This window comes from Uranotaenia lowii, chromosome 3, assembly GCF_029784155.1.
Source record: "Uranotaenia lowii strain MFRU-FL chromosome 3, ASM2978415v1, whole genome shotgun sequence".
Classification (NCBI taxonomy): Eukaryota; Metazoa; Arthropoda; class Insecta; order Diptera; family Culicidae; genus Uranotaenia; species Uranotaenia lowii.
In genome coordinates this window covers 35,288,337-35,432,515 of record NC_073693.1, presented here as the reverse complement: position 1 = coordinate 35,432,515, position 144,179 = coordinate 35,288,337, and the positions used below count along the sequence as shown (strand labels likewise).

The window sequence follows — 144,179 nt, the reverse complement described above, 5'->3', positions numbered from 1 at the left end:
GAGCTGCAGCTTCTGCTGAGAATATCGAGAACTGTTGAGGGACCCGTTTTGACGAATGCCAATCGATTCCAACCACTGCATATCCTGCACTATCCTCGCATTTCGATCCGTCAGTATAGAGAGTTTCATGTTGATGATATTTCGTTTCTACAATGGTGTTGAACAATTGCCTTGCTTGGAAAGCTGGTTGTCCGACTTTGAAAGATTTTTTCATACTCCAATCGACTTGTGGAGTTGTGGAGTTCCAAGGTCTCGGACCAACACGAACTGCGGGGAGGATTTGGGGAAGATTTTTTGCAGTCAAGTTGTTGAAAATGTTATTGGCACATTCTAGAATTTTTGAATTTCGTTGGTTTCTTTTTTCGGAAATTTTAATAGCCCTTGAAATTAAATATATTGTACTAGCTCTTAAAAAATCTGGTTTACCGTTTTCAACAACCAAAGAGATAACAGGAGATGTTTTAAATGCCCCTGAAGCGATGCGCCATATTGCGTTATAACACGGTTCTAAGCGTTGAAAGTTACCCATACTGTAGAGTTCCAAGCCGTAGAACAATTTTGATAGTACAACAGCAGTGCCTATTTGCGATAATGTCTTTCTGCACCCATACCTTGATAATGAAGCGAGAAAATTAAGCCGGTTTTTAACTTCCCTTCTTGTTTCTTCAACATGTCGTCGGAATGTTCCTTTGCTATCTATGTATACTCCTAACACTCGTGCGGATTTAACTCTGTCAATGATTTCTGTGTTTATGGATAACTCAGGTAAATTTCTCCATCCTTTATGTTTTCGCAATTTGCAGTAATGAAGCGTTTTAGTTTTCCGAGCATTGATTTCAAACCCAGATTTTCTAGCCCAACTCGAAACTTCGTCTAAGCTTTTTTGTAGCTTGCGCCTGATGATTGCAGTCTTTTTACCCATACAAACAAGTACAATATCATCTGCGTAGATTAGGAATGATGTATCTTTTAGGTTCAGATTTTTTATAGGATCAACGGCCAATAGAAAAAGTGTAACAGCTATCACCGATCCTTGAGGAACTCCGTTTTCCTGATATCTCATATCAGACATACTACCACCAACACACACTCGAAATTTGCGATCAGATAAAAAGCTATTAATGAACTCATTCATATTTCTCCCAAGTTGCAGTTTGATGACTTCATTTAGGATTGTTGATCGTTTCACCCTATCATACGCTTTCGTTAAATCAAGAATTGCAATTTCGCCATGGTCATGTCCCTCTTCAATCTTCGATAGTATCTCCCTCAAATCGCTAAAATAAGTTGAAGTTCCTCGTCCAGAACGGAACCCATGCTGTCGACTGGAAAGGAGGTTATTAGATTCTAGGTGGGTAGTTAATCGATGATTAATCATTCGTTCGTACAGCTTGCCTATACAACTCGTTAAAGCAATTGGGCGAAATGAATTTAAGTTTCTTTGTCCTTCTGATGGTTTAGGGATCGGGATAATCGTTGAAATACGCCACTGTTCTGGAAAATCTCCCTTCTTCCAAAGATCGTTGAATGAGTCGAGTAAACATTGTTTACAATGCAGAGGCAAATGATTAAGCATAGAGTAACTTATCATGTCAGGTCCTACCGATGTGCCGTGACATTTATCTAGAGCTCGAAATAGCTCACTCAGTGAGAATTCTTGATCAAGTGAGGGTGGATTGTTGGCTTGGTTACCTGTTTGGTTTTGGTACACTTCTGCAGGGTTATTGATTGTAGTGTAGTTAGTTGACGACGAGGCGTTCGCGAAATGGTCAGCGAATTTATTTGCAATCTGTGTTGGGTCATCAATAAAATCATCCTCAACAGTAAGCGCAATTGGCTTATTGGACCTTTTACCACATAGCGAGTTGAATCTCTTCCACATCAGTGATATTGGAGTTTGAGGATTGAAGCTGCTGGCAAAATCTTGCCATGCTTGTTGTTTAGCAAGATCAATTTCTTTTCTGGCCTGTTGTCGTTTCTGTCGGAAAAGGGACATCGCTTCTATTTTTCGAGGGTCATTGTCGGGTAGCTTTTTGGCTTTCCTAAGAGCTTTTCGTCGTTCGTTTATTGCCATTTTAACATGGTCGTTCCACCAATGAACACTTTTGGTTCCACATTTCTGACTGGTTGTAGGTATGGCAGTTTTGGCAGCTTGGAGTATTTTTTCAGTGATTTCGTCAACGTTGAGGGTCATTCTAGCAGGTATACTTCTGTTCAGAATCTTCTCGAAGGTTTCCCAATTAGCATTTTGATGCAGCCATCGTTTGAACGTGAGATGTTTCGGAATAGGGGAATCAAGACCAACTTTTATTGGCATATGATCGCTTCCCACAGGATCATTTTCTACAGCCCATTGGAAGCGGTGAACAAGTGCGATTGACACAAAAGTGACATCAATAGCAGAGGAGCTCCCGCGATGTTCGTCAATACGAGTAGGTGATCCGTCATTTAAGGCTATTAATGCATTATTTGCCGCCCATTCGGCAAGAATGTCACCTTTTTTATTAGATTGCTGATTATCCCATGAAAAGTGTCTAGAATTAAAATCACCGGCCAGAATAACGTTTGAAGCTAGATTGTGTAACAATGGTCGAATTTCTTCTTGTAGCTCATGGTACTTCATTTGCTCAACATAAATAGATACAACATCAGCATTAATGGGCGATTTTAACCGTACACCAACTGCGTGGATACGGCTCTGAGGAATGGTCAGTGGGCTGTGTGAAATAGATTTTAAAACAGCGATGGCAGACGTTCCTTTACCATTGGGGTGAGGGCGGTGAAGGAAATACCAGTCGTAGTAGCTTTTCAGAAATCTTGATACCTTATCTGTCATCATCTCTTGTAGGCAGATTACCGAAGGGGGATTATCGGAAATAATTTTCTCTAGCTCGTTGTAGTTGGGCCAATACCCCCGTATGTTCCACTGTAACAAGAAGAAACGAGAGGATTTGTTCGTATTGTAAAAATAATGTACGTCACCTGGCGAACCCAGTGGTCTACTGGGTCCGGAGTTTGATGACATCGCGTTGTTTAAGTTTAGAGATGGTTCCATAGAATATCCGGGTCGGGCGCTGAGGTCATCATGGTTTGTCGGTGTTGAAATCTGGTTGTTCTCCATTTCAGTTTCCGTCGTCGGATGAGACATCGCAGTACATGTTGGAGGTATCCTCGCCGTAGGTCTCTGGTGGTTCAGGATGAGTCGATTGGAGTTTCTTGGATTTCGCTTCCGTCGCTTTTGAAGAATTGCCAATAACACGTTTTCTGCTGACACTCCTTGTTCCGTAAGGGGAGGTCATGGTTGTTTGGCTACTTTGCGGTAATTGACTGGGCAACTGAGTGTGTTGAAAGTGAGGTCGTTGGTTGTTGGATGTTAGTAGTTTTTGTCTAGGTGTATCTTTCCTGGACAGTCGTTCCTTCTGTGTAGGGGAAGGTTGTGGGTGATCTTTGATATGAGTGGTTTTTCTCAAGGCTTCTATTTCATTCCGCAGTTTCATAAGCTCTGTGCGAAGCTCAACGATAGTCTTGTCCTTATCACTCTCAGATTGTTTCAGTCGCTCTTGGACTACACTAGCGAAGGTATCTCGTTTCCACGTTTGGTTTATTTCCATCCTTGCTTCATGATACGTAACTCCCTTATTTACTTTCAGGCGGATCACCGCTTCTTCCTTTTGAAAGAAGGGACAGTCGCGGCTGATCGGTGAGTGACCCTCCTGTTTGCAATGCTTGCAAAAAATAACGGCTTCACATGTTTCATTTTCGTTTTCTTGGTGCTCTCTAAAACAAGTAGAACAGATGCCTTTGCTGGTGCAGTTCTTACTCGTATGCCCGTAAGTTGCGCAGCTGCGGCAAACGAGTGGCGAAGGGTAATACGGTCGCACGCTGATGCGTAAAAGGCCGAATCTCACGTACTGGGGTAAAGTAGTAGCGCAAAAAGAGATAACAAGAAGTGGGGTGTTTTGAAGTTTTCCGTTCTTATCTTTCTTTTTAATTCTACGGACAGCGCTTACTCCCTGCGATTTCAGTTCCTCTTCAATATCTTTTTCGTTCATTGACATGGTATCGGGGTCGTATATAATACCTTGCACAATGTTCAACGTGGGATGTGGAACAACTTCGATGCATGTTTGATCACTTAATTGTGTCATTTGAAGAAGGGACTCTGCTATTATAGGTGAGTAGGTACGTAGCACATATCTAGCGCCACTCGCTTCCTTGACTGCTTCGACGTATTTGACATTCTCTTGCCCAATAGCCTTTCCAACGGAGTGCCCAATCAGAAAAGGGTTCTGAGGGAGCGGAGGGCGTGTTGTGTTGTCGTTGTCGGTTTTTGGCTTCATCCTGAGTTGAAAAATACGCATAATACCATCGTAGTTCTTATTTCTCATGAAGACAGGAAGAGTACTTTGACCTATGTCCGGAGGCTCTTTAGCTCGTATCTCGTTTGATCCCGCCATTGCGGGTAGGAATTGTGCTCTTCAGAACAATTGAGTTGTGGTCACTCACGGCGTGGATAAAGAACAATAGCGACAATATGTCGTCCAACAAAATATAAACTCGAAACTAGAACCGTTGATTATCGGGCAATTCAGCAGTATTTAAATAATGTTTATGTTAATTGTCGAAACGCGATCGTTGATTTATCGGTTTCCACAAAACTGTTAACCTTCTTCTAGAAAAACCACCAGATATTAATCGATCACTCGAGACAAAGAAATCGCCGTGTGAATCGAGTCACTACCCGATTAGAACTGAAAATAAGATATTTTAAATCTTAAATCTGAATTTGAAATTACAAAAACAAAAATATAATATATAAATGACAAAACTGACCTAAATAACAAACTGATCGAAATGACGAAAATGAAACAAAATGCTATGAATGACAGAAATGACAAAAATCACGGAATTTATAATAATGACAAAAATGCAAAAAAGGCAAAAATTATTAATAATTACAAAAATCATCGATTACAAAATGGACAGAAAGACAAAAAATATAAAAATCACAGAAATGATAAAAATGAGAAAAGTGACAAAAATGAGGAAAAAAAAATAACAGAAATGACAAAATTTTGCAATGAAGAAAAATGAATATGACAAAAATGACTCAATTGAAAAATATTACAAAAATGTGGAAAAATATGACAATATGACAAAGTGGCAAATAAAAAAAGAAAATGACAAAAGCAATGATAAAAATCACATAAGTTAAACAAATAACAATAATAAAACGACAAGAAAAAAAAATCTGAATTCAATCTTCTTCTGAATTAGAATATCAAACCTGATTTTTGGAAAAAAAAAATATACTGGAATCCGAAACTGAGGTTTGATTTCCTAATTCTTCAATCTGTTTCTCATCTGAACACGAAATTTCTCATTAATGCTCTTTAATCTCTCTGATACTTAATGAGTTAGATGCTGATAATTTGACCAACATTGCTTATTTTCAGCTCCGCAACGGCCAATCCTACTGTACGGACAATGAGTGCATTGATTGTAAGTCTGAAGTTCTTTTTAAACTCGTAAAATTGAAAAATTCTAATGCCTCTTTTTTATGCCATCAGTGCCCCAAGGGCCCAACCAAGGTGCGGGAGAAAACTTCTTCCTGATGATGATTTTTATGATTTTTGCTGTGATATTGTACGTCATGCGGCCGTCTTCGCTCCGCCGGCGGAACGATCTGAACAAAGCGCTGCCCCCATCGAATGATGTAGGTTTTCGCCCGAAAATGAGCCTCTATCAATCTGTTCTAATTGCAATGCATTTCTTTGTTGTAGGGACCCAACGATGGTGGTGCTCCACCGGCTGTTAACTGATAGATAACCGATATCCCGATAGCTCCCGGACACCATTCATTGGAACGATCCTTCTCTACCTATAGCAAAATATACCTACATACCTTCGAAATGATTCCATACGCAAGTTATGGCAAAAGTAATCAGGCGATGCATCGCAGTTGCATTTTAACAATCGCAGCGAAAAACTAACAACAACAAAAAAAAAAACGAAAATCAAAATTTTCTCTAATTCTGTGACCCTTTCATTTCATTCCTATCTATCTACTTTGTATTAGTTTTGTTTGTTACTGAAAACTGTTAATTTGTAAAAAGTTTTGAGTGAATAATAATTTGGTGCACTTTTTTTCCCCCAAAACACAATTTGACGATTGAACTTGAATTCGAAAAATTAAGAAAAAAATTGGAATAACAACAGGTCGATCATCTTTTGTGCATATTTTATGGAACGATCTAAGTATCGTTTAGGTAAAGACATCACACTATAGTGATATATATTTTTAACCCCAATCAAGCCAGAGCCATGGATCCCGAAGCACTTGGTTATACATAAATAGTGAAAACAGAAAAAAAACGGTGAAAGCATAAAGCACAATATTTTTTTTTTTATTACAATTTTATTGCAATCAAACGTAAATATATTCTTTTCTAGAGCAGTTCAGGTACCGACTTAGAGCGAACATTTATTATTATTATTATTATTATTACTTATTATAATTATTATCGATAACTTTATTATGTTTATTCCACAACTTTTCAATGCCAATATTTTGTTTTCCAGTTTATGGTTTACGACGATTGAAAATTTTTAGATGACTGTACAAATTAGAGATCTTGATGGTGAATCTGGGGGAAGTTGTGAATGTCAGATGTGATATTTCAACAGATAAAACTTGTAAAAGTATTTCTAAAATTAACGTCCAATGACTTCAACATCGGATTAGCTACAATTTTCTCCAGAGTCACCTAGACAGGTCTCACACATACAGCGCTACTACTAGTGCACCTACCTTTGAGTCTCTCAATCTGGTTTTTAGTATACTGTATTTGTTACAATGCTTCAGTTGTAATGTAATCTGGAAAATAAAGGATATTATAATAAAGAACGTGAAGTCATTTCACCGAAACTTTAAATTAAGATCAACAATATCACAGGTCCTCCATCGAATTCGTCTGCAAAGGATGTTTACCGTATATGGAAAAAGATTTTTTAATGATTTTTCAACTGTGGAGAACTAAGTAAATTTATACAAAAAACAAAACTTCTTAACTGATCACACATTCCATATCTTTATAAGATCATAATTTTCTCCATTTGAAAATGACGAAAAAAATGGAAATCTCAGTCAACGATTCGTTCTGGAAGTGACAATTTTTTCCCTTTTTCTCTAGGGATTCTCAATCCTGATCACGACGATCACTTCTTTCCAAAATTTGTATAAAGAAGTACACATCTAAATTAATGTTCAAGTAATTTCAGTTGCTGTAGCTGTTTGTAGGATTTAAGTTAACAACAGGAAAATATAGCTTTGGGAACAATATTGGAGTGAACAAAATCAATGAAATTTACAATGGCTCCAGAGAAATGTCTCAGGAGCCACTGCTGCCTAAAAACCATGTATGCCTGCCAGGGAAGCTCTAAACACAATAAGGATCGCAAGAAAAGAAAAAAATCGAAGCCGACAAACACCACTATTCGAAATTGTTCATCTCAGAAATCACTGAACCGAATTCTACTACAGTTTGAAGTTTGTGCGCTGCGCTACGATATTTCATTCTTTTTTGAACGCAACTGTTGTAAATTTTATTCTACTTATTATACCGTATTTGTTTATGCCGAGTGTTGCACTAGTGTTGCACTGGTGCACCACTAGGTGCTGTCAAACTGTTTGTTTATTCGGACGGTGTTGCACTGGTTTTGACCTGTCGGAGTTCTGCTTACGGACGGTGGCCCACCGATAATTTTGCCAGTGTTGAGAGAGAGCGTGTGAGTGAATGAGATAGCAATACACTGGCGACGATTTGTGTTTGTTTTTATCGGGTACGGTGGAACACTCCACGAGTGGAGAAAACAAATACAGTATTAGTTAAGCACAACACCTGCGATAACTAATAGATACTGAAGTAGTCTACTTCAGTATCTATTAGTTTTCGCAGGTGTTGTGCTTAATTTTGTAGAATAAAGTGTACAACAGTTGCGTTCAAAAAAGGATGAATTCGCGCAGCGCTGCGCACAAACTTCAAACTTTGACAGAATGCCATTTCTCTCACAGTTGATATATTTTCATGAAACTTTCACACAAGCAAGATAAACTTATAAACTCTTCATTCGATGAGTTTCAAAAATTTTGAAGAGAAATTCAGCTGTAGGGAAAGTAGGGAAAATTGAGATTGCCTCACAAAATATGCTGTAACTTTGTCAAATTTTACGTTTACATCTCTAAATTTTGCGAGATTATGTAAAAAAGTACATTCTAATATGTGGCGGATTGAATACGAGGTTGGTAATAAATTCTTCAAAATGGTTTAAACTCAGGACGTATGAGTACTCTCTAATTTTCGCGTGCAATTTGGTTTTGCAACTTTTTGCATTGCATTGGATTGGCGTGCCAAACAAAGGTCACAATATAACTGTTCGGTTCGTTGGTTTTTGCGAGCTTATGCATTTTCTCAGCAAATGCTACGGCGAGTGATCATGTGATGTGAAGTTTGTTGTGAGGAAAGTGCAATAGCGTTACTTTTATGACTGAACTGATTTTCAGTTTCATAATTTTTCTACCACAGAGGCGGCTAACAAAACTAAACCCGTTTCGTACGAACCGGAGATTCTGTTGAGCGCATATCACCCGCGAGGACCTAGACAATTTGCTCCAGGGATTCAAAAGTAAGTTTTTTTATTATTTTATTTTGCTCTATATTGAGGTGATTGACATATGGAGAATTCCTTTAAAACACATTCTAATAATTGCCATTATGGAGACGAAGCATACATAGCGTTAGGAGAGCTGGAAGCAAAAAAGTTACTGAGAGCAAAGTTCAGGACGCAAGTTTGGAGATAAAGTTTAACAGCATGCAAAACGACGTTTGAGCCAATCATGCAATGCCAAAAGTCGCAAGGCTCACACGACTTAATCAAAGCAAACTCTAGAATTTTTCCTTTTTATTTTTAAGATTTTAATATTTTAATTTAAAAATTTTAAAATTATTCAGATATTTTTAACTTTTTTTTATCATTTGTTATCATGATTTTTATTTTAAATATTTGTTATTTTCTTACTTGATATTTGTACTTTTATGTCATTTAAGTGATTGTTTTGAGTTTTGTGAACTTTTTTAGTCATTTTTCAATTGAAATTTTGGTTAATTATTTCACCATTTTTATCTTTTTCGTATTTTTGTTGTTTTAATCGCTTTTTATGTTTCTTATGATTTACAGGGTGGTAACGTGAAAGTGATTTCTAAAGGGCGAACACGGAACTATTGCGACACCGAAAATGTCATGCCAATTTTCTTATAATGTTTAGAATCAAACCAAAATTTTAAGGTAGTTTTATGCATTACACCAGACGAGTCACGAGTCATTTTACTCGAGTCAGCCATTTTGGTATTACAGTAGTTGAGTCGAGTCAAACTTCAATCGAGTAGCTCGTCTGAGTCGACTGCGAAAAATTTCAACATGATAGCCGCCATTCGAGCACTAAAATTAATTCGATATGTTTTACTCAACTACAAACAGTAAGGCCGATGACATAGTGAGTGCGATGCGATGCGAACCGGCGAATGCGATTCAATGCGACGAACCACATTTGATGAAAATGTATGTGAATCGCTTAAATCTGACATACTTAACGCGGCGAAGCAGATGTCAATTTGTTCCGCCGCTCGAGTTCGCATTGACCGCGTTGGCCAATTCGCATCGCATCGCTCCCACTATGCCATCGGCTTGATACGAAATTTCGCTCGACTCGACATAGTGACTGAAGTCGAATCTTTTTTTTATATACGGAATTTTCATCCTCTGGGATGATTCATTCCTAAATCTGGAGTCGAATCGAGTTACTCGACTCGTTTTATGCAATAGGGCCTGTGGGATATCACTAACATTACATCTGGTAGCCCCTCGGCAGTCGACATCGCATAATGATCGACGTCCTTCTACCCTTGTCTCTCGTCTCCCTTCGCCTCCACTTACGTTTTCAACAGTCGACAGTCGACATCCGAGTCGTCCACACACACGATCCGCGCAGTGCAGTACCTAAGTGAAGTGAATATCCGTCCGACTTGCTGGCAGAGAGCAACAATAGCAATAAGGAACTGAAAACAGGCTTGCTGGCAGGAGCAACAATAATAATAAATGCGTTCCCTTTTCGTCTTCGGTCGTTTGAATGCGATCCGCGATGCCAGGTAAATGTTTGACGTTTTGTAGTTAGGACAAATCTATGGCCGTTTTCAAAAGCTTTCCAAATGCTCCCCAACTAATCTAAACTTTTCTATGGAGGACATGGTGTCGCTAGTGTTTGCTTAATAACCCAGACAACCAGAAGTCGTATTTCATTTTACAGATTATATCGTATAGAATGTTATTTAAACTCATTTTCGTATATTTGCACCTACAATGTGCGGCTCATGCATATTCTTTATCGTATTTAAATACATTGCATGATTTTATTACGACAATACAATCCATATCAAGAATATGTGTGCTAATGTACCTATATGGCCTCCAAAATTATAAGTATATACTGGTTTTGCTGCATTATATACGATATGCTTACACGTATATTTTCACGTATATTTGTGTTGCAAATTTGAAATACCCACAAAATGGTTGTCTGGAAACTCCCATTGGTGAATGCTTGACTATGATTTTTTTTAGCTTCAAACGACTGGGAGATGAGTGACTGGCAAACGAAGTGACTGGCGTATGAGGAACAGTCAATTGAGTTTGAGCAAGAGGCTTCACAGTCACAGTTTTTTGACTAATGACGATGACTTTTGCCAAGCCTGTCACTTTCACGTTACCATCCATAACAGGATGGTAACGTGATTTTTGATTTTTGTTTTGAGTTATTTGTAATTTTCGCCATTTTTAATAGTAATTTTTAATTTCATTTTGATAACTTTTTCCTTTTTGTACCATTTTGATTATTTTTTTGCAACTTTTGCATTCTTTTATAAACTTTATAATTATTGTCTTTATGTGATTTTTTCATGAACATTTTGAAACTTTTTAGTTTTTGTCATTATGGTAATAAACACAATTTAAGTTTATTACTTATAATTAAAATTTTTATATTTTTTCATGTCAATTTTTAAATTTTGATTTTATTATTGTAGTTTTTTGTCTCTTTTTAGCTTTTTTTTTTAACTTCGTGTTTTTTGTTTGAAAATTTTGTTTTTATCTCATTTTGTCCCATCTTCTATTTCTAAAATTTCTGTCATTTTGATTATTTCTAACGATTTTTTTTTAAATTTTGTTAAGTTTGTCAAGTTTTGTCTTATTGTGTTTATTTCTGCCTGTTAATTTAGAAGTTTTTGTTATTTTTTATTGTTGTTATTTTTGTCATGAGTTGATTAATTGATTAACACGTTCGACGCCACGCTCATTTTGGTAGTTTTACTAGCCGGGCCCAAAGAAATTTTCAGAGAGAGAAAGCAAAGATGGAGAACTCCCATATTTGAAACGTGTGGCGAAGCTGAGCGGTGAACTAAGAGGTGAAGTAAGAGAGCGTCACACGCTTTTTGATGTGACGGGGCCCCCCAGGAAATACACCCGTCACCCGAATATGGGTGCCGTGGCGACGAACGTGTTAACTGGTTAATCAACTGGCTGTCATAAGTTGTGTAAAATTAGGAAGTATTGTTAGTTTAGTAACTTAAGTCACTTTTATCATTTAATAGATGTAATTTCTGATTCTTTTTTCATTTTTGTGGTTTTTGTTATTTAACTCTAGTTAATTTTAGTATTTTTTTTATTTTTGGAATTTTTTTGACTATTTTGTGCAAATTTTATCATATCCGTTATTTTTTATCATTCTCGTTATTTCTATCATTTTGGTCGTTTTTTATTATTTTTGTTCATTTTGTTGTTTATATTTGTAAATTTAGCTATTTTTGTATTTTTTTGTAATTTTTATAGTGTTCGTAATTTTGTTATTCTTGACGTTTCTTTTCGGTCGTTATTTTTAATTGGATCTTTTTTGTCACTTTTAAAATTTATGTCATTTTCAGTGTTTTTCAAATTTTTTATATTTTTTTTAAATTTTTATGATATTTATTTCTTTGATTTTCAACATATTTGAGTTGAAATGATATTCGTTAATTTGTCACATTTTGATTGCCTGATTGATTATTTTGTCATTTTTGTTTTAGTTCAATTTTTGTAGTTTTTTTAATATTTACATATGACTTTTGACAGTTTTGAATTTTTTATGGTTTGTTTTTTGCCATTTTATCTTAGATATTTTTACATTCTTGTTGTAGTTTGTTATTTCTTGTATTAGTAATTTTATTTATTGTTTGAAATTTTCCCTTATTTTTCGTTTTTTAAGCAATTTGTTGGTGTTGCCATTTTTGCGATAGATTTTTTTTTAATGAGGCCAACAAGAAATTTAAAATCCTTCTTTTCACCCCCGTGGCAGGAGGAAAATTGAAAAAATTGAAAATAATGCGGAAAACAAATAAATTGGAAAACATATTATATCATTGAATACAAAAGGAGAAATAACTTCTATCTTCCACAATTTGTTCTCTGGTTTTTCGGAATCTTTCGGATATTTGATTTTTTTTTCCGAAATTTACATAAAATATTTTAAACTTTTTTTATTCACCCTTTCGGTTTTTTTGGAAATTTCGAAGGGGGGATGGAGGGGGAGGGAGTTGACAAAAGCAGAAATTGATATTTGTTCCATTCTTATTTGTCATATCTATCAGTATTGCTTTTTTTGTCATATATGTATGCAATTTGACATTCTCGCCATTTATGCCGATTTTTTTTTTATTTAGCTGATTTTAGGCATTTTTGTTTTATTGGTTTTTGTATCACTTGCTTTTTTTGTCTTTGTGGTAATTTTTATCATTTTCTTATTTTTATCAAATTAGTCATTTCTGTTATTTTTTACCTTTCTCTATGGTTTTCATAATTTTAAGCATTTTCGGTTTATTTATTACATTTTTCATATTTTTGCCATTTTTTGTAATTTTTTTTTTTTGCTGTTTTAGTGTTTTTTTTTTAAATTATTTTGACAAAGCTGTATCAGTTGTGTATTGACTAACATATCGCAAATATTTTAGCTTTCGACGGTTCTTCATAATATTGTCTTAGAGCATGGCGAATGATTCGACAGCTGGATTTATCGCTGGTAGCTCGAGAGTATCCCAAATCACATTGTTCGAACACAGACGTTGTTTTTATTCTCCTATTTCTAAACATTTAGAAGATAATTTTCCATTAAAAATAAATTCAATGGATTCCATTGCCCATAAATACAATTAAAGGGTGATACGGTCAAAATTTGGCCAATATCAACTTGACGTATTTCTTTCAATTTTGATTTAAAATACCTGAACACCCCTCATTTCGAAGGTGTGTGTGTGTGTGTGTGTTTGTGTGTGCGTGTGTGTAGAATGTTGCTCCTTTTCTTATTTTGGAATTCACTCTTCAGTTGTCAAAATGCCGTCCAAGGAAGAAGAGCAGCGAGTCAAAATTTGGCACGCGCATCGCGAAAATCCGAGCTACTAGCAAAATCGCTAAAAGTTGCCAAATCAACCGTTACAAATGTAATTCAAGTGTTTGGGGGACGTTTATCGACAGCAAGATGGTCTGGATCGGGGGGAAATCGAAAACCGGAAGCCGCTGAGACGACAAAGAGAGTTGTCGGTAGTTTCAAACGAAACCCTAACCTCTCTCTCCGAGATGCCGCTAATAAGCTGGGTGTATCGTCTACAACCGTGCACCGAGCCAAAAAAACGAGCCGTACTATCGACTTACAAGAAGGTAGTGACTCCAAATCGCGATGATAAACAAAATACGACGGCCAAAGCGCGATCCCGGAAGCTGTACACGACGATGCTGACGAAGTTTGACTGCGTTGTAATGGACGACGAAACCTACGTCAAAGCCGACTACAAGCAGCTTCCGGGACAGGAGTTTTATACGGCAAAATGAAGGGGAAAGGTAGCAGATATTTTCAAGCATATGAAACTGTCAAAGTTCGCGAAGAAATATCTGGTTTCGCAAGCCATCTGTACCTGTGGCTTGAAAAGCAGCATTTTCATAGCTTCCGGGACTGTCAACCAAGAAATTTACGTGAAAGAGTGTTTGAATAAACGTCTGCTGCCTTTCCTGAAGGAACACGGTTGTTCCGTACTGTTTTGGCCGGATTTGGCATCTTGCCATTACGGTAAAAAGGCCATGTAGTGGTACGCCACCAACAACGTGCAGGTGGTTCCCAAGGACAAGAACCCTCCCAACACGCCAGAGCTCCGCCCAATTGAGAAATACTGGGCTATTGTCAAGCGGAACCTAAAGAAGACCAAAAAAACTGCTAGAGACGAGCAGCAGTTCAACGCAAACTGGCTTTCTGCGGCAGGAAGGTGGACAAGGTGGCTGTACAAAATCTGAGGTTGCCGGTAAGGCCCGGCAATTCAGATTTAGAAAAGCGGAAGCCTAACTGAATATTTTTCTGGGTTTTATACTAATTAAACTTGAAAAAGAAATTTAATTTGATTTTTTAAATAAACGATTTCACCGATTTAAATGCGTTTTCTTTTGACCAAATTTTGCCCGTATCACCCTTTAGAAACCCAATTACCGAATAAATTAGAAAAATAACAACTTACAATTTTATTGAATAAATTCTTGTGAAAAACTCGCTAGGGTAATATTAGATTATATGGAACCAATTTAAGATTTTTTCATACAAATTAATCCCTCAACCATCCTTAGAGTTTAATCGAGCCACGATTGAATAAAAAATCCACCCATGTATGTAGGTATATCAACCTAGCGTCCGGAATGAACAATGTTTGTTTTTTTAGATCCATTCAGTTCAGCGTAAACCGGCGACGCGCAATGACGGCGACGAATTCCAGTAAATGTAGCACATTGCCAGTTGTTGGCTCCAGGCGTTTGGTGGACCTGAGCCAGGAAGAAAGACAATCGTTTCTAGCCTCGTTTGACTATGTTCTAACCGATTGTGACGGTGAGTTTTAATTGATTTAATCAATGATTGCTCGATTCTGATTATCATATTACGATTTCTTTGACACAGGAGTGATTTGGTCCCTTCAGGGTGAAATTGAAGGCGTTGGAGCAGCCATAAGCTTGCTGAAAAGCTATGGGAAAAGTGTTTTCTATGTGTCGAATAATAGCGTTCGATCGTTGGACAATTACAAGAAACAGATTTTGCGACTAGGTCAGGAACCAGATTTAAGAGATTTGAACAATCCAGCTACAAGTGTCATAAAATATCTGAAATCGATCAATTTTACCGGTTTGATATACGCTATTGTTCCAGAGGAGTTTCTCAAGTTGCTTCGAGAGGCCGGATATGAAGTCCTTACCGGGGTAAGTTCTAAGCCTAATTCAAACTTAAACGTCGATAGTTAAAATTAATTTACTTTTCCGCAGCCAGCCGAGCCGATGTCTGAGTCGTTTCACGTTATCTTGCCGGCGACTCGTGATAAGCAGCCAGTTAAGGCGGTGATAATTGACTCGGACGTCAACGTAAACAACCTGAAACTTATGCGTGCCGAAGCATATCTGAAGCGTGATCCAGATTGTTTATTCCTGGCCGGAGCGACCGATTATGAAATTGCCGTTGGGAATGCGTTCACGTTTATTGGCCCCGGTTATTATGTTGAAATACTAGAACGGGCCACAAGTAGAAAGGCCACCGTTCTGGGGAAACCGAGTCTGGAACTAGGGAAGCTGCTCACCGATCGGTATGGTATCAAAGATCCTCGAAGAGTTCTGTTCGTTGGAGATATGCTTTCGCAGGATATCGCCTTTGGGCGAGTCGCCGGATTTCAGACTCTTCTGGTGCTGACGGGTGGCACTTCGATGGACCAATTACTCGCTCTCAAGGAAGGAGATCATATTCCGGACTTTTACACCGACGGATTTGCAGACCTAGGGAAATTGGGGGTTCAAAACACACGCGTATCGAACTTGTGAATACGAATTCGTTACACTAGTTTTAAAATTTTAAGAAAAAAAAGCGTGAACTTCATCAACTGGTTCAAATTTTTAATATAAAATCGGGAGCTGAATCCGAAAATAAAATTAAATAAAATCTCAGAAGAACAGTTTTTGAGTTATGCTCCAAATATGCAATTTTGGAAAAAATACGTATATTCAAATATCTCGGACTGCACAACATAAATTTGAAATCTGATTATTGAATATTAAAGGTGAATAAATTTTCTATCGATCATTTGAATTTTATTTTTGAGTTGAGTATTAAATATTGTTGATTTTAGTGAAATAGTGATAGAAAAATAATAAAAAAATTCATTTTTTTTAAAGAAAATTTTGTTTTATGGACAGTTCTAGTCTCGATAGTAACATTTTATTTTCTAAAGACCGTTAATATCAGTTTAAATCAAAGATTTCATGTGGTTTTGAATAATTTAACGAACCGCAGTGTACTAATCTTAGTATAGGAAGATTTAAACATGAAAAATTTCACTCGCTCCAAGCTAAAATTGATCATTAAATTACCAGAAGGTCAAATGCCAAATTTCAGTAAGATCTGACCATAGGGAGGGTTTGCTAGAGTCTGAAGCGTGAATGGTATTGTAAGGTATTTTGCCCGAGAGATGCAAAAATACTGGCTTTTCATTAATAACTTTTTTCTTCATTGACTGGTTGCGTTTTCTGAATATTTTTGATTAAGCCTTCACCGAGACAAATGTTTCACTCGAATAAAAAAAAAACCCTAAAATCCCATTTAAACTTGAGACTCGAGAAAAAATGACAAAAATGACAAAAATGACAAAAATGACAAAAATGACAAAAATGACAAAAATGACAAAAATGACAAAAATGACAAAAATGACAAAAATGACAAAAATGACACAAACGACAAAAATGACAAAAATGACAAAAATGACAAAAATGACAAAAATGACAAAAATGACAAAAATGACAAAAATGACAAAAATGACAAAAATGACAAAAATGACAAAAATGACAAAAATGACAAAAATTTTCAAAAATTTTCAAATATGACAAAATGTTAAAAATTAACAAAAGGACATTTGACAAATTTGACTAAAATGTTATTATGAATAAATCTACCAAAATAAAAAAAAATCTGAGAGTTTCGAAAACGAACATTAAATTGACAAAAATGACAAAAAGGAAAAAAAAATAACAAAAATGACAAAAATTAACAAAAACTTCAAACATTATAAAAAATTACAAAAATTACACAAATGACAAGAACGCAAAAAAAAAACGAAACTGACAAAACCGACAAATGCCAGAAATAAAAAAATTGAAGAAAATGACAAAAATTACGAAAACGTCTTTATAGACAAAAATGACAAAACTATAACTGACAAAAAAGACAAAAATGATCAAAATGAAAAAAAAAATTACAAGAATCACAAAAATCACAAAAATTGCAAAAATGACAAAAATGACAAACAAGACCAAGATGACCAAAATGAAGAAAATGGCAAAAATGATGAAAATGACAAAAAATGGTGAAAATGATAATCAAGACAAACAAGACGAAAATGACAAAAAATGACAAAAAATGACAAAATGACCAAAATTGCAAAGGTGACAAGAACGACAGAAATGACAGAAATATCAAAAAATGACAAAAATTACATAAATGACAAAAATAACAGAAATGACAAAAATGACAAAAATAACAAAAATGACAAAAATGACAAAAATGACAAAAATGACAAACATGACAAAAATGACAAATATGACAAAAATTACAAAAATGACAAACATGACAAAAATGACATAAATGACAAAAATGACAAAAATGACAAAAATGACAAAAATGACAAAAATGACAAAAATGACAAAAATGACAAAAATGACAAAAATGACAAAAATGACAAAAATGACAAAAATGACAAAAATGACAAAAATGACAAAAATGACAAAAATGACAAAAATGACAAAAATGACAAAAATGACAAAAATGACAAAAATGACAAAAATGACAAAAATGACAAAAATGACAAAAATGACAAAAATGACAAAAATGACAAAAATGACAAAAATGACAAAAATGACAAAAATGACAAAAATGACAAAAATGACAAAAATGACAAAAATGACAAAAATGACAAAAATGACAAAAATGACAAAAATGACAAAAATGACAAAAATGACAAAAATGACAAAAATGACAAAAATGACAAAAATTACAAAAATTACAAAAATTACAAAAATGACAAAAATGACAAAAATGACAAAAATGACAAAAATGACAAAAATGACAAAAATGACAAAAATGACAAAAATGACAAAAATGACAAAAATGACAAAAATGACAAAAATGACAAAAATGACAAAAATGACAAAAATGACAAAAATGACAAAAATGACAAAAATGACAAAAATGACAAAAATGACAAAAATGACAAAAATGACAAAAATGACAAAAATGACAAAAATGACAAAAATGACAAAAATGACAAAAATGACAAAAATGACAAAAATGACAAAAATGACAAAAATGACAAAAATGACAAAAATGACAAAAATGACAAAAATGACAAAAATGACAAAAATGACAAAAATGACAAAAATGACAAAAATGACAAAAATGACAAAAATGACAAAAATGACAAAAATGACAAAAATGACAAAAATGACAAAAATGACAAAAATGACAAAAATGACAAAAATGACAAAAATGACAAAAATGACAAAAATGACAAAAATGACAAAAATGACAAAAATGACAAAAATGACAAAAATGACAAAAATGACAAAAATGACAAAAATGACAAAAATGACAAAAATGACAAAAATGACAAAAATGACAAAAATGACAAAAATGACAAAAATGACAAAAATGACAAAAATGACAAAAATTACAAAAATGACAAAAATGACAAAAATGACAAAAATGACAAAAATGACAAAAATGACAAAAATGACAAAAATGACAAAAATGACAAAAATGACAAAAATGACAAAAATTACAAAAATGACAAAAATGACAAAAATGACAAAAATGACAAAAATGACAAAAATGACAAAAATGACAAAAATGACAAAAATGACAAAAATGACAAAAATGACAAAAATGACAAAAATGACAAAAATGACAAAAATGACAAAAATGACAAAAATGACAAAAATGACAGAAATGACAAAAATGACAAAAATGACAAAAATGACAAAAATGACAAAAATGACAAAAATGACAAAAATGACAAAAATGACAAAAATGACAAAAATGACAAAAATGACAAAAATGACAAAAATGACAAAAATGACAAAAATGACAAAAATGACAAAAATGACAAAAATGACAAAAATGACAAAAATGACAAAAATGACAAAAATGACAAAAATGACAAAAATGACAAAAATGACAAAAATAACAAAAATGACAAAAATGAGATAAATGACAAAAATGACAAAAATGACAAAAATGACAAAAATGACAAAAATGACAAAAATGACAAAAATGACAAAAATGACAAAAATGACAAAAATGACAAAAATGACAAAAATGACAAAAATGACAAAAATGACAAAAATGACAAAAATGACAAAAATGACAAAAATGACAAAAATGACAAAAATGACAAAAATGACAAAAATGACAAAAATGTCAAAAATGACAAAAATGACAAAAATGACAAAAATGACAAAAATGACAAAAATGACAAAAATGACAAAAATGACAAAAATGACAAAAATGACAAAAATGACAAAAATGACAAAAATGACAAAAATGACAAAAATGACAAAAATGACAAAAATGACAAAAATGACAAAAATGACAAAAATGACAAAAATGACAAAAATGACAAAAATGACAAAAATGACAAAAATGACAAAAATGACAAAAATGACAAAAATGACAAAAATGACAAAAATGACAAAAATGACAAAAATGACAAAAATGACAAAAATGACAAAAATGACAAAAATGACAAAAATAACAAAAATGACAAAAATGAGATAAATGACAAAAATGACAAAAATGACAAAAATGACAAAAATGACAAAAATGACAAAAATGACAAAAATGACAAAAATGACAAAAATGACAAAAATGACAAAAATGACAAAAATGACAAAAATGACAAAAATGACAAAAATGACAAAAATGACAAAAATGACAAAAATGACAAAAATGACAAAAATGACAAAAATGACAAAAATGACAAAAATGACAAAAATGACAAAAATGACAAAAATAACAAAAATGACAAAAATGACAAAAATGACAAAAATGACAGAAATGACAAAAATGACAAAAATGACAAAAATGACAAAACTGACAAAAATGACAAAACTGACAAAAATGACAGAAAAAACAAAAACGACAAAAAATGTGTAAAAACTTGTAATTTTTGTCGTTTTTGTAATTTTTGTCATTTTTGTCATTTTTGTCATTTTTGTCATTTTTGTCATTTTTGTCATTTTTGTCATTTTTGTCATTTTTGTCATTTTTGTCATTTTTGTCATTTTTGTCATTTTTGTCATTTTTGTCATTTTTGTCATTTTTGTCATTTTTGTCATTTTTGTCATTTTTGTCATTTTTGTCATTTTTGTCATTTTTGTCATTTATCTCATTTTTGTCATTTTTGTTATTTTTGTCATTTTTGTCATTTTTGTCATTTTTGTCATTTTTGTCATTTTTGTCATTTTTGTCATTTTTGTCATTTTTGTCATTTTTGTCATTTTTGTCATTTTTGTCATTTTTGTCATTTTTGTCATTTTTGTCATTTTTGTCATTTTTGTCATTTTTGTCATTTTTGTCATTTTTGTCATTTTTGTCATTTTTGTCATTTTTGTCATTTTTGTCATTTTTGTCATTTTTGTCATTTTTGTCATTTTTGTCATTTTTGTCATTTTTGTCATTTTTGTCATTTTTGTCATTTTTGTCATTTTTGTCATTTTTGTCATTTTTGTCATTTTTGTCATTTTTGTCATTTTTGTCATTTTTGTCATTTTTGTCATTTTTGTCATTTTTGTCATTTTTGTCATTTTTGTCATTTTTGTCATTTTTGTCATTTTTGTCATTTTTGTCATTTTTGTCATTTTTGTCATTTTTGTCATTTTTGTCATTTTTGTCATTTTTGTCATTTTTGTCATTTTTGTCATTTTTGTCATTTTTGTCATTTTTGTCATTTTTGTCATTTTTGTCATTTTTGTCATTTTTGTCATTTTTGTCATTTTTGTCATTTTTGTCATTTTTGTCATTTTTGTCATTTTTGTCATTTTTGTCATTTTTGTCATTTTTGTCATTTTTGTAATTTTTGTCATTTGTGTCATTTTTGTCATTTTTGTCATTTTTGTCATTTTTGTCATTTTTGTCATTTTTATCATTTTTGTCATTTTTGTCATTTTTGTCATTTTTGTCATTTTTGTCATTTTTGTCATTTTTGTCATTTTTGTCATTTTTGTCATTTTTGTCATTTTTGTCATTTTTGTCATTTTTGTCATTTTTGTCATTTTTGTCATTTTTGTCATTTTTGTCATTTTTGTCATTTTTGTCATTTTTGTCATTTTTGTCATTTTTGTCATTTTTGTCATTTTTGTCATTTTTGTCATTTTTGTCATTTTTGTCATTTTTGTCATTTTTGTCATTTTTGTCATTTTTGTCATTTTTGTCATTTTTGTCATTTTTGTCATTTTTGTCATTTTTGTCATTTTTGTCATTTTTGTCATTTTTGTCATTTTTGTCATTTTTGTCATTTTTGTCATTTTTGTCATTTTTGTCATTTTTGTCATTTTTGTCATTTTTGTCATTTTTGTCATTTTTGTCATTTTTGTCATTTTTGTCATTTTTGTCATTTTTGTCATTTTTGTCATTTTTGTCATTTTTGTCATTTTTGTCATTTTTGTCATTTTTGTCATTTTTGTCATTTTTGTCATTTTTGTCATTTTTGTCATTTTTGTCATTTTTGTCATTTTTGTCATTTTTGTAATTTTTGTCATTTGTGTCATTTTTGTCATTTTTGTCATTTTTGTCATTTTTGTCATTTTTGTCATTTTTATCATTTTTGTCATTTTTGTCATTTTTGTCATTTTTGTCATTTTTGTCATTTTTGTCATTTTTGTCATTTTTGTCATTTTTGTCATTTTTGTCATTTTTGTCATTTTTGTCATTTTTGTCATTTTTGTCATTTTTGTCATTTTTGTCATTTTTGTCATTTTTGTCATTTTTGTCATTTTTGTCATTTTTGTCATTTTTGTCATTTTTGTCATTTTTGTCATTTTTGTCATTTTTGTCATTTTTGTCATTTTTGTCATTTTTGTCATTTTTGTCATTTTTGTCATTTTTGTCATTTTTGTCATTTTTGTCATTTTTGTCATTTTTGTCATTTTTGTCATTTTTGTCATTTTTGTCATTTTTGTCATTTTTGTCATTTTTGTCATTTTTGTCATTTTTGTCATTTTTGTCATTTTTGTAATTTTTGTCATTTTTGTCATTTTTGTCATTTTTGTCATTTTTGTCATTTTTGTCATTTTTGTCATTTTTGTCATTTTTGTCATTTTTGTCATTTTTGTCATTTTTGTCATTTTTGTCATTTTTGTCATTTTTGTCATTTTTGTCGTTTTTGTAATTATTTTAATTTTTTTTTTAATTTTTTCGTTTTCGTCATTTTTGTCATTTTTGTAATTTTTTGGTCATTTTTGTCATTTTTGTCATTTCTGTCATTTTTTGTTATTTTTATCATTTTCGTCTTTTTTATTTTTGTCATTTTTGTGATTTTTGGCATTTCTGTAATTTTTGTCCTTTTTGCCATTTTTGGTCAGTTTTATTTCTGATATTTTTGTCATTATTGACATTTTTGTCATTTTTGCAGTTTTCGTTATTTTTTGTCATTTTCGTCATTATTGTCAAATTTTACATTTTTGTATTTTTTTTTTCATTTTTGTTATTTTGGTCAATTTAATGTTCGTTTTCGAAACTACCAGATTTTTTTTTAGTTTGATAGATTTATTATTTATAACATTTTAGTTAAGTTTTTCATATTATATCTTTATTTTCATAAATTCATTTTCTTTTAGAATTTTAACCGTATCCTTGTGCCTTGTTTAGGAATGATAATTTTTTCTATCAATTGTTTTTGGTTTGAAACCGGTTGTAGGCCCTTTTATGAAGAGAATTCAAAGATTTTACACATCAATACCTCAGTCGCCCACTCACCGTTTGTTAGTTATTTCGTATAGAAAAGATGCACGTGGTGAAATTGGCTAACGCGCCGTTGTACTGAAGCGGAGATTGCAGGTTCAAGTCCTGCCGGTGAGCCGTTGTATCTTTTTCGAAAAATTCATGATATTTACGGCTTATGTTCTTTCGTTCTTTGATAGCTTACGTTTCTTTAATTCCTACCGTCATCTACGAAAATGTGATTATTTTCAGGTACAAAGATGTACCAAACGATTTCATAACATCAGTATTGATGCATTCAATATTTTCCCTTCCCTTAATGTTTTAATATTTTTGCCTTGTCATCAAATCGGGGAATAATTAAAAACTCAATTATTCCGCATTAAATGTCACACTTTAAAGTTCCAGCATTTTAAAATGTGAGGAAACCATGTACATGTGCATGGATTTAACGTTTTGGCCTAGAGTACGAGAAAACCATAATTCAGAAGATAGAAGTCCCTCGTCCCCATTGTTGATAGTTCAATGTGCAATTAGCAACAACAGCCTTGTTGATGCCACCCCATCAACCCCGGAAGAACTTCTTGTGCTACTCAACACCAACACAAGCATACAGCTGATTAACCCAAAACAACCCACCCACCCAGAACCACCCAAAACGAAACGCGCTTTTCCTGTTCCCAACGTCCGACTGTTGGCGCTCTCGAGCACGTGGTTTTCCCTCAATTCACGACGAGGACGACGACGAGAAAAGCCATTTCGCAGGCGCATTTTCCGCGTCCTGCTCCTGATGTTGATGTTGATGCTGTTTCGAGAAGCAAGGATCAATCTTCGGTGGAATCGCCACCAAACTGGCCACAGCTATAAAAGAGTGCCAGGTTCAGGGAATCGGTGCCAGTTTTCCTAGGTACGTTGCCTCGAGTGGAACTTTCCGCGCGACTTCCCTCCAAGGATCAACGGCCAGCCAGTTTGTTAACTAGTCCAGCAACCAACAGTTAGTTTTGTGTTTTTTGGGATATTCAGAATCTGGGAAAGTTAAGGATTAAAGGTTAAGCCTCAGCAGCGTCAGGTTTTGGAAGGCATAGTGCATTCTTGCTTGTCCTTTTCATTGAAGGAGGTGTGTCACTGGCAGAATAGTGAATTTCCGGAAGTCGGAAATAAAGTTCCTGGTACCTCCCCCCCTCGCCTCGTATACGACAGACGGTCATCTGGCGCGATTAGCCAAATCCCCAGAAGGGTGTCACCAAGTCAAGTGGATAATTGTTCTTCCGTCGGCGGAAAACTCTTTGAACTAAGTTGTGTGACATGGTTGTCGTTTAGTTGTATAGTTGTACGAAACATGAATTGTGCCGTCGGGTGAATTGAAATCACAGAATCACCTTAATTTTTCCCCTAAAATCCGGAACCGTTTTTTGGACAATGCTATCGGAAACCTAGCCTGAAACATAGAAAGTGGTAGGCGAGCTGGAAGCAGCAACAGGTGGTTCTGGCTGATTCCGGAAGTTGTAAAACCAGTGTAGCCCCACCCGTATATTAGTTGTGATTTTCCGCCGGATCCGGAGGCACGGTCACCTGTGCCAAGTTCTATGTTCGAGCTGGATGAACAACGGGAAAAGCTGAGACTACTGGAGACTCCAGTCAAGCAGGTCGAAACTACAGGTTAGTAGCCAATTCGGGAAATATTTCCGTTCAAGGGTCTATCTTCATCAGCCCGAGTAAACCATCAGGAATTCCAACAAACGCAGTTAATTAAATTAGGCGTTATCATCATTAGCTTATGCGGAAATGCGCCGATGAATGGTGGTGAACAGTTTCAATTGGTTCTGACCCCCGCGCTTTGATTGACTGGCTGCCTTTGGAGAGATGCGGTTTTTGCATGGATTAGGCCCCGGGAAAATTACTATGCGGTGCGGTGTTCATTAGCCTATGTTATAATTCAAGTGGCGTAGGAAAATTTGCGAAACAATGCTTCTGGCTTCTGGCATGAAACTTAAGAAACATTCTGTTCGATTTCGGATACTGTTTCAAATGTACTCGAACGAATTGGGAGGCAATTTCATTTTACAGCCTTTATGCATCGGCTCAGGAAGCAACTGACTTGTCAACTGAGCTATATCACAAGCCGATGTCCGTGAGTTCGAGCCCAAGAGTAAACATCGAACACAGTTGTACCGGGTAAGATTTTCAATAACTGTCCGCCAATTGCAACGTTGATATAAAAGTCGCGAATGCCATAAAGATGGTAAAACGACTATAATCCAGGCGCGATCCTATGGGGGGGGGGGGGGGTGATCGTGGTGATCACCCCCCCCCCCCCCAAGCGACAAAAAACCGTTATAAAATACCCACAAAAGCTGGAATTTCTATAAAAAGTTGGAACTTTTCTTAGTAGATGTACTTTTAAATTTTCAAAATTTTCCACTCCGTGGGGGTGTTTATTCAAAAAAAAGTCAATTTTTCACTTAAAAGGCTCAATATTGAAAAAAGTCGGTCCACCAAACTCAAGCAGCTGTAACATGCGATTCCTTCGACTGTATTATACCAAATAACTTTTGTTGATAAGTAACTCAACAAAAGTGTGTTGTTGAGCGTTGATTTTGAATTTGCTATTAATGAAATGTAGGGACAACTTTTTTAAAATTTTCACTTATTTCCCACATATCCCTAAATTAACACGAGCAAATCGTAATAAATTTTATATTTGCTTCAAATTCAGAGCTTCTAAATACTTGATTTTGTTTTGAATTTTAATTAAATGATAAATTTGAAAAAGTCATATAGGGGGGTGAATATGGTTATAGCACTGAAGTACTTGAAATATTTGTTTGCTGTCATCTTACATTTATTGCCTTTAATATGCCGTTTCTTTTTTATTTGCTCAGATTTAGAAGGAAACAATAAAAAAAATCATTAAACTATAAACGTACGGAATCATGTGATTTTCAATTTTCTGTATTTTAAGAAATTTCTACCATGTTTTATGGATTAACAGATCTTGGTCGTTCTAAGAAGTAAAGTTTTCCAGTAGGCTTTTAAGGAACGTATAACTACAATTGACCGTATAACTTTCTAATCTTGCTTTATGTCTTTTAGTAACCAATATTTCACTAAACAAATTCAATCGTAATAAACAACAAGTGTTAATGCCGCCTTAAATTAATTTTTGATGAAGTTTTGAGCAACGAAAATTTTTCCAATAGGATTTTTTTTTGTATTTCAAAATATTTTTTAAATTGAAGGAAAATTATCAATTCAGAATCAGGAAAAATCATTCTAATAAAACTTTACTTTAAGAATAAAAAGCTAATACATACCAGCAATTAAAATAATTGAATTTTAAATTCTGTTTTTTTTCTTTTGTTTACAGCTGGTTTATTGAGAATTTTTAATTAAACCTTATAAAGTCATATCAGATGTCTAATACTAACTTAATTTTGAAATCTAAAGTAGTGCTATTTTCACTTGCGTTTATAAAGAATTCATGACTTATTGCAAAATAAGAATTCAGGTTCTGAAGCACATTGAAGATTCTCTTTCGCGAGTTTTTTCTCACCCTCAATTTTCCACCATTCAAATATGAATTATAAACTTAAAATTAATAACCTATTATATAATACAAAAACCAAAATTAAAATTTCAGATCTGATTTAATTTAATTCTGTTTAATTTAATTCTGTTTTTTAAATCTTCTTAAGAGATTTCAGCAACAATAAATCGAAAAAAAAGCGATTACGTGTTATGACTTTTGCGTTCCCTATGAGTTTTTAGAGCCAAAAAGGAACATAAAAGTATTTATAAAAGCTGTTTTAATATGAAAGAATTGATGTAGGCATTCAAATCTATAACACAAGGAAACAAAATTTACATTTTCCAAGGTGCAAAGAATTTGAAAACTGATTTCGACTTATTTAGGAACACTAAATGCAAATTTTTAATTTTTTTTTGTCATCTCTTGTTTCCGGTATTAATTTTGAAAATACAAGGTTCATTGATAAATTTTTGCACTTTTTAGCAATAGTGTAAAATATCAAAAAGATTTAGACAAAAAGGTTTTAACCTTATGATAAATTTACATGGAAACTGTGAGTAATTTACCATGAGAAAAAAATTATAGAAGTAAGTATGTTTCCCCATTTTGTAAAAGACGAAGATTAACTAGACGAAATCTGTATCGTTTTTTTCCGGGAATTTTTCACGTTTTGGCATTCTTCACTCTAATCTGTATCGTTGAATGAATAAAGGATAATGAAAAGATTTTACATATTTTTTGTTGTTCATGTAGGTTAGTTACTTCATCAATTATCATTGATCGAGTTTACTCTAAACTGCTTAGTTTTAAAATTCCGATATGCCATAAAATACGAAGGGAGAGAAAAATCTGACAAAAAAATAGAGTTTGGGACGTAAAAATCTTTCAAAATCAGTTTGCCTCGGTTTTAATTTTTCCATTGTGAATGAAAACTATCCCCTTATTTATCATTCCACTATTTTTTTCGGCAACAAGGCAATCTATCATGCTAAACAGTCAGATGATCTTTTAGTGATTTTTTACCAACACTCCTGGATTTCAAGATTTACAGCAATAATGTCACCGATACTGCTTTCAGCTCATCTACACAATAATATTGAAATTTTAAGTTGAAATTTAGCTTAAGGTTTGATGATCTGAATCCGAAAGCTTGGCTATTTTAATTGCAAATCATTGAGACTCTTCACTAAAGAAAAGTATTAACTTTCAAAATTTACCCTTCATTTCATAGTTTTTCATAATAATTCAAATTTATTTTAAAATTAGGAATTACGTGTAGATATCTTAATGAACAATAAAAAAGATTAATCACTTTTTTATAATTTATTTGATGCAGTACAATTAAAATTGAAAATTTTGAATGATAACTTTTAATTCAAATGCAAATCATAGAAAATTAGGTTCCAGAAACTTCATATTCAGAAACTGATTTTGATAATCTTATTTTCTACTGAATTTATATTTAAAGTGTTGATTTTATATATTGTGTTTCCAGCTTTGAAAATAATAACACTAGATTTCCAAACCACGATTCAGTAAAATACCCCAATGAAGAATTTAATGCCCGTTAGTTATGCTTGTTAATCAGTTTATCGGCCTTATCGGTGAAAAGTAAAATACTTCCTGAAAATTATAAAATATCAGAGCGCTAATATTTAGAAGCTCAGGAAGATAGCTTGAAAAATATTTTCCTACATTTTCATCTCTCAACAACGTGTTAATTATTTTCATTGAAAAATTTACATTTATTATGAGAAATTCTTTAAAAAGAAGAAGAAAAGCTCTTAAAGCTCTTAAAGTGACCATTTTAGAATACCAGATATACCTACAAATAAAAAAAAATTATAAATATTTTTTTGCAGTGGATATTATAGATTCGCTGGATGTGTAAGTTGCGTAGAAGGATATTAAAATGAGTATATGGAGAAGCTTTGATAAAGTTTCCATTATTTATCTCTTGTTTGGTACTTTTTTAAATACATGTTGTTCAGTGAAATTCATGGGGAAAGGAAGAGCAGTGTGCAGCTTATATTGTAGTCTAATTTGCAACTGACCATCGCCCCCTGCAACCCCTCGCCTCCTTTCACTCACTCAAATGATTGTTTTTTCACCAGATATTAACGTTCCTTTATATTGACTGATTTTTGAAAATTGGAAAATCACCCCACCCAAGAGCCAGCTCTAGGACCGCCCCTGCTATAATCGGAACAAAAAAAGCCTTAATGCAGCTAGTATGAATCTTTAAAAGTATGTTTATATTATGAAGTGAGAAATTGATAGGAATGCTTTTTGTACAAATGAAATATGATTTTGCTCGAATCAACAATTTTGAAAGATTTTCAATCGTATGCCCGGTTTACAGTTCAAGTGGAAAGAAACTTGAAAAAATCTCATTCTGTCAATAAAGCGACACAACTAGCGTGTGTAGCATGGAGGAATCGATGGGGAATGATTGAAAGATAAAATTACAGTCGGATTTGTTTCTTAAAATAAGTATATCTCGTAGTTGGCCCGTAATGTGTTAAAAGATTTAAGCTATTTTACATTTCAAAGTTAACAAATCATTCAGATTTTTCGAGAAAATATCAATGATACAATCTTACCCAGAGCCGGGTTAAGCCATCGCGATGCATCGGGAGGCCCGGGGCAATTTTTTTCGGGGGTACCTGTGATTCGATTTTTTTTCAAATGTTTTCCAAAGAATACAAAACCTGTTAAACGTGTAAAAGAACTGGAGATGAGTTCAGTATACTGTCTTCCAATAGCGATGTTGTCTGCGGTGATGATAGTTTCTGATATCTTCAAATAAAAATTCTTAAATAATCACGTGCAAACATTGCGGAAGGAAAGAGTTAAGAAATTTCTCAAAAATGAAAGCTCTGATTTGTGCTGCAAAATGCAAAATTTAATTCTCATATTTTGTAATACCAAATTTAATGCCTTTGAAACACAAAAAAAAACCTTTTCTTAAGATGATAAATATAATAAAAAAAATTGTTATCAATTGTTTATTTTAAATGTGACAAAAGTTTCATTCGATGCCCTCAAAGCCAAAGGGGTATAAGTGTAAAAATGATCGGTTGAAAAAAAATCAGAATAGAGATTATATCTTTAGTACACAGAATCCGTTATCATTGAAAAAAGTCAGATAAGAAATCAAAACGAGTTTAGTACCTTGAACAAAGATCCCGAGTTTTCCAAAACTCAGGAAAATTATGAAACTGAACTTTGAACTAACTGTAGTAACTGAAGAAACAACACAACACTTGATAATCTCAATGAATTAAATATGGAAAAAGACAAGATCCATAACACAGAAATAATCAAATTAAGAAAATCACTCAATGATATTAGCATCTTAACTATGAGATCGTTTTTATGATAATTTGAAAATGATCATTTGGAAAATCCTATGTTGAATTTGGGATAATTACTTCAGTAGATGATAAAGTTCTGGTTAAATCTGTTGAAATTGTTTCAACACGATTTTCAAATCTAAGACAGAAAATGAGGTGGAAATTGAATAAAGAAACTCTGTAGTGTCGATTGGGCCAATTTAAGCAACTACATACAGTTTATTTCAAAAGATTTTATTTTCAATAATAGGTGGGGGGGGGGGGGGGGGGGGGGAGAGTTTAGAATTTATAAACCAACGAAAAATTCGATAATAATGATTGAAAAGTGAGAAGTTATAAAAATACGCGGTATTAACGCAGATACTGCCCGGGTTATATTCTGAAATGCTTTTCTTAAAGTTTCTCTCTTAGCACTGTGAGTCAGTTTTGGCTAAATGAGCTGCTATTTTAGTGCAGTAACCATTAATTGTAAAGTTTACGTAATTATAAAAATTATTTTTGTGCAAGACATTTGTATGAAATGAAAATGCAAGTACTATTTCCAGTGGCTTCTTCTGCTTCGAATATCCGGTCACCGATTGATATTACTTTTGACTTCTTCTCTATTCTACATTAGAGTCACTTATTCACCCAAAACAACAGTTCAAACTGACAAAACAGTTGCGTTCTTTGAGAAAGAATTAAAACGTGTAACGGACAGTAAATTTGAAACGACGACATTTTTTTTAATCCAATTAAATTCATCTTTGATATAACTCTCAGGTTAAAATTGAAAAATTTATTTTCAAATAATTACCATAAAATATTCAAAAAATGATTTTTTATTCTTTTTTCATCATGGTGGGACCGCATGAATTAATTGGAAAATTGGAATCATTTTTAAGGGGTAAATTTACTTTTCGTTGAATTTTATCTAATTTGGTCGTTGGAACCCCTGGTTATTCTTTGAATATGTTCCTTTCACTCCATAATGTGAGTGCCAAGAAATGTTTCAATACATAAATGGTTTTTAATATATAGGTTGAATTTTTAGGTGTAATTCATTTTTTCCCAAAAAAAATCTTCATTCTGTTAACAAACTTATGATTTATGCTTTACAATTCTAGTACATTTTTTTTATAATAAATCATGTCAACTGAATTTATAGCAGTTAATTTGTAACAATAGATAAAAACACGAATCGTCGAAGGAGCCAGCATCATCGAAGATGTTAGGATTATCGACAGGGGAAACAACCAGGAAAAAAAATTAAGATATTGAAAAGCTGCCACATTAAAACAAATAACACAGTAAACATTAAGAAAGACACTAGAAACATCCACTCTTCATACGCAAACATTCTCCAATTACTCGGAAAAAGAAGCGAACTGCCAGATAATATTAAATACACACAAAAAACTACACAATCAACACACATACACAACAACTGATTTTTGATCAAAACAAAATAAGTGAAAAGGGAAGACTGTGATAAAAGTTCGATGCTGTGGAAAATTAATCCCAAAAACACTAGACAAACGAATTTTTTATCCTCAAACATCTGTACGCAATAAGTCGACACACTACACCTTATATTTTTAAACACGAATTAAAATAAATTATTTGGAAAACAGATCAAAAGACACTAACAAGAAAGCATAAATTATGATCAGCGGAACTAACTTAATGAACACTTTTTTAGTCCCTTAAGAAGATCCAATAAGGATCGAAATGTTGGAAATGTAAATCAATACGTCCTTTTTTGCTAAAAAACAATACTGCAGGCCGAAAAAACTCCCCGAAAAAACATATTTCCAGTCGAATATTCTACCACAAAAAAAATGTTTTGTTTGTTTCAATTTCTCAATCATTAAACAGTAACATAGCAGATTGATACTATTTCAGATATATTGACTGCTTTTTGACTGAGTATAAAAAGAAAATTAAATGGATTCTGCAAAATATGAATAAATTTAACATCATTGATTGTTCCTTAAACAATTGAAATTGGGGTTTAAAGAAGCAACAATCGGAAAGGGATGGCCAATGGCCATCTGTTCCGCAGCTCTCACAGAATGTCTCACTCCTTCATCGTTTGAATGAACGTTCAACTCTCCTCTAACAAACCGAAGCTCCCTCGACCCGGGCTTGGGGAGGCATCTGTCCTCAAAAGTTCATCCGTCAAAAATGTGTGCGACGGGCGCGGGGTAAGATTAAGTGAACCAGCTCAAGAAAGTCCTGCTTTGCAGTCCCCAACATTCAACAACGACGACGATTCACTTTGGTCACCATCAACGTGATCATTGTATCGCGTTCTTGTCTCGCTGCTGTGTGTTGTTGCCTGTAGGTACCTACTAGAAACCCTCTCCGTCCTCCTCTCGGGCCAACAAACCGCAGCCTAATCCGATTGAGAGTGCCTTCTTGTAATCGAGCAGCGATTCAACTGTAGCAGCCAGCTCCCTTTGCTTTAAGACTTTTGGACCTGGTCGACTGCCCCTCACAACAACAACTCCCATCGCCACTAGCCGTATAGCAGCGATAGCTGAGCCGTAAAATATTACTCCCCAGCAACTGTTTGGAACAATGCGAAAAATTTCTTATCCTTCCCCGCCCGTTTCTCTAGGAGGCGGAAGCGAATCAATCGACCAGACAGGAAGAAAACGAATCAAATCTGGGACCTGGTCCGAATGGCTCACCCGAACCCCACACTCCCCACGGTTCCCCTACACGAGTCAACCAACCATTGAATGGTCAATGGAACGTCGAGGCTTTAGGTCTGAAAGTGAAAACATAAACAACTTCTCTTCCTTTTCTTCTCGGTTTCTTAAAAACAACCACCTCCTACACAAGAACGCTAGAAAAAGAATATGTGGAAAATTTGGTCGAACGGTTTAGCTTTTTTTTTGGTGAAACCGGTCCGAAATGATTCAGCGAAACGTTTGAAAAATACCTACACTTAATAACACAACGCCGCACAGTTGAAGAAAAAGTAAATCAATTCCAATCGAACTCAGAGAGCGCGGTTTTTGGAGTCTGCAGACCGTTGACTGCAGCGTGAAACCTGTTTGCTGGGCAGGGTTTAATCCCTACATATACAGTCAGTGACAAAGTTTATTAATCAAGAACGTTTTCCCACAAATGAATGTTTCATGAAAAAATTTCTACTGACTGATAATATTTAAGTTCTTAAGAGCACCATGCAGTAATTTTTCTTAAAAAATCTAAGTTAACACACGTGTTGAAAATAGCAATAAATATAAAATCAAGGATTGAATAATACTACTTTGCCATTGAAGCTAGGTTTCTGAATCCTTTTGGTCCGCTTTTTGCTTGTTCCCGATTGTTTCTGAGAATTTTTGTTCTTTGGGAAATTTTTGAGCCACCGCTAGAAAATGCTCCATGGAGTTGAAATTTGACATTTCATGGCGTTTAGGGTTATCTTTATATATAAAAATGAATGTTTGTCTGTCTGTCTGTTCCCTATAGACTCGGAAACTACTGAACCGATCATCGTGAAACTTGGCATCTGAGGGTTTTTGGGGCCGGAGATGATTTCTGTAATACAAACCGCTCCGACTTAAGGGAGAGGGGGCTTCCATACAAAATTGTAGTTTTTCGAAACAAATTAAAGTCATGACATCCATTTTCTCGAGATTTTTTTCCTTTGGGCGGTTTGTTTTTCGTCTCCATGGTCGAGGCGTCGCGAGCCAACGTCGTGAGAGGATAGTAACCATGGCACAGCATACTAATCAGTGGGAATATTTTGGCGCGTATTTCTCAACCCAGCATATTTTCAATGCAAGGGATGGCGATATGAAACCTTGATGTGATTTGTTTCTACTTGATTCCTAGCTCATTTGTACAGCACATGGTTATGAATGACGCCTAGATGTGACCCAAATTGACATTTTACCGATCGAATATAACATCTACATACATTTTTTTTTGCCAAAATCTGAAATTGAAAAGTCATGGCATCCATTTTTTAGAGATTCTCTTTTCTTTGAGGGGTTTGTTTTTTGTCTCTATGATCAAGCAAACGTCGTCGCAAGTGGGTAGTAACCAAAACATACTGTTCATTGATCGCTGGAAAAATTTAACAATTGTCATTTAACAAATGTGTCTCAACAGAGTAGGGGAAAGTCGGGTAAGACGGACACCCTAAGGTAGAATCGCAATAGAAAATCAGATATTGCTTTTTTCATCGCAGTTTTCGTGCAGATGGGCAGTTTAGGTTGTTTGCTAACGCATTAACCATAGAAATTAGTAAATTTTCTTCATCAAGACTGTTTTTATAGCTATTCAAAACAAGTTTGCAATTTACACTTTTCAAAAATGGTCGGGTAAAACGGACACTGCTCAAAAAAGGTACATTTTGCCGCAAAAATTGCTGTAAAATTAGATATTTTTGTGAATTAAGCATTTGAAAACGTTTTTCAACCAAAATGAAACCAACTGGTCCGAGTCCAGAAGCGAAACAGTGTGGTTTCGGAATTTCGTATTTTATAGGCGCTTTCTTCACCAGAGATAATGTTTTAAAATTTGTTATGGCCTGTTTGAGATGGTGAATGCTTTTCGACTGACAATTACTCTTGCCAAGGTCTTCTGAAGGCATATGGAGGAACAAACAGATGAAAAAAATTAAAATAATCTTTCTACTAGTAATTGTTCCTTCGGCCCAAATACACCACTGAAACGAACTTAGAAATGAAAATGAGAGCTTTTTATTTTAAATAATTCTGAAAAAAGAACATCGCACTTTTTGCTAACATACCAATTCATTAAGTACATATAACATGAAATATGTTTTTGTGTTACATGGCTGCATAAAAGAGACTTTTGATCCGCTTCTTTTTTGAAAAGTTCGACTTTAGAACTGATATTCAACTGGAAGCAAAATGTTTATGAGAAATTTTTATTATACCCTTGAAGTGTTGAAAACAAAATTCCTTCCTGTCAACTTACACGATGGGGCAAGGTCAAACATCAAACTTTCAAGAAATTCATCTTCAAAATGATTCAATATGTTGGAAAGACCAAAAGGAGTACTCCGAATGTTGAAACTGAAGCGGATATTTCAATTTCTTAAATGTCTTTGTAAATGAAGGTCCTTTGCTTTGAACAGCATTCGATAAAAGTGGAGTTACAAACATAAATTTATACTGCAGGAATACTGCAGATATTTCAATGAAACTTGATAGAACATACAATCAGAAATACGTATTAAATCCATTTTAAAGTCTTTACTCTGACGCATCTGAAAATAAGCTTTGCGTTTGCACTTGCCCGAATATACGGGACAAATGTTAACTTAGAAATTTGTTTTGCCATCGTTTTGGAATATTTGACTTTCAAAGAGAAAATAAAAAACGCTAAGAATTTTTAGTGATGCAACTGATATTTTTTTTAATATTTATATTTTTTGCTTTAAAAAAATTTATTAAAAAAAACTTGCACTGTATAAAATTGATAATTTTCATACCATGTCAAGTGCTGTTTGGGAAAACTTCAAACTGTAATGTCTCATGTCCACGAGTTTGGAATATGGCGAAACATTTTTTTAACATAATTTTGGCGCAGATAAGGTAGATATTCAAACTGCTTGGAAGGGCGAGGATGGTGAAAAAAGCTGTTTGAAAATGGATATTAAAAATCGTTTTCATCGTTTTTTTTTTTCAAATTTCTATAGCTTATTTTTTCCAACTCCGAAAAATACAACATCTAAAGCTTATCAGGAGCTGGAAGTGCTCATAATACAGAATATTAGGAATATACTCAAAAAACTGCCCCGTTTCTCGCATTTGATCGGTTTTCAAAATTCTATCTCCATAAAGTACAATATGCAATAAATTCCAATATGCGAATCTTTTTCTTTCAATTAGAAATGTATGTAAGCTCGAGCCGGGTAAATCAGCCTACCTTCTTCAAGCAGTGGGGAACAAAATTGGAAAAGATAAGGGAGCTCCCATGTTAGTTTAAGAAAAAGAGCTTTTTTGCGTTCGGATATTTGGCATAACTCAAAAAAAGATGTGGTAAATTGTTTTATGGAAGTTCGTAACTTCCCACTTTGGGAAAAAGGTGGAAAAACCATACATTTTAACATTATTTTAGTCATTATAAAGCTTTAAAAACAGAATACAAATTTCAGATCTTGAAAAACAAATTTAGAGATCAAGTTTCAGTAAATAATATATACCATCCTTGAATCGCAGTTCGGAACTCCAGCTGCAGCTCTCATTTCAAAGTTGTTGATTCTGAACTATGATGAGGTTTGATTTAAAAAAATGCTTACAAAAATCTTAATTTGAATAAATTTTAACAAATTACATTTATTTTTGGAAGGTGTAGCAAAGCACACCGGGTCAGCTAGTTATACAATAGTTTCTCTTGGACAACATTAGCGGTTTTCTCGAGTTCAATAACGTATTGTATGCATATCGTAGAGTTGAGAAATTTCATCTTTTAGTATTTTACAGTCCCCCTAAACTGATGCAAAATGAAATGGGCTTAACACATGTGTTAACTTAGATTTTTTTAAATAAAAATAACTGCTATGGTACCTTTAGTGCTCTAACCACTAAACGTATGACATTTTTGAACTTCAAATGGCTACAATTCCTATTAAAATTGTTTTTTTTTGGAAATTTTTCGTTATGATAATTTTTATTTACAAAATGCACGTATTTTTTCATTATAATAATTTTTTTTTCAAGTTTGTAGATCCCGAAAAATGTATGTGGTATACCGCTGGGGGTCAAATGACCGATTTTTACAAAAAATAAAGTATTGGAAAGCTTGTAACGTGACTCAAATATGTTATTCAAAGTCTAAGAAAAAAAATCTGAAAAGCATGCTTTGGGAGAAAGGCTGTAAGTCAGTTATTAAATGCTCGGAAAAAATTCACTTAGTGCTCGAAAAAATTGAAGTTAGAAGCTAAAGTAGCAAATTTGGATTTTTTTCAATTTCTTAAGATCATGGCCACAAAAAATGTAAAGAGTGGTGTAACAACCGTACTTTTTTAATGAACCAACCGCCAGAGCGTTTTTTTGAAAAGTCAATTGGACAGTTGACGTAGTTTGTGATATTTTGCATCTTTAGATTTATATTACACGAAACACAGCATTTTTGACGACTATTCAAAGGTAGCTGCTTTTCTAACTTTTTATCAATCTGCATTTTCTGAGACTGTTCTAGCAACTAAATTCGACTTTGTACTGGATTTTGAGTTTGTTAACGCAAAGTTATTGCAATTAAACTATGTGATAAGAAAAACCAGTGGCAATGCGATGCTTTTTAAAAATATGACTAATATAACAGTGAAATAGTTTCTAATTTTTGAAAAGTCAGCATAAATTCTTCCTTGGCAGGAGGGTGTAGTGGGTGGTAATATCTCAAAGCCATTTCGCACACGAAAACGGATGAAAGGAAAAAAAAAACACACAAGCATTAGCGCAAAATTCTCGGATTTACTTTCAAAAAAATGTTTAGGTATCACATTTTTGTCAAGAATTGCTCCGCCAATGTAATTACATCACTAGTATCAATGATTTCCTAAATTTTTTGTTAACATGTTCAAAATCCAGTGCAAAGTCGAATTTAGGTGTTACAAATCACGTCAATTTTCCATTTCTCTTTTCAATAATTTTCTACTGTGACATGAACATTTTTGGCGGTTGATTCATTAAAAAGTACGGTTTTTACACCACTTGATATTTTTAAAACAAATGGGAATAATTTTTCTTTGTTCGCTGTTTTTCTCACTATTACCGAAATTTTTCAATTACCGTCGTGCCGAGTGAATATGGGCCAATATGGGTTTTCATTCTAAAAATCTAAATTCAGTGTCATCATGACAAACAAAATACATTCCATAAATTTGTCATGTGTAAACTAACACCAGCAAATTTTATGGCTCATTTCCTGATAAATGCGGTCATTAGGATCTGCTTCGCCAGAAGCAGTGTTTAGTATTTAGTATTCAGTATTTATTGTTCCAAATGATGACTTAACATTAATATAAAAAGAGTACTAAGTCTAATTACAGGGTTCTCAATACACTTTAAACTTTACTACGGAAAACATCTCTCGAAACGTCGAAGTCGAAGTATGTATGTGTGTTGTATGTTGGTAATCCACCATGGGTGCACGGATTCACCGCAGTTTCTGCCTAAGTATGTGCTCACATGAATTCTTTAGAATATTAGGTTCGACAAATCTCCAATGCAACGCGTACATCATACCCGGACCCCATGGCTTCGTATGAACTGTTATGGATGAATGTATTTGTGATGATGAAGGTTTATTTTGGGAGAACGAGTCAATCAGGTGGGCTAGTTTACTTACAGGTATTCCGGCATCCGTGTATATAACTGGCCAGCTGGCAACTGATTGAACATTCTTATTATATAATCAGTTATATGAGGAAACACATCTTACCTGTCGGCCACTTATAGGATTCGAACCCAAAAGTTTTCCTGCCGATACTGGGAATCGAACCCAGTACGCCATGCCATACCAATATCAGACTCGCGCCAGCCTATCCGCTAGACCACATCGGCGCTTCTCTCTCCAAACGTCGAAGTCGAAGTGCTCAGAAAAACGGTTGAATGTTTTCATTACACCGATGATAGAGCTATTAGCTCCATATTTGTTCAAACGAATGGGAATATACAATCGCAGATCTTGGTTTCTAAGTCCACGGGGTCGCACACTTAGAGGAATGGCTTCTAGGAGCGTGGGGCAGTCAATTCGCGATGTCAAGAGATCGGCGACGAAGGAAGCTCGTGTTGCGTTTCTGCGGGCTTGAAGAGTGTCTATGTCTATGAGACGGCATCGATGTTCATAGCTTGGCAAGTGAAACGGGTCTTGCCAAGGCAGGTGTCTAAGGGCGAATCGCAAGAAGCACCGCTGTATAGCCTCGATCCGTTCGGCCCATTCTGGTAGTAACGGGTGTTAAATAAAAAATGAGAATGTTTTCAATACCTTTCAGTACACACTATTAAATTTTTGGTGTAAATTTAGGTCAAAAAAGATGCACATAATTGAAGCATCACTTTTGACATAAATTTACTCTAGAGAACGACAGAAACGCTTGAAGCCATAAATTTTCCATGATTTAAATTTAGATTATTATTGATGTAAATTTATGTCAAATTGGATGCACACAATAAAAACATCGCATTTGACATAAAATTACACTACCTTCGACATAAACTTATAGAGCCATAAATTTTCAAGACATAAATTTATAAAAAGGATTCGTTCAGAGTAATAATGATAAAAATCTAATGCAATCTCATAAATTTGTATTTTTCGAATAGTTTGTTTTTGATGAATATACAATCATTAACAATTTATGATATAACTTATACAAAAACATACAGAAATTAAAATTGGGATCCTTAACTTTAATATTGAATTTTACTTTCGACTAAAGTGATACAATTTAACAATCACTTACATAATTGATTACCTAAACTGAATTCACATTGAGAAAATGAATTGGAAGCATGATTTAAAAATTCATTTGAAAAACATTAACTTTAATATAAGATTTTAAAAAGTATCAAAGTAGACTAGGCATCATGTAGATTACCAATCAATAATCATTATTAAATTTCTGTACCTACACCCTCATTAATTGAACTTACTAACATTACAATTTTTTTAAGGTTCCAAATATTATTTTATATAATTTTGTCTCTATATTGTAAAGAGAATGAAAAAAAACTAAACATAATAAGTATGCAACTTACGTTCTACGAAAAATATTGTCTGTGAACTGGAATAGGTTCAAAACAGCTTGTTGCGTGGTCCCTTGCCACATTAGTCCATCGCATTCTAACGCCACTCTTGTAATCGTACATGATTTCCGGTCCAATTCAACCAATCCCTGTTTATCACCCGATTCTTATTAAACCTGAAATGAAGTTGGCAATAACATAATGAAGGAATTAGAGAAATGAATAACCACCTTGATCGAAAAGGTTATACTAGTAATTATAAAAAATAATTAGTTTTCTTTTCCGGCTCATTCTTTAAAATTTAAATAAGAAAACCTACCGTTGATTCGAATTTCTACTTTCTTTAGTCATGTACATAAAATATTGTTCTGCATTTCCCGTATCGATATCTTCTTGAACGATGCAGTTTGTTAGAGGATCATTTGTCCACTACTCGGACAACCTTCTCCTGCCAGTGAACTACTAGGAACTAATGTTGGTCTCTCAGGAAGAAAAGGCATACGATATTCGATATTTTTCTTATCTGAAAATGTTAAAAAAAGATAAAAATTAATGTAACAATATTAAAAGGATTTTCAACTTCTCATCTAACACGTTCGTCGTTAAGCAGACCAAATAAGCTTATTGTGCGAGGATCAAATTTCTAATAATTGATTAAATAAAAATGGGCTCACCTAACTAGTATTGAACCTATTTTACAAATTTGGCCTTGTTGAATTGCTTGAAGAGTCTAGTTTGGCGATGTTCAACATATTTGCTGGGTTTTAATACATCACTAAATATCCAGCTATGAAAGTTAGTTCTTATATTACAAATTGAAGAATAATTGAGCCGCTTAGAATTAGAAGGATGTAAGTGCCTTAATGATACTTTTAAGAAAACGCGCTTCTAAGCTTCTAAGTTTGAGCAGTTTTATTACAGTTGAAAAATTCTTTAAAAAAATTTAAAAAAAGCTCTAAATTTTGTACCATAGATAAAGATTCAGGTGAAAAATCCGTTGATAGTATATCACTTAACTCACTTGCATCCCCTGATCCTGAGGACCTCAATAGCAATGCACTTTTAAATAAATTTCAAGTGGGCTTTCTGAGTTACGTAGCCTTTTAGAAAGTACAACTATAACGTGTGCCGTGGCGACGAATGTGTTCAAAATGTTAACATGAAATTCATAAAAAGAAACTTACCTAGATACTTATTCTTTTGTATCGGATTGAAAAAACGTAGAATTCCGTGAAAAATATCAACTGGCAACATAAGTTGCATATGTTGTTCTATCCTAAAGAAGATCCGCAAAGTACTCAAAATATGATACCGACTAGGTAACTTTCTTCGCACATTGAGGGAGTTTTTTCTCCTTGGAGTTCCATTTGTGGGACCGCTAGAGCCAGTGATATGCCATGTCGCAAGGCATTGAGGAAGATTTCCTATCGGATACATTCCGGAAGGCGATTATGATGGCAGCGGGCGAATCACTATGCTCATCCGAATAGGTACAGATTCTTCCCTCTGTTGTTCCTCCTCCTCCGTTTCCGTGCAGAAATCAGATACAATGTGTCCTTGTGTGGCCTGTTATAAGTGATAAACAAAAGTAAATTTTGTAGCCATCAAAAATTTAAGTAAAATTTTAATACGTACCGTAAATTCCACTGAATTTTCTTCTAAACAAAACAAAATAGCACTATGTTTTTGACGTTTCCATTGTGAGTGTATCAGTGTGTTTCTTTTCGCTTGCTTCGATCCTCACAAACATCAACATAAATCGACCAGCAAAAATGATATCGACCTAATTTTATGTTTAAGAAGCAAAAATTTACATCTTGGAAGATTTAAATTTGCTGTTTTTGACAAAAAGTACACCTAACGCTCTAATCGCATCACTAACGCTGAGTGATTTAGATGTTTATTGATGTAAAATTAAATCATTCCTCGGTTAGATCAAAATATAATTAAGTCTCGAAGCGTTTCTGGCTCGTTTAATTTTATAAAATTTTTGGTGTGTAACTCAAATAAAGAGCGTAAAATTTTCTTTCTCCAAGAAAATTGCTCTTTGGGCTCCCTAGAAACAGTAGGCGTGTTTGGTTTTGCTAGTTTGAATTTAGTCAAAGCAAAGATGGCGTCGAAACAGCACGTGCTCCGCGAACGCATTGTACGGTTCTACGAAACGCATTTCCAGCAAGGAAAAAAGTTCACGGTGGCACATTTTAAGGAAGAAAATGTACCTGTCAGTACGGTATATCGTATCCTGGGTTCCCTGAACGTAGAGCGGAAGGTCGGAAGTGGTCTTCCGGTGACGATAATGACGAAGCAGAGGAAGACATCGTTAAAGAAGCTGTTTGACAACAAGGACACAACCAGCCTGCGTGACGCCGGTCGGAAATATGGCTGCTCCCACGTATTGATCCATCGTACCCTCAAGATGGAAGGAATCGTCTGCAGGAAGGAGACAAGGTCGCCGGAGTACACGTTCCTGAACGAGCATCACGCGGATGGGAAGTACGTCTTCTGGCCGGACAAGGCGTCTTCCCAATGCGCCAAGAAGACGCTGGCGTACCTTCAGGAGAAAAAGATACCGTTCGTGCCGAAAGATCGTAACCCAACAAACTTGCCCCAGTGCCGCTCAATAGAGGATTTCTTTGGCTCACTCAGTGCCCTAGTGTATAAAAACAATTGGAGGGTCAAGGACACGAAGCAACTGACTACAAGAATCCGGAATTGTATCCGGAAAATGGACGTAAATGCCGTACAACGTTCTTGTGAGAGCATCGCGACAAAGTTGTGTCGCATCAGACCACGGCCCTTACTCAAACACCCGTTAGGGACACCAAACAGCTGATGCATATTCAAGGATAGAGCGAACAATACTGCAATACAAACTTTTCAGGCAATACACATCCTTGAAGTCCTTGGACACTCGAAATGAGAATCCAAGACTTCTCGAGACTTTGTCGACAACGTAGTTTGTGTGTATCCTGAATTCCAGCTTTCGGTCTAGAACTACAACCAGATCATTGATGTGTTCTACGCGTGCGATTGGCTCATCTCCGAGGAAGTACTCAGCGGAAAAAGGCTGCCGCAAGATAAAAACAAAAATCAAAAATAAATATTTTATATATTGTCGAGTATACGTTTTTGCATCATTCAATTCCACTTGCAGTTCCAAATGTTATTTTCCTATGAATTGACTGGCATATAATCGTTTTTCAATTCAATTGGATATTTTAATCATCATAACAATTTTTAATCTATTTGTCTATAATTTTATATCTTTCATTTGATAGTATTTCTTATAAAGTTTAATACTGAAAAAATACGATAAAATAATGAGAAAAATGAAAAAGTATACAAAATAGACAATATTGACAAAATTTACAAAACTAACTAAATTGAGACCAAATTTACAAAATTGGAAACAATTGACAAACTGAGCTAAATTAACTATACGACAAAAATGAAAAAAAAATCTATGTTGACAAAGTTGCGAAATTCATTCTCTCGCAGTCGTTCGATCAGTGCGGATGTGCGTTATCACTGCTGATCAAAGTATAATATATTTTCCTCGCCGTATCAAAGTGGTCAATTTCGTAAACAAAGAGTGCTTCAAGCGGAGTGTTTTTTTTCTCGCTTTATGGTTCGGTCGTTACCAAAGGACTTTTTGTGCTTGGAAATTTTGATCCAGCACAGACGCCATCGCCATCTTACATCGAGGCCGTTATCATTACCACACGGCGCCTTCCTGATAGCTCCTGATAAAGCCGGGTATTGGACACCGTAGGGGCATAACTAGGCTGATCCGGATTTGAGTGCCATAACCGGGTGAATTCGGAACGGATCGATTGGTCTCGCTCTCCTTTTGACGCCGCCATCTTTCTTCAGAGGAAAACCACGTGTTTGGACAGCGGACGGTGGAAACAAAAATTAAAAGAAAAATTGTGAGTTCTTTTTTCATTCTTCCTTCACTTTACTATTTCTATTTTTTCCCTACATTAGTTTTTGAACTTAGTTTGCATCGCTCATATTTTCAACACGGAAGACATTCGTGTCTCCGTAAGAAAATATGAGCGATGGCGGGGGGTTAAACCCGTCTTCGGTGGACGAAGAGGAAGGTATGTTCGAGAATGAAGAGCATCTGGAGGATTCAGATGATGCTGGTCCCTCAAATGCTAATCATTCTCGGACGACTGTTAATTTCTTATCACCCACAGCTGACAGTGTAGCACCCCGGCTCCGAACCTACACAGATGGTACGTCTTTTTCTGGGCCATGGGTGGTTTTCATCCGGCCCAAAGCTAACGGTAAACAGCTCAACGTAGTGCAGATCACGAAAGATCTGGCTAGATGGTCCTCCGTAACCAGCGTGACTAAGGTGCGACCCAACAAGTTGCGCGTTGTCGTGGACAATCGAAAATCCGCTAATGAAATTGTTGCCAGCAAATTCATTACCTTGGAGTACCACGCCTACATTCCGTCTCGAAACGTAGAGATAGAGGGCGTGATCTCTGAAATGAGTCTGGAGGCTGGGTACGTTAAATCCCACGGCGTTGGTAAGTTTAAGAGCCTTGATTCGACTTCGGTCGAAATCTTGGACTGCCGACAACTCAACACTACCACCGTCGTAGAAGGAGTTAAAAAGTACTCGCCTTCAGCCTCATTTCGAGTGACCTTTGCGGGTACCGCCCTCCCTCACTACGTCTTGATTGACGGAGTTTTGAGGCTTCCTGTGCGGCTCTTCGTGCCTCGCCCGATGGAATGCAAAAATTGCATTAAATTGGGGCATACAGCTTCCCATTGTTGTAGCAAGAAGCGTTGCCCCAAATGCGGGGAGGTTCATGGGGATGGAGCGTGCTCAGCAATAGAACAGAAATGTGTCTATTGCGGGGGCTCACCTCATGACATCTCTTTGTGCGAGGCGTTTAAGAGCCGCTGGGATAGTCAAAGGCGCTCTTTGAAGGAACGATCAAAACGTTCCTATGCCGCCATACTAAAGGGCGCGGCGCCTCCGATCCAACCTCAGTCCTCAAACATCTTCTCAGTGCTGCCAGTTGACAACGAGGATACAACAGATGAGGAGAATCCATTTATTTTCGTAGCGAACTCACGAAAGCGTGCTAAAACGAATACCAAGACCCCCAAGATTCCGAATAAAATCCCGACGGTCAGCCCTACAACCAACATCACCAAGAAAGCGATTGCTACAGAAAAGAAGAAACAAATTCCTCCTGGATTCAGCGCGACCTTTTCACCACAGAATAAATCAACAGCAGCGGGGACCTCAAACGCCCCCATTACTGATGCAGTTTGCCCAGAATCAACTCCTCAAGCGGGACTTTTTAAGTTTTCTGACATCCTCGATGGAATTTTTTCGTTTTTCAACGTATCTGAATCTATAAAAAGCATTATTAGTGTAATGCTTCCTATTGTAAAGACACTTTTGAAGCAATTGATGCAAACTTGGCCCCTCCTTTCAGTGTTTATCTCTCTCGATGGCTAATTTACGCCCAGAGGTCGGAGATATCACTGTTATACAGTGGAATTGTCGTAGTTTAATCCCTAAATTGGATCCGTTCAAATTTCTTCTTCATGAAACTAGTTGCGATATTTTTGCCCTTTCTGAAACATGGCTTTCTTCTCAATCAAACATCTCATTCCACGATTTTAATATTATCCGTTTGGATCGCAACGATTCTTATGGAGGGGTGCTTTTGGGGATCAATAAGCGCCACTCCTTCTATAGAATCCACCTCCCTTTATCAGGAGGAATTGAAGCTGTTGCATGTCATACAACTATAAGAGGTAAGGACTTATGCGTTGTCAGTTTGTACTGGCCTCATAGAGTTGCAGTGGATCGAAATCACCTAGAGGATCTGTGCTCAGTACTTCCTGAGCCAAGGTTGATCCTGGGTGACTTCAATTCACATGGAACTGTCTGGGGAGAACAAATTGACGATAGTCGTTCTACTCTTATCTATGACATTTGTGACAGTTTCAATTTAACAATTTTGAACACGGGTGAAAAAACACGGGTACCTAAACCTCCTGCAAGACAAAGTGCAATTGACCTCTCACTCTGCTCAAACTCACTATCATTGGATTGCCAGTGGAAGGTAATCTCTGATCCCAATGGTAGTGATCACTTACCAATCAAAATAACAATCACCAATGGGGCCAGCACTTCAAATTCAACATATATGGCATATGACCTTACAAGACACATCGATTGGAAAAAGTATTCGGACAAAATAACAGATGCCATTGATACTATGAATGTTCTACCTCCTTTGGAGGAGTACCACTTTCTTTCACGCTTGATCCTTGAAAGTGCACTTTGTGCTCAAACAAAACCCATCCCAGATTCATCTGTTCTTCGAAGGACCCCAAATCCATGGTGGGACCAGCAGTGTTCCAAGCTCTATAAGGACAAATCAAAAGCATTCAAAGATTTTCGAAAACATGGAACCCTCGTCCTTTTTGAATCATATGTTTCCCTTGAAAATCAGTTCAAAAAATTGATCAAAGGGAAGAAAAAGGCATATTGGAGAAATTTCGTGGGTGGTTTATCACGGGAAACATCCTTGAGTACTTTATGGAAAGTTGCACGAAGCATGCGTAATCGATCATCTACAAATGAAAGTGAAGAATATACACATAGATGGATATTCAACTTCGCACGGAAAGTCTGTCCAGATACTACACCTGTGCAAAAAATAATCCGGAACGTGCCTCCTGATAGGTGTGGTCTGGATTCCAGCTTTTCGATGGTCGAATTTTCACTTGCCCTCCTCTCTTGTAACAATTCAGCTCCGGGAATTGATAAAATCAAATTTAACTTGTTGAAGAACCTTCCGGACGCCGCAAAATTTCGCTTGTTAAATTTGTTTAATCAATTTTTGGAGAACAACATTGTTCCTCAAGAGTGGAGACAAGTGAGAGTTATCGCTATCCAAAAGCCCGGAAAACCAGCGTCCGATGCGAATTCGTACCGTCCAATAGCGATGTTGTCTTGTATACGCAAATTGATGGAGAAAATGATTTTGTTTCGTTTAGACAAATGGGTAGAAACAAATGGTCTCCTTTCAGATACTCAATTTGGGTTTCGAAGGGGCAAAGGAACAAACGATTGTCTTGCTTTGCTGTCTTCAGAGATACAAATGGCGTACGCAAAACGTGAGCAAATGGCTTCAGTGTTTCTAGACATAAAGGGAGCTTTTGATGCAGTCTCAATAGAGGTGTTGTCAGACAAGTTGCACTCCCGGGGTCTGCCTCCTTTATTGAACAACATCTTATACAGCTTGCTTTGTGAGAAACATCTGAACTTTGCTCACGGAGATATTGCAGTTAGAAGAACCTCTTACATGGGTCTCCCCCAGGGTTCATGTTTGAGTCCACTTTTGTACAACTTTTACGTAAGTGACATCGACAGTTGTCTCTCTGAAGGCTGCACTTTAAGACAACTTGCAGATGATGGCGTAGTATCTGTAACAAGTGATACTGAGTCACATCTGCACAGACCTTTACAAGATACTTTAAACAGATTGTCTTCCTGGGCTTTGGGGCTTGGGATCGAGTTCTCTCCAGAGAAAACTGAGCTGGTGGTTTTTTCTAAAAAGCATAGACCAGCTCAACCACAGCTCCAACTTCTTGGCAGAACGATCACTCAATCGAGGTGTTTTAAGTATCTTGGGGTTTGGTTTGATTCCAAATGTACCTGGAGAGCACACATTGAGTATCTGAAAGGAAAATGCCAACAAAGAATCAATTTTCTCCGTTCAATCACTGGCACCTGGTGGGGAGCCCATCCGGAAGATCTTTTAAAATTGTATCGAACAACTATTCTTTCAGTGATGGAATATGGTAGCTTTTGTTTCCAGTCGGCTGCCAAAACTCACCTCATCAAACTCGAGCGTATCCAATACCGTTGTCTTCGCATCGCTTTGGGCTGTATGTCCACAACGCACAACATGAGTCTTGAAGTTTTGGCAGGAATACTTCCTTTGAAAGATCGATACAATCTACTATCACTTCGGTTCCTCATCAGGTGTGAGGTCATGAACCCATTGGTGATCGTTAATTTTGAAAGGTTACTAGAGCAAAATCTTCATACCAGATTTATGTCTATATACCATGTCCTCATGTCAATGCAGGCAAACCCTTCTTCGTACTCTTCAACTCGTGTTTTCATCCCAGACTACGATAATTCTTCTGTCCAGTTTGATTTGTCTATGCAGCAGGAAATTCGTGGAATCCCGGATTCGCATCGCCCACTTCAGATTCCAAGAATTTTCGAAGCTAAATATAGACACGTCGATGCTGACAAAATGTACTTTACCGATGGGTCTCTAATTGAGGAATCAACGGGATTTGGAGTTTTCAACGAAACAACTAGCGCCTCTTATAACCTCCAGTCACCATGCTCTGTATATATAGCAGAGTTAGCTGCTATTCACTGGGCTTTGGACAGCATCGCCTCACGGCCTATTGGGCACTACTACATTGTAACGGATAGCCTAAGCTCAGTTGACGCAATACGCTCAATACGACCGGGAAAGCACTCGCCGTTCTTCCTAGAGAAGATACGGGATATTTTGAGTGCTTTAACAAGACGTCGCTTTTCCATCACCTTTGTTTGGGTTCCCTCTCATTGCTCGATAGTGGGCAATGAGAAGGCAGACTCTCTGGCAAAGGTGGGGGCGACGGAAGGCGACACGTATCCACGTGAAATCGTCTTCAACGAATTCTACTTCTTAGTACGAGGGAACTCTCTTGTCAACTGGCAGCGCAAATGGGACGAGGATGAGGATGGTCGGTGGCTCCACTCGATTATCCCAAAGGTAAGCCTTAAACCATGGTTCAATAGATTGAACTTGAGTCGGGATTTTATTCGTATATTTTCCCGTCTCATGTCCAATCATTGTTCCTTAAACGCGGTACTCTATCGTTTTGACATTGCTGGTAGCAATTTGTGTAGTTGCGGCCAAGGTTACCATGACATCGAGCATATTGTTTGGTCGTGTGAGGTCCATCTTGTCGCCAGAACGAATTTAATAGACTCCCTTAGGGCCCGAGGAAAACCACCTAATGTTCCAGTTAGAGATGTACTAGCTGTGCTAGATTTGGACTACATGTTCGAAATCTACCTTTTTCTAAAAGCTATCGATCTTCGTCTATAATTTCTTTTTTATTTTCATATTTCCCTTTCTATCTTCCTTTCTCCTCTCACAAAGTGTTAAGTTAAGAAAACAATTGTAAACAACAAAATCGGTTTTGGCTCCTTAAAGCCTAAAGGTATGAGCCGTTTCAAATAAAGAATTGTTAAAAAAAAAAAAAAAAAAAGTTGCGAAATTGACAAAATTGCAAAATTGTCCAAATTTAGATAATTGACAAAATTGACTAAACTGACTAAATTTACTAAGCTAAATTGACTACCTAGGCCAAATTGACAAAATAGCCTTGATTGACTTAATTCACAAAATTGACAATACTATCCAAATGGACAAAATTGACAAAATTTACAAAAAAACTACAAAATTTACAAAATTTATAGAATTTATAAAATTGACAAAATTGACAAAATTGACAAAATTGACAAAATTTACAAAATTGACAAAATTAACAGAATTGACAAAATTGACAAAAATGATTTCCTAATTTCTAGATTAATACAGTATTTTGAGTTCTTTTTAACAGATAATTTTAGGATAAATAATAGTTATCGGACAAAGATTAGTAATTTTGTAATGATCAATGATCACGATCCATTGAGAAGAAAAATAATTCATTTTGGACTCTAGGGATCAATTAGCCCATAACATACATTTTGGAAAACTTTTTTCTAAAAAAAATTCTTTAGAGGGTTTACTATTACTTTGAAACATTGGCATTATCAAGTTCATACTATGCTCTAACGATTGAAATATTGGAATAAATGTTTTTAATATTATTTTTCCATGTGGGAAACATTTTAAAGTGATAGAAAAAGATCCTCAAATCACATCTCGTTAAATTTAAAAAAAAAAGTGCAATTACTCATATGACCAATCAAAAGTATATTCATTGGAAAGCAAATTTAATCTACATTCTAGTGAGGTGCAACAATTCACGCTGTGAGATTGTAACCACGGGCTAACCTACTGCTCGGTGGAGCAAGAACCCCCCTCTAGCCTCAGGGTCGGCACTCGTAAAAGGAATCGCGGAATCAAGGAAACACTTTAGATCGGTCAAGAGAACTCCCACTTTATTTTCTCGAAAACGTAAAGCACTAACGTGACACTGGGCGAATGGCTTTTTGATTGTTCACTTCCCCGATATGAGGTTTTTTCCCCCAAGGAATTAAAACGGTCCTACCTCGTGTTGCGGTGGTGACAATGGTGCCGTGACGGTGTTGTGGGTTGGCTACGGCTCGATTACCTTCTCGCGTCTTCCCGACGGCTGGTGACAGGGATCCAAGGATCTCTTGGTGGGTTGTAGTGACGACGGACGAAGCACGCTGGGTATCGCCGGGTAGTTCACGACTCTCGCTGTTTAGGTGGAGCGGATTGGCGGTTCCCTGGATGGCGACCTCAAGGGTACACCTTCGGTGGATCGACAGGTGGAGCTGATGTTGTTGTTCAGCCAAAAATTACGGGGTCCTAAGGCACATGATGGGAAACGCAAATGTATCAGTCGGACGCCGGGTACGGGGTTCAAAATGGCGGTTACCTGGTTCAAAGTGTGTCCCAGATAACTTGCTGGGTTGCCTACTGGCTTTGTGTGGTTGTGCGGTTTGGTGAAGTCGACGTCTCGAGCTTATGGATCCAAATGAGCCTGTTCCTTAGCTAGGCTATTGACCCCGTACTCCGGTCATAGACATTTGAGGTCCGTCCAGTAATTCCTCCCATCATGTCCTGTTACACTTCGACGCGTTAGCGTTACCGTTACCATAACGCGTCCTTCAGCTCCACCTAGTGTCGACTAGCGCTCTGTTGACCTGATCACGCTGCCTCTACGCGTTCGGTATCTTGGAGTGGTCATTCTCCGTTCCTCCCCAAAGCACCTCCTTGAATCTTGATGGTGTTTTTCGCAATTTAAACTTTGATTCTCACTACACTAAACGGTAAACTAACGCACTGGTTACAAGATTTAACAAAAATATGAAAATTGTAAACGTAAAATCATTCCTGATTTTCTAGAACCACAAGCAGCTCGTCCAGCAAAACGTGTTTGTTTGCTCTCCGAGTAGGTACAGTGGGTGGTGATTTGGGCAGAGAGCCAAGCCGAGAACCGAAATAATGTTGCGTTTAGCTATATATATAATATTCAAAACATATTTTACTGACATTACAAAGTTTCTATTGATATAAGTTTTGTTTAGATCGATTGAACACACCAAAAGTTATAACGATTTGAGCTTGTAGTGTCAAATTGACTCTCCTAGTGCTGATTAGGGTAATGAAATCTGATGCGGATGAGGGTTAAAAGGGGTTCATAGAAGTTTAATCACCTCTCGTTTCTGTCAATGATGATCAGCCCAAAATTTAGATTCTCAAAGCTACTTTGAAGTTCGTTTAAATTACTGAAGAGAATGCTATTCAGCCTCTAAGCGAATGTCAAAAAAATAATCTGGTTAACAGATTGCTCTGACATCCAGATGACAGATTGCCAGATTTCCGGTCTTTCATAGTTTATCGCATCGATTTCAATTTTAATTATATAGTTTTGATTACAAAAGCTTCGACGATTTTTCCTTTTTTCGTTGATTCATTGTAAATATCAGTAGACTGATATAAACAAATAAAATAACATGACATTTTTTACATGTCGCTTAGAATTTCCAAATAGGTTCTTTAAAACACCTAGAAGTATCTTGAACGGTGTGTCTTAGAAAGTGTTTAGCGAACGTTATTGACAAAAAGTTGCATTAAAAGCGCTTAGAAGTACCGTTATCGATATTTTAACCTTTCGAAAGAAGTTCCTGAGTAACTTTTACGTAACATGAATTACCTGAAGCTCCCGTAAAACAACTTCGGAGTTCCATTTTTAAGTTAAAACGTGACTTTTGGTTGCTTGGGTTCTTATTTATTCGACAAACCCAATACGGACAATTTAATATCCCTAAGGCTGTGTAAGTAGAATAAGATAGTATCTCTGTTTGTGATTTCTTTCCTACTATGAACAGTGTATAGAAGGATAAAAAAAACGCATGATTCATGATTAATTATAAAATGACCTCATCCAAACTAATGTTATGGATTCACTGAAGAAAAATCTCGCTCACTTTTAACCTCTCAAGAAGACCGCGATCTTGAGTGCAAGATTTTCAATGAGCAAAGCACAAAACCAGACTCAAACAGCAGCGCGCCACTTGAAGCGCAACAGGTAGGCCTACGTTTGGTTTAGTTTTCTTCCGAATAGGCTAGTTAAGATTCTGTTCTCGATCGAAACGGACTGGTCGTTGGCGGGCGGTTGCGATCTCTCGTGTAAGGTGTTTTGCCGCGTGTTTTGGAATTGATTTACGGGGCTTAACGTTCGCAATCTGTGATCTAGAGGTGTAAATATGTTATTAAAAAGCAATAGAAGCTGGGTTTAAAAAGTGAATTAAAATCAAGTGATAAATTTTAATAAGTGCTTTGTGTTTTTAATAATAATAATGAGACCAGAGTAAATTTGGGTGAAAAACTGAAGAGAGAGTAGCACATTGACTATTTGCATCAACCGAAGTGTAATTGTAGTATATAGGCCCATAAATATTTTAGGTTTAATCATCCGCTTAATCTTATAAGATAATTTTAAATTAAAAAAAAATGGCTTTAATCGACCATCTTGTAATGAATAGTTCTATGCGCCTAAATTATCCATACTCATAGATAAACACGCAAAAGTCTGAGAACAGGCCAAGAGATTTGAATTTTATCTAGCGAATGGAAAATGTAGTCCATTAAAAAACTCACAGCAGCTCCAATAAGAGATGAGCATTCGGGCAATTGAATTGAAATTGCATTTTAAAATTAGCCTTTTTATGAACTGCATTCTTCTTCGATAAAAATCTCGAATAATAACCGTAGAATCATAGCTGAAAATGAAATTTCAGCGTTCTATTTTCTCTACGAGTTATTATCAAGGTTTTAAAGTAAACTTACAGGAAAAACTTAATTGATTCAGCTATCCACAATACCGGTATTTGATGGATGAATTATTACTACACCTTAAATAACCGTCAGCCGTTAAGCCAAAACCCATAAATTAGTCAACGCTCAATAATGGAATTTATTGTTAAAACATGTTCCGCTTCAATCGAGAATTGCAACCGTCAAGATCTTGATGGTATTTAGTTCGAAAATCGAGGTGGTGCAAGATCAAAAACCTGTAGAGCCCAGCCAGTTTAAGCTATTTATGAGAAGGCAACAAGAATTCAAGCTGCAATTGATGAAATCTTAAAAATGTTCCGCTGTTTGCTGTCGCTAATCTTGATTTGCATATCAAGTCCGGAAATCTTCGACTAAATAATTCGACGATGACCGAAACCTATGGGTGTCCTCAAGGTTAATCCGACGATGGTCCAAGTTCTTTCGGTGATAAATGAGTTTTCGAAAGTTGTTTACCGAAAGCTAAATTAGTTAGGTACCTGAACTTTACACGGATACACGGTAGATTTAAATCTTCAATCTAAATTTGTCAACGCGTGGAGCCCACGACAAGGTTTCGAAAAATGATTGAACGTCACCATACCGGCATATTTCGCTTAAGTTTAGAACCCGCAGCTCCGTTCAATTCAAGGTGATTGGCTCATAGCTTTAATTCATTTGCTGAGTACTCTGATTCGGTTAGAAGTGACCAGGTGCACCAGGCTGCTCAACTATAGTGGGTAACCGGTAACCTACGGATATAAAACAGTTTCCCCTTCCTCGCGCCAAAACCCTCTCATCCGGTCGTTATTCGGTTTGACTTGTTTGACAACCGACAAACGGCAATTGGCACAGTGCAATTTTGTTGTCGCCCATTTGAACCGTTTTGCTTGGACGAAATCGAAGGATGCAATTATCCAATCGTTAGAAGTGAACTGCAAATGGTCGAATGTTTGGCTGTTGGTTTAGATAAAGTAATCGAAAATAAGAACCAGTGTTTTAGAAGTTTTATTTCCGAGGAGTTGTGAACAAAACTAGTATTGAGTCAATTCCAAAATAAAAGTGGAATTACTTATACATACATCCGTTTTGTACAGGTTTTGAGTATTAACAAGTATTAATCCGAACAACTAGTAGGTACATGTTACTAGTATTATTATTCAGACTGATGAAACCTGTTACCAATTCTTGATCAGGAATGCCAGAACCACTATATCGTTTTCGATTAGATAATCTTGATATTTATGGTTATCTGTTGCCTCGTAATATTATTGTGGAAATCGTAATTTGCGAAGATGTATATTTGTTAGACTGGTCCATAACAATAAAAATTCTTATTTTAAGCGCAGCACCCTCCAGTTTGGTGCCTTTAGGTGAAAAAATAATAAGTTTCAGCTTATTTGGCTAGAGCACGAGCTGGCGCAATCGACTTAAAATTTGAATGAGGATTTTCGGTAAAATGCATAAAAAATCAACATACTTTTATTCTTTATGTTCATTAATATGCTGCCAGTGTGCTTCATAGCTCTAAATTTCAGCATTTAAATTTTAAACAATGAGGAACAAGTTTGTAGAAGATTGTAACGCGATACAAAAATTTTTTTTTTTGAAAAATTTAAGTAGAACAGTTTTTGAGTAATGCTCGAATTATGAAATTTTGCGAAAAGAAAACAGTGCTTGTACCGTTTAACTCTGCGCATTTTCATACTCAAACAAAAATACTTTAACACTTGTTTAAAAAAATATATCCACAAATCAAGCACGATTACTCAATTTCCAAACATTGCGGTTCTTCCACATTTTCTCGAAAATTGAGCTTTCATTATTTTTGCCGTTTAGTTTGGTAGTTGGTTCAACTATACCAATTTTCTGAAAAATCATTGTAAGGTTTAGTTTTAATAACTTAAAACATTTTCAAAATCCTTGAATGAGCAGAATTAGGGACGTTACGGTACATAAATCCAAATATCTCGGGCGACATATAATGAATTTGAATACAGTTTTCCTCATATTGAAGGTAAATAAATCTTCAAATTTTCGACAGATTTTCAATAACGTGTTCTTGAGTTCTCATAGAAAATATAATTTACAAATGTTAAGATCTTGTCTAGAACCGTCGATAAAACAGTAGTTCTCCTCAAGAAAAAGGCATTAATTATGTTTTTTTCGATCATAAAATCTCACGAATATCAATAAAACTGTAAATCATAAAAAAAGTTTGAAAAGATCGAAAGTTAGTTTATTCACCTTCGAAATTAGGAAACTGATTTCAAATTGAAATGTAGGCCGAGATTTTTGTACAATCATTGTTTTCTCTTCGAAAAATTTAATAATTTCAGCATAACTCAAAACCTACTCTAATAAGATTTTTTTTATTTGATTTTTGAATTCAGTGTCCAATTTAGCATTAGAAACATTGTTCAGTCAATAATGTAAAATATTTTTTTTAAATTTTGTAAACTAGTGTATTTTACATCTACACCGTGCACTGAAAATAATTTTCACTTAAAATATTAGTGACCTCTGGAATAAATTTCGGCCAAACGTAATTTCATATGAATTTAAAGTGACTGTCAAGTTAAAAATCTATTAAGTGAACGGTGAAGTGAATTCAAAGTGATCGAGCTAGTGGATTGTAAGTGTACACTCAGGTCATTCAAATTTATCTGTAAAAGTGATTTCAATACTCGATCAGACAAGAATGAGTTTTTTTTTGAAAAATTGTATTATATAAAATTGATTTTAATCAGATGTTATGAATTCATAATAAATATGTTGAGACACGGATGCCATAATGCTGGTTAATTGTCAAAAATAAAACATAAAAAAATATTATAAAATATTCTATTCATTTGTTTTCTCCAACAAGTCCAACGTAGAAAAAATGGTCAGATACTGAGAAGCAATGACCTCTTCGGAATTTAATTTGTAACAGAATCCTGAAAAATACAAATACAATTGAAAAGATACTACCATTGATTGATTTTTATGATTACTTACTACTTATAATGAAGATTATAATGCCCGCCAAGTTGATTGATGATTGCTCATGAAAATTGCAACTTTTTTCTTTCTTCTGTTCTGGTTCCTTTATTGGTGAATTGTTGCAAATTCCGGATGACACTGTCAACAAGCTCTGGGAAAGTATCATTTCTTTTAATCCAATAAATTCCTTTTTTGCTCTACTTATATGCTTCGTTGAGTTAAGTGGAAACTAGAGATGTACCGCAAATTCGGCCGGCCGAATACCGCCCAAAAATCGTTAGGCCGAATACTCGACTCATCGGATAGTTGAGCCAAGTATTCGGCCGAATAGCCGAATTGTTTTTGAAATTTATGCAGCAACATAATGTCAAATTTTTCAAATGTTTTTTATTTTAAATTTATAATTTATCCAAAAGTAATGTTGAAAAAGCTACATAATTATCCCAAACGTAAGGTTTCAGTGCAATATTTAAGGTGTATCCGTGTTTCTTTCACTGTATAGATATAGCTTTATACTTTGATTATCGTTTATTATAGATTTTCTTGTTAAATCCAGGCTTGTCCATAATTCCCATAAATAATTGGAGATAACTCAAATCTGTCCGGGACGCCCAGATATTGTTCGAAATTTCTCGTATTTTGCTCAGGTTCTTTCTTTATTACTTGCTAAATCAAATAAAAAACTTAAGCTTTTTTGAATTTTTTTTTGATTTTGTGTTCAAGAAACGATTGAAAAAATAAACCAAAATGAACATATTTATTTTTAATCATTAGGAAAGATTGTAACACTGCTGTTGTGATTCAATGAAAACTTTAAATTTTAAGTTATTTTCTATCACTTTCCTCTTGTATGTATTTGGCCCTTTCGTAACATTTTTTTAAAATAGTCTTGAATTTCCCGACCGTGTTGTAGAAAGTATGAAATGCTTAAGGTTAAAGATCATCGTTTTTCAAGCAACTATTTGGGAGATAAAAAGAAGATTTGGAAGATTTGGAAAGAAACAAATCACTTGTTCCTTACTTTCAAGTGAGTTCTCAAGTGTATTTTAAAAGTGAATTTTAGTTCAGTTTACACAAAATATCAACGAAACGCGAAAACATAACACACAAAGAACATAAAGAGAGAAAGTATGTTGATTTTTAATACATTTTACCAAAAATCTATATACACGCATTCGAAGTCAATTGCACCAGTTCGTGCTTCAGCCGAATGAGTTGAAACTTTCCGAAAATCATTTTTCACCTAAAGGCACCAATCTGGGGGTGGCCGGGATGAAAAAAAAAATGTTAGAAAAATCTTTCCATACAAATTTAAACCATTCTAGTCTTCATTTTATAATTACTGCAGTACAGTGTGTATGAATGTTTTTCTCGGTAATCGGTATTTTCTGGTCTTGTAGATAAAACTGATAAATTGTGTATTTTTTCTAATCTTATGGTATGAAAAAATCGTTTGGGACATTATCATTATGCGGCCTTCCGGTTGAAAAACGCACACACAACCACAGAACCATACCTGATGCATTGAAATGAACACTTCAGAATTCCAATAAAAGCTTTCGAAGCAGGCAAATTGAGGCAGGAGCTACATTTTTTTTGAAACAACAATAACGATGATATCTGCTGTATATCTGAATAAGATATAAATATATCGTTGAGAAAGATTTGAGTGATCGGAAAACCAATAAAACTTTTAATCTGTGATGTGTTTGTGGAAAAAGTTTAAAGTTGTGTAGATTATAATTTTTGCTTGACCCATAGTCACCCCCATCTTACAAATTTTGTCAACAGTTATCCGGAAATTGGAATGCCATTTTCAACCGATTCTTAAAATCAACACTTTTTCTTGCTAAGCGAATCGTAATGCATGTATCTGACAGGAAAAGAACTTTGTAATTTGTTGATTTTAGTTCCTACATGACAATTTTGTGTGGTGTTGTTTGTATATCTATGCTATATAGAACTTTCAAGAATTTTATAATTGAAACAAAATATTCCTGAGAAAAAGATGAAGATATATTCCAATTTTCATGTGTAAAAGTTTAATATCGATATCACTCCCTCGGCTTGTGATATAACTCCATTGGCAAGTCAGTTGCTTCCTTAGTCGATGTTCTTGAGTTCGAGCCCAGCCCCCGCCCCCGACCACAAAATGAAAAAAAAAACAACTCCTAAATATAAAAAAAACAGTTTTAAAAACACTCAATGTATGCAATAAAAAGACTCCAAATAATACTAGTGAAATCCATAAAACATTAAAAAGGATTTAATACATGGGAACATGAATAAACTTTAACATAAAACGCTATAAATAACAATATCAAAAACACTGAATACTTATACACATAAAGTAATACAAACAAATGAAAAGCATGAAATACTAAAATAATAAACCAAAAAAGATTAAAAAAAAATAGAAATACAAACCCTTCCCGAATTTGGCACGGGTTTTTGGTCCAATATTACCCTATATTTTTCGCTGTTGCAGGATCAATATAATTTAGACCAACATATTGATAAAATATAATAGCAAACCAAAAGTAATTAAAATGGCAAACAGATATCAAAAGTGACTTAAAAATGATAAAATTCAGAAACAGTAAAATCTAACATGAACTAAAAATATGATAAAAATATCAAACATTATGAAAACAACAAAAATGTTTCAGATGTGCCTGTAACATGATAAAAATTCTAAAAAACGACTAATAGTAGTCATAAATTTATCATCAATTTAGTCGCAATTGCCAATAACAATGGCTTATTTTGAGTAATAAATAAAACAAAAAATTGAGGATATAATCGATTTTGATTTGGTTCAATTTTTTAAATCCTAAGTGTTCAGGGGTGTTGTCATAATCTGAAGTTATACAGAAAAAATACGAATATCGAATTACTTAACATGGAAAATACTAATAATTATCGATAAAGCCAAAACCCAACCACAAAATAAAACAACACAAAAATCACATGAAATCAGTGAAACATCAAAAACAGGAAAAAACTTCAACAACACAAAACACATAATACGTCAAAAACATAACAAAAAACCCGATTTAATACACTTAACAGTGGATTTGAGCCTTTCTTTCAGATTCAAAACATATTTGTTTTGCGTGTTTTAATCCATAACGGTAGATTGTTTACAAAAACCACTTTTGTAAATGATTTTCGTTAAATGAAGCTCTCAAACGGAATAAACTATAGGGGATGAAAAAAGACTATAGGAGATAAAATTTGTCAAATTTGCCAAATTTGTCAAATTTGTCAAATTTGTCAAATTTGTCAAAAATGTCAAATTTGCCAATTTTGTCGATTTAATCAATATTGTCAATTTTATGGATTTTGCTAGTTTTGATAATTTTGTCGAATTTGTCGATTTTATAAGTTTTGTAATTTTTGTTTATTTGATTCAGTTTTGTCAATTTGTTCAATCTGGTCAATTTTGTCAATTCTGTAAATTTTGTCAAATTTGTCAATTTGATAAATTTTGTCATTTTTGTCAATTATAATAATTTTGTAAAATTTGTCAATTTGGTCTATTTTGTCAATCTTGTCAATTTTGTCAATTTTGTCAGTTTTGTCAATTTGGTCAAATTTTTCAATTTCGTCGATTCAATCAATATTGTGATTTTGCGATTTCTGTAAATTTTGACGATTTTGTCGATTTAATCAATTTTGTCATTTTTGTCAATTTTAACAATTTCTTCAAATTTGTTCAGATTCGTCAATTTTGTCAATCTTGTCAATGTTTACAATTTTCTAAATTTTGTCAATTTGGTCAATTTTGTCAATCTTCTCAATTGTGACAAACTTGTCAATTTTGTCAATATTGGCAATTTTGTCAATCATGTCAATTTTGTCAATTCTGTCAGTTTTGTAAATTTTGTCAATTGTGTCAATATTGTCGATTTTGTCGAAATAGTCAATCTTGTCAATTTTGTCAGTCTTGTCAATCTTGTTAGTTTTGTCTATTTTGTGAATTTTGTCAATCTTGTCAATTTTGGCAATTTGGTCATTTTGTCAATTTGGTGAATTTTGTCAGTTTTGCTAATTTGGTCAATTTTGTAAATCTTGTCTTTTTTGTCAAATTGGTGAATGTTGTCAGTTTTCACATATTGGTCAATTTTGTCAATTTTGTTAATTTTATCACTTTTTTCAATCTTGTCAATTTTGTAAGTTTGTCAATTAAGTCAATCTTGTGAATGTTGTCAATTTTGTCAATTGTGTCAAAACTGTCGATTTTGTCGAAATCGTCAATTTTGTCAATCTTGTCAGTGTTGTCAATTTGGTGAATTTTGTCAGTTTTGTCAATCTTATCAATTTTATCCATTTTGTCGGTTTTGTCAATTTTGTAAATCTTGTCAATTTTGTCAATCTCATCAATTTTGTCAACTTTTTCAGTTTTGGCGATTTTGTCAATCTTGTCAATTTTGTCAGTTTCGTTAATTTTGTCAATTTAGTTAAATTTGTTCTTGGCCAGCCTGGCCAAAATGGTTAATGCGTATTTATGTGCCTTTTCCAAAACAAAAATCCGAAATGCTTCAAACACTACTATGGAGAACTTGGTGGCGCCACTGTTTGGATTGACTCCCAAGCCGTTTTCGTCAGACACCAACCCCAACAACAAAACGCAACAATTGCACAGGTTTTTCTATGCGAACGAAAAGCTTTCATTGCGCAACGTTAGATCTGAAGAGAAAAGTGAACGAAAAGGGAATTTGCCCGAGAGCTTAAAGCTCGAGAGGATTGAGTAGCATTTGTCTAATTAGATTTGCTTCCACGGGCGAAATTCTCTCCTGTCGTTCGTGCCTAGGAAGAAGCTTCCTGAGCACGAACGGCACGTGAGAAGATGAGAGGATGTGCATACATCGTCCGCGTACCCGTGTTGTTTTCCCCTTCTCAGAGCAATCTGTTTCTGAATATAATGTTGGCCGAAGTTACTATCGCTTTCGTACCATGCAGTGTGGGCATGACGTACTCATCAACGACTTAATTGGTTTCGGGGTCGTACCTCTTGGTGAAAACCATTTTTATGTGAATAGTTCGGAACTTCGGTTCCGATATTTTTGAAATGGTTCGGTTTCAAACTGAACCATTAAAATGAAAAAAATTTCAACCATTGACCGGGAAAATTTGGATTGTCGTCTTCCACCCACACGGTTTCTGTCACAATGACAGCAAATCTGAGTGGGAGTGAAGCCTGTCTGTTCTCCCTTCCACACATCGACAGATCCATACATTTAGATAGCATGCGCGTATCTATGACGTCACGTATAATTTGACGTCATAGACACGATAATCTTGATTTTAGTGATTGCTGGTTGTGGCTAGCAAGCCAAATTGACACGTTTTTTGGAGTGACGATTTGATGATAATTACTATGAAAATTTATTTTTCATACTATTTTGTTTTTTTTTTGTTTCTTTTATAGGACGAAGAAGAAAAAAAATCAAATTTTTTAAGCTAAAAATCATTTTTATTATACTGCCCAGTTTCGCAAAAACGTGCAAAAAAGTTTACAAAAAATCACACCAATACACACAAATACACAGACATCGTCTGAACTCGACGAGCTGATTCGATAGGTACCTATAAAGGTATATCTAAGACCCATAATTAATGACCTCCCAAATCGACCGATAACTATACCTTTCTGAAAGAAAGGCAAAAAGCTTGTCGTGAAGAAAAGCTAATCATAGAGTCGGCTCAAAAATTGATAGCATTGAAGCCGAAAAATAAAGAAATGAAATTGAAAATTGTGTTTATTTGTGTTCGTAAAATTTTAATCATTACCCTAACAAATACAAAAGATGCTCTCCCTCTCTTGCTGTGCGCCCACTGAAACACGATGAAGTACCGTAAACTGGGGGAACTTTGATCACTTTTTTCATTTATTTTTGAATATTTTGGAAGGGGTTGCCTTTTCGTAATACCTAAAAGTTTTAAAACACTTACTGAGGTGAGGAGTATAAAACATGATCATTGACTGAAGTAAATTCAAACAACATTGGTGGTTATAATTGAATGTTTGTTACAAAACCAGATGTCGCGTTTCGGGATAACTTTGATCACTAATGTTTTTAAGGTACCTCAACATCTTCAAAACTATTTTTATGGTGCCATTTAACACACAAAGCTAAAGCATAATTATTAATAACAGTAATTTTTATTAAGACTATTCTGAGTTTTTCGACGTTTTTTTTTCAAAACATTTACACTGAGGTTTTTTTTACGCGGTTTTTTTTTACACGGTATTTTTTTACGTGGCTTTTTTTAAGCGGATTTTCGAATTAACGCGGTTTTTCAGAAAAAATATTCTAAGACTTTTTCAAAGGAAAACACTTAGAATCTTTTTGTAGTTGGGAAAATCTTAGCTCTGAGACTAAGAACGTGATACATGAGATCTGAGACCTGAGACCTGAGACTTGAGACCTGAGACCTGAGACATGAGACCTGAGATTTGAGACCTGAAATATGAGACTCGAGATCTGAGACATGAGACATGAGACATGAGACCTGAGACTTGAGACCTGAGACATGAGACATGAGACATGAGACATGAGACATGAGACCTGAGACCTGAGACCTGAGACCTGAGACATGAGACATGAGACGATCTGAATTCCACAATGTCAAATAAGCCTCACTATATTCTGCTATTCGATTAATCTAATTGATTTTGTTTTTTATCTTAAAAATAAACTATCATTGTACGCAAATTTTGAAATGATCATGGTTCTTACGCGTTTTTTTTAGTAACGTGCTTTTTTGCGCGAATTTTTTTAATTAAAATGGATTTTTTACGTGGATTTTCGAATTTCGGGTTTTTTTTACGTGGATTTTCGAATTAACGAGGTTTTTTTTACGCGGATTTTCGAATTAACGCAGTTTTAAACATTTCTCAATTAATTTTGGCCTCGAAAACAAATGAAATTTTGCCGTCATGCAATTCCATAGGTCCTCGCTGTTCGTTTTTTTCTTCAAATTGAACCATTTGATAGGGTTTTAGCCATTTTTTACTATATGCGCTTTCTCATGGAAAATCGCCGTTTTTTCCAATATCCAAAAATTATCACCAAAAGACCATAAAAATAACACTTAAACTAAACCTAAACAAAGAAAAATGTTGAACTTTCACATAAAACAACCCATTTGCTCCTAAATGCTTAAATTTGATCAGGAGAGATGATTGTTTGTGAGCCTTCGAAAAACCAGATATTTTAAGATTTAAAGATAAAATAACATTTTAAGTAACATCAAAAATTTTCTTATAAAGCCCAAATTAAGCCTATATGTATCTCAATTTACAGGCTTTAAAACGTAGTAAACAGTTTTAAGATATTTTGACGTTTTCCTTAGTTAATGATGATTATCTGCAAAAATTTCATGTTGATCAAAGTTACCCCGTTGATCAAATTTCCCCCCGTTTACGGTACGCTCTAGAAATTTTAAAATTTTTGTAACAACGAACGTTTTGTAAAAAGGTTAAAAAAATTTATAACAAGAGTAACTCTGACTCTTACCTTTTTTGCAAATGGTAGAGAATTTAGGGAAGGTCATTTTATCAGAATTTTTCAATCCTCTAAAATCTAAAGCTTTCTTGTTAAAATAATATTTCTGAAAATTGGACGGAGAATCTGTCAGTGTGGGGCGTTTTAGTACTACTATTTTCTCGATTCTCCTACCGCGTTGGTTATCTCCGGCAAAGTTGTAGCCAGAAAACATACCAGTAACATGTATATATGCACCATGGTATTCCATGAACTTGCAATGCGTAAGAAAAAAAAATACTATAAAAATAAAAAAAAAACGTACAAATTTTCGTGATATTCCATAAAAAATTTCAAATTTAATCCCGGGTACCTAAGCCTTCTTACAAATGCTGCAAAAATTCTGTCATTCGTTTTGACCGAAAAGGAAATTTTCTAGACTACATGGTTTTTGAAATTATAAAAAAAAGTTGCAAAACGACACACCTTAGTGAAATAAAAATATATTATGTGTAATTTTGTGATCTTAAAACTTACCAATCCATAAACAAATTATTTATCAATGAAGTATTCTGTAGAGAACAAAAATTGTATCTAATTACAACCTTAAGCTTCTGAATATTGCTCAGAAAACAAAATGGGTTCAAGAGTTAAAATGACTATGTGTAATTAAATAAAACGTTGTGTGATGTTCTAGAGATGGACTAAATTTTCCGGTGATTTAAACCTTCTAAATTAATGGTATTCAAAGTTTTAAGAAATTTTCCATTCATCAATTCAAATAAATAATTTGTTACCATACATGACACAATTTGTAAGAATAAGGCGATTTCATAAGGCACAATACTGTTTCATTGAAAAACGTAATAGAAATTCCCAGAAAATTTTGCAGAAAACTGTGTGGGAAGTTACAGAAACTGCCTTTAACTGCGATTGTTCTTATATTTTGGCAAGTGTAAGATAAAACAAGGGTTTCATTGTTTCAATGCGAAATACACGCGCATAATTCCTTATATTCCATCATTTTTAACTTAGTCAATGTTCCAGAAGTATCATCCTATCCTAAAATTAGAACAACCAATTCTGATGAAAGAAGCCTTTTAAAAACAGCTTTTAAAACGAATTGAAGGGAAGTTTTCGACAATCAGAACAACAATGTCATTCAAATAATCGTTTCAACGTTACACATCCTAGAATTTTGATTGTTCATCTATAGGTACCTACCCATTGGCAGTGCAAACATTTGTTTTACTCTCGATTTTTCAATTACTGTAGCTAAGCGTTCGTAATGACTCGTTAATGACCTACAGTTAGCAAGTTTCTCGATACCGATGAGCAGATCGATTGATTGTCGGGTTGTGTCACCGCGTCGTAGACGTATGTTAGAAACGTGTCAGACAATCTATTGACTAATATCAATAATCAAGCAATCGAATTACTGTTAGTCATGTAGAATAATACTTGTACTTCAAAGTTGTAAGTCATTATGACTTAGCAAAACTATGAGAATCAGAACGCTACAGATAATAAAATCTGCTGCCATCAATTAAGACCTTAAGTATGGGCACTATAGAGTCAAGCAGGGGATCGTTAAGATTATTCTAATTCCGATCTCTCTATAACACGATGGACGAATTAGGCGTGAACGACAACGACACTTGACGGCTTCGCCACTAATCCGTGAAAGGAAATATTTGATTAATTTAGTTTGCATGAGGCACTCGTTTGCGGTTTTTTTTCCCACTCCAGACAGGGGTAGATTTTCTAAATAGATCTTACTCAGATGCTGCTTCTGTTGCTGCTGCTAGTGTTTCAGTAGTTCATCACTTGTTTATTCTTCCAAAGTCGGTTGGTTGGGTTGCTTTCAAAGTTGGAGTCTAAATTTTCGTACGAAAATCTCGACCAGAACGCTTATTGAAAGGGCCAATTAGACCTTCGTGTGAAGTGAGCGTGAAAGTGGCCTTACGCGCGGGTCGAGTCGGAACAAACGCGTGGATCGTTTCGGTTGATGCATTTAGCTGGTGAATGACTGGTGGTATTTGAAAAAATAATTTGATCAGATTAATAGATAATGATGGTGTGTGTATGAATAAAATAATCGTGATCTTCTACGAGTGATTGGACCTGGTACTTTGGTCAAATAAAAAAATCGAAGAAAAATATTCACAGAAAGATGGGGAAAAAGAAAGGTAAGATTATAAAACTGATAGTCATATTTTTTTCAAACCTTGGTAGCACATACTTATGTATGTAAATATTAAATTTTCCTATATCATTAGCTTAGAATTTTCATTACTTTTAATTTTTAGAATCAGAATATTCTTATTTTTTAAAAAGGTACATAACTGATGAAGTTTTTTTCACTCACATACTATTTTTATATCAGATGCCAATTAAACAAGGTAGTCAATTAGTCAAAGCAATCGAATTGCTCATCAAAACAGAAGGTTATTCGGTCATAGGTCATAGTCATAGCCCGAAACGAATAGACGTTTGGTCAAATGGATGTAAGTTCCCGAATCCCGGGAAACGTTAAAAAAATTCCGGGAATTACCGCACGGGAACATTGATCACTTTTTAAAATCATTTTCGAATATTTAGGAACTATTTAGGTAATGCTATTGTGCAAATTTTTCATTTAGAACTTTCATTTCGCAAACTGTTGACAGTAGCTAAATCATCGGCAAAGAAATGACATATTTTGAAACAAAAAAAAATCTGAAAATTTGCGAGATTTGATCAATAACATGAAGTCTAGCTAACCAATGTCTATCGATGCTGAAAATTGTTGCTCTTTTATTCCAAATTTATGCAGCAAGAATCAGTCAAGTTTGTCTGTTAATGTACTTTGTTCTAGGGTTTTGAGTTTTATAATCGCTTATTGAATTTTTGAGGCATTATTAAAGTTTGAAATATTTGGCAATACTGCTACTTTAAAATTTAAAAAAAATAACATATAGATAAGGTTTCGTATGCAGTAGAGTGTTAAAATCTTCATGTTCAATTTTATGGGATAAGATAACCACAGACAACTTCAGAATCAAAATACACCAATTTGTTTAATCGGATCTAGATTCAAATTCATATTCGTCATCTCATTGCAAAACATGCATTAAAAAGGGTTTTTCTAGAGGAATTTTTATTATGTTTCGAGTTTTGAGTTAAACCTGATTTTGAGCTACCAAAGCCTAGGACATAAGCTCTGGCTTTCGGTTTGATAAGAGTAGACATCTCCAACTTCCCAGTTTTAAATTTTATTTTTATTTGTTCATGGCGTTTATGTAATTTTCAAATCTAACACATTTAAAAAAAGTCAAAGATTGATTCCAGAAGACATATTCTAACAGCTTTATCTTGACAACCACTGATCAAAATTTCACAAACTTGGAATTATCTTTTTTCAATCATTGAGATACAATAATAAAAACTATACTGTTCTAAATTTCAGAAGCCTAGCAATCTTATGGTATATAACTTGCAGTATTTTTTTATTTCTTTTGTAACATATTTTTTTCAACAACAAAACAAAACGCGCCGACAGAATCAGCTGACGGCTAATCGGCTGACAGTTGAGAAAAATGATCATTCGAGCGAGCGCGTGTATTGAAAATGACAGTAAGTCAAGTTTCTCACCTCTCAACTCCCGGTTGGTCTTACAAGTTGTTTTCTAAAACTTGTAAGACCAACCGGGAGTTGAGAGGTGAGAAGTTTTGAGATGGGAATTATTTTTAAATGCATTCTTTGCAAAAAAAAAAAATCGCAGTAGGCTGTCATTTTTTCGAGATATTTAAAAATAATTGTTACTTCTAAACTATAATTCAAATAAAATAATATACTCATCCTAAAAACATGATTTGCCTGATTGTGAAAACTGAAGAATACCCAAGCAACCAAAAGTCCCGTAAAATAGGTACAAAAAAGCTTACTCAGCCCCATCATTGATATAAAGTACGTTCTATGCAGCTCAAAATTTATGTTCTTATTGATACTTTCAAGTTCCAAAACAAGTCCTAATGATCTTCTATTCAGCTTCTAGTGACCTTTTAATTCAAATTATCTCTCTATCTCAATTGCACCCTTGGCATCGGTTCATATAACCTGCTCTTGATTATTTACTATGTTCAGTACATCGTGCCGCCATGATGCCACGCGCCGGGTTCCAAAATTGCTTCTTTCCTACACTTCCTACATATATCGTATCAGAATGGTCACTCAAATACCAAATAACTGATTGAAAAAAAAAACTTACCCGGATTGGGGATCGAAACCCAACCTTCGTGGTGAGAATCGAACCAGCTACCATAAGACCACGTCTAAATGTTGTTCTAACTAAAACTAAAACTCGCATTAGTGATGTGATTTTGAAAGACACAATGCACTTCCCGTTATATCCCGGTATATCCCGTTTTCAGCACTTTAGTGCCCTTTATGTCACTTAAGTCCCTTACATCGTACATATAAACACTTTTGCAAATTTCAAGTTCATTAATGAGTACATATAGTTCACTCATGGAAATTGGGAAAAATAAGTCCCGTTTTGAGCACTTTTGTGCCCTTTATGTGACTTAAGTCCTATAAATCGTACATATAAATCACTTTTGCAACTTTTAAGTTCATTAATGAGTATATGTACTTCACTCATGGGAAATGGGCAAAATAAGTCACAAACAACGTACATATTAATCACTTTTGCTACTTTAAAGTTCATTAATGAGCACATAAAGTTTACTCAAGGAAGTTGGGCAGTTGATTCACTTTTTCAGCCAATATGAGACTTTCAAAGCCTTCATTCAAGTATATATGTAATTTTTGGTTGCTTGGGTAAAAAGCTACATTGTACTTTTAACCGTTCTTCTATGCCATGTAGGTACGTTAGAAAATCTCATTAAACTTATTCTAATTGTCTTTGCTCATGTTTTCTATTATGTTAACATAAAACATTAAAATAAAAGAAAACAAAAAATGGCCGGGCCCACTATGGAGCAGAGAACGCAGAGACATCTGGAACACAGGAACAAAAGAAACGTGGACCACCTGTACCATACGTTTCAAATGGGCATTATCGTTGGAAGCATGCTATGAAAAATGCTCCTTAATGAGCAAACAATGGGTAATGTGAAGTAACTTCCCAAAAATAAGGACAATTCTTCAGCATCTGGAAATGATTTATTTGGTACACAGAAATCACAAAACCTAAGAATAGTTTCATTTTAGAGAACTTGATAAACCAGATAAACATAATTTATAATCTTAGCTTTATTTTTAACTGTTTTGGATTTCAGAGTACAATCATTTCTGGTCATTAACCAAGGATGATGCGCCTTTACTCGCTCTTGAAAATAAAAAAGAGAAACGGGAAAAATAGTAAGGAGTATATTCGAAAAAATGCAACACTTTTTTTTGCGAATAACTTTTGAATGTATCGATGGAAATTGATGAAATTTTCAGTGAAGCTACCTAGTAGTGTAATGTGTACGTGTTCAAAATTTGGTGACAATCTGCCAAGTGGTTTTTGAGGTAACGTTCAACACAGAAGTTGATTGACAAAATTTTTGACAATAGTGAGCTAAAATTTGATTAAAAGTGAAGATAATTGATTCCATGAATTGAGAAGAATGTGAGAGGTTTTATCAAGCTCAATCCGAAAAAATGAATAGAGGAAGTGATAAAAAAGTCAAATTTTCTGACTGGCTCGTCTAGCTGACGTATATATTAATTTGACTTTATTTCTACAAGGTAAAAAATCTGCCCACCGGTAAAATGAACAAAACACGGTGGTCAAATCGTGAGCAAAATATTTGAACTGCATGTGAGAAGACACTGCAAAACAAACTCTTTAGCGGTCACCTGACAGGTTTCCAATCAGAAACTTTTCAACGATAAGTCTCGCTCGTATTTCCCGGAGATAAACAAGGAGAAAAAATTGAAAAATTGGATGTCTAGTACTTGATGAGGCTAACGATCTGTGGAAACTGCATGCAATAATTTTTCAGTTTCTAATTAAATTACATTTAATCAAATTTGTAACACAAAAACATTGTAATCTACAATGAATGGCTTCCCTCGTGCATTTAATATATGATTCGATTTTTATTAAATTTATTAAAATAGCATTTCGGTAATGAATTTTGAAAAAGTATATGCGCCAAATGTAAACAAATGGAGTTATGAGATGGGTAAAGAGGTCCGTTTGGAGACCTACATTTTGATGCTACAAAGTTATCTAAGGATATTTTGCGTTGGCTGTTCGAAATACGTAAGGTTTTGTGAACGAAATGTCTGTCTCAAACACTTGCATAACACTTATCGAGGTACTACGGCCGGCTTCAATCCACAATCCATTGTACATCAGTATGAAGTTGGATTCGATGTCCTGTGGAGTTAAGCCATCTGTATGTATGTATGTATGTATAATCCATCCAACGACCCCCTGAGCTGGCAGGTATGTTATGCAAAAGAGCCAATGTTATTCTACTTGATTAACATTGTTCAATCGCGGGTGCTGGTGGTGTAAGCTCTATTGAAATTCCAGTAACCCATTTCAGAATGGCAACTGCACATCCCGAGGCTACTTTCATTGCCAATAAGCCCCGCCCAATCTTAGCCTCATAACCAGTCCTGTGGAGTTAAGCCATCTATATGCAAAATGGAAACATAACAAAAGAGAAGTCATCTTACCCATCGACCGATCAGTGTTGTTACCTTTACACACATATAGGATCTCAGTGAAACATCATGTTTCTTTGAAGAGATCTAATTTACTTAACTCTAAGGCGTACAATCTTTCAAGGATATAATTGGCTAGCATCTTACAAATGCTAAAACCACCAGACCACTGAAAGTGTACTATGTGTGCCGTGATCGGGATTCGATCTCATGGACTCTGGCTTAGAAGACTGGAACGCTGTCCTCTAGGCCACGGCCGGCGGCTAAATCACCTTATCGACCTTATCACACAATTGATAAATGGATCTGCTTAAAGTACAGTTATTTTTACCATTCCCTTTCAAAAGCCCTCCAAGTAACGTTGAAATCTATGATGTGGAATGATCATTAGACTGAGTCGATTTGGGGTCATTTTTGAATTTCTCAAACCCTGGGGTCTCAAAAGCTTTGTTTTGGTCCAAAACTGTTTCTTCTGCACAACCGGGCCTGCTAATGATTTTTGTGCCAATTTATAAATTCTTCAAAGGAAATTTTCCGCTGAACAACTTTGTCCAAGACCGTAAAGATTTTTTTTTTTTTTTCGTTCCGTCGCTGAAAATTTTGTTTTCTAATATTCCGGCATTAGTCAATTTAACAAACTGTACGTGTTTCTAAAACGAATTGACAGATGTGCTAGCGTGATAGTTAGTGATAGTTTAGAGAAATATTGCCTCTCGGTGAAATAAATGGGATCATCGTTACCCCAAAGTGCAGGAACTAAATAAGACACCATGAAGAGCAGACTGAAGCAAATTATCCTTCAATTAACAAGGACCACATGAACCGTATTTTGCTGGGTGAGTTTGTTCCATTACGTTTTCTTTTAATCAAAATTAAAGTAAGATTTTTTTCTTGGAAGCATCCGGAATACTCCAGTATTTCTGCTTCATTTGAGTGCCCTAGCTTCTTGTAGATTTCATGAATGTTTACAATTCTTGATACTCATTTGTTTTTTTTATTTAATGTGCTCAACAGAAGTTCTATGAAATTTTTTAACTTTACTGTTATATGAAGTAACTGGTCAAGAAGGTTAATGTAGATTGAAACGCATATAAAAATGTTTGTGTAGGTTAAATTGTAAAATTTCTATTCCATCGGAAGTTGTCAATCGTATTTTTAGCGCGGGCTGCGTGAACGTGATTGTGGTTACGAATTGGATTGCTGTGATTGTAGGAAAATGTATGTGTGACTAGAGGAAATGCTGTTGAGGGTTTCAAAATGTGAATTTTAAATATTTAAAATGGTTTATGTGTTTATTTAAATGATTTAAATAAATTTAATATGAAAAATATTCCAAAAGAATAAATATTAGGTCCTTGAATGTAAGGAGATTTGAAAGATTTTTTTTTGTAAACACAATTTTCACTAGTTTCATCATAATTATGAGAAACCTATGAAATATTTACCTTTGAAAACAATACTCAATAACAACAATAATATCTTTTAAACACTAGAATTCATGAATACGGGCACTATGATACTTCAATATTTTTTTGAAAGTTTGGCAAGTTAGAATTTAAAAAATATAAAGGTAAGTTTTGCAGGTTTCTGTGATTTTCAAGTATTTAATAAATTTTATGTTACATATTTGTCGTTTTCAATATTTTAGGATTATTTATTTATCAGAACATAACACATATACCTAAATATACATTTTTATATATTTTTCCTTTTTTTCGTTCCTTTCCCCTATGAAACTGGCACGATAACACGGAGAGTACGACCACACGTTAATGTGAAGTCAATTCAATAGGTTCCGAATGATACGAAATTTTAATACAAAAGAAATGAAGGAATTTGAAAGGACCGAAAGTGGCAAACAAAGAAACAGCATACAAAGGAACAGCATCGATCCCATCATTTCAAGTTATCCTCAGCTGGTACAAAAAATTGCTGAGCTCTTTCCATTTACTTGTGTATTTATGTTATTTTGAAAAATCTTCTGTTCATCAATCCTATCTGCCAAGTAGGATTTCCTATAAACATAAATAACCCTTCCCTTACCTTTCTGAAACAGCATCTTTAAATGTAGGGTCGTATGAGTTCTCTGCACCTGAAAAGTTTTTTTAGCTGTTTCAGACCATCCCTACATGATTACATTGACTTGACACGGTGTACATAACGGTACCATACTAATCCTCAATAGCAACACTTGAAATGAGTATTGAATCCAGGTACTCATTTTGGCATCTTGTGTTGGGCTTGACTATTAGTTGTAGCTTATGTATCAGCCAATTCAAGATGTGTGTAGTCACCCAATGCTATGCTATGCTATGCTATGAACAACTTTGTCCAAGACCGTAAATTCGTATCTTATTAGACAAAAAAAGTTATTTGCTGTTTATCAGGGGTACGTCTTTTGGCATTGATAAACAATAAATTCGATAGATACCACTGCTTGTGCCCCGCGAAAGTAGCCATGCAATACCTCGCAAGGCACAAGGTTACAAATGAACCATTAGTTTTGAATTATTTTTCCGGAACGTGAAAAAAAATCACGTGCAATGTCATCCGGCCATCGCCTACTCTTCCATCTACTTTGAATTGGTAGCCTAAACGGATAAGTTATTTTTTCTTACAGGGAAAATAAATAATGCCCATCAATCTGAAACCATCTTGCCTTTGTCGGTTCGGCCAAGATCAAGGTATTTTATACGGATTTTTCACACTTGGGCGAGTATAATTTGACAAAAATGGTTGTTTCCGATCAGCCATTGACGAGCCTATGAATCGCAGAGCGATTGTTGGATTCAAAGTAAACGTATGGCAAAAAAAAACTCACCTTAGCTGGGGTCGACTGAAAGTATCTGTTTATATTTTGTGTAAATGTTATTGGTTAACCGAAGGTGTCGTTTTGAAAGTTAAAACTTCATTTAAAATTTTCCACAAACATTTTTGTCGTACGTAAAAATTCTAAATTCAAGATCTTCAAGAACTTTGTTTCTTGTTTAATCTCTTATCTAAACATTTAAGATCGAAGTAACTTTCAAATTAATTTTTTGTTATATTTTCAAAGGTCATGAATCAGTAAGTTTGATTTAATTTTTTTTCTGCGATAGCATGTGATTCGTAAGTAATTTGAACGATCCCTCGAGAACAGAAAGACCCGGATCATGATTTTGCATCTCCCGAACCAAGAAAATCATTTTCCAATCTCTTACACGGTTCCCCGCTTCCGTTTCATCCAACTTCTTCATCCGAAGTATCGTGAATCAACTTCCTATCACTGCTGACTGCTAAGTGTGGCTATAAATGTCAAGATTTCCCGTTTTTTTTTATTGTAACCAAGTAGAAATACGGAAAGAAGGTAATATTTTTACCGCACCAAAGTAGAAGACAATGCACGCGCTGAAAGATGTAAAGTGCCCTCTGATTACGTCATTGAAGAATCCTATTTTAGAATACAAATATACATACCCCTAGCTGTAGAAGTGGGTGAGGGATCGATTCCATTGGGGCCGAGTGATTCCGCTCGAATCTGTGCCAGCTTTGAGATGTCAACTTCGTCAAGTGGCATCAATTCAAATGTAGCGAACCGTTTAGCATGCGGAAGGGAGAAGGGGATTGTTAAATCGAATTATGAGCCTCCTTCTTCTTGCCCTTCTTCCTTTTTCGGTAAATATTCCTTCGGTTTCAAGAGATCTGCTGAATGGATTCTGTAGCTGAATGATGATGGTTTTTTTTACTGGGGTACTGTTGTGGTTTGATTGAATTTCAATGAATTCATTGACAAAATAAAGACACAGAAATTTTGACAATTTTGACAATTTTAACAATTTTGACAAAATTGATAATTTTGATAATTTTGTCAATTTTGACAATTTTGACAATTTTGACAATTTTGACAATTTTGACAATTTTGACAATTTTGACAATTTTGACAATTTTGACAATTTTTACAAATTTGACAATTTTGACAATTTTTACAATTTTGATAATTTTTGCAATTTTGACAGTTTTTGCAATTTTGACAATTTAGACAATTTTGACAATTTTGACAATTTTGACAATTTTGACAATTTTTACAATTTTGACAATTTTTGCAATTTTGACAATTTTGACAATTTTGACAGTTTTGACAATTTTGACAATTTTGACAATTTTGACAATTTTGACAATTTTGACAATTTTGACAATTTTGACAATTTTGACAATTTTGACAATTTTGACAAATTTGACAATTTTGACAATTTTGAAAATTTTGAAAATTTTGACAATTTTGACAATTTTGACAATTTTGACAATTTTGACAATTTTGACAATTTTGACAATTTTGACAATTTTGACAATTTTGACAATTTTGACAATTTTGACAATTTTGACAATTTTGACAATTTTGACAATTTTGACAGTTTTGACAATTTTGACAATTTTGACAATTTTGTCAATTTTGACCATTTTGACAATATTGACAATTTTGACCATTTTGACAATTTTGACAATTTTGACAATTTTGACAATTTTGACAATTTTGACAATTTTGACAATTTTGACAATTTTGACAATTTTGACAATTTTGACAATTTTGACAATTTTGACAAATTTGACAATTTTGACAATTTTGAAAATTTTGACAATTTTGACAATTTTGACAATTTTGACAATTTTGACAATTTTGACAATTTTGACAATTTTGACAATTTTGACAATTTTGACAATTTTGACAATTTTGACAATTTTGACAATTTTGACAATTTTGACAATTTTGACAATTTTGACAATTTTGACAATTTTGACAGTTTTGACAATTTTGACAATTTTGACAATTTTGACAATTTTGTCAATTTTGACAAATTTGACAATTTTGACAATTTTGACAATTTTGACAATTTTGACAATTTTGACAATTTTGACAATTTTGACAATTTTGACAATTTTGACAATTTTGACAATTTTGACAATTTTGACAATTTTGACAATTTTGACAATTTTGACAATTTTGACAATTCTGACAATTTTGACAATTTTGATAATTTTGACAATTTTGACAATTTTGTCATTTTTGTCATTTTTGTCATTTTTGTCATTTTTGTCATTTTTGTCATTTTTGTCATTTTTGTCATTTTTGTCATTTTTGTCATTTTTGTCATTTTTGTCATTTTTGTCATTTTTGTCATTTTTGTCATTTTTGTCATTTTTGTCATTTTTGTCATTTTTGTCATTTTTTGTCATTTTTGTCATTTTTGTCATTTTTGTCATTTTTGTCATTTTTGTCATTTTTGTCATTTTTGTCATTTTTGTCATTTTTGTCATTTTTGTCACTTTTGTCATTTTTGTCATTTTTGTCATTTTTGTCATTTTTGTCATTTTTGTCATTTTTGTCATTTTTGTCATTTTTGTCATTTTTGTCATTTTTGTCATTTTTGTCATTTTTGTCATTTTTGTCATTTTTGTCATTTTTGTCATTTTTGTCATTTTTGTCATTTTTGTCATTTTTGTCATTTTTGTCATTTTTGTCATTTTTGTCATTTTTGTCATTTTTGTCATTTTTGTCATTTTTGTCATTTTTGTCATTTTTGTCATTTTTGTCATTTTTGTCATTTTTGTCATTTTTGTCATTTTTGTCATTTTTGTCATTTTTGTCATTTTTGTCATTTTTGTCATTTTTGTCATTTTTGTCATTTTTGTCATTTTTGTCATTTTTGTCATTTTTGTCATTTTTGTCATTTTTGTCATTTTTGTCATTTTTGTCATTTTTGTCATTTTTGTCATTTTTGTCATTTTTGTCATTTTTGTCATTTTTGTCATTTTTGTCATTTTTGTCATTTTTGTCATTTTTGTCATTTTTGTCATTTTTGTCATTTTTGTCATTTTTGTCATTTTTGTAATTTTTGTAATTTTTGTCATTTTTGTCATTTTTGTCATTTTTGTCATTTTTGTCATTTTTGTCATTTTTGTCATTTTTGTCATTTTTGTCATTTTTGTCATTTTTGTCATTTTTGTCATTTTTGTCATTTTTGTCATTTTTGTCATTTTTGTCATTTTTGTCATTTTTGTCATTTTTGTCATTTTTGTCATTTTTGTCATTTTTGTCATTTTTGTCATTTTTGTCATTTTTGTCATTTTTGTCATTTTTGTCATTTTTGTCATTTTTGTCATTTTTGTCATTTTTGTCATTTTTGTCATTTTTGTCATTTTTGTCATTTTTGTCATTTTTGTCATTTTTGTCATTTTTGTCATTTTTGTCATTTTTGTCATTTTTGTCATTTTTGTCATTTTTGTCATTTTTGTCATTTTTGTCATTTTTGTCATTTTTGTCATTTTTGTCATTTTTGTCATTTTTGTCATTTTTGTCATTTTTGTCATTTTTGTCATTTTTGTCATTTTTGTCATTTTTGTCATTTTTGTCATTTTTGTCATTTTTGTCATTTTTGTCATTTTTGTCATTTTTGTCATTTTTGTCATTTTTGTCATTATTGTCGTTATTGTCATTTTTGTCATTTTTGTCATTTTTGTCATTTTTGTCATTTTTGTCATTTTTGTCATTTTTGTCATTTTTGTCATTTTTGTCATTTTTGTCATTTTTGTCATTTTTGTCATTTTTGTCATTTTTGTCATTTTTGTCATTTTTGTCATTTTTGTCATTTTTGTCATTTTTGTCATTTTTGTCATTTTTGTCATTTTTGTCATTTTTGTCATTTTTGTCATTTTTGTCATTTTTGTCATTTTTGTCATTTTTGTCATTTTTGTCATTTTTGTCATTTTTGTCATTTTTGTCATTTTTGTCATTTTTGTCATTTTTGTCATTTTTGTCATTTTTGTCATTTTTGTCATTTTTTGTCATTTTTGTCATTTTTTTCATTTTTTTCATTTTTGTCATTTTTGTCATTTTTGTCATTTTTGTCATTTTTGTCATTTTTGTCATTTTTGTCATTTTTGTCATTTTTGTCATTTTTGTCATTTTTGTCATTTTTGTCATTTTTGTCATTTTTGTCATTTTTGTCATTTTTGTCATTTTTGTCATTTTTGTCATTTTTGTCATTTTTGTCATTTTTGTCATTTTTGTCATTTTTGTCATTTTTGTCATTTTTGTCATTTTTGTCATTTTTGTCATTTTTGTCATTTTTGTCATTTTTGTCATTTTTGTCATTTTTGTCATTTTTGTCATTTTTGTCATTTTTGTCATTTTTGTCATTTTTGTCATTTTTGTCATTTTTGTCATTTTTGTCATTTTTGTCATTTTTGTCATTTTTGTCATTTTGTCATTTTTGTCATTTTTGTCATTTTTGTCATTTTTGTCATTTTTTGTCATTTTTGTCATTTTTGTCATTTTTGTCATTTTTGTCATTTTTGTCATTTTTGTCATTTTTGTCATTTTTGTCATTTTTGTCATTTTTGTCATTTTTGTCATTTTTGTCATTTTTGTCATTTTTGTCATTTTTGTCATTTTTGTCATTTTTGTCATTTTTGTCATTTTTGTCATTTTTGTCATTTTGTCATTTTTGTCATTTTTGTCATTTTTGTCATTTTTGTCATTTTTGTCATTTTTGTCATTTTTGTCATTTTTGTCATTTTTGTCATTTTTGTCATTTTTGTCATTTTTGTCATTTTTGTCATTTTTGTCATTTTTGTCATTTTTGTCATTTTTGTCATTTTTGTCATTTTTGTCATTTTTGTCATTTTTGTCATTTTTTTCATTTTTTTCATTTTTGTCATTTTTGTCATTTTTGTCATTTTTGTCATTTTTGTCATTTTTGTCATTTTTGTCATTTTTGTCATTTTTGTCATTTTGTCATTTTTGTCATTTTTGTCATTTTTGTCATTTTTGTCATTTTTGTCATTTTTGTCATTTTTGTCATTTTTGTCATTTTTGTCATTTTTGTCATTTTTGTCATTTTTGTCATTTTTGTCATTTTTGTCATTTTTGTCATTTTTGTCATTTTTGTCATTTTTGTCATTTTTGTCATTTTTGTCATTTTTGTCATTTTTGTCATTTTTGTCATTTTTGTCATTTTTGTCATTTTTGTCATTTTTGTCATTTTTGTCATTTTTGTCATTTTTGTCATTTTTGTCATTTTTGTCATTTTTGTCATTTTTGTCATTTTTGTCATTTTTGTCATTTTTGTCATTTTTGTCATTTTTGTCATTTTTGTCATTTTTGTCATTTTTGTCATTTTTGTCATTTTTGTCATTTTTGTCATTTTTGTCATTTTTGTCATTTTTGTCATTTTTGTCATTTTTGTCATTTTTGTCATTTTTGTCATTTTTGTCATTTTTGTCATTTTTGTCATTTTTGTCATTTTTGTCATTTTTGTCATTTTTGTCATTTTTGTCATTTTTGTCATTTTTGTCATTTTTGTCATTTTTGTCATTTTTGTCATTTTTGTCATTTTTGTCATTTTTGTCATTTTTGTCATTTTTGTCATTTTTGTCATTTTTGTCATTTTTGTCATTTTTGTCATTTTTGTCATTTTTGTCATTTTTGTCATTTTTGTCATTTTTGTCATTTTTGTCATTTTTGTCATTTTTGTCATTTTTGTCATTTTTGTCATTTTTGTCATTTTTGTCATTTTTGTCATTTTTGTCATTTTTGTCATTTTTGTCATTTTTGTCATTTTTGTCATTTTTGTCATTTTTGTCATTTTTGTCATTTTTGTCATTTTTGTCATTTTTGTCATTTTTGTCATTTTTGTCATTTTTGTCATTTTTGTCATTTTTGTCATTTTTGTCATTTTTGTCATTTTTGTCATTTTTGTCATTTTTGTCATTTTTGTCATTTTTGTCATTTTTGTCATTTTTGTCATTTTTGTCATTTTTGTCATTTTTGTAATTTTTGTAATTTTTGTAATTTTTGTAATTTTTGTCATTTTTGTCATTTTTGTCATTTTTGTCATTTTTGTCATTTTTGTCTTTTTTGTCATTTTTGTCATGTTTGTCATTTTTGTAATTTTTGTCATTTTTGTCATTTTTGTCATTTTTGTCATTTTTGTCATTTTTGTCATTTTTGTCATTTTTGTCATTTTTGTCATTTTTGTCATTTTTGTCATTTTTGTCATTTTTGTCATTTTTGTCATTTTTGTCATTTTTGTCATTTTTGTCATTTTTGTCATTTTTGTCATTTTTGTCATTTTTGTCATTTTTGTCATTTTTGATATTTTTGTCATTTTTGTCATTTTTGTCATTTTTGTCATTTTTGTCATTTTTGTCATTTTTGTCATTTTTGTCATTTTTGTCATTTTTGTCATTTTTGTCATTTTTGTAATTTTTGTAATTTTTGTCATTTTTGTCATTTTTGTCATTTTTGTCATTTTTGTCATTTTTGTCATTTTTGTCATTTTTGTCATTTTTGTCATTTTTGTCATTTTTGTCATTTTTGTCATTTTTGTCATTTTTGTCATTTTTGTCATTTTTGTCATTTTTGTCATTTTTGTCATTTCTGTCATTTTTGTCATTTTTGTCTTTCGGGTCGTTTTTGAAACTTTTTGAAGTCTTTTTATTCTTGAAACGTCTTAATTCCTAGAAAAAAAATTATTTTTCCCTTTTGGATAGTTCAATCCAAGGTTCTTTGAAAATTTCTACTGTTTATTCTCAAACTGCTCAACTAGGTTTCGCACCCAGACAATAGATTGATGATCCGAATCAACAGCATTTATTCGGTGATGAACTTTTCCCACCGAAATCAACGGTCTTGTTTGATGAACTTCGCAAATATCTCACCGTAATAAATCGACTAGGTCAACATAAACCGGTAAATGGTTCGAACTGGAGTCGATGGTTGTACCCTTCGAAAATTTCATCTCAACTTGTTTTGTATTGCATTCTCTGATGCAGCAGTCCAACAGGAAATTTGTAGTTTACAAAAGTGGAACAATTCCTGACTCGATTCGGCTCTTGTTGTGTTAGGAATACTGAAAGCTAATAATAGCATCACTTCATATTGGCAGTTCCACCCAAATTAGCCTCCACCCACACCCATCATCACACCCTCAGAGTCACCTTGTTCACAGACAAGTGTCAATTGAGCCCATACGTGTTGGTGTGTGAATGTATGTGTGCACTCTTATCGACGAAGGCATCCTCAAATTGATAAAGTGTTTGGTAATGTTTTTGATGTTTTATCCTACTTTAGAGCGTCCACACCGTGCAGCATATCATCATCGTCGTCCTCGGCGCGTCATTTACTTTTCACCTCCTCTCAGGTTGGAAAATCGAGGACGGGAAAATTCCCCCCTCCAAGTCAGACTCGGGATGTTTTTGAAGGTCTAAGAGGAACAGCACATGGATCGGTATCAGAGAATCAATTTGAGAGGAAGGTGGCCAGAAAAGTAGAACAACCTTCTGCTGGTCCTCCTCAGTAGGGTGAGACAGAAAATTGCGAGGAAAATTGATTTTAAGCGGAAATTTGATTATTATTGCTCCGTTGTTTTACACAATCTGGGAAACAGACGCTCGAATGATGATGGCGGCGCGACGAAGGAAGAATCAAGCGTGATTCCTCAACGATGGGTAATAATGATTCGGTATCATTGGCTTGACTTGGCTGGTTTGACGGATGATGGTCCGGACTCCAGAGTTTGGTCCTGTGTGACTATTGATGAAGTGTGTTCTATCGTTCGTCGTCCGGTGGTGCGGTGATTGGGCCCGATGGCAAAGAATCCTTGAAGTTGTAACTTTATAAAACAAAACCGGAAAACGAGAATGTTGGAGAACGTATAGAAATGGCTACGAATTCAAGCGCTATGAGATGACAAATAGTAAAATTGTTTTTTCCCCTTAAGATAAAATATAAAGTTAAAACTGTTATGTGTTTTCACCAATTAGTTTCGGGCCATTTTCTTTCATTGCAGCGCCGAAAAAAAAGCATTTTGATACGTAAGGTTAGTTAATTAGTGGTAAAAATTTCGTCAGGATTGGTGCATGCGTTAATAAGTTATCCATGATGGGACGCGAGTGAGGAAAAATAATTCTGCACAACCATGTTAAAAATCCAACATGATCGGGTGGAACGACCGCCAAGGCTTTCGAACTCCCGAGATCGAGATAAACTGTAAGGGGAATGCTCCAGATAGCTTCAAATTTGTCCAGTGACAAGAAGGCTCCGTGAAGTTCTGGTCCGATCAAGCTAGCTGCCACTACACCCGGTATAGAAATGAAGGACATGGGGAATGGGGATAGGAATATATTGTAAGCAGAATTATATTGATGTAGGTATTTGAAGAAAGGATAAATCAACCGAACTGCCCACAGTTTCGTCCCATTGAAAGATATTTGGCAATATTCAAGCGTTATCTGGAAAATAAATCAAAACACTATCACACATGGCAAAGAAGTGGAAAAAAGAATTTATTATAAGAGTTGTGTAAATTGCCGATCCTCGAACCGTTTCAACATGTTCTTGTTGCCATATTGTTTATTGTTTAAAAATTAACGGATTTCATGTTGATCCCAAAGATTACACTATAAAGAGAAAATAAAAAATAATAACAACATAACACTACACAATACTTCATGCACTTAAGAATTTTCTTCGGAACACGTTCCTTGAGACGTCGAAGTCGAAATGTTCGGAGAAGCGAATAAAAGTTTTTACAATGCCGATGAAAGTGCTGTAAGCCCCGTAGGCGTTCAGGTGAATGGGAACGAAAAGCAGCAGGTTCTGGTTCCATTATCCTCGGGGTCGTACGCTGAGAGGTATGGCCTCAAACAGTTCGGGGCAGTCGATTCTTGATGTGAGAAGGTCCGCGACAACTAGAGCACGAGTAGCATTTCGGCGAGCTTGAAGCGTATCTAAGTCTATTAGACAAACGAAACGGATCTTGACATTTCAGGTGTCGTAGAGCGTACCGCAAGATGCGCCGCTGGATAGCCTCGATTCTTTCAGCTCCGTTCTGGTGAAAAGGGCACCAACAGCTGAAGCGGACTCGAGAATAGAACAAACTATGCAAACATTAAAGAATTTTCAGGCGATATACGTTCAAGTCTTTAGCCATACGAACAAGAATCCAAGGCTTCGAGAAGCTTTGTCGTTCGTATAAGTCTTGAACTCCAGCGGTCGGCCGAAAATAACGCCCAGATCGTTGATGCGGTTTACCCGGATGATGGTTTCGTCTCCGAGGATGACTCAGCATGAAGAGGGTGCCGCCTACGGGAAAACGATATTACCGAGCATTTACTTCGGTTCGAGAGCAAGCAATTGATGTCGCACCAGTGAGCAAAAGCGGTTCTGGTTCAAAAATAATTTCTGTTACAGGAAGTTGATGTCTGCTTGATCGTCAAAAGGTTTGTAGTGATGGATCATTTAGACATGAGCCCGTGCTGATCGTTGGAGAAGTGATGCTTGCAAAATGAGAAAATTGGATCCAAAACAACCAGTTCAAACTGTTTGGTGATCGCGCATAGAGCGGAGATTCCGCGGTAGTTGCTCACATCTCTCTTATCTCCCTTTTTGTATACAGGAAACATGTGAGCTTCTTTCCACAGTGAGGGAAAGACTGCGCCGTCCAGCGATGATTGAAACATGTGCCTGATGGGTGTAAGCAGGAAGGAAACTCTTCAAAAAAAAAAGTTGCTGCTATACCGTCCGAGCCCGTAGAAGATGATTTTTTTAGCTTAGCTGTCGCTTTTAGGATGGCTGCATCTTCGACTCAAACACCATTCAAAGATGATCCTAGGGGTGATATATTTCCGAAGGCCCTGGCCAGTTGCTCCAAAGAAATTTCCTTAATTGTGAAAATACAACAAAATTCTTGGAAAAAAGTTGACAAATCTGTGGACCAGAATTCGCTGTATCACTGTCAAGGAACATGTTGGATAGAAGCCCTGGTTCTGTTCGTTGATTTTTTACGTGCTTATTAATAGATTTCGGCCTGTCTTGAAATTCCTTTGTTACCGGTTTGGATAATTTCGGTAGCTATGCTCACTGACATTTTGTATAAGCAGAGTTTAGTTTGCAGTATTGTTCCTTAGTGTAAAGGGATTTGTGCTTGTTGTATTTTCGAAGTGCGCGTTTCTCAGCCGTCTTCAGTCGCCAACCGCAGTTCTTTAGAGACCCAGGAAGCCCGCATATTTGTGGCCACCCTACGTTTCCGAACATGGCGTTCAATGATGTACCTAGTTGAGAATGTTCGAAAATGTCTCAGTGGCTGCGTTTGGATCAGATGGATCGAGCTCAAATTCCCATGGGCGATAGGCGTGCTCGCAATCCCGGTATACGATTTCTCATGTGTTAAACAGAGAAGGCAATAGCCTTCACTCCAATTTCACTCCGATTAGCTGTTATTCTTATGGAAATTTGTGTAAGAGTAAAGAGCAAGCTTTATTCTTTTAGCAGGCCCAAGCCCAATTCGATGGATTCAAGGACGAGGGAGATAGCTTCAAAATCTACGTTCTTGAAATCTTGACAGAAGGATACCGTTCTCTTCACGGGAGCATAAATTCTAGCGGCATCGAGAAAGACCACTAAGGCTGGGTGATGTGGAACAGCTTTGATAAGGGGATCGGGATCTAAATAAATCGTTGGAATACTGAAACCTGTTAAGGATGGAAAAAGCACGGAACCTCGGGGCCGGCTGGCTACTGGGTAACCAAGGACTTCACGGTTAAAATACACAAAACCGGAAATTTTATGTTTCTATGCTTTTTTTTATTAATCTTTTTATGTGGCGTGTTGTGTGTGTATATAAAACAATGTTCTTTCTGTAATGTGGCGTGCACTCACTCACTAACCGTGATGTGCTGCTGCTGTTGCGTTGACATCGTTGTTCTGAAAGTCCAGTTCCGGAAGCAGGAGGGCCGTCGATGTAATGGCGTATCGACGGGGTGCCGAAACCGTCGGTGCCAACGGGCCTTGCTGGACTCGATCGTTGCAGGCGTCTTCCTTCATAGGCTTTGAATCGGTCTGTCGACGAGAGTGCCACTTATCCGGACACACCGAGAAGGGAAGTTCTCCTTGATGTTTAGAGGTCCTCAAACCCCGAGAATGTTGTTGATGGTCCTCTACGTTGAGGCGCTAGACCACAAGGGATCTGCGGGCCGAACCGTGAAGAGGTCAAACCGGTATTCGGGTGAATTCTGTGGACGTTCACAAACACTATACAGAAACTTGACTACACTCACGGACTCCTGGTACAGAAGAGAGCGAATTTTCCGGAAGCAAGCTTCCTTTTCGCCTTCCATTTTCTCTTCTTCTTTTTTCCTTTGCCTCCTCTGTTGACAGCAGCCAGCAGTAAAATGTAGCCTACTGTGGGACTGTACAAGGAACATGAATTTTCTAGAGCTAAACATACAACACTATAAAATTAAAACAAAAATCAAACGGTTTGTAACCAGCCGGTTACAAACCTTCGTTAACGAAACAGAGGTCGAGCGTACGTCCTTTTTCATTTTCGGTATTATTTATCTGACATAAAGTCGCTGTACTCAGGGTGTCTAATGCCATATTCGTTTTCATCCTGGTGGTGCACCGGTAGTGCACCAAGTGCTGTCAAAGCGTTTTTTTTTATATGAAGATGACAGCAGTTGGTGCACAACCATCTTTCCACCAGATGAAAACGAATATGGCATAAGTAGACGCTAGAAGATGCCGAGAACGAAGAACGCACAGGGTTTGGAAACAGAAAGTCACTTCGGGAGGAACGCCATTTTTGGCCAGGCATGTTGAAGTCGCCGATAACCAGTATGTCATCCTCAGGAGAACAAATGGACAGGAAAATGGAGAAGACTTTGGACAGGCAACGCGAAAATGGCTCGAGGATAGATAGAGTTCCCGATAATCGAGATCAATGCGGGTCCAAATAAGCACCAGATCTTCCCAGGAAACGTCTTCGATAAGCAAAGCCGGGAGATTCAACGGCAAGAAGCACTCCATCACCAGTAGATTTTTTGCTGTTAAGGGGGCTACGATCGCAACGAAACATAACATAATCTGGGTCAACAATCTCACTGGAGAGGGTACGGTCATTAAGCCATGTTTCGGTAAAGGCAATGATATCGTAGCAGGAGCACGAAGTTGCGAGCAGATAATCGATCAGCCAGGAATTGACACCACCTGTGTTCTTGTAGAAAATGCTGATAGAGTAGGCCGATTCAGAGTACCGCAACGAAGATCGCTGGAAAGGAAGATTCCATCACGCGAAAAGGGAGATTCCATCACGGATATTATTAAATCAGTTCATTCATAAGTAAAATTTGACATTTTGGTAAGAGCTAATGGTGTTTTCGTTTATTAGCAGTGGCAACCAAGTTATCCACGAGTTTTTCCCTAACTGCTGTCATAATTATGTTCGTTTATTAATTAAGAAGCCCACCAGTTTTTCCCGAGGATTGAACCTCAAGCAGGCGATTGCAACCCGTAGAAGTTGTCAGTCAGCATAAGGTTGGGTATAGCAACCATATATATTTATCGTCCCGGATGACGATTTCGTTTGTTTTTACAGAATAGGTTTTTGCCCAAGCGCCAGTGGAGAAAACGAAAACGGCATAAGATTCAAAGTTTAAATGATGAAAATTATAAATCTTTTCTACAGAATTAAAGCAATCGAAAGATTTCCTTTAACTCAACCACGGTGGTTGAATTAAAGCGAATCTTTCGATCGGAGAGAGTAATTGAAAACCACATCGCCACATTCGAGTTATCGTTTCTTAAAATGTTTCTCTACATGTCTTAATGAACAATAAAAAAAATGAAATCATGTTAATATTAAAAAAAAATTGGTTTTGAACATTGATGACAGATTTTTGCATTTTTATATGGGTCATACTGTCCTTTCTAATCGTAACAAAATCTTCATAAACATTGAAATTGGTTGTTCTTCTGATGTTAATATAAAAGACCGCTTTGCCAACCAGTGACTCAATATTTGATAACTGAAATCTATTGTCCTCACTTCAAACCCCTGTGTGCAATTTTTCATCTCAAGCAGATGCGATATTACGACAATTTACATCAAAAACAGTGAACAATCCTCATGGACGACCCCCGACCAAAAATTTGGCACTTGAAATCGATTGTCTGTCCCTCAAAATTTACATGTGCATATTTTCATCTCAATCCGATGTATAAATATCGCAGGAATAATATTTGCTTAAAATAGTTATTTTATTTTATTTACATAGTATTCCGTCTCACGACATAACTTGACGAACATAATTCCTAAAATTCACTCGGTTCATAGCAACCGTTCTCCAATTTCTCGGGCACCCCACGTTCGCCAGATCACGCTCCACTTGGTCTAACCATCTCGCTCGTTGCGCCCCCGCTCGTCTTGTTCCTACCGGATTCGTAGCGAACACCTGTTTTGCAGGACAGTCGTCCGGCATTCTCGCAACATGTCCCGCCCAGCGTATCCGGCCAGCCTTCACCACCTTCTGGATACTGGGTTCGCCGTAGAGGCGCGCGAGCTCGTGGTTCATCCTTCGCCTCCACACTCCGTTCTCCTGTACGCCGCCAAAGATGGTTCTTAACACTCGTCGCTCGAATACTCCGAGTGTACGCAGGTCCTCCTCGAGCAATATCCATGTCTCGTGCCCGTAGAGAACAACCGGTCTAATGAGCGTCATATACAGGTTACACTTCGTGCGAGGGCTAAGTCTTCTCGACCGCAGTTGCTTGTGGAGTCCATAGTAGGCACAAGACAGACACAAGATAGACAAAGTCTTCGACTATCTCCAGCTCGTCGCCGTCGATCGTGACCTTGTTATTACTGGACAAGCGGGTTCGGTCGGTCTCGGATCCGCAGGCCAGCATGTACTTCGTCTTGGACGTATTAATTATCAACCCAATCCTTCCTGCTTCGCGTTTCAGTTTGCGGTAGATTTCCCCCACCGCCGCAGATGATCTGCCGACTATATCAATGTCATCGGCAAAGCAGATAAGTTGACTGGATCTGTTGAAAATCGTGCCCCGCATTTCGCCCACCGCTCGTCGAATAACACCATCTAGCGCCACGTTGAACATCATGCAGGATAGACCATCACCTTGTCGAAGCCCCCTGCGCGATTCGAATGAACTCGACAATTCACCCGAAATCCGCACACAGCACTGCGTTCCATCCATCGTCGCCTTGATCAGTCTGATCAGCTTCCCGGAAAAGCCGTTCTCGTCCATGATTTTCCATAGCTCGTTACGGTCGATCGTGTCGTATGCGGCTTTGAAGTCGATGAATAGATGATGCGTAGGGACTTGGTGTTCACGGCATTTTTGGAGGATTTGCCGCAATGTGAATATCTGGTCCGTCGTAGACCGTCCCTCCATGAAGCCGGCCTGATGACTTCCCACGAATCTGTTTGCTTGTGGCGTGAGGCGGCGGAGTAGGATTCGGGACAACACTTTGTAGGCGGCATTGAGGACAGTGATCGCTCGGTAGTTCTCACAGTCCAATTTGTCGCCCTTCTTGTAGATGGGGCATATTACCCCCTCCCTTTTTATTTTTTTTTTTTTTGCTTAGAATAGACGACCCCCTTCAAAAGGAGTCATCCAAAAATCTAAAAATATTTTACATCAATCTCGGTCCTTATTTATGAGCAGTGCTCTTTGAGCACTCCTCATATGAGCATTTCAGCTCTCTAGGTCTTAGGCGGCTGAGCGTGTTGATTACAAACACACAAACAAACAAACAAACAAACAAACAAACAGAAATGGCTTTTTTGTTTATTGATCACGGCGATTAACTGACATTCAACGTTTATTGATTTAAGAAATTTCTGTAAATTCACCGATTTGGGTCGGTTATTTTCGCCAGTGTTATGATCTTTTTGCTCGGTGCCATCCCAAGTAACACAGATTATGCCAACTAGCATTAGGAAGTTTTATTATGGTTTAATTATGGCATTTTTTTGTGCAGCTCGTTTTATGACGGTTTTATTATGGTCATGCAGAATGCTTATATTTTTTTTCGACCATATGTTTGCAGATGGTTTTGAAAACGCTAATAAAACTTTTATTAAACATACTGTTTTAGTTATTTTGAAAGAGTTATGAATGCTTTTTTAAAACTATAATAAAACACAAACTTAGAAGTTTGCTCCAAGCTTTCTTTTGCATGTTCTATAATAGCACTCAGTGCCTGATTATTAAACCGCCATAAAACTTAGTGACAGTTCTCGATCAAAATGTCAAATCAGGACACGCTCAGATTAGATAGCACATATTTGAATTGGAACTCCCATTTTTACACATTTTTGGTAAGTTATGCGTGTTGGTTTTGAGTTTAAATAAAAAAAATACATCTTTGAAAACTTGGAATCCCCGAAAGTGGTATGAATATCTTTACAACATGAGTATTGAGTGAAAGGGCCCAAACAGTAGGAAAAAAAAGCTTGACGCCATCATTAATTCAAGATGGCGGCTTCCTCTCTTATTTTCAAAGCTGAAAATTACTGAAAATATCGTGAAACCTTCACAATATGGTTATAAGGTGAAAGTAATAAACGAGTAGAAGTCAAATTTCGTTGCCCGTCGCCATCTTAAATCCAAGATGGCGGCTACCACTCAACTTAAAAATACTGTAAATGACTGAAAATCGCATAAAACCTATATTATAGGGGTATAAGCTAAAAGAAATCAACCGGTAGAAGTTGAATTACGCTATCTTACGCCATCTTGAAATCCAAGATGGCGGCTTCCGCTAAACTTTAAAATGTAGTGAATGACTTAAAATGACATGAAACCCAAATTGGTAGAGGGTGAAGGGGTTTACGAGTAGAAGTCGAATATTGCTATCTTACGCCATCTTGAAATCCAAGATGGCAGCTTTCTATAAACTTAAAAAATGCTCTAAATCATAGAATATCGCATGAAACCTCCAAAATATGGATATTTGTCAATTGGGATAAGCTATAAAAAGTTTATTTTTGCATTCTGACGCAATCTTGAAATCCAGGATGGTGGCTTCAGCTGAACTTAAAAATACTGTAAATGAATGAAAATAGCATGAAACTCCCAAATATATTGTATTGGGTGCTAAGGCTAAATGATAGAAGTCAAATATCTCTTTTCGCGTTTCTCTAAAAATCTGTAAGTGACTGAAAATCCCACAAAAACTACCACAATACAGACCCCGTTCGTTTTTGGCAACATTCGATTTTGGAAACATCGAATTTGGCACATGTGCCAAAATCAGACGGTTAACAGAAACAACATAACCTTATAGTTTTCGCTAGAATAAGACCAATAAAATTTAGACATAATAGCATGATAGGAATAAAAGAATTACATAAATGGCAAAAAAAAAATCAAAAACTATAAACAAAACAAGAAAAGTTCTTAATGCATTAGAAACATAATGAAAAAATAATAAAAGTGATTTAAAATGATCTAAATTGTTTTAAAATAGTAGTTTTAATGTAGTATTACGTGAAAAAAAGTTGTGTTCAAGCGATTTTCATTGATTAACAGCATTTTAAATTCAGTGGAAGCTGCCATCTTGGATTCCAAGATGGCGTCGGAAAGAAAAAAATCGACATCTTCTAGCTTAGCCTTTTCATTCAATACTCGTATAGTGGTGGTTTAATGCGACTTTTTGTCAGCATTAAGCATTAAAAGTTGAGCGGATGCCGCCATCTTGGATTTCAAGATGGCGTCGGATAGCGAAATTCGACTTCTACTCGTTTAGCACTTTCACCCGATACCCATTTTGTTGGGGTTTCATGCGATTTCAAGTCATTTACACCATTTTAAAGTTCAGCGGAAGCCGCCATCTTGGATTTCAAGATGGCGTCAGACAACGAAATTTGACTTCAACTCATGATTTATTCCACGGGTCATTGAAAACCAATCCCTTTTCATTCAAAAAGTCTGTCCTCATTTACTGTACTAATGATTAACAACTCAGAAATGAGGAACTCAACCTTAGCGTGTAATTGGTTTGCTTGCGAGAGAAACGTCAAATCGTAGCTTTTTTTGGGGTCATCATTAAACCATAATAAAACTATGAATTGATCACGCCATGTTGGTTGCAAAATCGAAGGGTACAAAATGACGCCATGTTGATGGATTCACAATGCCAGCATTGGAAAATATTTTTTCAGGCCTTTTTTCCATCAATCCCATCATGATTGACCATCAGATTTGACGAGGCGCATTTATTTTAAGATACTATTTCATATACATTTTACCTAAAATCTTGACTGGCAGTAGAAAAGACGCTCATTATATGGGTAAAACATTGGTTTTTTAGCTATTAATTTTACCAGATTCATATCTGAATAATGCAATCATCATTCATCAACCATTACGGTTGCTGGAAAAAACAAAAAAAAACTCCGAGAACTGACAGAACCGAAAAAAAACAAAAATTTCTAACATGTTTTATAATAGCTTTTTAAAAGCTTTGGTGACCAATATTGATGACTAACAATGATATGTCATGATGACGTTCCTAGGATAAGGCCAAATAGCCTAATTTTGGCTTTATTAGAGTCCAGGTGATGTTATAGAATGTACTTTAGCTTTTTATGAAAATTAATGCTATGGTCCAAACGACATTTTGCTGACCATAATAAAGCTAAAATTGTTACTTGGGATGGGACCCATATTCGAATGACGGGTGTATTTCCCGGGAGGCTCCGTCCCATCAAAAACGTGTGACGCTCTTTTACTCAAGTTAGCCGCTCAGTTAAGCCACACGTTGCAAGGCTTGGAGTCTCGCTACTAGATTTTCTTTGGGCCCGGTTAGTAAAACTACCAAAATGAGCGTGGCGATGAACGAGTTAAAACGTTAAAACGTTGAACGTGTTAAAACGTTCGTTGCCACGCTCATTTCGGTAGTTTCAGTAGCCGGGCGTAATGAAACTCTCGGAGTGACAAAATAAATAAAGAAGGAGACCTCCCAGCTTTGCAACGTGTGGCTTAACCCCAGTCAACATGAAGGGATCGTAACGATCTCTCTTGCGATTTTGCAACATCACATCGGCAGAGAGGAACACACCATACGCGTGCCTTGGGTGAGTGACACAAAATAATCTAAGACACGCCCTCCAGAGAAACACACGAAAACAACCCGAATCGTGTTTGTATGTTTCTCTTCGAGACGCGTGTTTGCCTGCCTGCGAAGTCGACTACTACGATTGAAAGCACGCATATAAAAAAAACATGGAGATAAATGCGACCACACCGTACGAGAGTACGATTCAAACTTATTTCGCATGTACACATTCGTATTCGTTGCCTCTAGGTATCTCGGCAGGACAAACCGAATGAGAATTTTTGCGTTCTTGGGGTGTCGCCGAAATTAACCGTTTTATTCTAAGTTCGGTGACTCAACTCTCAATTTTTTGCATGCTCTGTCGATTTTTGAGAGGACGCGCTTACTGGGACTGAGCGGCTACCATGAATAAGAGTGCGTGACACGTTTTTGATGTGACGGGGGGGCCAGGAAATACACCAGTCACCCGAATATGAGTCCCATGGCGACGAACGTGTTAAATTGTCCAAGATGCCTTTTTTCATTATATTGATGAGCCCTTTAAATTTGCAATGATCTTAAATGATTTTGAATTCTACTTTTTATCATAGTTTTAAGCATTTCAAAAGAAATATTCTATGAAATTGATAAAAAAAAAATTATAGATGTCCAAATCATTTTTCAAGCTAGCGGTAAATACCTAAAACTTATTCGAGTTATCTTTTGGAAACTTTCGTTCCAGGCAAAGGTGAAGCTGGCAAATACCCGAAGGACCTAGCCGGGGCCGGACTGGACGGTTCGGCGGCACTCAACGGCAGTGAAAACGGCACCAACGAGAACGGCGGCAGCGGCGGGGGCGGAAGTGAAACAGTGGCCCTGGCGATGACCACCCTCGGGCAAATGAAGGCCGCCTCGGCACGGAAGGCTGCCCATCTGATGGACCGGGCTGATTCCGATCAGCGCGAAACCTGGTCCGGCAAGGTGGACTTCCTGCTATCGGTGATCGGTTTCGCGGTGGACCTGGCCAACGTGTGGCGCTTCCCGTATCTCTGCTACAAAAATGGTGGCGGTAAGTGTCAGGAAATGTTCTAGATGCTTCCATCCTCCCCAACCTCATTCATTGGCATTTGAAAGATTTTATAGAAGCAGAGGGTTTTATGTCCCCCATTTGTGGCATGTCCCGTTACTTAATGCTAAGTGCTCTTTTCATGCGTGTGTAATAAGGTGTGAAAAATGGCGTGAGCAATCAGCCGACGAAGGAGAAAAATCATAATGGCTCTAAGAATGCCGAAGGACATCCAAAGAAGTAGGTACACGAGAAAATGGGCTTGGCCCGTTGTGCCCCCAGAACGAAAAGGGCCATTTTTATATACAAGTTAATGCACTCTGCGAATTCTTTTGCCATAACGTATACGCAATCCTTTCGCATTCGTTTTTGGTTTTAAATGCATTTTTCAAAGCAAACGATTCATGCTTATTGAACGTAGCTTTATTTTATTGTTATGGATAAGACCCCAAACATTTTTTTCAGTAGAAAATTGGACAAGACTTCGGATTTAACTAACCTTATTTACTCACTATCCCTCTAAAATGCTAAATTGAGGGTTCAATCGCAGTTAAATTCAATCAATAACACATTTCGTTTGATAAGAGAAAAAATAATAAAAAGTGCGTTTCCTTATGAAAATTGGGTCACTTTTTTTTCTTGGTCTTTAGTGTCTTCCGTCATCTACTTTCTTTAGGAGAAGGCAACATTGCAGATTGCTGTAAATAATATCGTGTTGACTTCTGGGACAGTGGGCTAAATAATGGAGACGACAATGGTTGTTCTTTTTTTATTTTCTTTTTTTGTCAAGATTCCCTATTTTCTAAAGTATTTACTCTGTTCAACGTAGTGAAATTGTGTCGAGGAGCACTTAGAGAGGTTTCCATTCATGCATAACATTACTTGTGGCATTTGGCGGTGGAATGGAAAAATCTGTAATGCGTTAAGGTTTTCGATTGATGATGAGCGAATGAAAATGGATGCCTTTTCCTGATCCCTTTACAAAGTGATCAGATTTGCAAAATATTAAAGAATACAAATTACTAGAGAATGAAGAGCAGTTGAAACCTAAATTTGGCAACCACACAGGCTTTAGTGAAACATTTCATACTTTTTAAAGTAAACGAGTAACATTGAAGAGAATCATTATCTGATATCCATAAAGTCTTCTGGATGTTTTTTTTTGTTTTCCCGAACTAATTAGTTTTATCAAAAATGAATAGAAAATATCGGTGATGAATTTAGAAATATATTAATTATATTTTGTTCGAATTGATAAAATAGTAATTATCAAATGCTAGTTTTTTCTTAGATCGATCTTATCCATTTTTAACAAGAAAGAGAATTTTTTGATATAAAAAGGACAACAAACAAAAACGAAATTTGAAGGAGCCATTAAGCTTCTATCTTTGGTAGGAATAAATTTATTTTAGGTACTCAAAATACTGAAAAAATCCTGACAAAAATTCTTAAAAAAGGCCAATCTGATCTGCAGTAATGAAAAAGACTAAATGTATAATAAATGGCACTCTTTTACATTAGATCGGTAATAAGAATTTTGATTTAAATAACTTGGCTCGGCGAGAAAAAAAATCCAAAACATCGAATCGAAAATTCATAATTAGCTGATATTCAAAAAAAAAAAAATAAACAAGAGAAAAGAAAAAAAAAAATAAAACAATAGAAAATTCGAAAAAATCACTCATTTCAAAATTCGCTCAGATTGAACGAGTATGAAACTGTTAAAAGATACATCGGGGAACGTTCATATTTTTTGGATAAGTTGTATATTTTGGAATATTTTCGTTTGCACTTGCCTGCAATTGCTCTGATGTACCTTACATATCTTGCAACCTTACAAATCAAACAATTAAAAAAATCATTGTTGCCAATTTTTATCCTAAGTTGATTTTTTGTAGTTTAAAATATTTTCAAGATCAAAGGACAATCATGAATCCGAAATAAAAATCAAAATATTGTAACATTGTAACTTTGAATATATAGATTAAAAAAAATTGATTTCAGTATCATAACTCAGATTTTTAATTCATTATCAGCCATCATTTAAATATCAGTTATGACACTTGAAAATGAAAATGAAATTTGTATGTGTATGTTCATTTGAAATTCAAATATCATAATGTCATTAAAAAATAATTAAAAAAAACATAAAATAAGAATCATATTTTGAATTTTGTTTCCGAACTCAGTCGAGTTTCAAGAGCCACACCAATCATATCGTCAATATTGTCTCCAGACATAGCCGTAGGGACGGGGGGAGAGGGTTGGGTTTTTCAATCCCTCAAATGAGAATCCAAAAATTCCAAGCAAAATGTTCTTCTTTAAACTCATAAAAACAAATTTTGTAGAACGACTAAAATGATTCATGAGCAACAATCTCGACTCAGAACTGAAGGACCAAACCCTGAAATCTTATCCATGGACAATAATTTTTTTGAAAATTTTCTAACTTGTCGCTAAGCTTGCCAGATCACCCAGAGTTTTTGCACATTTTTTGCAAAATCAAACAAAAATTAAAGTAAGTCGTTAAAATTATGTATTTGCGTCGAGAAGTGTTGACTTAATATTATCAGAATAAATGTGGATTATTTTTAGAAAGCTTGAAAAATATGATTCAAAATCGATTGATGTATTTTGACAAACAAAAGTCATGTGTTTTTATCCATGATTTTTATTCAATTATTTTAATATCGGTGGATGTTGGAGAAAATGTTCCGGATTTGCACGGCCCGGAAGCTTGCGGAAAAATATCTGGAAAGCTTAGATTAGAGTAATTACGGATTTTTTGTGTCCAAATTGGCTTATAAACATTCATATTCTATGTCTGAGATAAGAATTCGGATTCTGTATCCAGTTTATTGTTACTGTCTGTTTGGATCATAATTGCAAAGTTTTGCATTTGAAACTTATCATTTCGGAATATGAAAATAATATAACTAAAATTACAAACCATTTTTAAGATTTGAAATTTTTATTTTTAATTCTTACGTAGAATTGAAGATGAAGAAAGTTTCATAATGGTGATCCAGAATTGAAAAATTTAAAATCAGTTTCATCATTCGCAATTTTTAATTCTTGTTATTTATTTTTCGGCATATCGGTGAAATGTAGTTATGAAATTGATAAAGATGGATAGAGAAGTGAGGAGAAAATTTACAGATGTTGAAAAGAGCGAAAGAGCATTTTTGCGAGGAAACTTATTAACGTACACCATACTTTACCCCGCAACTTTTCATTATTTAGGAGAAGTAGTACCGGGATAGAGGTGGCACTACCTTAACCTATACAGTGAAATCTGGTTGGACCGAAGTCTACATGTGGTGAACACGTATAGCTCGTCCGGAGTTTCTGACCTTGATACAATCAGTTGTGAGAAGTTTTATTAGATTTTCAAATGAAATAATAATCACTCTGTTTGTGACATTCCAACTCTTTTCTCTCAATTTGTATCACTATGATGTCTTCTACAAAATTGTAGCCAGGGAAATTTCCTATTAGCTTATGTTAACATATGATGTTGGATTTACGCTAAAGGTAAGACGAGCGTTTTCGCAGTGATTAGTATGATTTTGTCTTAAAAAAAACCATTGAAAATGTTAAAAACTCTTCAAAAATAAAATGTTCTAGACCCCCCGGTGGATTATTTCAAATTTGGGCTCAAATCAACGGGGAAAGTCCCAGCTTTCGAATGGTGCAAAAATTAGCGATGCTTATTTTCGAAAAACAAAGTTTTCTCCCAGAGACACCGTGTACAGTGATTAATCTCTTTACAAAATAAAATTTAGATTTTCGGGATACCTAGATTATAATTTTTTTTTAATTTCACAGGATTCTAATCATGAAATAAATAATTAATGATAATTTTTAGTGGCAAAAGATCTTGTACATTATTTTCAAGGTAAAATTCAACTGAAATCATATTTTAAAGGTGTTTTATTTAACATTATTTATTTTACAAGAAATGTTTAAAGAAAATTTTAAACTAAAATTTATAATATTAATGGAGTTTACAAGAGTTGAAAATAAATCTGATTTGAACCGCAAACTTCATTTCTTTCTTTTATTTCTGAATATTTGATAAAATTTTACCAATGTCTCAAATGGTCGTGCTTGTGGTTAGAAAGAATTTGCTTACTCTTTTCTAATTAAAGTTAATATAATAATTTTTTCTTTAAAATGATATCTTCAAATCCCTGATTTATTTTTTGGAACTTCTTGAAACAAAATTTTCAACTTTTTCCTTAATTTTTGTTTTACTATTCTTTATGTCTGCATTGTTCAAGCAAAAATATTATAGTACAAATTTTGTCACCAAAACTTCCCCCAGACGGTTTTTGCTACGGCCCTGTCTCCAGATCATTCACACAATGCTAATTTAAATTAGAAGTTATAGTCCGCTTTCAGATTTGACAAAAACAGTTGATTATTTCAATTGCAATTCATTAAACAATTGATTGATTAAAGAATGGTATCAACTACCAACACAAGAGATTAACTATTTTGGTGCTTATGTTGTAAGAACCATTTCGAAAGATTTTTTTTAAACAAACACAAACACACACAGGATCTCAATGAATGTTTCCTCGAAGAAATTCCATTTTTCTCAACTCTCAGCGTACAACTTTCGAGGATACTATCTTTCAAATGCTAAAACCACCAACCCACAGAACGTGTACTATGTATGCCGTGAACGGGATTCGATCTCATGACCGTTGGCTTAGAAGACATGAAGGCAATCTTATATGCCACGGGCTGCGGCAATGGATTTCGGCGTCATGAATTCGAATATTTCGTCAGATTTAGTTTATCACCTCTAGTTTTGGTGCTTTGACTCGTATAATTTTAAAATTAAGCATTTTTTACTGAATGGCAGCAGAATGGAATAATAAACCTACATAAAAAAAACAATAAACTGACTTGAATTGCATTTATTATATTTTATTGCATGGAGGATCAAGATTTTGCCTAGATTTTCTAATTTAAGCGATACAATGCTTTCGTTAGAAAAAATGTAATGGCTTTTGGACACCCCCCCCCCATCTCTATTTCAAAATGAACGTCTCTTATTGGTCGTTTTTTAAATTTGTTAAATCAACTAACCCCTTCCACCCCCCAAGAGCGAGCTCTAGGACCGCGCCTTCTCAACTCTTTTTTGAGTTAGAAGCGATAGGCGATAGGACATCATATGTATGTATCTGTCATCCAGCCGTCAAAATTGAAATGATTAAAAAAGGAGTAATTAAAAAGGGAAAAACATATACAGCCCCCCCACAATCATTAGTCACTTAACGTATCCTTTCTCCACAAAATGCTTGTTTATTTGGGTGTTAGCTGACCAAATATCAGGCTTTGCATGAATTTCAGTCATTAAATGCTTCCTCTTTGAGTTCAAATGTGTTTTTATTTTCAGCTTTGTTAGAAAATAACATAATTTACCAAAACAAACAGCGTTTTTCAAAACAACAATTATGGGTCAAAATTGTAGCCCGTAGCAATTATTAGTCAAATAGCTCACAATTATTGGTCACATAGAATTCCATGGCAACACCCTAATATCATCATGGAAATCATCGCGTTTCTGGCAAACATTCAGGGGCATTCTTTGATAGTATAAATTCAAGGAGCATTTGGTTTGAGCTATAGCAAACCAAGAAATGTTTTGCTTTGCTAGCAAAAAAGTGACCCATGATTGTGTGAAATCCGGTAGATATTGTAACAATTATGGGTCAATTTTATTTTGCAAATTATTTAGAAATTTCGCGTTCTATTCGCTCAGTTTCATTTGGAAAACGTAAACTCGTTCTTTATGCTTATATGAGACCTATTTATTTTGTTGGAATTTTTCAAAAACCCGCATAAGAGGCTTAACGGTTTAAGATGTCAACCTTATAACATTGGAAATTTTTGCGATAGTTCAACTGATAATTTTTAACGTATGACAAAAACAATTCAAACAGCAATTTTACTGTTTTCAAGCGCACACATAATATTTTAAATGCATTTTGATGATATTATCGATAAACTAAAAATAGAAGTATGGAAATTTGTCTTTAAGTTCAGTAGATATCAACAGTTCAAATGGCCCGTGACTAATAATTGTGTGTGACCCATGATTGTGGGGGGTGTACAGTCAACACCGGGCAACATGCAACAATTGTCAACTTCAATGGCTTCTAAAAAACTTATGTTCACAGTTAATCCTGTCCCTTGTGCATCAAAAGTTTTAGGGATGATAGGACATCAAATTGGCGTAGTTAAAAAAAATTATTGGTTTCTTTACTTATTTTTAATTTTCTAAAAACATGCGATTTTCACCCTCCTCAGAAAATGGGGTAACTTGCAACATACTATGTTTTCAATGAAAAATCTTATGAACACGTATGAAAATTTATAGTTTTTAGTATATTTGCGAAGCATTAAAGACCATTACGCATGAAAACACCAATAGCATTTTTTACTGAAAATAGGATGATGCATACATTTAGGGGTTAAATAATATTAAGAAAAAATCTACAAGCTGAAATCATAATAATACAATTTGGATGAAATCAATTTCAATGTTTACAAACGCGTGATGCAAAACATTCATATTCCAGCACATGGAAACAAAATTTACGAAGTATTTCTTCGATTTGCATTTTGTTGCATTTTACCCCAGACACCTAACTGAATTATAAAAATATTTATTTAAAAAAATTGGTGAATGTTCGAAATATATGTTTACACCGACAATGTTTGTATAGCATGAGGAAACCAGTAAAAGTTTGTAGGTAATATTATCAAGCCAATCCGTCATACTGGGTAAAGTTTTTTACGGCATCGAAAAATGTTAAAATTTTTACATTCATTGCTCGATTTTTCAAATTTTATATAAAAACTAGCTGATCCCGTACGAACTTCGTTTCGCTTTAAATCATTGGTACGTCAAAAATGAGTTTAGAAAATGAATTCGAAACATTCTTTCGACAGTTTTGGGGAAAAAAATTCAACAGTGTTTAAAGTCGCTAATATTACTATTACTTGAAATTCAAATTAGACGGTTGATTGGCTTTTTATTAAAATTTATGTGAGAGTGTTTTCTTCTCGATCGGTTGCAAAATCTAGACATTATGGCAGAAACATGTACTATTTGTTTGTGTGCACGACTCTTTTGCTTGACCTTCACACTTAAATTGGTATCAATTAACTGTCTCCAACAAAATTATTGCACAAAACACTGAACTTTCAATGAAACCCTCTTTTTTTTGTCCCATGGCCCGAAATTCGATAATCGAAACCAATTTTACGTTCCTCAGAACTCCCTTGTGCCATTTTTTCTTTTCAAATTATATGTAAAATAACGTCAGGAACTTGAAAACAGTGAACAGTGAATATAGACGCCCCTTTCGCCGACCCTTGACACGGAACATGCTACCTGGAGTCAATTGCTCATAGTTTATAACCCTCATCTGAACATTTTCATCTCAATCCGATGCATGATCACGACAATATCGCGAAAACAGTGAGCAACTAACATGGACGGCCTTTTTTTGACCACGATTCAAAACTTGACACCTGAAATCAATTATCTTTTCTGTTAAACTCCCATGTGCCAATTTGCATTACAATTCTATGCTCAATCAAGAGAATATCGTACGAACAGTGAACAGATAATAACCCCTTTTGCCGACCCCTGAGTCAAGATTTGAAACCTGAAAGCAAAAGAGCGTCCCTCAAAACTCCTATGCGGAAATTTTCATCACAATCCGATGTATAATAACGCCAATATCGCAAAAACATTAATCAGTTGATATGGACGAACCCTTTGGCCGACCCCTGACCTTAAATTTGATAACTGTAATCGATTGTTCGTCTCTCAAAACACTCATGTGCAAATTTTCATCACAATCCGGTGTATAATAACGCCAATATCGCAAAAACATTAATCAGTAAATATAGACGATCCCTGACCCTAAATTTGATATCTGTAATCGATTGCTCGTCTCTCAAAACACTCATGTGCAAATTTTTATCACAATCCAATGTAAAACAAAGCCAATATCGCAAAAAAATTAATCAGTGGATATGGACGACCCCTTTTGCCGTTGTAATCGATTGTTCGTCTCTCAAAACACTCATGTGCAAATTTTCATCACAATCTGATGTATAATAACGCCAATATCGCAAAAACATAAATCAGTGGATATGGACGACCCCTTTTGCCGACCCCTATTATTAAATTTGATAACTGTAATCGATTGCTCGTCTCTCAAAACACTCATGTGCAAATTTTTATCACAATCCGGTGTATAATAACGCCAATATCGCAAAAACATTAATCAGTTGATATGGACGACCCCTTTGGCCAACCCCTGACCCTAAATTTGATAACTGTAATCGATTGCTCGTCTTTCAAAACACTCATGTCCAAATTTTCATCACAATCCGACGGAAAATAACGTCAATAACGTGAAAACAATATTTGTCTTGTATGGACGATCCCCTTCAGAAGGGGTCGTCCAAAAATCTAAAAACATTTTTCATCATTCCTGGTCCTAATGAACATCCATGCCAAATTTCAGATCTCTAGCTCTTAAGACGGCTGAGTCTATAGAGGACATCAAACAAACAAACAAACAAACAAACAAACATACAGATAATTGCTTTTTATATATATAGATTAAAGACTTCAACAAACTAGCTTAAGATGCGAGAAATTATGTCATCATTATTTTTTAAACATTAAAAGATAACTTTATTACAATACATTAAATTTAAAATTGATTCAGTGTCGTGTTATATAAATGTTTCCCTGTAAGAAATGTTGCATCTAACCCCGCTGTTGCATGATGCCCCGTTTGACGGTACTGTAAAAATATGTTTTATTCCTGAAACATTCAACCCACTCTCAAAGAGCACTCTTTTATATTTATTTGTAAGCAGGGTAAAAGTAAAAGTAATCAAAACTAGTTGTTAGCAGTCGTATTTAATAAAAACCGGAAATTTTTTAAGTGAAAAAATAAATTCACAGTGCAAAATCGCAAGATAACAGTAAATCATGATATTTGTAGAAAATAGTACACTTAAAAAAAATAATTCGTGACTACCCACTGAATTTGAATACATTTTTGGATTAAATTAGACTGGCTAAGATTTCTTTATGAGGAGTGCAAAATTCTGTTTGATTAGGTATATCATGAAATTGTTTTTCCAGTTTTGAGATAATGTTTAAACGTAATATTTGGTTCTCGATGAAAAAATCAAAATCATGATCTCAAAATTACAGCAGCATTCCTCAGCATCTTTTTGAAATTTCACACCCAATAGCCACACTCAATCCGTTATGATTTGTTGCGGCAAGGAATTGTTCAAATAGTAAGGGCGACGATGATAGATGATACATCGAGTGCCGGGGTGGCAGACAGGGGAAAGGTTGAAATGAGTGAGTATAGCTTAATCGTACTCTAGAGAGCTGCACGTGACATATTCATCGTCCTTTTTCTGTACCTTTTTCCGACTTGGATTTAGTCTGGCATGGTCAGCAGCAGAGGATCTCAATATGAACTTTTTTATGCGCAAATCATTCTTAGCTAAACTATGTTTGTAATACATTTGTATCTTGTCAGCCAAAAATGTAGCCAAAGTTCACATGCTTTATATAAATAATTTTAGCTTTGCTTGATTATTTTAAGATGACTATGCTCACAATCAATCTTAAATGTAAAATTTTTTATCATCCAGAAATTTGCCGGTTTTTTTTTCATGAGAACCACTTCACATCGTCCATTCAAGGAGGTGTGTCTCTCCTAACCCAAAATCAGGCTCCTAATACGAGCCTCCATTCTTTAAGTGCCGCCACTAAAAGAAAACGGAAGCTTCCTCTTTTTCCGCCAACTGTTGAACGTCGTCGTCCAGAGGAACGAAAAGAAAGGCGCAAAGTGGGAGAAGGATTCCCATCGTTGACTTTCGGCCTTGTTCCTTGATTCACCCATCCCTTACTTAAGCCACCCACCCACAATCTTCATCGGAAGCAACAGTTTTCTCTTAAGGGCTGGTTGCTGCAGCGAGGTTCGATTCTGTGAGTGTGCTTGTGAACGGTCACTGAGCCGTGAATCCGTCGAGGAAATTGAGCATTGTGGTTGAATGAAGAAGGAAAAGGGGGGTTCCGTAGACTCGCTGCAACAACAGTAGAAAAAAAATGGTTCTGCGGATTACGTGTGTGACTTCATTTGAACCGCTTTGAGAGGGGAAAACCGTGTGAAATCTTCTACAATTGGCGGCAAGGAATCGTTTTGGGGACGAACGAAGCCCGGAAGAAACTGGGATGGGAGGCTGCGTCCAATGATGTAGAAGAACTGGGAGCAATCTGCTTGATCCTTTCACTCCGGGGAGGTATTATAAATTATTATGACTTTCAACAAGTGGTAATGGATCCGCTTTCACGAGCTGTCGCGCGCCTTTTCGGGGGATGCGTTATCTTTAAAGCGTAGTAGAGCTATAAAAGATAATTTCACATTTGTATCAAAGTATCCGTAAATGCATTGATTCTGGATTCAAATGCACAGTTCAGATTCTGAGTTACGTTTCGAATAAAGAAAAGTGTTTGATTTGATTATGCTCAAGTCAAAAGTTCAAAATTCTATGATTACACTTTAAATTCAGAAATCAAACACAGAGAACAAATACCGAATGCAGATTTTAAGATAAATAGTTCAGCATGGTTCAAAATACAACAGGATCTGTAGTTGAAATATAAAAAAAACCTCATTTTTCTTAATTTTTTTGCAGGCGAACAAATTGAGAATATAGTATTATTTTTATTTTAAATTTGAAACCCCCAAGAAAATTCAAAAAAATGAAAGATATGTTTTGCATAACTTTTCAAGCTTTGAGAAATTCATTTTTGAAAGAGGGCATGGACTTTTTATCAAAAATCAATAATGCACAACCTGCAACTTAATTTTTTTGATATGCTACTAAAGTATGTTTCTTATATTCTAAGCTATCATTAAAAATTTGATACCACAGAGTTTTGAATAGAATACAGTTTTGGGCCGAACAAAAATGTATCTGTTTAAAATGGTGGCTTCAGAGAGTTTTTTTTATTCAAACAATCTTTGGATTGTTTATTTTAACAAGAAATCTGGCTTCACTATTTTTTACTATCTTTTTCTAGGTACACGACATCAATTTATTTTTTCAGGAACGCAGTTCCAAAAATATGATTGATTTTGTTTTCCCCACATTGAATTCAAAACATGTCAAAATAGAATGTGCTTTCAAAAATATGATTACTTGTAGACAAAAAAAGTTCTGACTCTTAGTTCAAAATACGGAGCAGTTTAAGAAACCTTTAGCGACTCAGTTAAATTTTTTTCGGAAAATTGATTTATCAATGAAGTTATCAGTATTCGTACTAAGCAACGCAGATTTGAAAGTATTGAAAATTTGAATACGTTGCTTTAAATGGCGATAATACATTGATTTTTTTTTCTGCAGTAACAACACCCAAAGTTACCAAAAGGAACAAATGATTTCTACAGCAGCATTCTACGTTCACATTGGCTGAGTAAAGGGACCAGAGTAATTAAAAATATTTTCCGCACTGTAACTTGTTCCGAACTCTTTACGAACTTTGAAATTCAATATCAGGCAGTTTAGCAGCAGTTGTACAATCCTTCTGGATCCACGTGGATTTTAATGTAAGTTCAATAACTTTCAAGTCCCATACCGCACCAATATGAAACTACTATGCACCTTGGGTGGAGTAGATGAACTTTGAGATTTTGACTCGCTTGCTTTATTGAGTGTTTTTTAAGAGGCTGAGTCATTCGGCCGAAAGTCATGAGGCCGAAAGCCTTTCGGCCGAAGGTCATTCGGTGGGCTATCTGGCCGAATAGGCCACTAGGCCGAATGGGTTATTCGGTTGACGATTATCCAGTCGAAGGCTGTTAGGCCGAAAGGATGTTCGGCCAAATGGTCACTAAGCCGAATGGTCATCAGGCCGAATAGACGATAGGCCGAATGGTAACTAGACCGAATGGTCATTACGCCGAATGGTCATTAGGCCGAATGGTCATTTGGCCGAATGGTCATTTGGCCGAATGACCATTTGGCCGAATGGTCATTACCCCGAATGGTCATTTGACCGAATGGTCATTATGCCGAATGGTCATTTGGCCGAATGACCATGCGGCCAAATGACCATTCGGCCAAATGACCATTCGGCCTAATGACCATTCGGCATATCGACCATACGGCCTGATGACCATTCAGCCTAATGACCATTCGGCCTAATGACCATTCGGCCTAGTGACCATTCGGCCTATCGTCCATTCGGCCAAATAATATTCGGCCTAATAACCTTCGGCCTAATGTCCCATTCGGCCTATTGTCCTATTCGGCCGAACATCCGTCGGCCTTTTAACCCATTCGGCTTAGCGACCTTCGGCCTAACATCTTTCGGCCTATCGGCCTTCGGCCGAATGTCCGGCCCCCGTTTTTTAAAACTGAAGTAAAAATACAAACAATTAAATAAACTGTAGTTTAAGAATCGTCCGTGAGTTACCAAATATCAGTTCAAAGAACTATGATTCAAATCTTTAGGTAAGTATACTGTGGTGAATGTAGTATATGGATCGATAAAGTTGAGACATTGCATTATTTTTAAAAAAGAATGACTGATTATAGTTAAGTGTGTGATGAGGAAAAAAGAAAAAAAAAGAAAGGAGTATCGGGCATTCAGTAAACGAGTTTTGGCATGAAAGGTTGCTATTGAAAATTGATGCAGTGAAAAATATGTATAATTTGAAGCATTTATTTATGGTTATGAGAAAATTTATTAGAAGTACGACATAAACTATTGCTTTAGTGCAGAATAGAATTTTTTTTAAAAGTTTGGCGATTCTTAATACTTTCAAAGAACCCATACGAGACAAAGAATTCAACAGTTGTGGAAAGGGTTGCCAAATTTTTATCCCAAATTCAGCAGTCATATATTTATGTTCATAGAAAAATAAAATTTCCGAAATATTTTTTCCAAGAACTTTTCATTTGAAAGATCAAAAGTTAAAATTTGTTGATTTTTCATTTTTGAATTCTGAATTGAAGAATGAGTATCGGATTCAAGCATTTGAGAAATTAACAGAATAGTAAAGGAAAATTAAGAGAATAAGATCATTTTGATTTCTATTTATTTTAATGGCGACAAGTAGATACACTTACAATCAATAAATCAATATAATCAATATCAAGGAATTTTGGATTTGATAAGAAAGTCATTATGAGATTTTGCATAATACACTGTGGAAAAAGCACTTATTAAACATGTTCTAAACAAATAATAGATTTAATTCGTGTAGATTTCGTGTAAATTTTTAATAAGAGTAAGAAAAATTTAATGTTGAAAACAGATAAATTAGTCTGAAAATGGACAAAAATTTGTGAAAAAAATTAATACAAAAAAATAACAACTCTACAATAGCCAATAATGGAAATTACAAACAACGAGTTGAACTCAGTGATTTGAATGCTTACAATACTTATGTCTATTAACAAATCATAATTCAGATTTCAGATTCAGATTTCAGATTCAGATTTCAGATTCAGATTTCAGATTCAGATTTCAGATTCAGATTTCAGATTCAGATTTCAGATTCAGATTTCAGATTCAGATTTCAGATTTCAGATTCAGATTCAGATTCAGATTCAGATTCAGATTTCAGATTCAGATTTCAGATTCAGATTCAAATTTCAGATTCTGATTTCAGATTCAGATTCAGATTTCAGATTCAGATTTCAGATTCAGATTTCAGATTCAGATTTCAGATTCAGATATCAGATTCAGATTTCAGATTCAGATTTCAGATTCAGATTTCAGATTCAGATTTCAGATTCAGATTTCAGATTCAGATTTCAGATTCAGATTTCAGATTCAGTTTTCAGATTCAGATTTCAGATTTAGGGTGAAAACTCTTGGTTAATCCCTCTTTAAATAAAACGTACAAAAAAAAAAAAAAAAGATTTCAGATTCAGATTTCAGATTCAGATTTCAGATTTAGATTTCAGATTCAGATTTCAGATTCAGATTCAGATTTCAGATTCAGATTTCAGATTCAGATTTCAGATTTCAGATTCAGATTCAGATTTCAGATTCAGATTTCAGATTCAGATTTCAGATTCAGATTTCAGATTCAGATTTCAGATTCAGATTTCAGATTCAGATTTCAGATTCAGATTTCAGATTCAGATTTCAGATTCAGATTTCAGATTCAGATTTCAGATTCAGATTTCAGATTCAGATTTCAGATTCAGATTTCAGATTCAGATTTCAGATTCAGATTTCAGATTCAGATTTCAGATTCAGATTTCAGATTCAGATTTCAGATTCAGATTTCAGATTCAGATTTCAGATTCAGATTTCAGATTCAGATTTCAGATTCAGATTTCAGATTCAGATTTCAGATTCAGATTTCAGATTCAGATTTCAGATTCAGATTTCAGATTCAGATTTCAGATTCAGATTTCAGATTCAGATTTCAGATTCAGATTTCAGATTCAGATTTCAGATTCAGATTTCAGATTCAGATTTCAGATTCAGATTTCAGATTCAGATTTCAGATTCAGATTTCAGATTCAGATTTCAGATTCAGATTTCAGATTCAGATTTCAGATTCAGATTTCAGATTCAGATTTCAGATTCAGATTTCAGATTCAGATTTCAGATTCAGATTTCAGATTCAGATTTCAGATTCAGATTTCAGATTCAGATTTCAGATTCAGATTTCAGATTCAGATTTCAGATTCAGATTTCAGATTCAGATTTCAGATTCAGATTTCAGATTCAGATTTCAGATTCAGATTTCAGATTCAGATTTCAGATTCAGATTTCAGATTCAGATTTCAGATTCAGATTTCAGATTCAGATTTCAGATTCAGATTTCAGATTCAGATTTCAGATTCAGATTTCAGATTCAGATTTCAGATTCAGATTTCAGATTCAGATTTCAGATTCAGATTTCAGATTCAGATTTCAGATTCAGATTTCAGATTCAGATTTCAGATTCAGATTTCAGATTCAGATTTCAGATTCAGTTTTCAGATTCAGATTTCAGATTCAGATTTCAGATTCAGATTTCGGATTCAGATTTCAGATTCAGATTTCAGATTCAGATTTCAGATTCAGATTTCAGATTCAGATTTCAGATTCAGATTCAGATTTCAGATTCAGATTTCAGATTCAGATTTCAGATTAAGATTTCAGATTCAGATTTCAGATTCAGATTTCTGATTTAAATTTCAGTTTAAGATTTCAAAATCATGTTTCAAATTCAGATTACGGTTAGCAGAATTAAGATTTAGATTTTAGATTGCATATTCAGAATATAGTTTCAAATTATGATTCCGATTTGAAATTCAGATATGGATTCAGGTTTCAGAAAGCCATTTTTTTTATATAGAATTCAGGTTTGCAAATACTTGATTTATTTCACAAAAATTTTAATATGGTTAAATTTATTAACAGAGACAGTATTTGAAAGTACAACATCCATAATTTGGTATTTTGGGATTAATATCTGGATTAAGAAATTAATTTTCTTGAGCTTCAAATTTCGGAATCTGAAGTTGTGTTTCGGAATATCGTCAGAAGCAACCCATCCATGTTTAGCCCAATATGTTTTAGTAAAAGGATTGAGAATAAAATCGACAGATTAGAAAAATGTACATATAAAAAAAAGAAAAAAAATCAATTTTTCAACTTCAGAAACAAAAATATGGAGAACTGAAATCAGTTCTTGGTATTCGGAGATCAAATTCTTAGATAAGAAATTCTCGACGTTCTTCCCCTGATGAAAAATTTAAAATTTTCTATTTTAGGTTTAAAGGACGAGTCAAGTTCAACCACTCTACAATATTAATATCTACATTAAATCTTTGCCGGGAAGCACAAACATTTGGCATTCTATATCTCAGAATCCTCAAGACTATATTTTACAAATTGAATATCTTTGAGTTACTCATAGTGTTGTTTTTAATTTTGCAGAACAATGCTTCATCATAAGTTTTTAAACATTTGGGTTTTGCTTCTAAGTGTAGCACATTAGAAGTAAGCGAAAAACGAGATATCTTTTATTTGGACTGTTAGGGCTGTCCCAACGGTAGATGCAAAACACGGTTTTCGACCACGCTAAAACATTTCAGCTAGCACCGGTGGCGTAAATTGCTGTTTTAGCACAGTTATCGATTTCAAAATTCCCAACAGTTATACGCCTTTGTTCCAAATTCATGCAAATTTGGAACAGGATTTCAAAATATACGACAGACCGATTTAGTTCACGGTGAGAAAATTTTAGCCAACAATGATTTCTTTCACACATGTTTGGGTAACATTGAGTGTGATAATAGTTTCTTTTTGAGATATTATTTGAATGTTTTTATTTTCGCTTCAACCAGCCTATACGTTACATAAATTGAGAAAAGCTGTTAATAAAAACCATATCAAGTATAAATAATAGATGTCACATTATTCTCGATTTAATATAATTGAATAAAACGCTTTTCATTTGGGCTCGACGAATTAGTGAATCTAATAAGCGTTCTAAAATTTGAAAAAAATAAACGAAAAGAAAATTTTAATACTTTTTCGATGAGGTAAAATAAATGTTTATTGTTTGTTCTATAATTTTTGTTTTATTTGAGATATTGAGAGATTTTTAGTTTCGTATGGATTGCTCGGAGTTTTCGTAAATATCAGCATATTTGTCTGTATCCATACATAAATTTACAAATAGTGAAACAAGTTTTTTTCAAACAAAAATGTCGACAAATCAAAGGAAAATTTCCTTTGACTTTGGGATAAACATTTCTCATTTCCTTTATCAATGTCAGCAATAACTTGGAAAAAATATTGCTTTTCATTTCATTTTAACAAAACCTTATTCCATTGATTCAAAGCAATTTGATTGAATTAATTGAAGAATTGTTTCAATTGACCTTTTTTCCTCGTTGTGTAGTCATTTTTGCTTTTAAATTAATGAAATCCTGGTAGAATAGTTGAAATCATTGTTCGGTCAAAAAGAATATTCGTAGAATTAATTTTAAGACAATTAACCGTGAAACTCAAAACTTATGCAATTTTTCTAATAAAATGAGTTTTTTCATCTCAATTATTGAGTGTCTGCAATGAAAGTGTTTCCGTTTCAAATTTGCTCCTACACCGGTGGGGAGTGAGTGTTTTAGCCGATTCTAAAATTTAAAATTTTGCTAAAACTGGTATACTTAGAGCACCTGTATCCGTGGTCCAAACAGCCGGTTTAGACCCAAATTCCGACCCGAGCAACCGCACTGGGGATGCATTATACCAGTTTCAACTCAACTTTTTTTAGAGCTGGTATAAGGATTGATCCAAAACTGATGAGATTTGGATCCAATTTGACGCAGTTCTAAACCGTTTGACAGTTAATGGAACACGAGTGCAGTTGCCAGTTTTTTCATTGGATCGGATCTAATTTCTTTGGTTCAATTCTTGTATAAATTAGACCCAAAAATACACCACGAATACAGATGCTCTTAAAACCAATATTTACGCCTGAACCGTTGCAGGTGCTCTTATGTGCTGCAGTTCGTTTGTCAGCGATCATCGAGCTTTCTTTATGAGGATATAGTGTGAAGTTGATGAGAGCTGCTCTACGGTGGAAATGTAGCATCCGCAATTCCGCAATCTACATAAATAGTGTACTTCAGAGCATTTTTTAACCATATAGCGGAAAAATACTACCTGTCATAGCTAGCAGGACAAGCTTGTATAACATGATGAACTTTATCAATGGTAGATTGTAATGTTTCAATACACCATTTATATGATTTGCAAAATAGCATTTTCGTACGATTATCGAATGCAGTGTCTTTTAGACCAGATATTTTTACCATGAAAGACGTCTTGGTCAAAATTGAGCACAGTATTTTACATGAAAGAATCGATGAAAAAAATAAACAATAATAATAATAATAATAATAATAAACAATAATAATAAACAATAATGATAAACAATAATAATAAACTTTATGTTCTTATTTTACTCCTGTCATTATCCTTCACAGGTGCGTTCCTGGTACCGTACGGCGTCATGTTGATCGTTGGAGGTATCCCTCTGTTTTATATGGAGCTGGCCTTAGGTCAGTTCAATCGAAAGGGAGCCATCACCTGTTGGGGCCGTCTAGTGCCACTCTTCAAAGGTAACTAAATCTTTCTCTTTAATTCAATTTTTTCTACAGTGAAGTTTTGTTGTTCTCCCAGGTATCGGTTACGCAGTAGTACTTATTGCCTTCTACGTCGACTTCTATTACAACGTGATCATCGCCTGGTCGTTGAGATTCTTCTTCGCTTCGTTCACCAGTCAGTTACCGTGGACGTTGTGCGACAACGAGTGGAATACGCCGCTCTGTAAACCGTTCGAGTTCGGTGGAGCTAACCGGACGGCAGCAGCCGTTTCGAGCATCATAACGACCACCACGATCAACGGCACGCTCACCAATGTGACCACGGCTGTTGTGGGTAATGAAACGAAGTTCACCTCGGCGGCTGCCGAGTACTTTAAGTAGGTTTGTCGATCTTAAAATTTTAGTTCGAGGCTGTAGTTGTCCTATCATTTTAGCCACTACATTCTGGAGCTGAACAAAAGCGCCGGACTGCACGACCTTGGTGCCATCAAGTGGGATATGGCCGTCTGCTTGTTGGTGGTTTATCTGATCTGTTACTTCTCGCTGTGGAAGGGTATCAGTACGTCCGGAAAGGTCGTCTGGTTTACGGCCTTGTTCCCGTATGCAGTGCTTATGATTTTATTGGTTCGTGGAATCACCCTTCCTGGATCAGCCTCCGGCATTCAGTACTATCTGAGTCCGAACTTCGACGTGATCTACAAACCTGAGGTATGGGTCGATGCTGCGACACAGGTGTTCTTCTCACTGGGTCCTGGCTTTGGAGTCCTACTGGCTTATGCCTCGTACAACAAATACCACAACAATGTCTACAAGTACGTTGATGATTTATCAATTGTGACCCAAAACCAATTTAAACTGTAACTTTCTTCCAACAGGGACGCTCTGCTGACCAGTTGTATCAATTCGGCGACCAGCTTCGTGGCGGGTTTCGTGATTTTTTCGGTACTCGGGTACATGGCCCACGCTAGTGGACAAAACATTGAGGACGTTGCCACCGAAGGACCGGGGTTGGTGTTTGTGGTTTATCCAGCAGCCATCGCGACCATGCCCGGAAGTATCTTTTGGGCGCTCATATTCTTCATGATGTTGCTCACCTTGGGATTGGACAGTTCGGTAAGTGATTTTAGTTTTTCAAATTGAGAAAAGTATTTCAAAATCTTTTTCAACGTTTCTAGTTCGGTGGATCTGAAGCTATCATTACTGCGTTAAGTGATGAATTCCCGAAGATCGGACGTAATCGAGAGGTGTTTGTGGCCGGTCTGTTTACGCTGTATTTCTTCGTTGGATTGGCTAGCTGTACCCAGGGAGGTTTCTACTTCTTCCAGCTGTTGGATCGTTATGCTGCTGGCTACTCGATACTGATAGCTGTGCTGTTCGAGGCGATTGCTGTTTCGTGGATTTACGGTAAGTTTCAAGATCAATTCTTCATACCAATATCTCATCATTTGATATTTGAATTATAACTTTTGCCCCTAAGCTAGGGTTTGTTGTAGTTAGTTTAAAATGTGATAGTAATTATAATGGAGAAGGGAGTATTTTTTTTGAAAATTTTTGTTTTATCGGATAGTTTTTTTTGCAGAATCGTTTCAATAGGGTAATATGTAAACAATGACTATAAGTCTAGTAATTTGAAATATCATAATAAAATCCCATTCCTGTCTAAATCGTTTCTAAAAAAAATATTTGAAGCCTTTACCAAATTTTCATCATTCCAGTTTTTGAGGTTAAAATTATGATATTCCAGCAATATTTTGATATTTTAAAATTTGAGACAATATTATCAACCTGAATCTCTTGATTTTGTAATGTCATTTTTTTATTAATTCTGGTTTAGGAAAAGCCTAATTTTGATATTCAAAAACCAAGTCTAAAAATTCTTAAGATCCAAGTTTCTAAAACTTCTAAATTCGAAATAGGTTTTCAAATTTATAAATGATTGAAAATTTAAATTCTAAAAAATTTAAATTTTAAGTTTAAATGTTCAAATGGTGGAAAGATAAAAAAATCGGAATTTTTCGTTCATTACACTTGTTAACAGCATTTTTTAACTAAGTATGCTGAGGGTAGTTTTTAATGTGAAATAGGGCGCTGAAAAAGTTCTCAGTAGAACAGTTTTTGAGTTATGCTCCAATTATGAAAATATGAAAAAATAAAAAAAAGTACTTTTACTTAGAGTGAAATATCTCGGATTGCATAACAGTAATTGGAAATCTGTCATATTAAGGTGAATAAATTCTCTATCGATCATTTGAACTTCATTTTTACGTTTAATCAACAGTATTGTTGATATTTGTGACTTTATGATAGAAAAACTTATAAAAATCGCATTTATCTAGAGAAAATTTAGTTTCGGCGGAAGTTTTAGGCTCGATGGTAACATTTAAAAAAAATTATTCTCTATTGGCCTTAAATGTCAATTCAAAGATTTCAAGTAGTTATTTGTAAAAATCGGTTGAAAATTGAAGAAGTTATGGTTACTTTACCATAATAGTATTTATTGCATTTTTTGAATAATTTAACGAACTGCAGTATACTAATCATATGCCGTTTTCGTTTTTCTCCATAGTATTAAACAACAAAATATGAGACAGATATTTGCAACGAATCGCAAAGTTTTTCAAATGACAAATTTTCTGCAAACCTTTCTCACATGTTTTCAAATTGCATCATCTGCATCTTTTAAATTCTTCATACCATGTTTTGGTTTGGTGTGTATTTGTTAATTCTTTTCAGAAGTCTTTTTAATTCTGTCCTGTGTTAGAGATTACTGTAGGGAAACAGCTAGGTTGTGGGATATTCGAATGGTTACTTTTCTTATTATTAGAGTGTTAATTTTTTTGAATTTTTCAATTAAAATCGCTTTGCGCATGTTAATAGGAGTTCCGTAAGGAAATGTCTAGGAGCATAGGAGGTGTAGGTAAAATGAAGATCGCACCATTTACCAAAAATGGCTCCTGATCTATGACCTCTCCCTTACTTATTCAACCCTTTCCTGAGATACTTGAATATAGATTCGAAGACGTATAGACGGTTTCTATTGCTGGTGATACTGACTTATCATTGTTTCAGAATTTTTCAAATAAGCTTTTGAAGAATACTGGAATAACAGATTTATGGTTGATCCTAAAAAGTATCTTACTAACAATCCTTCCTTCATCCCTCATTGACTACTAGGACGTGGCCGGCGCTGTTATTGATCTTTTTTAAAGGGAGAGCATGAGTTTTGTGCTTTGAGAATGAATTGCTAATCCCAAGCTGCATTCTTTTGGCCCTTGCACAAAACTGATGGCCTCGATCAATCACGGAGTAGCAACCATTGGCGATGTGGAGCTCGTTCTACTTAGCCACGCCAGCGATCATGGAGCTCGAAATGTATTCAATATGTTTGTCCAATTAATCAAAGAATTAAAATGTTTCAAAATAATGTTAGTGAAGCATTTCGGGTTAAATGATTGAAGGTGGATATGAGTAGTCAAACAAGCTAAGCTAAGCTAAGCTAAGCATATGCCGTTTTCGTTTTTCTCCACTAGCGCGGGGTAAAACTTTTTCTGAATAAACAAACAGAACCGTCACCCGGGACGATGTAAATATATGGTTTCTATACTCACCCTTATGCTTACCCCCAACACTGACAACTTCTACGGGTTGCAACCGCCTGCTTGACAGCAGTTAGGGCAAAACTGGATAACAGGTTACCACTACGAATAAACGAAAACACTATAAGTGTTGTCATCTTGTTTGTTTATTTATTCGGTTTTGCACGATTTGTGAACATGAAACTATCGGTAGCAAACCGAGGAAGTTGTCAGTGCGGGTGAGTGATGCCCGGGTGAAGATTTGATTTCACTAAAACAAAAAAGAATAAAGAAAGACTGAATAGCGATTAATATTTGAAAATGGTACGTTAATTAAAATATCGATTCTGATAAACTGTAGATAAATGATTTTACGAAATTACTTTCAGAAGGACTATATGTTAGTAAAGTGTATGTCTTGTATGTCCAATCTGAGTTAAACTACAGAGCTGTGACGAAACATTGAACACTGATAGAAGTACAAAAAAACGAAATATGCAAGTTTTTCGCGTTTTCTTCTAGAAGCTTTATGAAGGGATCGGGGAAATTCATCCCAACTTAAAGATAAAAATGGAAGCTTGCATAAATGCAAGGTTTTTGTACAAACAAAGATGGTGGCTGCTCAAGTTGAGTTGAATTTCGACATGACACTTTATGACACTTTATGACGTTCACAAATTGAAACTTATTTCTAATTGAAAAATTCCGTTTGCAATTCAATTGACCTAAACTCTAATCCGCATCAACAAATTGGACACTATATGTATCAGGCGTTTACCTCTCACGATGGTCCACAGAATTAGAAAAAAAATCAAAAATCTAATATTCTCTACTTAACTCAAAATTTTGATTTAAAAAAAATGATTTTGTCATAACAGTTGTTATGCTGATATGATATATTCTTCAAGAAACCTATTTCAGCCTCAATTTTTTTTTTGCATGTTCTTCTCAATGCTCATAATCAAATTTAAAAAAGTTTTTATAAATTTGTGTGACTAACACAAAATTAACATTTTTTCGAGGTGTTACATATATTCATTGTACGTTATTTTGACTAATTTGAATGCTCTGAATCTAAATATGCAATTTTTCTCTCAGCTTATGTTATTGTTTGTTTGTTATAGTTTGAAGTTTTTTTTAAGAAAGTTTTGCACTTTTTTGACAAAACTTTCAAACAAAAATGTAACATTTTAAAATAAAAGTTTTAAATGAATTATCAACTTTTCTCAAGACTTCAAGTTACTATGCGATCTTCGAAGAAAGTTATAGAAGTTATCTATTTGTTTACTTTTGTTTTTTTTTAAGACTTTTTAAAAGAAGTTTTATTCATTGAACTTAAGATATTTTTAATGCATAAATCTAATCGGGGCTTATTCTGCGACTCGAGTGACGTGACTCGCGAAATTTCACTTCTTCGTCCTGACTCCAGAAAATGCTTCAGAGAAGAAATTTGAGTATTGATGAGATCTGAAGACCAATTTCATTTCAAGTCTAAAGAGAATCTTTAAGCCAGCAAAACGATGTGAAATTCCGTAAGTCACGTCACTCGAGTCGCAGAAAAAGTCCCATTGTTTTGCAGGTTTCTCCAAATTTGTAAAATGAAATCAGTTTTTTTTAACTTTCTGCAGAAATGTTTAAAATACTTGTACCTTATGTTATTTTTTCAAATTTTTAAAAACTGTTGAATTTAACTTTTTTAGATCATGCATCATCATCATCAAAATATTATTCCTTAACTGAATAAAGTATAATAAACGAAGTCAGAATTGGATTTTTCATAAATGTAGGTTAGATAGTTAATCAGTTATCAATGATTGATTTTACTTAAAACTGACACATTTTAAAACTCCATACCACCAAAACTAAATATAATAGTTTATATTTGACAAAAAAATTTGAGTCCAGGACGTCTACCAAGTCTATCACTAAAACATAAGCGCCAAAAATGCTTCTACCTTTAGTTATCAACTAAATACTATAAATAAGTTTTTCAAATGGTAAGACGTGTTTATTGAAAAAAAAAATTTTTTCTATCGTAAAACACTTGTCTTTTTAATCTTCATATTTTGTTTTAATTTAACAAAAAAAAAATTACAAATTAATTAAATTACAAAGTTTTAAAATTAAAGTATTCAAATTTTAAGAATTATTTTTGATAAGTTTGTCTATGTTTTTCAATTCAGAATTTTCGGTGTTTTAAAAACATAAAGCTTTCACTTTTTTCTCAATTAAAATATTTTTTTTTCCAAATGAAAAACACTCCAGCGATATTTTTCAATTAACCCTTTAGTTGAAAATGAAGAAAAGAAATGTAAATTAAGATGAATAATAATTAACAATTATCATCCTAACAATTATTCATGGTAATTTACTTACCTGATCTGACATTTATTTTAGATTACATTTTTATTTCCTAAATTTGTGTGATAATTATGAGTCAGAAAATAATGTTAGAAATCCGTTTCAAGCTTAACTTGAATTTTGAAACCCTCCCTTCCCATGGACCATTGAAAAAATAACAATGAAAAAATATTTATCTTACTTCTACAGAAAAAATATTAAAATGTGAACAGAAATCTCTACTCTGCTCGAAGAAAATCTGAAAAATAACTTTTCAAGAAGCCTTTTCAAAAAGAAAACAAAACTTTCAAACATAAATAGTTCAAAACGACCGCATATGTTTCATTTGATTAAAAATATTGAAATATGAAATATTTTTCGGGATGATGTTTCAAACTGACTTGAGAAAAATGATCTGGATTATGTACTTTTTATTACTGTGATAATAGTTCTAGAAACAGTTCCAAATTTTATATTATTTTATCAAAATTGTAGATCAAAGTCTGCAAGAGTAAGATTAGAAGACCCTTTTTAATCTCATGAATCAACGCTGTCTACAATCGTACCTTATCCATATTTTGTTTTTTTTACCGAACTTGTTATTTCAATTAAAAAAAAAGCGATGTCATTTTGATGTACATAATTAAAAATATGTTCCTATTGATTTAGAAAACTAAAAAAAAAACTATGCTAAAACAACGATGAGTTAAATTTTAATCTTATTGTACCTCCTTAGACCCGAATGATTTGTGTGGTTAAAGGGTCTCAAATAACAATAATAATAATTGGATCTCCTGAAACAACGCTATGAAATGTTAGAATCACGTAGCTTCTTTTATTGTCAAACTAAAACATTTTAAAAACGAACACCCACAGGAGCTCAGTAAAACTTCATGTTTCTTTAAAGAGATCTGAATTCTACTTAAGACTAAAGCATACATCTTCCATGGATATAATAGCTAGCATCTTACTAATGCTAACACCACCAGCCCACAGAAAGAGTACTATGTATGCCGTGACCGAGATTCGATCTCATGACCCAGACAACCATTTGGTGGGTATTTCGAATTTTCAACGCAAATATACGTGTAAACATATCGTATATAATGCAGCAAAACCAGTATATATTTATCATTTTGGAGGCCATACAGGCACATTAGCCCACATATTCTTGGTTTGGATTGTATTGAATTTCGATTTACACGATTTGTCATTGGCATCATTTACGACTACTCTGATTGGGAATATCTTTATATACGACAATTTTCGTAACAATATGGAAAGTTTGACGACTTATTTGGTCGTCTTTTGCGACTTTCATTTTCCATCAGTTGAATAAAAATTAAATTTTTTTTTTGAATTTTAAATCAATTGGTTTATTCATCCCCAAAAATAATAAAAATAAAATTATTTCAAAGAAATGCGTTTTTGCTGTCAAATTCAAGTTTATATCGTACAAATTTATTATTTGCCTGATAGCTGATTTTTTTCAACGTTCATGAAGTTATTGTTAGTACCTGGACTTGATACCCTGACGATACGATTTGCAGCTCATGATGGTTCCTCGACGCTATCTGGAATATATAAATTCGAGGGGATTTGCTTCAAAGGCATTAAACCAAAAGCAAATCGTATATTTCTATAACTAAGATCTTTTAAATCAAAGAACACGTCATCGTTGATCTAAAAATAGATCAACATTTTGAAGCCTCCTTAAATACGATTCTAATCATCGATGTCTTATTATCATAAACGATTTTATTGAACTTATTTGTATTCTTTTACGATTGCCAGCAAATACGTTTTACGAAAATCAGACACGCGAATTAATTTGCATAGGTATACGATTGCATGCACATTGTTACGAATCAATGCAGTTATATACATATATCTCCAAGTGGCAAGCAAACTTGCTAGCTTACTTTCTTTCTGCTAAGATCTAACACCTGGTTGTTATTTTTTTTTTTTTTGTTTCGATTATAGTCGTTTTACCATATTTATGGCATTCGCGACTTTATCAACGTTACAGTTGGCGGATAGTTATTGAAAAACTTATCCGGTACAACTGTGTTCGATATTTACTTTTGGGCTCGAACTCACGGACATCGGCTCAGGAGACAACAGACTTGCCAACTGAGCTATATCACAAGCCCACCTGGTTGTTATGATAATATATATCGTATTTTATGTTAAAAAAAAAATCTTAATTTCGAATTATTTTATGCAAAGTACGACAAACTCTGTCAATCATGGCTGATCATCGTCCCAGACAACCATTTGGTGGGTATTTCGAATTTGCAACACAAATATACGTGTAAACATATCGTATAATGCAGCAAAACCAGTGTATACGTATTATTTTGGAGGCCATTAGCACACATTTTATTGATTTGGATTGTATTGTCGTAATAAAATCATGCAATGTAATCAAATACGATAAAGAATATGCATGGTCCGCAAATTTTGGTTCAAAATAGTGTTTCATCCTTTTGAAAAATTTAAGGGTTTTAAACAATTTTGTAGAAAATAGCCAGGAATTGATATCTGATGACACAAAACTTTCAGACGTGGACAAAATCTTACTTCAAATAAGAACTTGGAACACTACATTTCTTCAAAAACAGCTGCTATAAATATTTTTTTTTTAATTCAGGAACCGAACGCTTCTGCGAAGACATCCGGGACATGATCGGATTCGCTCCAGGCATCTACTGGCGAGTGTGCTGGAAATTCGTCGCCCCTCTATTCCTGCTCTTCATCATCATCTATGGCCTGATCGGATACGAACCCCTCAGCTACGAGGGCTACGTATATCCGCCGTGGGCCAACGTCCTCGGCTGGTGCATTGCCGGCTCCTCGATGATCATGATCCCTCTGGTAGCTTTTTACAAGTTGATCGTTACGCCTGGGTCGTTCAAGCAAGTGAGTGACTTTTTTTAATTGATTGTTTTGAAGGGATATTTGATTACATTTTTCTATTTACAGAGAATTAAAATTCTAACGACTCCGTGGCGAGATCAGCAGCTGGCGATCAACGGCGTTACGACGGAACCGGCCCAAGTTCGGTTAACCAATTCGGACGAAGGCGAAGAGGTTTGAGTGCAATCCTTTTCGCTGAAGTTTGACATCTATTTCGTTTGAGTAAATAGGAGGAAGAAGCATGATGAGATTCGATGCGGAAGTTCGACTACCGGTTCGGTTGTTTAGCGAAATCCATTTAGCTTGTAGTAATGTTAGGAATAAAATTTTGAAATCGATATAATCATACCAGAAGCAGCTGTGGTTTGTGTGGGCTACCGCTATTTTAATAGGCTTATGATAAATGAAACTCCACAAATATTTCGAAAACAGTGTTGAACTGCTGTTGGAGAAGGTTGAAGCTCTCTAAGAGCTTCAACAAAACATGGGATTAGCGAAACGCTAGATCTCAACCTGTATAAGCTGAAGGTTGAACTCAAATGCTGTATAGATAATATAGATCGAACAGATTTCACTACTGTAAGAAAGAGAGGTGTAACAAGCGAATTGACTCATAATAAGGAAATCGGATAGCACGTGGCTACGGAATTGTAAATATCGTGCGATGTAGCCACTTTAGATGACCATTTCCGGTGTAACTCGATGACTTATCTATAGATAAACCAAACACAATGTATCTGTACACTCGTTACCAGTTTTCTATGGCCGTTGATGATAGAGTATTCTATAAGGATAGGCTTCGCATAGCAGAAGAAATGAGAAGACAGAGAGAGAGAGGATATCTTATGAAAATGTAAAGAAAATCTCACTTGTTAGTCCAGTTGCAAGGTTTGTACCCCGACTAAAATGCTTAGCTCCTCAAAACCCTAAACGTACAATGCCTTGCCTCCACGCTTTAGGTACCATTTTTTGTTTTAGACCACTTGACTTTTTTAGAACAAAATGGAGCGCACGCGCCCGACAAAGCTTTGCAGCCATAAAGCTTCGTTCGGGTGTTGAATTTCAAGACGGGAATTAGAATGATTCTTTTTTATGCCCTTTTATCTTTTTTGTTCTACTTGTTCTATACAAAGAGCTATTCTTGCAGTAAACAGTAAAAAGTTAACTAACTTCACTAGAAAAAAAAACAAAAGCTATATATAATATAATATTCCGGAGAAATTGCTAGCTTGAACCCATGTCGTGACAAATCATGTTAAAGGCACGCGAACCGCTTCATCAAATTTTTGTATAGTAAAGCTCTCTAAAGTGTGTGAAAATGTGAAATATCGAATTTAGGCGAGCTTTTTGGGCGGGCAACGAGCGAGAGTGCTCGATTTTGTTGAGCACAGTTCGAAAGCTCTGAGCTATGAGCATTTGTTGATCTAATTGACAAACTTGTATCGTTTTGAAGTGTACAACTGAAAAAAGTAATTGTGAACATCAATCTTACCCATAGACAAAACTGAAAAAAAAACAAAACGGAATGAGGAAGTTGATCCCTGCTTTTAAAGATTTTCTGTTGCGAATTGAAGGTTTTAAGTTGAAAAAATCCTTTGAATCCAAAGTTTTTCTGACATTGAGATTTTTCTAAATATTTTTTGCTTTGAACTGTTTTCAGGGGTTCTAATCTATTTTTCTATTACAAAGGTAGGTTCTTCTTGTCTTGTCTCCCAATCAAAGATCGGAAATATAGAATGAGCATTACTGTGTAATTTTTCTTGAACAGCCATCAAGTGATTTTACACCACCCATAGAAATCTTTCACATGAGACTAAGATAGTAGAAATTGTCAATATTCAACATTTTTTGAGGTATCTACTAAAAAAATATTTGTTAATTCAAAAAAAAAAAATATCTTCAAACAGCCATTGAAGATGTTTTTGGAAATATTAAAAAACAATTGAATTGAAAAAAAAAACTTTAATTTCGTTATTAATAAAAATATTTTTTTTAATTAGGTACAACTTATTGTAATGGAGATAAACTTCCGATTTCAATATTTCACCAACAACAAAAAAAAAACATCTACTTCGCAGAAAACAAAAAAAATACAAGTGTTCCCCTTTTGCGGCAAACGAAATAAATAATTTGTCTAAAGAAAACTAACGTATGACGACCACACATCAACTTGGTGTTCCCCTTTTAGCAGATACGAATCGGATAAGAAATACTGTAACACTTATAACTGTTGCTAGCCAAACAAAAAATAAACCAATCAAAAATGCTTCAAATTAATAGGTACAAGTAAAATTGAAAAACATAAAACAAAAATTTAGAACTCGAAGAGTTTCCAACAATATTTGTAAGCCCACACATTTTTGAACAACATAAAAAAAAAACAACAAAGCTGTTATAACTTCAGTCGTTGAGAAAGACGAAAGTAATTTTCCTTCTTGCATAACTACGTAGCTAAAAACTTACTTATCTAATTGTTTTCGTAAAGTTTTTCGCGAGGTCAGGATCAGTGGACAACGAATGTTTGTTTAGAAGCGTTTTAATGATGTTATGATATGATAACACATTTACGATATGATTACGAATGTGTAAACCCCCCCCGGTTCCTTGTTGCTCCTTTGCACCAGATAATATTATTGTCTACCAATTGTTTTACAGAGTGATTATTTTACATAATAAATATTGATTTTTTAAACTAGTCTGTGTTTATTTTACTAGATGATAACCAACTGCTGAGAATTATTTAATTCTACACCAAATTTCACCTCTCCTCTTGTTTAAATGATTTCATTTGGCAAGACCCAATTTTAAAACCTACACAGTTAATCTTTTTGCTGTGGTCGGGACGCTTTGCTCCTGTTTTTTCAACAGCTGAAATTAAAGGACGATTTCAGGACAGCAAAAGAGTACAGGAAAACAACTGTCAAAAAAAAACTGTAAGCACGAAACGGTTTTCTTTTGTGCTTTACAAATATTTTCAAATGCTCCTGAAAGCTTGAGACGGGTTTCTGTCGAGTTTTGTAGGAAACTTTGAAACCATTCCCCCAGTCCCATTTTTATCAATCAATCTCAAATTTGTATTTTATACTTGTTTCGAGTGGAAAAATGTATTTTCTTCTTAAAAATGTATAATTTATTAAAAAAAACGTAATATTCTTCAGAACACACTCGACGGAATCGATGAAAAATCGTAGAAGATCTGCTGAGTTTGCGAAGCAGAGGTTGTTCAACAGCTTTTTCGGCTATGAAAATCACTAGTCTCCATCGAACACATCACACAACTTTTCTCAACTCAAAAAATATGATTGGACTCTTGCAGTTGTGGTAGCAGTTAACACCTGGTAGAAAAGGATGGAAAATAATTGTTTTTTGACACATGGGTGAGAAACGCGCGAAATCTTATCATTTTTAGGAGACTCAGGAGATAACTGTTCTGAAGTTAGCGGATTTTTACGTGTGACTGTTCACTCTTAAAAATATCAACAGGGATTTCAGGAAACAAGAAACGTCACGAGATTCCCGTGCTTTCGAATTTCTTGAGAATTAAGCCATTTCCCTGTGCATCGAAGTTGAACACGAGGCGGGTATAGTACAAATAATTTCTGAAAATAAATAAATTGCAATAATTTGAACCAAAAAACTATATGAAACAAAATTGCATGCTATAGAACAGTTAAGTTATTTTTGACCAAAAAAATCTGGAGTGCAAAGAGTGATAAAACCCCATTGCAATGTTAGATTTTTTTTTTAATTTGATTCATAGAAGTGTGGCTTACAAAAGAAGAATTCGATATTTTTTCCGGCCTTAGGGGAAAGTCGGATAAGACGGACACATTGTGTAAACAAACATTTTTAATATTTCGAAAACTACACTATTTGGCATAAATCTAATAAAGGGAATACGTTTTCCTAAAGCCTCGTACACGCTCGGCAACTTGAACTACATTTTTGGTTGATATTTATGTTTACATTTTGGTTGCTGAAAGTCTCCCATGCTTGTAGGGAGACTGGAGATATGCATCTCTTCGTCTAGTTCAAAAGGTAAACATAAACAAGTCTCAGCAACCGAAATCGCAGTTCAAGTTGCCGTTTGTGAACTAGGTTTAAATGTTTCAACTCTTTCGAGACCCTCGTTTTATTTACTTCAAGCGAGGTCTTATAACAGTAAACTAAATAAACAAAAACATCGGGGATCCATTATTTGATATTATTTTCTCTACTCAGAAAATAATTAATAACTCGGAACATTTTCGAAAATTTCAAGTGCTTTCTAAGATATAGTTTTTTTTTTTGGCTTCTCTTTAATCATCTGGAGGAAAATAAGCGAATTTCGGCTGAAGAGCTTGAGCAAAAAAAGTTGTGAAAATAAAGTTGCTAATGCGGGTAAAACATACACATAAGTTTCTCCAGGTATTTCAAACTTTTTATCGGTTTGATTCTCCGTATTGTACAGAATAATAAGACAAAAATAAACACTAATTTATATTCATGAACAAACCTATTCCAGTTCACGATATTAAACATGATTAGGTAAATCGAAATAAGCGTTTATTCGTTTAATCACGATAGAGTAGAGAACATGGAAATTGAAAGGATTCTGTTAAGTACTTTTGGCTCGAACGGTTGTGTTTGAGTTTGTTTTATTAAATTTCAAAGAAATTCATTACACGTATGCCTTCAAAAGATTTGTCGGTGGAAATGCACTCAACATTTTGAAACAGGTCATATAATCTGTAAAAATTGGATTCCGGCGAAAACAGTGCCTTTAAAATATGGAATTCCGAAAATTACATTTCGGTTTCATTTTGGTTTGAAAACGTTCTCAAATACTTAACTCATAAAAATACGGTGTAGTAGGTATGGTGTGGAATTATGAATATTAATTTTGTATTTGAAAAGTAAGTTAAACTTAAAATAAATAAATGTAATGCATTTATTTATTCGTTAATTACTGATAAGTGTAATGATTGGAATTGGGTAAATATTAAAGTCTAAAAGATTGTAGAAACGAATTAAAATCATTGAGCACCCCTAAGTGCATGGAAAAAGTATGTGATGCACGTGATGATAGATGACTGGTATAAGTACGTTCATTCTGTATTCGAACTCGTCGCGTCGCGTGTTCGAGTGGCGCGAGGCGTCTCGGTTACTACATACGGTACCTTTTTTGACCCGATTTTATCAAATATGGTGATTCAATGTGAAAATACTCATATTTCAACCTTATCCTTTTCGGTTGATTGTTAATTGATATCGCGTTATTCTTAAGAAACGTTGCTGTAAACATACATGATGAAATCGATAGTGATAGTGAAGATGATTTATGAAGTGTTTTTATTCACATTTGAACAATAATAAGGTGGAAAATACAATCAAAATAATAAATACAACGATACAAATAAGCAATGATAAAGCGTAGTTCTTTTAGAAATGGGACACTATCTTTTATTAATAGCGCATTAACTAGTAATCGGACATTCAAAATTTTGGCAGCATTTTGTTGCCTGTAAAAGTACTATCCGACCTATTTTTTTTTTAATTTAAAAATTACGCGTTTTTGAGATATTTATGATTCAAGAGAAAAAGTAAAAATAATTTTGCACACTTTGATTCAAAATCCATCATAATCAAATTGATAGCTGACAAAACCGTTGGTTATTCGAAGAATTACTGTATGTGAGTGGTGGAAAAGTATGCAAATACTGCCAAAAATGTTCACAAGGTTCAAATCAAGCATTGGAGTGAAGCATATGATCGGCAACTTCGGCTAAGGGTCATCAGAGAATCAAGTCTCATACCAGCATTTTTAATTTTCAAAAAGCGAAAAACTAAGTGTAGTTCGCTGAAATTTCCAAAAAAAAATTTTCTCCGATAAGCTGAAAGTGTTTCCTGGTAATGAGTCATTCAAACCACACCTCAAACACAAAATTGTTGCTTGTTCTAGAGCTCGTAAGGTGTATAGCCGGTTCCGAGGCTATGGGACAGATGATTTCTGATGAACGACAAATCTTATGAAATACCCTATTTTAAAAAAACTCCAGCGTTTGAATACTATACCATGTCTACTCGTGGCAAGGTTCCGAGTATATTAAAGTATGTATTTGCTGATTATTTTGTATAAAATATTATGATTTGCCAAAATTCTGCTTCTGTGCAAAGAAATAACAATATTCAAAACGAAAACTATGGTTTTCGATGTTTTTTAAAAACCTAAAAAGAGTAATTTTTTATGTACCCTTCGCAAACTACGATCTATACTAACCGATTATACTTTAAATTTAATCTCATGATGGTTTTACTTCGTTATTGACAGATTATGCCACCATAAATTCCATTAAAAACCCTCAAAATGTGGCTTAAAAATAATCAAATTTGTAAATTTCGAAACATCTGTATCCACTAAATTTCCCTCAGTTTCTTTTAAAAGAGATGTATTGGACCGAAAAGTAGCAGAAATTGAAGAAAGATGATGCAGCCACCTAGAATACTGTTTAGACGATGTAAAAGTTGGAAAAACTGATCAATATCATGACTGCAAAAAGTGTGCGTCAGCCGATGAGAGATACCAGGAATAAAATTGACATCTTTCTTACAAAAAAAGATAAATAATTTTTTTCAATTTTTTTCATGAATTATCATAAGATTATCTTCATTTCCTTCATAGAAAGTATTTTGATGAAAAGAATGGTTTTTGAGATACACGCATTCGTAACTGTCCCATTTCTAAAAGAACTAAGCTTTATGATCAACAAGCATTTTTTTTAAATATAAATTGAGTTTTCTTCGAAGCAATTTCCCTGATACGCATCAAGAGGATTGTAGAGAATAAAGGAATTGGGAAAAAGAGATCTAATTTCCTATTTCATTTCTAAATAAAAGTTTTGTTAGTGAAACAAAAATATTTATTTGAATTAGTTCACTTATTTATTGATCTCTTTTTCCAATTTCATCTATTCTTCACAAGGATGATATCATCTGGATCTGAAGCATCAGCCCAATCTACTATTTTATCCCACATCCTTCCAACACCTTCAATATAATTTATAATTTCTGGATAATCACACGAGCATCGATTCTTCATCTAATGTTACTTCCGAAAGCAAATCATTACGCTACAATGCTTCGAGGTTCTCGTCCATTTGTGGCTGATCATTATACCGCTGCGAGCTTTGTATGAAAATTTCAAATTCTTTAATTTTTACACCTTGTTTTTGCTGCCATAAATAGCAATAAAAATTTTGGTAGAGATCCATCAAGTCCTGAATTAGCGCTACGAGTTTTAATTTTGTATGGGAAATCAAAATTTTTCATTCAAAAATCGCCAAATCGCCGTACTTAAAGCTTAAAAAATATAACTTTGAATGAAAAATATTTCTTGATTCTTGCAGTTCAATTTATGTGAACAAACTACAACCCTAACTTTTACCCCAGGAAAGATATTCGATGATATACAAAATTTTTGTTTTCAAAATTATTTTTTTTCAATTTTAGCGTTTTTGACTGCTTGTTTGAAAGCTGTGAAACCGTAGGATGAGTATAAAAAATCTCAAAAAATGCAAGCAAAGTCTGATATTTTTAAATACTTTCAATGGATTCAGATTTTTTATTTTGAAATAGTTATAGTTTTTTTCATGAAATTCTTAGCTGCTTGTTATGTAAGCAAAAAATGAAGCTTAAGAAAAGTCAAAACCAAAAATCAAAGATCAACTTCATTTCAAGCGTATTTGAATTTTTGGATGATTTAATGTGCAAAAATTTCTTCTTCCATACAAATTTCCATTTAAAATTGAAACGCGTTGCGCTAACTCAGAAATCAAGCAAATCATCTCAAGTTTTACACTGATGCTCGGTGACCCAAAAGGCATCGAAAAAACATATGGGATCAAAAAGTTATTTTTTGCAGCGGTCTACTGATCATCAGACGTCATACATAAAATTTCTTAATCCGTGAACGTTAAGCTAGCATATCTCTCATCCATATTATGTGGTAAAATTGTATTATCGCTACTTTTTTCATTTAACAAATGAGCTGAAACTTCGTCATCGGAAACAAGTTTGTCTTCGAAAATTACTCCAATTTTTTTCCGGGACCTTTGAATAACTGTACGTTGTGCTTCAGTATATAATGTCGTTTTCTTCTAATTAGTCCCTCAATTTTATGCTGGTCGATCGTTAGATACTTTAATGGCAGAAGTTAGAAGCATCACTTTTCCATTCTTGATGTTTATTTTATTTATTGGCTGTGATATAAACCATACTGTTTTATCTGCCAGCCGATCGTGGCCTAGAGGATAGCATCCTTGTCTTATGACCAACGGTCATAAGATCGAATCCCGGTCGTGAAATAACCTGGCACACATCGTATGATGAAGGTTGGCGGTTTTAGCATTAGTGATTTCCCCTCAGCTCGTGGCGTAGAGCCTTCAAGTCTTCTAAGCCAGCGGGCATGAGATCGAATCCCTCAATGATGCAGCACATACATGTGGATGGATCTTTTCAATCGCTTTTTTAATCGCTCACTGAAAGAAAAAATATTTCATAGCGTCTGGCATATTGCAGCTATCACTCCAATCTACTAATCTGGAAATGCATCTAAAACTAACGACCAATTTCGATTTTGAGTTCGATCTCCAAACTATTTGAAGTTCTAATACATGGGCGGCTGTACGCTACCACCAGGACTTTGATCTCCGATTCTCAACATGGTTTCGAGAAAAAAAATTAATAGTCAGGAGGAAGGTTGTCAAGTTGATTCTATTTACATCGACTTTGAGAAGGCGTTCGACCGTGTTCCGCACAAGATATTAATTGCAAAGATGGATCAATTTGGCTTTCCAACCTGGTCAATCGAGTGGATTACGTCGTATCTATCGAACCGCCACGCTTACACGAAAATGAAAAAATACATGCTCGAAGATATTTTTCACCCCGTCAGGAGTACCTCAAGGTAGTCACCTGGGACCGTTGCTGTTCATCATTTTCGTGAACGACTTGTGTTTGCAATCTGATCCTCTCCTGACTTGAATATTTATACATAGGGTGATTTCGGACAAAAATTGTACGACTAGATGGAATCCACAAAAAGTTCTGTTGCCGAAGACGTCTCGCGGGCTCATGAGTCATGAATGGGGATGCTTGTAGCAGTAGAGGACAGTCAATATTTTTCATCAACAAATCAAAAACAAACATTCTTTGGATGTACATATGTTCGTCTGCGTCGCAGGGTCTCAAGACTTATTAGATTGCATCGTTCGGGCTTCGGCATACGGTGGAAGTCAAATGGCATCATCCACGGTAGTCATCGGAGTGCAAATCGTGGGAACTTCTTTTGAACCGTTTCTAGTCATTCAGTGTGTACTGAGGTGCCCAAACTACCACGGCGTATTCCAGAACGCTGCTCACCAAGGCGCAGTAAACCGCTTCAAGACAATATACATACTCAAACTCAACAGTGTTTCTACGAATGAAGCCATAAATAGCAAAGGTTTTTGCGGTTGTGGCGGCTATGAAACTACTCTTTCCACTTCTGCTGTGTCCATTTTGTAGGCAAAACGGAGTGAAGTTCTTGTTCTGCAGAAAGTTATACATCGGCATTTACTGGCATGAGCTTCCATCCCGTGAGACTTGCACCAGTCCAAAAGTGTTGAGATGTCGGCTTGAAGTGCTACACAGTCAACTGGTGATTCGGTGATCCAGTTTATCTTACGGTCATCTGCGTACATAAATTTAAAGGCTTGCAGTAAACAAGCAAGATCGTCAACAAAAAGTATGAAGATAAGTGGTCCTATGTGGCTGCCCTGGGGTACACCGGATGAGATGGAAATCAAATGGATGAGATCTGATTCATCGTAGATTCACAAATGCTCGTCGGTTTGTCAAGCAGGAGTAGAGCCATTTTGTAGACCATGACGGAAAGCCATAATGTCCTATTTTCTTGATTGCGATTTCATGTGGAACTTTGTCAAAGGCTTTTGAAAAATCTAAGTAAATGGTATCTACTTGTTGCCTCTTGCTGATAGCAGTATGGAGTGTGGCAGAGTAGCTCTTTAGATTCGAAACCGTTGATCTTTTATTCATGAAACCATGCTGGTTTTCGGTTATTATTGGTTTAGCTGCTTTGTAAAATCTTTCGTAGATTACTGACTCAAAAACCATTGACAAGCAACAGAGGATCGAGATAAGTCTGTAGTTCTCCACGCTATGACTTTTCCCCGATTTGTGTATTGGTGTTATAGCTTATAAGCTATAAAAGCTAGGGAAAATATGTACCTTCGTTAAGTGACCGATTGAAGATCATTCACAGTGATTTCGCAATGCCCAATATAATAACGAAGGGATGCCATCTTGGCCTGGTCCTTCCGACGGATCGATAGTTTTGGATCTGTCATGCTAGGTTAGAAGCGGCAGAGGAATGTTGATGTCAAAGGTCAAGTATTTATTATGTTCACATTGAAGAGGCCATTCGTAAGAACGTACGGTTCTGTACACATTGGGCAACACTTTTTTCTTTTCCTCAACTCCGTGAAATCTTAACCCAATTCGCCAGAACTGAGGGGCTTTCTTTCCAAGGGATACGCTGCTTCCAAACATATAAGAATATAACATTTTATTTCAAGCTTCACTGGTTCATTTTCTTTTTTGGGTGTATAAGTTTCGTAAAAAATTTTAAGTTTTTTTTGTGGAACTTCGCCACTTTGTGTCATTTCAATTATTGTTTTGGTTTTTCCTCTTTCTCTAACCATATAAACGTCCAAGCATGTATAAGCTTCTGTCTTTAAATATCATAATAATTATCCTACAAACTTCGGAAACGACGGAAACGTTCAATATAAAAAACTTTGGAATTCATATGCAACCTGGGTTTTTCTCTTACTTTCCTGCTTCGAGTCTGGGCACTATCTTCTCATTTAAATATACAATGGGTCACACAGGTTTGTTGACATCGATAGTTGAAAAATCCGATAAAATTTCATAAGCTTCAAAAAGGAAAAAAACGTCTATGACGGCAAACCCAAGCATTACATACGGATGACTGTCAAACACCGAATAGACACCTAACAGAGATAGGTATATTTTGTAGTTTTCTTTTTCAATCAAAATATGTGCTTCTTTTGTTCCTTTAGGCAATTCCGCTATCCTTCGACTCAGAGTCGATAGCTTTAGAACCAACATCCTACGCCTTCGATCCCACAATAAATTCGATGTAGCAAAGTCAAACTGCAACTACTATTTAAGTATGGCTCCTATTGGATGGAGCAGGAGTGTCGTTTCAGGTAGAATTTGGCCCCGTGGGTCCGGTTTCCGTTTGGGGTCGTGTAGTTTGGGAGGGACTTCCTTCGCCGTCGGACGGCCGGGCTGAGGTTGTATTCGATGTTGGCCTGCCTTAGGAGTTGCTTGAAGACCGTCAGGATTCCTTCGTTGTTTTTGGCAGAACATTCGGCATAGCCGCAGCCCCATTCCAGACTCGCTTTGGCTTGCGCTAGTCGCAGGGAAACCTTCTGATACTCTTCCGGGATGTCGGATTTGTTGGCCACCACAACGATCGGGACACGAGCACCACGGGCAGCGACGATCTGGAAGAGGTTTAAAAAAGTGATGCTTTGTAATTTTTGTTTTTTTTTCGGATTAAAAAACCAATTTTTCTTGGGGCTTCATATAAAATTGTAAAATAAAAAATGTTAGAGAAATCAAAGGCATGTTTTAGTATTTAAAAAAAAAACAAATTTAATGGAATTCTTTATTCTGATCCTTTTTAACTTAAGCAGAGACCATATAAAAAGATTCGCATGCAGCCGATTCAATTTTGATAGTCAGTTAGATAATGCACACAAAGCCACACAGCGAACAATATTCGATTTTGAAGCCACCGGCTCTATGATTTATCAATCTTAATTCAGATTTTATAAGTTTTAGAGATGAAAAATTTCAATGAAATATAGTCCTATAGAGAAGAGTGGGGACACCTGATTTTATTTTTTGTTAACATCAAACCTTTTGTGGAAAATACTGAAACTTGTCGTCTTTGCCAGAAAAAAATATAGGGTTTCCCATTATGTCTAAGCCCGATTCAAAATGAACAGTTCAAACACAATTTAGGAGCAAATCTTTTTTCACTCTTATTTCCTCAATAGTCTTCTTTTAGAGTGAATCTACAAAAAATAGATTCCAGTCAAACGAAGGCCAGTGATCGAATGTTTTGATCGGAGACTGCTCATTAGCTTCAGCACAGACTGATTTGTGATGATTTTGACCACATCGTTCCAGTCCTTTGCGAAGTTTTCGATAGAATCTGCAGGCTTCACATGTTTTCTAAAATACGATTTGTTTCATGATTTTAATCGCCGTAATATTTTATGATTATAATTTTAATGACATGTGCGGCGGAATGAAAACAAGAGAGAGTTTATTTTATAGAAATTTGAAAGAAAGGCGGATAGACAGGCATTAGTGCGTCAATAGGAGAAAGCTTGATAGGTGTTGAAATTTTAGACTAGAGGGCATGTTGATGAAAAGCTCCCATGAATTGCTCCCGCCTTTGCTCTACACTAGCTAACTATACATGAAAAAATAACTCAGAAAGAGAATTCCCATGTATTTCGAGCCCAGTGGTTTGAGAGCGTGTTTTTTTACGTACACTTCAAACGAGCAAAAACGTAACAACACATGGGCAGTGATGTCAACCTTCCAGATTTTTTCTGGATCTTCCAGACATTTTGGACTTTAGCCAGACATTTTTTTTTAGGTTTCCAGACTTGCAAACTTTTGTCATTTCCTCCAGACATTTCCAGACTTTTGAGTTTTCACATGAATTTTCTGACAAAATTATCAAAATTCAAAATTTTCGTTGCAAAATGGCAGGAAATGATTTTAATTAGGAATTGAAGAGTGAGGAATGCCACATAGATGGTAGCAAAACAGGAAGTTAAGCATACAACGTAGTAACGCCAATACTACTACAATATTCTCAGGCATTGATAGCCCGAGCAGACTTTGATGCCTAAATCGATAGCAAACAGTAACCAAAATGAGCTTTCAATGCCAAAATGATAGCATAATATAGTCTCGCATTTTTTCCGATGGCACAATTAGGTTTCATTGAAGCATAAAATATCAAAAGATGATGCCGAACCAATACCTAAATAAGGCATTGAGACCAAAATGAAACCACTATTTGGTTTTGGCTTTTCCAAGGCAACAAATCGAGGCATCTTTAAGGTTTCATTAATTATTATTAATTATGATAGCCCGAGTAGAACCCGAACAACGAAAAAAAAAATATTAAACTGCCCGAGCAGACTTTGATGTCCAAATTGATAGAAAAAAGCTGTTAGCAAAATTTTATATAGGATTTTATCCGATAGTAAAACTAGGTATCAAGAAGCTATCATTGTTTTTCTTAAATTGAAAGCTGAGGAAAAAATTCTATTTTTTTGTGTCAAAAAACCACCGAGGAATGATTGGCATCATTGAGTTTTTTTTTCTTATAAAATTTGACATCAAAATGATAGCATAATTTGGTGTCCTAACGAAAGTTTTCCTTCAAATCAATAATAAAAAATATACTCTTTTCTCAAATCACAAAGATGATATATATATTCAATTACTAATTCAAACCTCCAAGCGGATGAAATGCACGCTTCCGACTTCTAACTCATATTTATGTACGAAAGGCTCAAACGTTTCAAAACGATAGTTCTGAGTTCTAAAGGGATCAAGGCTTCTTAAAGTTGAGTTCTTACATGCATGCTTAAAATTATGTTTTGTTTCTTTATAATGATCACAAATTAAACTATTTTAAAGATTTTAAGTAAGTTTAACAGGTTTGCTTGTTACATCAAACAAAGCATGTCTATAAATTCTAGAAAACAATTTTTGTTGATTTTATTTGGTACTGCCACGAATCTTAAACTATTACAACTATTTTAAAAAGTGCGCAGTTTTTTTTATACAAAAGTAAAAAAAAATGCTGCGGCGAATTCATTCTCATAACCTTTGTTAATTGGCGCCAGGAAAAGGTAATCAATTTTAAGTAAGAAACCATTTCTTAGTTTTCATCCATCGCCAAGATAAAAAAAAACCGGGATGTATCTTTTAAAAACAAAGAATAAAACTCTGTTTTAATCATGGGGATCCTTTGTTAGAATTTGACAACAATGTTTGGGGCCCAACTGCCCAAAACTTTTTGAACCCCAAACAAACCGGACATCAGGAACCCGAACTAAATGTCAAATGCTAGAGAAGTACGGTTGATGATACACTTACACAACAACCGTTCTGGTTCTACATAGGTTGAAATTTTGACTTTTTCAATTCTTTACTGCTTTGAGAGGAAAACATCGTAAACGTCTCTCCGGATGGATAGAAAAGAAGAAAAAGATTCTTGCTCGCAAGAAGAACCAGGTTTCCACCTCCTGGTTCTGATCCATGCGATTACCCGAATCGCAGCGAGTTTCACAAACGAATCGATTACGTTTTATAAACGTTATTTTAAGTATTTGATCGGAAGCGTGTACTAAATAAAACATCAACAAATCAGTTTTGTTTACATGTGCTGTCAGCTGTTTCAGTAACATTACTGAGAAACGTTCGTATGCGTGTTGTTTCCCAGTTCTCGAGAAGTGCTACGGTCAAACCGAGTGTCTACCAAATGTGCGGATTTGTCACCGTAAACATTAATCGTGGCCAGACCTTTTCATCGATACCGAAATCTTGGATCAGGTATGTTATTGTGGAATGAAAAAGTTTAAAAAATCATCATTCATCCACCTGTTTTTATTTGTCAATTAGCGCCGAATTCACCGGAAGTTTTGCAAGAAGCAGGATGTAAAAATCAGCAAGGGCAAGACAAGGGGATTAACAATTTCAGCTTAGAGGAAATCCCTAGGTGGTATCAATAATCGTTTTCATTCCCTTGAAACGGGTGGAAATTGTGGTGGTTCAGCCAAATCGAAGACGTTCCCAGCCGGGTTAATACCATAAAGTATGATGGGCCCTTGTTCATCTTTACGCATTCCAGTTAGATCCGTTGTTACCAATGAAGTTCACTGGCCATGTTTCATTTTTCAAAATCCGCTAAGCCTTTCCCCAATATAAGGGTAAGTTTTTGTAAACATTTACTAAGCAAAACCAAAAAAAAAAATCAACAGAAATTGCGTTAAATTTTCAATTTAATATTTTTTCAGGTTTTGACCACGAGCAAAACTGTAAAAAGATGCAACTGCTCTCGTTTATTCAGCTGAGCAATCCGGCCATTAGTTTCGTGAATCGTTAAACCTCGATCTGTATAACTACTCCGAAGCGAGTTGCTCCAGAAAATCCAAGACGAAGTTAATCAGAAAAAATATTTTGCTGCTTCATTGCTCGACAAGGTTTCAAGAAAAGAAAAAATTGGGAAAACGAAATAGGTATGTTTCTGACAGTTTTTCGTATTTTAAGAAAAAACATTTTTTTTTGTTATTTTTCCATCGCAGAAAGGGCCAAACCCCACGGAACCACAAGAACGGGACTAGAACGTTTATCGATAGTTCAACTGGGAGCTATTCCACTTGACGCAGTGGCAAGGAATATGCCAGTCGTCAGTACATCAGCGGAAAGGAAATCGTTCTGGCTGGCATCACAAAATGTTCAGATTGTATAAATCTTCAGGTTTTCCGAATCTTCTCATCGTAGTGGAGCATCTCGATCGGTTACACCCGCCAGCTGTATTCTGGTCACCCAACGAAACCATCTTCCATCGCAACACGAACATGAAGCACCCAACCTGTTTTGACCGATTGTTCGGATCGTGTTCTCGAGATATGGATTACCCCGAACATCTTCCCAGATTTTTTTTTATATCGAATGGGTTTACGCTGGATATTAAGTTTTACCAAAATATCACCGAATGTTATATTTTATGGATGCTATGTTTTTAAAGATTGCGTGTTTTAGGGATATTTATGATTTTTTTTATCAAAACATTTTCTAATCGTTCTTAGTTTTGTGAATTACAACACAATTGGAAAAACGGCATATTGTTTTATGTTAATGTTTGTAAAAACTATTATTTGGTAGATTTATTTATATCGAGCACACCAACGCATACTAGTGTTAAGATCATATTGTCAGAATGCAAACACTTTATGTAGATATGCTGGTTTTTAAGCTGATATAAAAAAATAAGCATTAAAACGAAGTAATTTTTTTTTTAATTAATTATTCAGAAAATCAAACTAATAAAAATGCAAAAACACTTCAGTCAGAAAACATCATCGGTGATTTTTTGGGGAAATCTGAAACTGCAGCAAATTTTACAATATCAAAAGAACAACTATCTGATTTATTTAGTATAACATTTCAAGTTTCTCATTTTTTTAAACATACTTCATCATTAGGGATTTCTGTCCACATTTCATCACAGCTTTAATATAGTACAGAATATAGCATTAAAATAAATATTATTTAATTATGAATATTAAATCGACATAAGAATTCATCATTCGTTGTTCACACGTTGCATAACTAAAGGCGACTCTGATTGTAGCCAAAGATATTCATCTCACTACCCGAGCATATTTTTCGGCGAAATTTGGTCTATTTTTGCTGCTTGCTTAGCAACGTGATGCAACATTTTGCTGAAATTTATACCTTAATTACACCTTGTTTTACAGCATAATGATATCAAATTTTGCTATTATTGGATAATTGAAAATTAATTTTCATCTTACCCCCCGAGCACAGTTTACGGAAAAATAATGCTTAAGTTTGCTATCATGCCCTGAATGTCAAATTTAGTTTAATTTTGTCGTGAAAAAAAGGGAGCACAGTGTCAAAATTTAAGTATCGTTTTCGACTGGAATAAAGCACAGCGATGACAAATTTGGCTTTCAATGAAAGCTTGTTTATTACTCGTATAGCCATGCTTTTGATAAAAATTTTGAAACCACAACGATGCCAAATTTTGGTAGTAAATTATACCTCAAAGTGGCATCATTGTGCACTCAAAACTCGTTTAGAAACGTTGGCCAAACAAGGCATCATTAAGGTTTCAGTGAAACCTACAGTTGGTATAATCGAGGTATCCATATATGAAAAGTGAGACCCAAATTTTGGCATTGTACCACCTTTATTCGGGCAAAATGATACCTCAATTTACTTTCAAGGCATGATAGCAAAATTAGGTATAATTTTGCCATAAAAGTCTGCTCGGGAGTGTATAGAATGTATGATTATTTTCAAGTAATGAGTGTTATTCCCTAGACTGAATATTGCGATATGGCGACCAAAAAAAAAATTAAAAGGGCATCACCGTTCGCTATCCAGACCTGTCCTCACTTTTCCAGACATTTTCCCAAAATCTTCCAGACATTTCTGAAAAACAGTTGGCATCACTGCCTATGGATCTACTGAGCTTTCCTTTTGCGAGAACAGTTCTAGCTCAGTAGGCTTTCTCCTATTGGCGCACTAATGCCTGTCTATCCGCCTTTCTTTCGAATTTCTATAAAATAAATTCTCTCTAGTTTTCATTCCGCCGCACATGCCATTAAAATAATAATCATAAAATAAGATTTCGAAAAGGTTCAAAAATTCAATAGGTCTTACTTGAAAACGATTAATCGGATTCATCTCCTTCAGTATGATCTGGACTTTGTTGGATTTGTGTCAAGCTATCGTGTCTTTTGAGTAGTGAACTGATGCCAAATCCGCCCGAAATAGTACTGGCTGATCATTAAAGTGCCCCAAATAACCCGACATTTGAAAAACTTATGGAATTTCGAGACATTTTGTTCGGGAGGAACATGAAAATCCAGTTTTTCATAAATAACTTTGGTCCACTTGAGCCGATATCTTTTGAAAACGGTTTTTATTAAAGCCTAAACTATGACAAATATTTCATCTGGAGACTTCATTATTAAGCTTAAAAAAATAGGGGTTTTTTAAGGGTAATATTCATCACTATTAATGAGAGACACTGCTTCGAACATTTTGTGCAGCATTAACAGTGATGAATATCACCCTAAAAAAGTTACCCCACTTTTGAAGCCTTAAAACTTTTTAATCATAAGTCGAATCGATAAGTAGTCTTGGGATGAAATATTTGTCATAGTTTAGGCTTTAAGAAAAACCATTTTCAAAAGATATCGGCTGAAAGGGACCTAAGTTTTTCATGAAGAACTGGATTTTAATGTTCCTCCTGAACAAAATGTCTCGGAATCCCATACAAACTGTAGGCTGATTGAGCGACCCCTTCGCGTGATCCGAACTGGCATAAGACCTTGTACTAGGCCTAGGATCAATTTAAGCCTGCAGCGAATAACATTTCACAAGCTTAAAATTTCTCATACAAATTTGGGGCAGTCAACTTTTTTTTTTTTAATATGTCTTTATTTGTATCAATTCATCATTACATTTATATTACATTATTACATTAAATTAGGTGTTCAGTTCAATGATGAACTGTCCAGAGCCCTATAGTTTATTAATCACTATAATTTATTAATTTGAATTAATTTTGCTGAGTGCAATCAAGTATTTTTATGTAGGAGAACATCCTGTAATGTCAAAAAATATTTTAAACTTACTACTAAAAACTAAAACTATCCTAAATTAAAACTAATTATAGAGAGAACGAATCTCTGCGATGGAAGACTGCATCGATTTGCCTCTGAAGTTGGAGATGATTTTGTTGGCCATCTCTTCGATCGATTCAATGCCCGCAATCCGATGAAGATCTTCGGTGCTGTGCCAAGGTGGAAGCCGCAAAATCATTTTCAGAACCTTGTTCTGAATCCTCTGGATGGCTTTTTTCCTCGTCGCGCAACAGCTAGACCAAATCGGAACTGCATACATTATCGCTGGTCGGAAAACCTGCTTATAAATAAGCATCTTATTCTTCAGGCACAGTCGGGATTTCCTGTTGATGAGAGAATAAAGAGATTTAGTGTATTTATTACATTTAGATTGAATATCTTCAATGTGATTTTTAAAAGTAAGATTCCGATCAAGTGTGAGTCCCAAGTACTTCACGTGATCAGACCATTCTAATGAAACCCCATTAAAAGTTATGGAATGATTTTCATTAGGTTTTAAAAATTGAGCTCTTGGCTTATGGGGAAATAAAATAAGTTGAGTTTTGGAAGCGTTAGGAGAAATTTTCCACATTTTCAAGTAATTCAAAAAGGAATTTAAATTTTGTTGCAATCTACTGCGTACCACCCGTAAATTTCGACCTTTGGCTGAAAGCAAAGTATCATCAGCAAATAATCTTCTACCTTTTCCTTCTGGTACATCAGGAAGATCAGAAGTAAAAATATTGTATAAGATTGGCCCAAGTATACTGCCCTGAGGGACCCCAGCTCTAATGGGTGTCCTTTCAGAGCATGAATTTTGATAGCTTACTTGTAAGGTTCGGCTAGTCAAATAATTTTGAATAATTTTGGTGAGATATACAGGAAAATCAAATCGAGCTAATTTAGCTACTAAACCTTTGTGCCAAACACTGTCAAAAGCTTTTTCAATATCTAGAAGAGCAACACCAGTTGAATAACCTTCAGATTTGCTAGCGTTAATCATATTAGTTACACTCAAGAGTTGATGTGTAGTAGAATGTCCATGACGAAAACCAAATTGTTCATCAGGGAAAATAGAATTCTGATTAATGTGAATCATCATTCTATTCAAAATAACTCTCTCAAATAGTTTACTTAAAGAAGGAAGAAAACTAATTGGTCGATAACTTGAAGGCTCTGAAGCACTTTTTCCAGGTTTCAAAATTGGAGTTACTTTGGCATTTTTCCATTTATTAGGAAAATAAGCCAAGTGAAAACATTTATTGAAGATTTTAACTAAAAAATTTAAAGTGCTTTCAGGCAACTTTTTAATAAGAATATAGATAATCCCATCTTCCCGGAGCTTTCATATTTTTAAACTTTTTGAAAATCAATTTAAGTTCATCAATATTTGTCTCACAGGAACTTTCAAATACATTTTGCTTAGAAAAAATATCATCAAATTCAAGGGAAATTTGAGCATCAATTGGACTAACAACGTTTAAATTAAAATCATGAGCAGACTCAAACTGTTGGGCTAATTTTTGAGCTTTTTCTGCGTTAGTTAAAAGAAGTTTATCCCCATCTTTCAAAGTAGGAATTGGCTTCTGGGGCTTTTTCAGAATTTTAGTTAATTTCCAAAACGGCTTTGAGTAGGGTTTTACGTCCTCTACTGCTTTAGCAAAATTTTCATTACGGATGAAATTTAAACGACGTTTGATCTCTTTTTGAAGGTCGCAATAAATAAATTTCAAATAAGGATCCCTAGTACGTTGATATTGGCGTCGACGAATGTTTTTCAGTCGTATCAAAAACTGAAGATCATCATCAATTAAAGGTAGATTAAATTTATGTTTAACTTTGGGTATTGAAGCGGCTTTAGCATTGACTATTGAAGTTGTCAAATTTTCTACAGCCAAATCAATATCTTCAATTGAATTCAGTGGAACGTTTACATCTAAATTACGTTCAATAAAATTCCTATATCGCTCCCAGTCAGCTTTTTGAAAGTTAAAAGTTGATTTTAAAGGGTTTTCAATGGGACTTTGGGATAAAGAGAAAGTTACTGGAAGGTGGTCTGAATCGAGGTCCGCATGAGTAACTAATTGACTACAATGCTCGCCTAAATCCGTTAGAACCAAATCAATTGTGGAAGGATTTCTAATCGAAGAAAAAAAAGTATGCCCATTAGGATATTCAACAGTATAATAACCTGCAGAGCAGTCATTGAATAAAATATTCCCATTTGAATTTGATGAAATATTATTCCAAGATCGGTGTTTTGCATTAAAGTCACCAATAATAAAAAATTTAGATTTGTTTCTGGTGAGTTTTTGTAAATCTCCCTTCAAAAAATTTTTCTGTTCACCGCTGCATTGAAAAGGCAAATATGTGGCAATAATTATAATTTTCCCCATAGACGTTTCTAATTCAATTCCAATTGTTTCTAAGACTTTGGTATTGAAAGAAGGAAGAAGTCTAAATTTGAGACGACTATTGATGACAATAGCTACACCCCCACCTTGTCGATCAAGTCGATCATTTCGCAAAATTTTAAAGAAAGCATTGCTTTTCAAGTTATTGTCCGGCTTTAAAAAAGTTTCAGTGATGGCAGCAAAATGTATGTTTTGGGTTTTCAAAAATAAAAAGAACTCATATTGGTTAGCCAGCAAAGATCTAGCATTCCAATTCATAATATTTAAACATCTATTTGGATCCATGAGGGAATCGTAAAGTCATAATAATTTTATTAGCATAATTAAAAGAAGTTTGGAAAGCTTCAAACATTGAATTTGCTTTCAACATAAGTTGCATCATTTCCATTAAATTTTGATGCAAAAATTTTAATTTTTCCTCAGTTATCTCACCCAAATCAACAAAATTGTTAGGATCAGAAAATGAAGGAGAAGAACAAGTATTTGAATTTCGGGGATTTTTCCAAGCCTTCGCATGAACGTTGAGACTTGGTTTTTTCCCATTTTTATTAGTTATGCCTGGAGAGGGCAACCCATTTTCAACCACCTCTGAGAACGATAAACAACGAGTCTGTGGCGCAGAATCAGCACAGGTAACATTAAAAACACTTCGGGTATTACCCAGCCGTGATTCCAATGTAGGCCGAGGCTGACCGCGAACAGGCAGGTTGTTTGTCGGCCCGACGTGTGAACAGGGTTCAACAAAACGCACTCTTTCAGACGCGCGCGGCACACGCAAACCATTTTTCTCGAGCAAAACACTTCTTCGTTTGCGTTCTAGTCGTTGACGCGCTCTCGCTCGAAACAAAAACACGCGCGCTCAATCTTTTCCCCTCGTTCTCGTCGACGAGATGCACTATCCGAAATCTGCGCGAGCGGCCGAGTCAAACAGGCACGGCTAGCTCTCGCGCGTCCTAATCGAGCGGCGGGTGAGGCCTCTCTTTTGGCTCAAAGAACAGCACGCAGCGGCCCAAAATGCAGCGCGCGGCGGCTCTCCGAATGGTCCGAGGCGGCCCTCTTTTCGTCACCGGGCGGCGCGCACGGGCTCGAGTGAGGGCCTTGTGTTTCGTTCGTGTTTCTGTTTGCAGTGCCGATTGAGAAATCTGTGTGTAAGATTTTATCAACAGGATAGTTGAAACATATGTAGGCGCGCAATGGGATCTGGCGGAGGGTTATGAGAATTGATGTAGGTGGTTAACGTTACCCATTATTAACAGTTACCAGCACTAGTAACTATGAAAAAATTAACCATGCAATAGTAAAATTTCGCGAAAAACGCCAAATGAAAGAGCTTTACACAAGGATTGTTAAAATGAATGTTAAAAATATTCTAGCCACTAGTAATAGTTACCAGCACTAGTAACTATGAAAAGTTTACCATGAAATAGTAAAATTTCGCGAAAAACGCCAAATGAAAGAGCTTTACACAAGGATTGTTAAAATGAATGTTAAAAATATTCTAGCCACTAGTAATAGTTACCAGCACTAGTAACTATAAAAAATTTACCATGAAATAGTAAAATTTCGCGAAAAACGCCAAATCAAAGAGCTTTACACAAGGGTTGTTAAAACGAATGTTAAAAATGTTTTAGCCACTAGTAATAGTTACCAGCACTAGTAACTATGAAAAATTTACCATGAAATAGTAAAATTTCGCGAAAAACGCCAAATGAAAGAGCTTTACACAAGGATTGTTAAAATGAATGTAAAAAATGTCTTAGCCACTAGTAATAGTTACCAGCACTAGTAACTATGAAAAATTTACCATGAAATAGTAAAATTTCGCGAAAAACGCCAAATGAAAGAGCTTTACACAAGGATTGTTAAAATGAATGTTAAAATATTCTAGCCACTAGTAATAGTTACCAGCACTAGTAACTATAAAAAATTTACCATAAAATAGTAAAATTTCGCGAAAAACGCCAAATCAAAGAGCTTTACACAAGGGTTGTTAAAACGAATGTTAAAAATGTTTTAGCCACTAGTAATAGTTACCAGCACTAGTAACTATGAAAAATTTACCATGAAATAGTAAAATTTCGCGAAAAACGCCAAATGAAAGAGCTTTACACAAGGATTGTTAAAATGAATGTAAAAAATGTCTTAGCCACTAGTAATAGTTACCAGCACTAGTAACTATGAAAAATTTACCATGAAATAGTAAAATTTCGCGAAAAACGCCAAATCAAAGAGCTTTACACAAGGATTGTTAAAATGAATGTTAAAAATGTTTTAGCCACTAGTAATAGTTACCAGCACTAGTAACTATGAAAAATTTACCATGCAATAGTAAAATTTCGCGAAAAATGCCAAATGAAAGAGCTTTACACAAGGGTTGTTAAAACGAATGTTAAAAATGTTTTAGCCACTAGTAATAGTTACCAGCACTAGTAACTATGAAAAATTTACCATGCAATAGTAAAATTTCGCGAAAAACGCCAAATGAAAGAGCTTTACACAAGGATTGTTAAAATGAATGTTAAAAATATTCTAGCCACTAGTAATAGTTACCAGCACTAGTAACTATAAAAAATTTACCATGAAATAGTAAAATTTCGCGAAAAACGCCAAATCAATGAGCTTTACACAAGGGTTGTTAAAACGAATGTTAAAAATGTTTTAGCCACTAGTAATAGTTACCAGCACTAGTAACTATGAAAAATTTACCATGAAATAGTAAAATTTCGCGAAAAACGCCAAATGAAAGAGCTTTACACAAGGATTGTTAAAATGAATGTTAAAAATGTTTTAGCCACTAGTAATAGTTACCAGCACTAGTAACTATGAAAAATTTACCATGAAATAGTAAAATTTCGCGAAGAACGAAAAAATATTGATCAAATTCCGTGTCAACTTGTCTCCGGAAATATTAGAAAAAAATCTATTATTAAAAAATAACTATGACATCATCGAAGATCCGACATTTGACCCGGAATTCTAAAAAAAACGAAAAAGCTTACACATATGTAGAACTGATAAAAATCTGTTTTCATTGAAAATTTGTTGACACTAACATGTAAACTGAGTTGAGTGTTGTGTGCATTCTGTAACCATAATTGTATGTGTTTTCTAGCCACTAGAATATTTCGACATTCATTTGAACAATCTTTAGCACCTTTGATTTAGCGTTTTTTTTTCGAAAAATAATTATAACATGGTAAATTTTTCATTGTTACTAGTGCTGGTGACTATAACTAGTTGCACAGGTATTCCAACATTCATTTTAACATTCTACGCGTAAAGCTCTTTGATTTGGCATTTTTCGCGAAATTTTACTATTTCATGGTAAATTTTTCATAGTTACTAGTGCTGGTAACTATTACTAGTGGCTAAAACATTTTTAACATTCATTTTAACAATCCTTGTGTAAAGCTCTTTCATTTGGCATTTTTCGCGAAATTTTACTATTTCATGGTAAATTTTTCATAGTTACTAGTGCTGGTAACTATTACTAGTGGCTAAAACATTTTTAACATTCATTTTAACAATCCTTGTGTAAAGCTTTTCGATTTAGCATTTTTCGCGAAATTTTACTATTTCATGGTAAATTTTTCATAGTTACTAGTGCTGGTAACTATTACTAGTGGCTAAAACATTTTTAACATTCATTTTAACAATCCTTGTGTAAAGCTCTTTCATTTGGCGTTTCTCACGAAATTTTACTATTTCATGGTAAATTTTTCATAGTTACTAGTGCTGGTAACTATTACTAGTGGCTAAAACATTTTTAACATTCATTTTAACAATCCTTGTGTAAAGCTCTTTGATTTAGCATTTTTCGCGAAATTTTACTATTTCATGGTAAATTTTTCATAGTTACTAGTGCTGGTAACTATTACTAGTGGCTAAAACATTTTTAACATTCATTTTAACAATCCTTGTGTAAAGCTTTTCGATTTAGCATTTTTCGCGAAATTTTACTATTTCATGGTAAATTTTTCATAGTTACTAGTGCTGGTAACTATTACTAGTCGCTAAAACATTTTTAACATTCATTTTAACAATCCTTGTGTAAAGCTCTTTCATTTGGCGTTTTTCGCGAAATTTTACTATTTCATGGTAAATTTTTCATAGTTACTAGTGCTGGTAACTATTACTAGTGGCTAAAACATTTTTAACATTCATTTTAACAATCCTTGTGTAAAGCTTTTCGATTTAGCATTTTTCGCGAAATTTTACTATTTCATGGTAAATTTTTCATAGTTACTAGTGCTGGTAA

The 144,179-nt window shown here is 34.5% G+C and overlaps 4 protein-coding genes across 6 annotated transcripts in view; 3 read left to right on the top strand and 1 right to left on the bottom strand.

The window, feature by feature from the left end:
* The window catches only part of LOC129757486 (small integral membrane protein 14), a 9,921-nt gene extending 3,014 nt beyond the window's left edge, over positions 1-6,907 (top strand). For both annotated transcript variants that reach the window (XM_055754732.1, XM_055754734.1), the window contains 3 exons: positions 5,457-5,502; positions 5,571-5,716; positions 5,784-6,907. In XM_055754732.1, coding sequence (XP_055610707.1) covers positions 5,457-5,502; positions 5,571-5,716; positions 5,784-5,822 — 231 coding nt within the window. In that variant the 3' untranslated portion in view covers positions 5,823-6,907. The remainder of the gene's footprint in view (positions 1-5,456; positions 5,503-5,570; positions 5,717-5,783) is intronic.
* A 3,187-nt stretch (positions 6,908-10,094) lies between these two features.
* LOC129756280 (uncharacterized) lies at positions 10,095-16,174 on the top strand. Of its 2 annotated transcripts, none has more exons than XM_055753100.1 (4): positions 10,095-10,205; positions 14,841-15,004; positions 15,074-15,369; positions 15,433-16,174. In XM_055753100.1, the coding sequence occupies exons 1-4, from the start codon at positions 10,156-10,158 to the stop codon at positions 15,976-15,978; spliced, it is 1,056 nt and encodes a 351-aa protein (XP_055609075.1). In that variant the 5' UTR covers positions 10,095-10,155; the 3' UTR covers positions 15,979-16,174. The 2 variants fall into 2 exon arrangements, with proteins under 2 accessions (XP_055609075.1, XP_055609076.1); XM_055753101.1 differs by lacking the exon at positions 10,095-10,205 and adding an exon at positions 14,699-14,787 and having other exon boundaries at positions 15,433-16,172.
* A 7,875-nt stretch (positions 16,175-24,049) lies between these two features.
* On the top strand, positions 24,050-121,654 carry LOC129751556 (sodium-dependent dopamine transporter). Its single transcript, XM_055747134.1, has 9 exons — positions 24,050-24,799; positions 91,607-91,933; positions 110,009-110,143; positions 110,205-110,505; positions 110,563-110,940; positions 111,004-111,241; positions 111,304-111,532; positions 118,697-118,965; positions 119,029-121,654. Exons 1-9 carry the CDS (start codon positions 24,727-24,729, stop codon positions 119,140-119,142), a joined length of 2,064 nt encoding a protein of 687 aa, XP_055603109.1. The 5' UTR covers positions 24,050-24,726; the 3' UTR covers positions 119,143-121,654.
* A 7,920-nt stretch (positions 121,655-129,574) lies between these two features.
* Positions 129,575-144,179, bottom strand: part of LOC129755411 (ras-related protein Rap-2b-like) — an 88,118-nt gene continuing 73,513 nt past the window's right edge. Inside the window, exon 3 of the mRNA XM_055751899.1 lies at positions 129,575-130,532. Coding sequence (XP_055607874.1) covers positions 130,203-130,532 — 330 coding nt within the window. The 3' untranslated portion in view covers positions 129,575-130,202. The remainder of the gene's footprint in view (positions 130,533-144,179) is intronic.

What these genes read in the sequence shown, in the direction of transcription:
- LOC129756280 (XM_055753100.1), top strand. Translation starts at nt 10,156, where the DNA reads ATGCGTTCCCTTTTCGTCTTCGGTCGTTTGAATGCGATCCGCGATGCC. An exon ending in TGTTCTAACCGATTGTGACG is followed by an intron (nt 15,005 to 15,073) that starts GTGAGTTTTAAT and finishes TCTTTGACACAG; the next exon opens with GAGTGATTTGGTCCCTTCAG. An exon ending in GATATGAAGTCCTTACCGGG is followed by an intron (nt 15,370 to 15,432) that starts GTAAGTTCTAAG and finishes ACTTTTCCGCAG; the next exon opens with CCAGCCGAGCCGATGTCTGA.
- LOC129751556 (XM_055747134.1), top strand. Translation starts at nt 24,727, where the DNA reads ATGTTCGAGCTGGATGAACAACGGGAAAAGCTGAGACTACTGGAGACT. An exon ending in CTGCTACAAAAATGGTGGCG is followed by an intron (nt 91,934 to 110,008) that starts GTAAGTGTCAGG and finishes TATCCTTCACAG; the next exon opens with GTGCGTTCCTGGTACCGTAC. An exon ending in TCTAGTGCCACTCTTCAAAG is followed by an intron (nt 110,144 to 110,204) that starts GTAACTAAATCT and finishes TTGTTCTCCCAG; the next exon opens with GTATCGGTTACGCAGTAGTA.